At 50.7% G+C, this 140,687-nt stretch overlaps 48 non-coding genes across 48 annotated transcripts; all 48 read right to left on the bottom strand.

Annotated features, from left to right (window-relative positions):
- Positions 1–5,948: 5,948 nt before the first annotated feature.
- Positions 5,949–6,029, bottom strand: Trnal-uag (transfer RNA leucine (anticodon UAG)). The gene has a single exon. It is a non-coding gene; the product is annotated as a tRNA-Leu (tRNA).
- An 8,324-nt stretch (positions 6,030–14,353) lies between these two features.
- Trnal-uag (transfer RNA leucine (anticodon UAG)) lies at positions 14,354–14,435 on the bottom strand. The gene has a single exon. It is a non-coding gene; the product is annotated as a tRNA-Leu (tRNA).
- A 1,496-nt stretch (positions 14,436–15,931) lies between these two features.
- Trnal-uag (transfer RNA leucine (anticodon UAG)) lies at positions 15,932–16,013 on the bottom strand. The gene has a single exon. It is a non-coding gene; the product is annotated as a tRNA-Leu (tRNA).
- Positions 16,014–17,509: 1,496 nt separating this feature from the next.
- Positions 17,510–17,591, bottom strand: Trnal-uag (transfer RNA leucine (anticodon UAG)). Its single transcript has one exon. It is a non-coding gene; the product is annotated as a tRNA-Leu (tRNA).
- Positions 17,592–19,088: 1,497 nt separating this feature from the next.
- Positions 19,089–19,170, bottom strand: Trnal-uag (transfer RNA leucine (anticodon UAG)). The gene has a single exon. It is a non-coding gene; the product is annotated as a tRNA-Leu (tRNA).
- A 1,496-nt stretch (positions 19,171–20,666) lies between these two features.
- Positions 20,667–20,748, bottom strand: Trnal-uag (transfer RNA leucine (anticodon UAG)). Its single transcript has one exon. It is a non-coding gene; the product is annotated as a tRNA-Leu (tRNA).
- A 3,074-nt stretch (positions 20,749–23,822) lies between these two features.
- Trnal-uag (transfer RNA leucine (anticodon UAG)) lies at positions 23,823–23,904 on the bottom strand. The gene has a single exon. It is a non-coding gene; the product is annotated as a tRNA-Leu (tRNA).
- Positions 23,905–25,400: 1,496 nt separating this feature from the next.
- Positions 25,401–25,482, bottom strand: Trnal-uag (transfer RNA leucine (anticodon UAG)). The gene has a single exon. It is a non-coding gene; the product is annotated as a tRNA-Leu (tRNA).
- Positions 25,483–26,977: 1,495 nt separating this feature from the next.
- On the bottom strand, positions 26,978–27,059 carry Trnal-uag (transfer RNA leucine (anticodon UAG)). Its single transcript has one exon. It is a non-coding gene; the product is annotated as a tRNA-Leu (tRNA).
- Positions 27,060–28,554: 1,495 nt separating this feature from the next.
- On the bottom strand, positions 28,555–28,636 carry Trnal-uag (transfer RNA leucine (anticodon UAG)). Its single transcript has one exon. It is a non-coding gene; the product is annotated as a tRNA-Leu (tRNA).
- Positions 28,637–30,132: 1,496 nt separating this feature from the next.
- Trnal-uag (transfer RNA leucine (anticodon UAG)) lies at positions 30,133–30,214 on the bottom strand. Its single transcript has one exon. It is a non-coding gene; the product is annotated as a tRNA-Leu (tRNA).
- Positions 30,215–31,709: 1,495 nt separating this feature from the next.
- Trnal-uag (transfer RNA leucine (anticodon UAG)) lies at positions 31,710–31,791 on the bottom strand. Its single transcript has one exon. It is a non-coding gene; the product is annotated as a tRNA-Leu (tRNA).
- A 23,350-nt stretch (positions 31,792–55,141) lies between these two features.
- Positions 55,142–55,223, bottom strand: Trnal-uag (transfer RNA leucine (anticodon UAG)). The gene has a single exon. It is a non-coding gene; the product is annotated as a tRNA-Leu (tRNA).
- Positions 55,224–64,964: 9,741 nt separating this feature from the next.
- On the bottom strand, positions 64,965–65,046 carry Trnal-uag (transfer RNA leucine (anticodon UAG)). Its single transcript has one exon. It is a non-coding gene; the product is annotated as a tRNA-Leu (tRNA).
- A 1,490-nt stretch (positions 65,047–66,536) lies between these two features.
- On the bottom strand, positions 66,537–66,618 carry Trnal-uag (transfer RNA leucine (anticodon UAG)). The gene has a single exon. It is a non-coding gene; the product is annotated as a tRNA-Leu (tRNA).
- A 1,490-nt stretch (positions 66,619–68,108) lies between these two features.
- Positions 68,109–68,190, bottom strand: Trnal-uag (transfer RNA leucine (anticodon UAG)). The gene has a single exon. It is a non-coding gene; the product is annotated as a tRNA-Leu (tRNA).
- Positions 68,191–69,680: 1,490 nt separating this feature from the next.
- Trnal-uag (transfer RNA leucine (anticodon UAG)) lies at positions 69,681–69,762 on the bottom strand. The gene has a single exon. It is a non-coding gene; the product is annotated as a tRNA-Leu (tRNA).
- Positions 69,763–71,252: 1,490 nt separating this feature from the next.
- On the bottom strand, positions 71,253–71,334 carry Trnal-uag (transfer RNA leucine (anticodon UAG)). Its single transcript has one exon. It is a non-coding gene; the product is annotated as a tRNA-Leu (tRNA).
- A 1,490-nt stretch (positions 71,335–72,824) lies between these two features.
- On the bottom strand, positions 72,825–72,906 carry Trnal-uag (transfer RNA leucine (anticodon UAG)). Its single transcript has one exon. It is a non-coding gene; the product is annotated as a tRNA-Leu (tRNA).
- Positions 72,907–74,396: 1,490 nt separating this feature from the next.
- Trnal-uag (transfer RNA leucine (anticodon UAG)) lies at positions 74,397–74,478 on the bottom strand. The gene has a single exon. It is a non-coding gene; the product is annotated as a tRNA-Leu (tRNA).
- Positions 74,479–75,968: 1,490 nt separating this feature from the next.
- Trnal-uag (transfer RNA leucine (anticodon UAG)) lies at positions 75,969–76,050 on the bottom strand. Its single transcript has one exon. It is a non-coding gene; the product is annotated as a tRNA-Leu (tRNA).
- A 1,490-nt stretch (positions 76,051–77,540) lies between these two features.
- Trnal-uag (transfer RNA leucine (anticodon UAG)) lies at positions 77,541–77,622 on the bottom strand. The gene has a single exon. It is a non-coding gene; the product is annotated as a tRNA-Leu (tRNA).
- Positions 77,623–79,112: 1,490 nt separating this feature from the next.
- Trnal-uag (transfer RNA leucine (anticodon UAG)) lies at positions 79,113–79,194 on the bottom strand. Its single transcript has one exon. It is a non-coding gene; the product is annotated as a tRNA-Leu (tRNA).
- Positions 79,195–80,689: 1,495 nt separating this feature from the next.
- Trnal-uag (transfer RNA leucine (anticodon UAG)) lies at positions 80,690–80,771 on the bottom strand. Its single transcript has one exon. It is a non-coding gene; the product is annotated as a tRNA-Leu (tRNA).
- Positions 80,772–82,261: 1,490 nt separating this feature from the next.
- Positions 82,262–82,343, bottom strand: Trnal-uag (transfer RNA leucine (anticodon UAG)). Its single transcript has one exon. It is a non-coding gene; the product is annotated as a tRNA-Leu (tRNA).
- A 1,490-nt stretch (positions 82,344–83,833) lies between these two features.
- Trnal-uag (transfer RNA leucine (anticodon UAG)) lies at positions 83,834–83,915 on the bottom strand. The gene has a single exon. It is a non-coding gene; the product is annotated as a tRNA-Leu (tRNA).
- A 1,490-nt stretch (positions 83,916–85,405) lies between these two features.
- Trnal-uag (transfer RNA leucine (anticodon UAG)) lies at positions 85,406–85,487 on the bottom strand. The gene has a single exon. It is a non-coding gene; the product is annotated as a tRNA-Leu (tRNA).
- A 1,490-nt stretch (positions 85,488–86,977) lies between these two features.
- Trnal-uag (transfer RNA leucine (anticodon UAG)) lies at positions 86,978–87,059 on the bottom strand. Its single transcript has one exon. It is a non-coding gene; the product is annotated as a tRNA-Leu (tRNA).
- A 1,490-nt stretch (positions 87,060–88,549) lies between these two features.
- Positions 88,550–88,631, bottom strand: Trnal-uag (transfer RNA leucine (anticodon UAG)). Its single transcript has one exon. It is a non-coding gene; the product is annotated as a tRNA-Leu (tRNA).
- A 1,490-nt stretch (positions 88,632–90,121) lies between these two features.
- Trnal-uag (transfer RNA leucine (anticodon UAG)) lies at positions 90,122–90,203 on the bottom strand. Its single transcript has one exon. It is a non-coding gene; the product is annotated as a tRNA-Leu (tRNA).
- A 1,490-nt stretch (positions 90,204–91,693) lies between these two features.
- Trnal-uag (transfer RNA leucine (anticodon UAG)) lies at positions 91,694–91,775 on the bottom strand. The gene has a single exon. It is a non-coding gene; the product is annotated as a tRNA-Leu (tRNA).
- A 1,490-nt stretch (positions 91,776–93,265) lies between these two features.
- Positions 93,266–93,347, bottom strand: Trnal-uag (transfer RNA leucine (anticodon UAG)). Its single transcript has one exon. It is a non-coding gene; the product is annotated as a tRNA-Leu (tRNA).
- Positions 93,348–94,837: 1,490 nt separating this feature from the next.
- Trnal-uag (transfer RNA leucine (anticodon UAG)) lies at positions 94,838–94,919 on the bottom strand. The gene has a single exon. It is a non-coding gene; the product is annotated as a tRNA-Leu (tRNA).
- A 1,491-nt stretch (positions 94,920–96,410) lies between these two features.
- Trnal-uag (transfer RNA leucine (anticodon UAG)) lies at positions 96,411–96,492 on the bottom strand. The gene has a single exon. It is a non-coding gene; the product is annotated as a tRNA-Leu (tRNA).
- Positions 96,493–97,982: 1,490 nt separating this feature from the next.
- On the bottom strand, positions 97,983–98,064 carry Trnal-uag (transfer RNA leucine (anticodon UAG)). Its single transcript has one exon. It is a non-coding gene; the product is annotated as a tRNA-Leu (tRNA).
- Positions 98,065–99,554: 1,490 nt separating this feature from the next.
- Trnal-uag (transfer RNA leucine (anticodon UAG)) lies at positions 99,555–99,636 on the bottom strand. Its single transcript has one exon. It is a non-coding gene; the product is annotated as a tRNA-Leu (tRNA).
- A 1,495-nt stretch (positions 99,637–101,131) lies between these two features.
- Trnal-uag (transfer RNA leucine (anticodon UAG)) lies at positions 101,132–101,213 on the bottom strand. Its single transcript has one exon. It is a non-coding gene; the product is annotated as a tRNA-Leu (tRNA).
- A 1,490-nt stretch (positions 101,214–102,703) lies between these two features.
- Trnal-uag (transfer RNA leucine (anticodon UAG)) lies at positions 102,704–102,785 on the bottom strand. Its single transcript has one exon. It is a non-coding gene; the product is annotated as a tRNA-Leu (tRNA).
- A 1,490-nt stretch (positions 102,786–104,275) lies between these two features.
- On the bottom strand, positions 104,276–104,357 carry Trnal-uag (transfer RNA leucine (anticodon UAG)). The gene has a single exon. It is a non-coding gene; the product is annotated as a tRNA-Leu (tRNA).
- A 1,490-nt stretch (positions 104,358–105,847) lies between these two features.
- On the bottom strand, positions 105,848–105,929 carry Trnal-uag (transfer RNA leucine (anticodon UAG)). Its single transcript has one exon. It is a non-coding gene; the product is annotated as a tRNA-Leu (tRNA).
- A 1,490-nt stretch (positions 105,930–107,419) lies between these two features.
- On the bottom strand, positions 107,420–107,501 carry Trnal-uag (transfer RNA leucine (anticodon UAG)). The gene has a single exon. It is a non-coding gene; the product is annotated as a tRNA-Leu (tRNA).
- A 1,490-nt stretch (positions 107,502–108,991) lies between these two features.
- Positions 108,992–109,073, bottom strand: Trnal-uag (transfer RNA leucine (anticodon UAG)). Its single transcript has one exon. It is a non-coding gene; the product is annotated as a tRNA-Leu (tRNA).
- Positions 109,074–110,563: 1,490 nt separating this feature from the next.
- Positions 110,564–110,645, bottom strand: Trnal-uag (transfer RNA leucine (anticodon UAG)). Its single transcript has one exon. It is a non-coding gene; the product is annotated as a tRNA-Leu (tRNA).
- Positions 110,646–112,135: 1,490 nt separating this feature from the next.
- On the bottom strand, positions 112,136–112,217 carry Trnal-uag (transfer RNA leucine (anticodon UAG)). The gene has a single exon. It is a non-coding gene; the product is annotated as a tRNA-Leu (tRNA).
- Positions 112,218–113,707: 1,490 nt separating this feature from the next.
- Positions 113,708–113,789, bottom strand: Trnal-uag (transfer RNA leucine (anticodon UAG)). The gene has a single exon. It is a non-coding gene; the product is annotated as a tRNA-Leu (tRNA).
- A 16,839-nt stretch (positions 113,790–130,628) lies between these two features.
- Trnal-uag (transfer RNA leucine (anticodon UAG)) lies at positions 130,629–130,710 on the bottom strand. The gene has a single exon. It is a non-coding gene; the product is annotated as a tRNA-Leu (tRNA).
- A 1,491-nt stretch (positions 130,711–132,201) lies between these two features.
- Trnal-uag (transfer RNA leucine (anticodon UAG)) lies at positions 132,202–132,283 on the bottom strand. The gene has a single exon. It is a non-coding gene; the product is annotated as a tRNA-Leu (tRNA).
- Positions 132,284–139,478: 7,195 nt separating this feature from the next.
- Trnah-gug (transfer RNA histidin (anticodon GUG)) lies at positions 139,479–139,550 on the bottom strand. Its single transcript has one exon. It is a non-coding gene; the product is annotated as a tRNA-His (tRNA).
- Positions 139,551–140,687: the final 1,137 nt, after the last annotated feature.

The raw sequence follows: 140,687 nt of genomic DNA, 5'->3' as shown, positions 1-140,687 counted from the left end.
GACCTTTTTATGAAAAGCGCAGAAGCTTTATTGCGTATGTCCACCAGTCCGAGGCCTCCATTTCTAGGATGTAAAGTCGCAGTTCTTAGGTTAACCCTGAAGATTTCCCCCTTCCATAAGAAATTTGCAACCCTCGACATTATTTTCTGAGCTATCAACTTCGGCAAGGGAAAAACTTGTGCCATATAGAATGCCTTTGAGAGAATGCATAAGTTAATGAACCTGACCCTCTGAACCTGGTTCATAAGTCGTTGTGAGTTCTCAATAAGTCCCCCTTGAATCTTTGTTAAAACCTCTTTCCAATTGAGGGCTGTCATCCTCATTGGACATGCCGTCAGGATTGTCCCCAGGGTTTTATGTGTGGTAACTGACTTCGCCCAATCGATGTGTATCCGTTCAAGACCCCGCATTCCCAGGATTGTACTTTTATTTTCGTTTGTTGTCGCACCCGATGCGCGGCAGTAGTTTTGAAGAATGGCCCCTAGTCGAATTACATCATCTTGCCCTCTTATGACGACACCAACATCGTCAGCATAGGCTCTCACTACAGTTTTCCTGCCAGTTATAGTTATGCCCTTTAACCTTTCATGAACACTTCTTAAAAAGGGCTCTAACGACACAACAAACAAAAACATAGATAATGGACTTCCCTGTGGGATGCCGCGGTTTATTTGAATTTGCCGCGTCAGCTGACAGTTGACAGCTAATTTAGCGTTCAGACCAGTAGCAACGTTTTTTATAACATTAACTGTTTTGTAGACGAGTCCCATTTTTGTCAGTACCTCAAATAGGAAGCGGTGATTCACCGAGTCGAAAGCCTTATTAAAATCTATAAAAAGTAAAGCACATTTGATATTGGAAACCGATGCTAAGGCGATGATGTCTCTATATTCAGAAATCGTATTAAAAATACTTCTATTTGCTGCACATGACTGATGTTGACTAATTAATTTGTTGGTCAGAGGGGAAAGTCTCTTTTTTAAAATCCTGCATACTATTTTGTAGTCAGAGTTTAAAAGTGAAATAGGGCGGTAATTGTTTAAACTTTTCGTCCCTTTGTTTCTCGGTAGAAGTACAATTTTGCTGTCTTTAAAATCTGCAGGTATCGTCTGCTCGTTAAAAATCTCATTGACAATGCATGTAAACGTGTCACCAATTAAAAACCAGAACTTTCTGTAAAATTCTACAGGGAGTCCGTCGGGTCCAGCAGATTTATTCACCGGGGAATTGGTTATTGTCTCACGAACCTCTTCGTTACTGACTTCAGAAAGGATTTCGTCGTTTTCAGAACTTGTCAATTGTGGGGATTAAACACTGAGAAACTCTTGCAGAGACCCCTCGTGAGGTGGGCTGGAGGAATATAATGCATAGTAGTACTGGTATACTGCATTTAGAATCTCCTTCTGAGACGTCAGTGTTGTCCCATTGGGGGTTTTAAGTTCACTAATAACAGTGCGTCGCCTATTCTTTGCATGCCGAAGCAGATGATATAAGGATGTTGTTTCATCATCTACCACCGACTTCGCCTTTGACTTCAGTTTTAAACCTTCCATCTGTTGTCTTTTAATGGCGAGTAATTTCGCTTTGGTGTGTCTGATGTCTTGTAATCTAATGGTTGACACGTTTGCCTGTTCATAGAGGTCCCGCAACAAACTGTAATAAAATTCCATACTGTTTTTTAACTCCCACGCTCTTTCTCTGCTGTATCTGATACACACTTTTCTCAGTCTCGGCTTTGCAACCTTAATCCACCAATCTAATACTGTGGGGTGCCTCTCGATCGATCGCAGACATAAGGTCCACGCATCCGATACCGTGTCTGCCAAATCTTGCTCTTTTAAGAGAGAGACATTTAGATGCCACTGGTTCCTAAAAATCTGAATCGGCTGTGGAGCTAAATTAATGCACGCCTTCATACTGCAGTGGTCACTAAAATATACAGGTACGATTTCTGAATTTAGTAGACATCCTTCCAAGTTTTGGGAAACATAAATTCTGTCAATTCTACTGCGCGAAGTCTGTGTTATATACGTATATTCAACCTTCGTTGGATATTTTAGTTCCCATGCGTCCTTTAGTTTTAGGTCGGTAACTAGGCGTTTAAGTTCTAAAGAACCGTTAAAATGTGGTTGTTGATCTTTACGATTTAACACACAGTTAAAATCACCGCCCATTATAAAACTGTTTGGGTTTCGACGTAATAAATATATAAGTTCCTCTTTATAAAATGCTGCCCTGTCCTGTCTATTACTATTTCCTGAGGGCGCGTATAAGTTAATCAATGTGATACCTAAAACGTTAATACTAATTGCCCTTCCAGATTCCAACCGCTCCACTTGAGATACGGGAATCCCTTCCCTGAGCAGAACCGCTGTTCCTGTATGTGTGTCACAAGATACGTTAACAATTGCGGTGTATCCTGGTATTACAAATTCCGTCGTTACAACCTCCTGTAGCAAAGCGATATCGGTTCCAGAGTCATACAAAAATTCCTTGAGAGCAGCTAGCTTTAATGAGGTTCGAATTTTATTTATATTGATCGTTGTTATAGAGTATGCTTGCATCTCTAACTTGCTATTGGCCACGGACAAAGTTGGTAAAAAAAAACTGTTGTACTTTTGGTATGCTGAAATCCGGTTTAGAACTACAGTCATTCAGAACTTGGTAGCAGTCCTAGTAACACGGTCGCTAAACGTTAGTTTGTCTGCCATTGACATCCCGCACCTTAGTACTGAGGGGCTGTTCGACATTGAGTGTGTCAGGAGGCTCAACTGGAGCACCTTCTCTGACAATTTCATATCGTATATTTTTCTGTGATTTTACGTCCGACTTGTCCGCTTTTTGTTTGGCTTGGGTGCGAGAAACAGTAAGATTCGGTTGTGGTTTTAGCGTACGGCGGTGGACGCCCTGAAAACCCTGACCTGATTTGGTTGTGGCAACACTCGACGCGGCCGCTTCAGCAGCAGTGTCTAGAGAGACCTGGTTTGTAAACACTGCCTGCTGTTTACATGCTACCTTCGGTTGTTGTGACGCTTGCGACGGTGTTTGCTTATTTTCCGGTTCAGGAGTAAACACTTTCACTTGTTTACACTCTGGTGCCGGTTGCTGTGCTGTTGCGGTGTCGCGGTGTTGTTGTTCTACCGCTTCCACGAACTTCCCGTCGGTAAACAGCTGATTATCGCTGTTTACAGCTGGGCAAGTTGTCACTGCTTGGGGGACTTCTACTTTCTCGCTGTCGGCAGCTGCCGTTGCATTTTCTGGCAGTGAGCGAGATGTATCAGAAACTGCAATTAAATCTACTTGCATTCCGTCTTGGGGCACATGCAGATTTTCATCGCCAGCTTTCTGTTTACGTACAGCAGGAGATTGTCGGGAGGTGTCATCATCAGAATGATCATCTGTATGTTCAAGTGGTCGTTTCTTGGTTAGTACGTCTAACTCACGGGCAGAGGAATCACAATTGAAGCGTGTTACCAGGGGTGGAAAATGACTGCCTTCAACAGCAATAGTTCCAGTACTAAGTACAGGATCCGAACCCTCACCCTGTTTGGCCGTGTTATCGGTTGCCAAAACTTCGCTCAAGGTCATCTTGCGGCGTTGGACTAAATTTGTTTTTAGTACAAAGACACGATGGGGACAGTCCTGCCTTAAATGACACGATTCATTGCATATATGGCACGTAGGGGTTTGACCAGTATAAATCACGTGTGCTTTATGCCCGTCAACAGTTATATAAGATGGGATATTCGTCTTTACTTCCATCTCTACCGAACGAATACCATTGAAGCTCTGAAATTTAAATTGCTTCGACCAACGTTCGTAACTATATCCTTTACCTCACCATATTGAGACAGGGCAACCTTGATTTTCTCATTATCTATCTCGATAGGTAAATTTAACACCCGCACAGATCTATAAAGAGCATCAGCTCTCCTGATAGCCACTTTACTTGTAGTGCCGTCTCTATGCAAAAATTCGACATGATACCCGAATTTTCCAATAATTTTATCGACCGAAACGGGATCCAAAAACTTTACGAAAACACAGTAGTTGTCCGTATCTAGCTGAATGGTATGCACCATATCAGAATTTATGCCAAGTACCTGATCAAGCCAATCATGAATTTCCAGAGCAGTCGGCTGAACACGTCGTGTTTCCTTAGCGAAGGCAAAAACCAGCGTATTCTTCCTCACAGTTGTAGCCATGGTATGCAGTAATCAAGGGGAGATTCCGGTAATTACCGAAAACTCCACAAACAACAAATAATCGTCGGTAGAAAACACAAAAACAGAACACAGGAGACAGAAAAAACACGAGTTACACACGAAGAAAATCACAAAACTCAAAAACACCGAAACGCAAAGGTAAACACTGGCGAAACACTGACTACACGCAGCAACGGTGACACGTTCGTACGCGTCGGCAGCTAGAGCCGTCTCGGCCACGTTACCGTTTGACCAAGAGCGGCAAAATGTTAAGAGTCTTGGCAATCGCTGTGCCATGTATTTCCACTGCTCTCCCACTGGAAGCGTCTCTTTAGGCCATCCACAATACGAAAATGCCGTTCCCGCCGTATGGGAGCGACGCCACTTGTCTGTAGCTGTCGTTGTTGAGGAGGAGCAGCGCTGGGATTCGAACCCACGCCTACGAACAGACTGGTGACTTTAACCAGCGCCTTAGAGCGCTCGGCCACGCTCCGTGCGCTGGCTGCATTGGGCGCCGGTGTTCCTAGCATTTGTAGAAACAGTGTACGTCACAGCTTCCTGTTCTGCTGGCACTGGGTGCTCAACCATCGCACTTCAAACAACTGCCCGTTTCGACTGCAGAGAGCAGCGGACGTCCGCGCTCTGGGAGGCGACATTACGTGTTGGTGATGAAGTGATAGTATAAACTGTGGCCTGCGCAACACGAGTGAAAAATCAAGAGAGCACTGTAATGTCGAGTACTCGTGCACTATCGCTATAGCAGCGGCAGCAAGGCAAAACTTTCAAAACTGCCGTGACCACGATTCGAACCTGGGTTATTGCGGCCACAACGCCATGTCCTAACCACTAGACGATCACGGCCACGGAGGCGCCCTCAAAAGCAGCTGGCGGGATTGCAAGTGGCGGTACGCAGCAAAGCACAGCCCACAGTGTCACGCCACAGCAGTGTCAGACACGTTCTCCATCACATGTATACAAACAAATGAACATGCCTGCGCTGTCAGGACACTAACTACAGTGGTTAGCTGCAGTCTCCTCCGTGGCGGGGCAATGTCTTACAGTCCTCCAAGCCTCTTCACTACAGGTATGTGGCTCGATAACAAGTGGACAGAAGCCGCATCTCTCTCGCCGTCGGCTGTTGCCGTGAATCATACTTAACGTAGCTTTCTGCACGCGTCAGCGTAGCGTCAGTCGACCAAACTCGAGACACGTCGAATAAGAGGAGCAACAAAAATTCGCGTTTCCCGTACCGGGAATCGAACGCGGGCCTCCTGGTTCAGAACCACCTATCCTAGCCACTAGACCATACTGGTTAACGACTACAGCGGTCTTTACCGAACGCAGCAAAGCACACACGGTTAACTGACGACAACTGTAAAAAATCCAGTCTCTCACGTTATCGAATGGCGTACTCCGGACGCATTTCGTCGAGACGAACGCCAGCAATGATGAGAGCAAAAGGCGCCTACAAATCCTGTCGTTGCACCACACACTGTTCTACGGCAATTCACGAAGCAGAAGCTGTTTTCTTTGCAGGCAGTAAGTGCAGCCGTCTTCGACACAGGAAACATTTACACGTTTGGCAGCTGTGGGATTGGAACCCACTCCTCCAAAGTGACTGGTGCTTGAAACCAGCAGCCTAGACTTCTCGGCCACGCTACCTACACAACAGGCGCGTCACAAGAGCTGTGTCCTACCCCACGATAAAACACCGCAGCAGCACAAAAAATGAGACGTAAAAATTGGCAACGGTGGGATTCGAACCACGCCTCCGAAGAGACTGGTGCCTAAAACCAGCGCCTTCGACCGCTCGGCCACGTTACCGTTTGACCAAGAGCGGCAAAACGTTAAGTGTCTTGGCAATCGCTGTGCCATGTATTTCCACTGCTCTCCCACTGGAAGCGTCTCTTTAGGCCATCCACAATACGAAAATGCCGTTCCCGCCGTATGGGAGCGACGCCACTTGTCTGTAGCTGTCGTTGTTGAGGAGGAGCAGCGCTGGGATTCGAACCCACGCCTACGAACAGACTGGTGACTTTAACCAGCGCCTTAGAGCGCTCGGCCACGCTACGTGCGCTGGCTGCATTGGGCGCCGGTGTTCCTAGCATTTGTAGAAACAGTGTACGTCACAGCTTCCTGTTCTGCTGGCACTGGCTGCTCAACCATCGCACTTCAAACAACTGCCCGTTTCGACTGCAGAGAGCAGCGGACGTCCGCGCTCTGGGAGGCGACATTACGTGTTGGTGATGAAGTGATAGTATAAACTGTGGCCTGCGCAACACGAGTGAAAAATCAAGAGAGCACTGTAATGTCGAGTACTCGTGCACTATCGCTATAGCAGCGGCAGCAAGGCAAAACTTTCAAAACTGCCATGACCACGATTCGAACCGGGGTTATTGCGGCCACAACGCCATGTCCTAACCACTAGACGATCACGGCCACGGAGGCGCCCTCAAAAGCAGCTGGCGGGATTGCAAGTGGCGGTACGCAGCAAAGCCCAGCCCACAGTGTCACGCCACAGCAGTGTCAGACACGTTCTCCATCACATGTATACAAACAAATGAACGAGCCTGCACTGTCAGGACACTAACTACAGTGGTTAGCTGCAGTCTCCTCCGTGGCGGGGCAATGTCTTACAGTCCTCCAAGCCTCTTCACTACAGGTATGTGGCTCGATAACAAGTGGACAGAAGCCGCATCTCTCTCGCCGTCGGCTGTTGCCGTGAATCATACTTAACGTAGCTTTCTGCACGCGTCAGCGTAGCGTCAGTCGACCAAACTCGAGACACGTCGAATAAGAGGAGCAACAAAAATGCGCGTTTCCCGTACCGGGAATCGAACGCGGGCCTCCTGGTTCAGAACCACCTATCCTAGCCACTAGACCATACTGGTTAACGACGGCAGCGATCTTTACCGAACGCAGCAAGCACACACGGTTAACTGACGACAACTGTAAAAAATCCACTCTCTCACGTTATAGAACGGCGTACTCTGAAGGCATTTCGTCGAGACGAACGCCAGCAATGATGAGAGCAAAAGGCGCCTACAAATCCTGTCGTTGCACCACACACTGTTCTACGGCAATTCACGAAGCAGAAGCTGTTTTCTTTGCAGGCAGTAAGTGCAGCCGTCTTCGACACAGGAAACATTTACACGTTTGGCAGCTGTGGGATTGGAACCCACTCCTCCAAAGTGACTGGTGCTTGAAACCAGCAGCCTAGACTTCTCGGCCACGCTACCTACACAACAGGCGCGTCACAAGAGCTGTGTCCTACCCCACGATAAAACACCGCAGCAGCACAAAAAATGAGACGTAAAAATTGGCAACGGTGGGATTCGAACCCACGCCTCCGAAGAGACTGGTGCCTAAAACCAGCGCCTTAGACCGCTTTTTTTTTTTTTTTTTTTTTTTTTTAAATAGGGCCTCCTCCCTCCCTTCAGCCCCGCCTTGCGCTCGCCATAAATCGCCTTCTTCGGCGTCGGCTTCATCTGCCATGATTTCTGAATTACTTATTCTTCTGAACTATTCCAATTCCCAACCAAAGATACTTCGAAACCTAATGCATAGTCCCGCAATGGTGACAAAGTAGAATATTTTTTTTTTTTTTTTAATAGAAAATGAAAACAAGGAATACTGGTCCTCTAGAAAAACAGAAGAATATAAAATAGTCCTTGTCGTAACACTGTTCAGTATACGTCACTGTGACATTTGAAGAAGAAAAGAAAAAAAAACAAAGCAATGTAGAATGAAGGAAAGAAAAAAATACTTCTTTCATCGAAGAACGACTTCTAAAAAATTCGCATATCGTTTCCTGTAATGTCTCGTCTGTGAAAGTATGTGAAACTGTAATGCCAGGTAAAGACAGAACGCCGCCTCACTCTTGGGTTCTTGCGTCTGTAAATAATGAACATAATGACCCTTCAACCAATTGACAGAGTTCCGTTTGGTGTTCGGGTACGGCACTGAATCCGGATACAGGAAATCTTCAGGTTTAATACAAAGCTGGGAAGTCCTCATAATCGTAGCCAGTTTTCGGCGAATGCATAGCCAAACTGCTTGGACAGTGGAGCACAGAAAGCGATGTTCATCAGTATCAGGCAAGTTGCACGTAAGGCACAAAGGTGAGTCAGCCAAATGTAGAGCATGAAGTCGTGAGTTGGTACTTATTTTACGGTTCACGACCCTGTACCAAGAGGCTTTCACTGACGTTGGTAAATCACGGCTATGCATGTTTTTCCATATCACTGGCCAGCGATGATTGGGGTATTTGTGTTCGATGTTGTTCCTGTTCTTGGTTGCCAGTAGTTTATTATAAACTAACTTCACCACGGAAAGCTCATTTTCTGGAAGAATTGACCGTACGTAACTGAACTCAATGAAAAAGCTCTTAAAGTGAGTCAGCGCAGGCGGAATATGTTGAACAGAGACGGGAGGCTGCAGGCAGGCCGGCGCTATTTCGGTTAACAAGTGAGCCGTTAGACTGTTCGGTAACGACCTCCACCGTTTGTAGGTGGTGCATACGTACAAAGCTCGTGACTTGGAACGAACATCTGTTAAATTTAAGCCTCCATCGGTCGTGGAGAGAGTGATCGTATCGTACTTGACTTTAAAAATGTGTCCACGTGTGACAAAATGGCCTAGAGCGGACATCATACGCTTCGCTGTCTCCTGTGGCATGGGCAGTACTTGTGCAACGTAGTTAATCTTTGAGGTGAGGTAGACATTAGCGAAGGTGACTTTCTGCAGTTCATCAAGGCTCCTTAGGTAGTGGGTCTGCATGCAAGCACGCATACTTGCCAGGAGATTCCTATAGTTCACCGCAATTGTGTGCTGTATGTTGCTCCTGTACTCAATACCAAGGCATTTCATTTTAGAAAGTAGTTGCAACTGACCGTGATGGTGCAGCGAGATGCCGCGTCCTATGTGCATAATGCCAGATTTCCTGGCATTCAACTTCGCACCCGCAACAAGTTCGTAGTTTTTGACGATCTGAAGGGCTTCCTCGACTTCACCTTCGTCCATGACCAAAAATCCGACGTCATCCGCATATGCAGTACAAACAATCTTAATGCCGTGGATGGTTAATCCTTGTAGACGCTGTGTCAAGGTGACAAGCAAAGGCTCAATGGCAATGGCAAACAAGGCCATTGACATAGGACATCCCTGTCGCACTGAATTAGTAATATTAATCGATGCGCTCAGCTGGCCATTCACCATGAGTCGAGTTACTCCTTTACGAAGGAGCTCATGTATAAGATTGATAAAACGTATTGGAAATCCCATGGCATGCATCGTCCGGATGAGAAACTGATGGTTTACTCTGTCGAATGCCTTTGAAAAGTCAAGGGAAACTAGCGCACACCGTATCTTGCACGCATCTGCAATGGCTATGACGTCCCTGTATTGAGACAAATTTTGGAAGATCGTCCTACCGACACCTACACTGGTCTGGTACTGACCAATGACAGTATTCATCAACATTTTCAATCTATTAGAAATAATACGTGCTAAAATTTTGTAGTCACTATTCAGTAAAGTGAGCGGCCGAAAATCGTCAACAGAACTGCACATCGGGCGTTTAGGGATTAAAACCACGATGCCTTCCACGAGAGCCTGAGGAACATTAAAATCAGGCCGTAAAATTTCATTAAACATACTCAACAACTTGGGCTTTAATTTGTCACAAAAAGTGAGATAAAATTCGGCAGTGAGACCGTCGGGTCCCGGCGTTTTATTTTTCGGACTTCGTGATAGCGCAGAATCCAATTCGTCTTCATCAATTTCTCGCATGAGAGTTTCGACTTCAGCAGCACCCAAAGTCCTTTGCAAGTTATTGAGTAATTCATCGTGAGTTCCATCGTCGGTATGTGTCGTTGCCAGCAGATCTGCCAGGTGATTGTGAAGTGCGTTCCGTATGTCTTGTTGCCGCGTGAGCGCAACGCCTTCACTCAACTGAAGACGAGTTATTAATCTCCGCCGCCCCCTCTTATTTTCACGAATGACGTGAAACATGGATGTCATTTCGTCGTCTATCACATTCTGGGGCCTGGACCTTATTTGAAAGCCTTCTGCCTGCTGCCGCTGAAGTTTTAATAATTTTGCCTTAATTTTTTTAATCTGCATAAAATTTTCAGGTACAGTCACATCGGACTGGTAGAGCTCCCTGAGACAAGTAAAATAAAACTCAGACGTTTGCCGTTGCCACCAGGATTTGTCCCGAGCGTAGCGTTTAAACATTTTTGATAAAGTTGGTTTGGCATGTGTTATCCACCATTCAGTAACGGAGGCATACTGTGCAACCCGTCGTTCACATGCCTCCCATGTTTCGTTAAAGACACGGTGACAGTCAACATCGTTAAGGAGAGCATTGTTAAGTTTCCAGAAACCTCTGCCGCGAAATGTGCCTTGCTTGACCATGTTAACAGTACAAATATATGCGGCATGATCGGAAAAAATTGTGGGCCAAACTTCGGAATGGAGGACTTGAGTCTTCATACACGCCGATACATAGATTCTGTCTAGCCGGCTTGCAGAGTGGTTCGTGACATGAGTGAACCCAGGTGCCGCTCCGTGCGTATGCTCCCATGTGTCAATGAGGTTCATGTCTTGGACGATACGTTCTAGTTCTCCAGATTTGTTAAAATTATTCGTCTGGTCTTTTGGACTGAAGACACAATTGAAGTCACCCGCAAAAATTATACGATCGTAGGTTCCCCTAAAAAGTGGGACTATGGCGCTTGTGAAGAACTCAGCCCTAGCACGCCTATTGCTACTGCCGGACGGGGCGTAAACATTGATTATGCGTGTCCGATGGAAAGTGACAGCGATCCCTCTATGATCAGGCAGTTTTTCTGCGTCGGTCGCTACAATCCCTTCTTTTAACAGAATCGCTGTCCCTAAATTCGCACCGCTCCCGGAATTGGAGAGAGTAGTATAACCAGTTATTCGGTCAAGTTCAATCGCAGCGACTTCTTGAAGTAACAGAATATCGATATCCGCTGCGTATACAAAATCTTGTAAATTACGGAGCCGCCAGTACGACTGTATCTTATTGATGTTTAACGTGGCAATTTTATAGGCTTGGGGCTCGTTCATGGGAGAAGGCACATACTATTAATTAAACAGTCTTAGAAGGATGGCTAACGAAATTGAGGCCAAGCGCGTCAGTCGGAGTTCCTGTAGTTCCCGGTACGGTTGGTGTATGCTGCTCTGTGGGGGGTGCCGAAGATTCCGTCTCAATGGTCCGCATGACAGCCGCATCATTGCTCGCATCCAATACTTCCATTTCCTGTGCCCAATTCCCAGTGAGAGTGGCCTCTGACAAAAGCGATCCTGCGTTTCCTTGAGCGTGGGTATCCGGCAAAACGACTCTACTCGAGGTATCACTATCTTCCACCCGTCGTGGATTCACAGGGGGAGACACTACAGGATCAACGTCCATTCGACCAGACGCAGGGAGACCAGCTTCAGAGGATTCAGAAGTGTTCTGACTCAGTTGGCTGCTTATTCGTTTCGCTTTTTCGCGGAGCTGTGGGGCGAGCTGATTGGCTCCTTGATGTGCAAGTCTCCGCTTCTTTTTGGAAGGCTTCCTGTTAGGGTTCGCGGTATCATCAACATCCGAAGTGGACTGTTGACTCTGGGGTTGATCCGCCGGGAACACAACGTCTGCTTCATCCTCAGTACCAGTGGCATCAACCACTGGGGAGTCATCCGTCGTTACCTCCATCTCTGAGTGTGGTAGCGGCGGTGCCGCGTCAGCACTCGGTTCTTTGACGTTATCGGCCAAAACATCATTCAAACGAGGGGCATCTACAGGCGGGGTCGCGGGTGGAAAACCAGTAGCCGCGGCAGCGTATGTCAGTGGCAGTGCCGTCGTCACAGGGGGGCTAGCGGCTTCACCGACAGGTATCTGCGTCACGCGTCTTTGTATACATTCAGAGCGCACGTGGCCGGGCGCACCACAGCCGGCACACGTTTTTGGCTGCCCATCATATATGACAATTCCGCGATGTCCACCTACGTAAATATATGAAGGTATGTGCTTCTGTAGATCGATCTTAACCTGCCTGACGCCGTTAAGCACCGGAAATTTGTGGGCTTTGGACCAACGCTCCGCAAAATTATTAATGACCCTCCCGTAAGGTGTTAACGCAGAATTTATTTGCGCGGCTGATATTACAAACGGGAGTTCGAAAATACGTGCCGTTCGGATGCCTAGTCCAGCATGCGTAATGCTGACGTCACTGACGGTACCATCTCTATGTTTAAACTTCAGTACACCTCCACTGGACTCCACAATTCTATCACACATTTCGGAGGACGTTAATTTCACATAAACAACACTAGTCACGATAGAGAAATTTATCCCTACAATGTCATCAAAAGTAATCTTAGCTGTTTCCTCTAACCATGCTTCAACTTCAAACGAATTTGGTTTCGAAAAGTTCCTATCAAAGGTAAACTTCAAGGTATCTTGCCTGTTAGTCGGATTCATAATTCCATATCAGATCCTACAGAACGGAACGAAGACTAATAAGCAGACGCTGTAAGCACGCGACTCACCGCCTGACGTAAACACTTCCTGCCACAGCGCGCTGGCCCTGGAGGTCCGCTCACCACCGCTGCCGCAGGCAGACGCTCGGCCACGTTACCGTTTGACCAAGAGCGGCAAAACGTTAAGTGTCTTGGCAATCGCTGTGCCATGTATTTCCACTGCTCTCCCACTGGAAGCGTCTCTTTAGGCCATCCACAATACGAAAATGCCGTTCCCGCCATATGGGAGCGACGCCACTTGTCTGTAGCTGTCGTTGTTGAGGAGGAGCAGCGCTGGGATTCGAACCCACGCCTACGAACAGACTGGTGACTTTAACCAGCGCCTTAGAGCGCTCGGCCACGCTACGTGCGCTGGCTGCATTGGGCGCCGGTGTTCCTAGCATTTGTAGAAACAGTGTACGTCACAGCTTCCTGTTCTGCTGGCACTGGCTGCTCAACCATCGCACTTCAAACAACTGCCCGTTTCGACTGCAGAGAGCAGCGGACGTCCGCGCTCTGGGAGGCGACATTACGTGTTGGTGATGAAGTGATAGTATAAACTGTGGCCTGCGCAACACGAGTGAAAAATCAAGAGAGCACTGTAATGTCGAGTACTCGTGCACTATCGCTATAGCAGCGGCAGCAAGGCAAAACTTTCAAAACTGCCGTGACCACGATTCGAACCTGGGTTATTGCGGCCACAACGCCATGTCCTAACCACTAGACGATCACGGCCACGGAGGCGCCCTCAAAAGCAGCTGGCGGGATTGCTAGTGGCGGTACACAGCAAAGCACAGCCCACAGTGTCACGCCACAGCAGTGTCAGACACGTTCTCCATCACATGTATACAAACAAATGAACATGCCTGCGCTGTCAGGACACTAACTACAGTGGTTAGCTGCATTCTCCTCCGTGGCGGGGCAATGTCTTGCAGACCTCCAAGCCTCTTCACTACAGGTATGTGGCTCGATAACAAGTGGACAGAAGCCGCATCTCTCTCGCCGTCGGCTGTTGCCGTGAATCATACTTAACGTAGCTTTCTGCAGGCGTCAGCGTAGCGTCAGTCGACCAAACTCGAGACACGTCGCATAAGAGGAGCAACAAAAATGCGCATTTCCAGTACCGGGAATCGAACGCGGGCCTCATGGTTCAGAACCACCTATCCTAGCCACTAGACCATACTGGTTAACGACGGCAGCGATCTTTACCGAACGCAGCAAGCACACACGGTTAACTGACGACAACTGTAAAAAATCCACTCTCTCACGTTATAGAACGGCGTACTCTGAAGGCATTTCGTCGAGACGAACGCCAGCAATGATGAGAGCAAAAGGCGCCTACAAATCCTGTCGTTGCACCACACACTGTTCTACGGCAATTCACGAAGCAGAAGCTGTTTTCTTTGCAGGCAGTAAGTGCAGCCGTCTTCGACACAGGAAACATTTACACGTTTGGCAGCTGTGGGATTGGAACCCACTCCTCCAAAGAGACTGGTGCTTGAAACCAGCAGCCTAGACTTCTCGGCCACGCTACCTACACAACAGGCGCGTCACAAGAGCTGTGTCCTACCCCACGATAAAACACCGCAGCAGCACAAAAAATGAGACGTAAAAATTGGCAACGGTGGGATTCGAACCCACGCCTCCGAAGAGACTGGTGCCTAAAACCAGCGCCTTAGACCGCTCGGCCACGTTACCGTTTGACCAAGAGCGGCAAAACGTTAAGTGTCTTGGCAATCGCTGTGCCATGTATTTCCACTGCTCTCCCACTGGAAGCGTCTCTTTAGGCCATCCACAATACGAAAATGCCGTTCCCGCCGTATGGGAGCGACGCCACTTGTCTGTAGCTGTCGTTGTTGAGGAGGAGCAGCGCTGGGATTCGAACCCACGCCTACGAACAGACTGGTGACTTTAACCAGCGCCTTAGAGCGCTCGGCCACGCTACGTGCGCTGGCTGCATTGGGCGCCGGTGTTCCTAGCATTTGTAGAAACAGTGTACGTCAAAGCTTCCTGTTCTGCTGGCACTGGCTGCTCAACCATCGCACTTCAAACAACTGCCGTTTCGACTGCAGAGAGCAGCGGATGTCCGCGCTCTGGGAGGCGACATTACGTGTTGGTGATGAAGTGATAGTATAAACTGTGGCCTGCGCAACACGAGTGAAAAATCAAGAGAGCACTGTAATGTCGAGTACTCGTGCACTATCGCTATAGCAGCGGCAGCAAGGCAAAACTTACAAAACTGCCGTGACCACGATTCGAACCTGGGTTATTGCGGCCACAACGCCATGTCCTAACCACTAGACGATCACGGCCACGGAGGCGCCCTCAAAAAGCAGCTGGCGGGATTGCAAGTGGCGGTACATAGCAAAGCCCAGCCCACAGTGTCACGCCACAGCAGTGTCAGACACGTTCTCCATCACATGTATACAAACAAATGAACGTGCCTGCGCTGTCAGGACACTAACTACAGTGGTTAGCTGCATTCTCCTCCGTGGCGGGGCAATGTCTTGCAGACCTCCAAGCCTCTTCACTACAGGTATGTAGCTCGATAACAAGTAGACAGAAGCCGCATCTCTCTCGCCGTCGGCTGTTGCCTTGAATCATACTTAACGTTGCTTTCTGCACGCGTCAGCGTAGCGTCAGTCGACCAAACTCGAGACACGTCGCATAAGAGGAGCAACAAAAATGCGCATTTCCCGTACCGGGAATCGAACGCGGGCCTCCTGGTTCAGAACCACCTATCCTAGCCACTAGACCATACTGGTTAACGACGGCAGCGATCTTTACCGAACGCAGCAAGCACACACGGTTAACTGACGACAACTGTAAAAAATCCACTCTCTCACGTTATAGAACGGCGTACTCTGAAGGCATTTCGTCGAGACGAACGCCAGCAATGATGAGAGCAAAAGGCGCCTACAAATCCTGTCGTTGCACCACACACTGTTCTACGGCAATTCACGAAGCAGAAGCTGTTTTCTTTGCAGGCAGTAAGTGCAGCCGTCTTCGACACAGGAAACATTTACACGTTTGGCAGCTGTGGGATTGGAACCAACTCCTCCAAAGTGACTGGTGCTTGAAACCAGCAGCCTAGACTTCTCGGCCACGCTACCTACACAACAGGCGTGTCACAAGAGCTGTGTCCTACCCCACGATAAAACACCGCAGCAGCACAAAAAATGAGACGTAAAAATTGGCAACGGTGGGATTCGAACCCACGCCTCCGAAGAGACTGGTGCCTAAAACCAGCGCCTTCGACCGCTCGGCCACGTTACCGTTTGACCAAGAGCGGCAAAACGTTAAGTGTCTTGGCAATCGCTGTGCCATGTATTTCCACTGCTCTCCCACTGGAAGCGTCTCTTTAGGCCATCCACAATACGAAAATGCCGTTCCCGCCGTATGGGAGCGACGCCACTTGTCTGTAGCTGTCGTTGTTGAGGAGGAGCAGCGCTGGGATTCGAACCCACGCCTACGAACAGACTGGTGACTTTAACCAGCGCCTTAGAGCGCTCGGCCACGCTACGTGCGCTGGCTGCATTGGGCGCCGGTGTTCCTAGCATTTGTAGAAACAGTGTACGTCAAAGCTTCCTGTTCTGCTGGCACTGGCTGCTCAACCATCGCACTTCAAACAACTGCCCGTTTCGACTGCAGAGAGCAGCGGACGTCCGCGCTCTGGGAGGCGACATTACGTGTTGGTGATGAAGTGATAGTATAAACTGTGGCCTGCGCAACACGAGTGAAAAATCAAGAGAGCACTGTAATGTCGAGTACTCGTGCACTATCGCTATAGCAGCGGCAGCAAGGCAAAACTTTCAAAACTGCCGTGACCACGATTCGAACCTGGGTTATTGCGGCCACAACGCCATGTCCTAACCACTAGACGATCACGGCCACGGAGGCGCCCTCAAAAGCAGCTGGCAGGATTGCAAGTGGCGGTACACAGCAAAGCCCAGCCCACAGTGTCACGCCACAGCAGTGTCAGACACGTTCTCCATCACATGTATACAAACAAATGAACATGCCTGCGCTGTCAGGACACTAACTACAGTGGTTAGCTGCATTCTGCTCCGTGGCGGGGCAATGTCTTGCAGTCCTCCATGCCTCTTCACTACAGGTATGTGGCTCGATAACAAGTGGACAGAAGCCGCATCTCTCTCGCCGTCGGCTGTTGCCGTGAATCATACTTAACGTAGCTTTCTGCACGCGTCAGCGTAGCGTCAGTCGACCAAACTCGAGACACGTCGCATAAGAGGAGCAACAAAAATGCGCATTTCCCGTACCGGGAATCGAACGCGGGCCTCCTGGTTGAGAACCACCTATCCTAGCCACTAGACCATACTGGTTAACGACGGCAGCGATCTTTACCGAACGCAGCAAGCACACACGGTTAACTGACGACAACTGTAAAAAATCCACTCTCTCACGTTATAGAACGGCGTACTCTGAAGGCATTTCGTCGAGACGAACGCCAGCAATGATGAGAGCAAAAGGCGCCTACAAATCCTGTCGTTGCACCACACACTGTTCTACGGCAATTCACGAAGCAGAAGCTGTTTTCTTTGCAGGCAGTAAGTGCAGCCGTCTTCGACACAGGAAACATTTACACGTTTGGCAGCTGTGGGATTGGAACCCACTCCTCCAAAGTGACTGGTGCTTGAAACCAGCAGCCTAGACTTCTCGGCCACGCTACCTACACAACAGGCGCGTCACAAGAGCTGTGTCCTACCCCACGATAAAACACCGCAGCAGCACAAAAAATGAGACGTAAAAATTGGCAACGGTGGGATTCGAACCCACGCCTCCAAAGAGACTGGTGCCTAAAACCAGCGCCTTAGACCGCTCGGCCACGTTACCGTTTGACCAAGAGCGGCAAAACGTTAAGCGTCTTGGCAATCGCTGTGCCATGTATTTCCACTGCTCTCCCACTGGAAGCGTCTCTTTAGGCCATCCACAATACGAAAATGCCGTTCCCGCCGTATGGGAGCGACGCCACTTGTCTGTAGCTGTCGTTGTTGAGGAGGAGCAGCGCTGGGATTCGAACCCACGCCTACGAACAGACTGGTGACTTTAACCAGCGCCTTAGAGCGCTCGGCCACGCTACGTGCGCTGGCTGCATTGGGCGCCGGTGTTCCTAGCATTTGTAGAAACAGAGTACGTCACAGCTTCCTGTTCTGCTGGCACTGGCTGCTCAACCATCGCACTTCAAACAACTGCCCGTTTCGACTGCAGAGAGCAGCGGACGTCCGCGCTCTGGGAGGCGACATTACGTGTTGGTAATGAAGTGATAGTATAAACTGTGGCCTGCGCAACACGAGTGAAAAATCAAGAGAGCACTGTAATGTCGAGTACTCGTGCACTATCGCTATAGCAGCGGCAGCAAGGCAAAACTTTCAAAACTGCCGTGACCACGATTCGAACCTGGGTTATTGCGGCCACAACGCCATGTCCTAACCACTAGACGATCACGGCCACGGAGGCGCCCTCAAAAAGCAGCTGGCGGGATTGCAAGTGGCGGTACATAGCAAAGCCCAGCCCACAGTGTCACGCCACAGCAGTGTCAGACACGTTCTCCATCACATGTATACAAACAAATGAACATGCCTGCGCTGTCAGGACACTAACTACAGTGGTTAGCTGCATTCTGCTCCGTGGCGGGGCAATGTCTTGCAGACCTCCAAGCCTCTTCACTACAGGTATGTAGCTCGATAACAAGTAGACAGAAGCCGCATCTCTCTCGCCGTCGGCTGTTGCCTTGAATCATACTTAACGTTGCTTTCTGCACGCGTCAGCGTAGCGTCAGTCGACCAAACTCGAGACACGTCACATAAGAGGAGCAACAAAAATGCGCATTTCCTGTACCGGGAATCGAACGCGGGCCTCCTGGTTCAGAACCACCTATCCTAGCCTCTAGACCATACTGGTTAACGACGGCAGCGATCTTTACCGAACGCAGCAAGCACACACGGTTAACTGACGACAACTGTAAAAAATCCACTCTCTCACGTTATAGAACGGCGTACTCTGAAGGCATTTCGTCGAGACGAACGCCAGCAATGATGAGAGCAAAAGGCGCCTACAAATCCTGTCGTTGCACCACACACTGTTCTACGGCAATTCACGAAGCAGAAGCTGTTTTCTTTGCAGGCAGTAAGTGCAGCCGTCTTCGACACAGGAAACATTTACACGTTTGGCAGCTGTGGGATTGGAACCAACTCCTCCAAAGTGACTGGTGCTTGAAACCAGCAGCCTAGACTTCTCGGCCACGCTACCTACACAACAGACGCGTCACAAGAGCTGTGTCCTACCCCACGATAAAACACCGCAGCAGCACAAAAAATGAGACGTAAAAATTGGCAACGGTGGGATTCGAACCCACGCCTCCGAAGAGACTGGTGCCTAAAACCAGCGCCTTCGACCGCTCGGCCACGTTACCGTTTGACCAAGAGCGGCAAAACGTTAAGTGTCTTGGCAATCGCTGTGCCATGTATTTCCACTGCTCTCCCACTGGAAGCGTCTCTTTAGGCCATCCACAATACGAAAATGCCGTTCCCGCCGTATGGGAGCGACGCCACTTGTCTGTAGCTGTCGTTGTTGAGGAGGAGCAGCGCTGGGATTCGAACCCACGCCTACGAACAGACTGGTGACTTTAACCAGCGCCTTAGAGCGCTCGGCCACGCTACGTGCGCTGGCTGCATTGGGCGCCGGTGTTCCTAGCATTTGTAGAAACAGTGTACGTCACAGCTTCCTGTTCTGCTGGCACTGGCTGCTCAACCATCGCACTTCAAACAACTGCCCGTTTCGACTGCAGAGAGCAGCGGACGTCCGCGCTCTGGGAGGCGACATTACGTGTTGGTGATGAAGTGATAGTATAAACTGTGGCCTGCGCAACACGAGTGAAAAATCAAGAGAGCACTGTAATGTCGAGTACTCGTGCACTATCGCTATAGCAGCGGCAGCAAGGCAAAACTTTCAAAACTGCCGTGACCACGATTCGAACCTGGGTTATTGCGGCCACAACGCCATGTCCTAACCACTAGACGATCACGGCCACGGAGGCGCCCTCAAAAGCAGCTGGCAGGATTGCAAGTGGCGGTACACAGCAAAGCCCAGCCCACAGTGTCACGCCACAGCAGTGTCAGACACGTTCTCCATCACATGTATACAAACAAATGAACATGCCTGCGCTGTCAGGACACTAACTACAGTGGTTAGCTGCATTCTCCTCCGTGGCGGGGCAATGTCTTGCAGTCCTCCATGCCTCTTCACTACAGGTATGTGGCTCGATAACAAGTGGACAGAAGCCGCATCTCTCTCGCCGTCGGCTGTTGCCGTGAATCATACTTAACGTAGCTTTCTGCACGCGTCAGCGTAGCGTCAGTCGACCAAACTCGAGACACGTCGCATAAGAGGAGCAACAAAAATGCGCATTTCCCGTACCGGGAAACGAACGCGGGCCTCCTGGTTGAGAACCACCTATCCTAGCCACTAGACCATACTGGTTAACGACGGCAGCGATCTTTACCGAACGCAGCAAGCACACACGGTTAACTGACGACAACTGTAAAAAATCCACTCTCTCACGTTATAGAACGGCGTACTCTGAAGGCATTTCGTCGAGACGAACGCCAGCAATGATGAGAGCAAAAGGCGCCTACAAATCCTGTCGTTGCACCACACACTGTTCTACGGCAATTCACGAAGCAGAAGCTGTTTTCTTTGCAGGCAGTAAGTGCAGCCGTCTTCGACACAGGAAACATTTACACGTTTGGCAGCTGTGGGATTGGAACCCACTCCTCCAAAGTAACTGGTGCTTGAAACCAGCAGCCTAGACTTCTCGGCCACGCTACCTACACAACAGGCGCGTCACAAGAGCTGTGTCCTACCCCACGATAAAACACCGCAGCAGCACAAAAAATGAGACGTAAAAATTGGCAACGGTGGGATTCGAACCCACGCCTCCGAAGAGACTGGTGCCTAAAACCAGCGCCTTAGACCGCTCGGCCACGTTACCGTTTGACCAAGAGCGGCAAAACGTTAAGTGTCTTGGCAATCGCTGTGCCATGTATTTCCACTGCTCTCCCACTGGAAGCGTCTCTTTAGGCCATCCACAATACGAAAATGCCGTTCCCGCCGTATGGGAGCGACGCCACTTGTCTGTAGCTGTCGTTGTTGAGGAGGAGCAGCGCTGGGATTCGAACCCACGCCTACGAACAGACTGGTGACTTTAACCAGCGCCTTAGAGCGCTCGGCCACGCTACGTGCGCTGGCTGCATTGGGCGCCGGTGTTCCTAGCATTTGTAGAAACAGTGTACGTCACAGCTTCCTGTTCTGCTGGCACTGGCTGCTCAACCATCGCACTTCAAACAACTGCCCGTTTCGACTGCAGAGAGCAGCGGACGTCCGCGCTCTGGGAGGCGACATTACGTGTTGGTGATGAAGTGATAGTATAAACTGTGGCCTGCGCAACACGAGTGAAAAATCAAGAGAGCACTGTAATGTCGAGTACTCGTGCACTATCGCTATAGCAGCGGCAGCAAGGCAAAACTTTCAAAACTGCCGTGACCACGATTCGAACCTGGGTTATTGCGGCCACAACGCCATGTCCTAACCACTAGACGATCACGGCCACGGAGGCGCCCTCAACTCAAAAGCCGCTGGCGGGATTGCAAGTGGCGGTACACAGCAAAGCCCAGCCCACAGTGTCACGCCACAGCAGTGTCAGACACGTTCTCCATCACATGTATACAAACAAATGAACGTGCCTGCGCTGTCAGGACACTAACTACAGTGGTTAGCTGCATTCTCCTCCGTGGCAATGTCGTGCAGTCCTCCAAGCCTCTTCACTACAGGTATGTGGCTCGATAACAAGTGGACAGAAGCCGCATCTCTCTCGCCGTCGGCTGTTGCCGTGAATCATACTTAACGTAGCTTTCTGCACACGTCAGCCTAGTGTCAGTCGAGCAAAGTCGAGACAAGTCGCATAAGAGGAGCGACAAAATTGCGCATTTCCCGTACCGGGAATAGAACGCGGGCCTCCTGGTTCAGAACCACCTATCCTAGCCACTACACCATACAGGTTAACGACGGCAGTGATCTTTATCGAACGCAGCAAGCACACACGGTTAACTGACGACAACTGTAACAAATCCACTCTCTCACGTTATAGAATGGCGTACTCTGGAGGCATTTCGTCGCGACGAACGCCGGCAATGATGAGAGCAAAAGGCGCCTACAAATCCTGTCGTTGCGCCACACACTGTTCTACGGCAATTCACAAAGCAGAAGCTGTTTTCCTTGCAGGCAGTAAGTGCAGCCGTCTTTGACAAAGGAAACATTTACACGTTTGGCAGCTGTGGGATTGGAACCCACTCCTCCAAAGAGACTGGTGCCTGAAACCAGCAGCTTAGACCTCTCGGCCACGCTACCTACACAACAGGCGCGTCACAAGAGCTGTGTCCTACCCCACAATAAAACACCGAAGCGGCACAAAAAATGAGACGTAAAAATTGGCAACGGTGGGATTCGAGCCCACACCTCCGAAGAGACTGGTGCCTAAAACCAGCGCTTTAGACCGCTCGGCCACATTACCATTTGACCAAGAGCGGCAAAACGTTAAGTGTCTTGGCAATCGCTGTGCCACGTATTTCCACTGCTCTCCCACTGGAAGCGTCTCTTTAGGCCATCCACAATACGAAAATGCCGTTCCCGCCGTATGGGAGCGACGCCACTTGTCTGTAGCTGTCGTTGTTGAGGAGGAGCAGCGCTGGGATTCGAACCCACGCCTACGAACAGACTGGTGACTTTAACCAGCGCCTTAGAGCGCTCGGCCACGCTACGTGCGCTGGCTGCATTGGGCGCCGGTGTTCCTAGCATTTGTAGAAACAGTGTACGTCACAGCTTCCTGTTCTGCTGGCACTGGCTGCTCAACCATTGCACTTCAAACAACTGCCCGTTTCGACTGCAGAGAGCAGCGGACGTCCGCGCTCTGGGAGGCGACATTACGTGTTGGTGATGAAGTGATAGTATAAACTGTGGCCTGCGCAACACGAGTGAAAAATCAAAAGAGCACTGTAATGTCGAGTACTCGTGCACTATCGCTATAGCAGCGGCAGCAAGGCAAAACTTTCAAAACTGCCGTGACCACGATTCGAACCTGGGTTATTGCGGCCACAACGCCATGTCCTAAACACTAGATGATCACGGCCACGGAGGCGCCCTGAAAAGCAGCTGGCGGGATTGCAAGTGGCGGTACACAGCAAAGCACAGCCCACAGTGTCACGCCACAGCAGTGTCAGACACGTTCTCCATCACATGTATACAAACAAATGAACGTGCCTGCGCTGTCTGGACACTAACTACAGTGGTTAGCTGCATTCTCCTCCGTGGCGGGGCAATGTCTTGCAGTCCTCCAAGCCTCTTCACTACAGGTATGTGGCTCGATAACAAGTGGACAGAAGCCGCATCTCTCTCGCCGTCGGCTGTTGCCGTGATTCATACTTAACGTAGCTTTCTGCACGCGTCAGCGTAGCGTCAGTCGAGCAAAGTCGAGACAAGTCGCATAAGAGGAGCAACAAAAATGCGCATTTCCCGTACCGGGAATAGAACGCGGGCCTCCTGGTTCAGAACCACCTATCCTAGCCACTAGACCATACAGGTTAACGACGGCAGTGATCTTTATCGAACGCAGCAAGCACACACGGTTAACTGACGACAACTGTAACAAATCCACTCTCTCACGTTATAGAACGGCGTACTCTGGAGGCATTTCGTCGAGACGAACGCCGGCAATGATGAGAGCAAAAGGCGCCTACAAATCCTGTCGTTGCGCCACACACTGTTCTACGGCAATTCACAAAGCAGAAGCTGTTTTCCTTGCAGGCAGTAAGTGCAGCCGTCTTTGACAAAGGAAACATTTACACGTTTGGCAGCTGTGGGATTGGAACCCACTCCTCCAAAGAGACTGGTGCCTGAAACCAGCAGCTTAGACCTCTCGGCCACGCTACCTACACAACAGGCGCGTCACAAGAGCTGTGTCCTACCCCACGATAAAACACCGCAGCGGCACAAAAAATGAGACGTAAAAATTGGCAATGGTGGGATTCGAACCCACGCCTCCGAAGAGACTGGTGCCTAAAACCAGCGCCTTCGACCGCTCGGCCACAATACCGTTTGACCGAGAGCGGCAAAACGTTAAGTGTCTTGGCAATCGCTGTGCCATGTATTTCCACTGCTCTCCCACTGGAAGCGTCTCTTTAGGCCATCCACAATACGAAAATGCCGTTCCCGCCGTATGGGAGCGACGCCACTTGTCTGTAGCTGTCGTTGTTGAGGAGGAGCAGCGCTGGGATTCGAACCCACGCCTACGAACAGACTGGTGACTTTAACCAGCGCCTTAGAGCGCTCGGCCACGCTACGTGCGCTGGCTGCATTGGGCGCCGGTGTTCCTAGCATTTGTAGAAACAGTGTACGTCACAGCTTCCTGTTCTGCTGGCACTGGCTGCTCAACCATCGCACTTCAAACAACTGCCCGTTTCGACTGCAGAGAGCAGCGGACGTCCGCGCTCTGGGAGGTGACATTACGTGTTGGTGATGAAGTGATAGTATAAACTGTGGCCTGCGCAACACGAGTGAAAAATCAAGAGAGCACTGTAATGTTGAGTACTCGTGCACTATCGCTATAGCAGCGGCAGCAAGGCAAAACTTTCAAAACTGCCGTGACCACGATTCGAACATGGGTTATTGCGGCCACAACGCCATGTCCTAACCACTAGACGATCACGGCCACGGAGGCGCCCTCAAAAGCAGCTGGCAGGATTGCAAGTGGCGGTACACAGCAAAGCACAGCCCACAGTGTCACGCCACAGCAGTGTCAGACACGTTCTCCATCACATGTATACAAACAAATGAACGTGCCTGCGCTGTCTGGACACTAACTACAGTGGTTAGCTGCATTCTCCTCCGTGGCGGGGCAATGTCTTGCAGTCCTCCAAGCCTCTTCACTACAGGTATGTGGCTCGATAACAAGTGGACAGAAGCCGCATCTCTCTCGCCGTCGGCTGTTGCCGTGAATCATTCTTAACGTAGCTTTCTGCACGCATCAGCGCAGCGTCAGTCGAGCAAAGTCGAGACAAGTCGCATAAGAGGACCAACAAAAATGCGCATTTCCCGTACCGGGAATAGAACGCGGGCCTCCTGGTTCAGAACCACCTATCCTAGCCACTAGACCATACAGGTTAACGACGGCAGTGATCTTTATCGAACGCAGCAAGCACACACGGTTAACTGACGACAACTGTAACAAATCCACTCTCTCACGTTATAGAACGGCGTACTCTGGAGGCATTTCGTCGAGACGAACGCCGGCAATGATGAGAGCAAAAGGCGCCTACAAATCCTGTCGTTGCACCACACACTGTTCTACGGCAATTCACGAAGCAGAAGCTGTTTTCTTTGCAGGCAGTAAGTGCAGCCGTCTTCGACACAGGAATCATTTACACGTTTGGCAGCTGTGGGATTGGAACCCACTCCTCCAAAGAGACTGGTGCCTGAAACCAGCAGCTTAGACCTCTCGGCCACGCTACCTACACAACAGGCGCGTCACAAGCGCTGTGTCCTACCCCACGATAAAACACCGCAGCGGCACAAAAAATGAGACGTAAAAATTGGCAACGGTGGGATTCGAACCCACGCCTCCGAAGAGACTGGTGCCTAAAACCAGCGCCTTAGACCGCTCGGCCACGTAACCATTTGACCAAGAGCGGCAAAACGTTAAGTGTCTTGGCAATCGCTGTGCCATGTATTTCCACTGCTCTCCCACTGGAAGCGTCTCTTTAGGCCATCCACAATACGAAAATGCCGTTCCCGCCGTATGGGAGCGACGCCACTTGTCTGTAGCTGTCGTTGTTGAGGAGGAGCAGCGCTGGGATTCGAACCCACGCCTACGAACAGACTGGTGACTTTAACCAGCGCCTTAGAGCGCTCGGCCACGCTACGTGCGCTGGCTGCATTGGGCGCCGGTGTTCCTAGCATTTGTAGAAACAGTGTACGTCACAGCTTCCTGTTCTGCTGGCACTGGCTGCTCAACCATCGCACTTCAAACAACTGCCCGTTTCGACTGCAGAGAGCAGCGGACGTCCGTGCTCTGGGAGGTGACATTACGTGTTGGTGATGAAGTGATAGTATAAACTGTGGCCTGCGCAACACGAGTGAAAAATCAAGAGAGCACTGTAATGTTGAGTACTCGTGCACTATCGCTATAGCAGCGGCAGCAAGGCAAAACTTTCAAAACTGCCGTGACCACGATTCGAACATGGGTTATTGCGGCCACAACGACATGTCCTAACCACTAGACGATCACGGCCACGGAGGCGCCCTCAAAAGCCGCTGGCGGGATTGCAAGTGGCGGTACACAGCAAAGCACAGCCCACAGTGTGACGCCACAGCAGTGTCAGACACGTTCTCCATCACATGTATACAAACAAATGAGCGTGCCTGCGCTGTCAGGACACTAACTACAATGGTTAGCTGCATTCTCCTCCGTGGCGGGGCAATGTCTTGCAGTCCTCCAAGCCTCTTCACTACAGGTATGTGGCTCGATAACAAGTGGACAGAAGCCGCATCTCTCTCGCCGTCGGCTGTTGCCGTGAATCATACCTAACGTAGCTTTCTGCACGCGTCAGCGTAGCGTCAGTCGAGCATAGTCGAGACAAGTCGCATAAGAGGAGCAACAAAAATGCGCATTTCCCGTACCGGGAATAGAACGCGGGCCTCCTGGTTCAGAACCACCTATCCTAGCCACTAGACCATAAGGTTAACGACGGCAGTGATCTTTATCGAACGCAGCAAGCACACACGGTTAACTGACGACAACTGTAACAAATCCACTCTCTCACGTTATAGAACAGCGTACTCTGGAGGCATTTCGTCGAGACGAACGCCGGCAATGATGAGAGCAAAAGGCGCCTACAAATCCTGTCGTTGCACCACACACTGTTCTACGGCAATTCACGAAGCAGAAGCTGTTTTCTTTGCAGGCAGTAAGTGCAGCCGTCTTCGACACAGGAATCATTTACACGTTTGGCAGCTGTGGGATTGGAACCCACTCCTCCAAAGAGACTGGTGCCTGAAACCAGCAGCTTAGACCTCTCGGCCACGCTACCTACACAACAGGCGCGTCACAAGAGCTGTGTCCTACCCCACGATAAAACACCGCAGCGGCACAAAAAATGAGACGTAAAAATTGGCAACGGTGGGATTCGAACCCACGCCTCCGAAGAGACTGGTGCCTAAAACCAGCGCCTTAGACCGCTCGGCCACGTAACCATTTGACCAAGAGCGGCAAAACGTTAAGTGTCTTGGCAATCGCTGTGCCATGTATTTCCACTGCTCTCCCACTGGAAGCGTCTCTTTAGGCCATCCACAATACGAAAATGCCGTTCCCGCCGTATGGGAGCGACGCCACTTGTCTGTAGCTGTCGTTGTTGAGGAGGAGCAGCGCTGGGATTCGAACCCACGCCTACGAACAGACTGGTGACTTTAACCAGCGCCTTAGAGCGCTCGGCCACGCTACGTGCGCTGGCTGCATTGGGCGCCGGTGTTCCTAGCATTTGTAGAAACAGTGTACGTCACAGCTTCCTGTTCTGCTGGCACTGGCTGCTCAACCATCGCACTTCAAACAACTGCCCGTTTCGACTGCAGAGAGCAGCGGACGTCCGCGCTCTGGGAGGTGACATTACGTGTTGGTGATGAAGTGATAGTATAAACTGTGGCCTGCGCAACACGAGTGAAAAATCAAGAGAGCACTGTAATGTTGAGTACTCGTGCACTATCGCTATAGCAGCGGCAGCAAGGCAAAACTTTCAAAAAGCCGTGACCACGATTCGAACATGGGTTATTGCGGCCACAACGACATGTCCTAACCACTAGACGATCACGGCCACGGAGGCGCCCTCAAAAGCCGCTGGCGGGATTGCAAGTGGCGGTACACAGCAAAGCACAGCCCACAGTGTGACGCCACAGCAGTGTCAGACACGTTCTCCATCACATGTATACAAACAAATGAGCGTGCCTGCGCTGTCAGGAAACTAACTACAGTGGTTAGCTGCATTCTCCTCCGTGGCGGGGCAATGTCTTGCAGTCCTCCAAGCCTCTTCACTACAGGTATGTGGCTCGATAACAAGTGGACAGAAGCCGCATCTCTCTCGCCGTCGGCTGTTGCCGTGAATCATACCTAACGTAGCTTTCTGCACGCGTCAGCGTAGCGTCAGTCGAGCATAGTCGAGACAAGTCGCATAAGAGGAGCAACAAAAATGCGCATTTCCCGTACCGGGAATAGAACGCGGGCCTCCTGGTTCAGAACCACCTATCCTAGCCACTAGACCATACAGGTTAACGACGGCAGTGATCTTTATCGAACGCAGCAAGCACACACGGTTAACTGACGACAACTGTAACAAATCCACTCTCTCACGTTATAGAACGGCGTACTCTGGAGGCATTTCGTCGAGACGAACGCCGGCAATGATGAGAGCAAAAGGCGCCTACAAATCCTGTCGTTGCGCCACACACTGTTCTACGGCAATTCACAAAGCAGAAGCTGTTTTCCTTGCAGGCAGTAAGTGCAGCCGTCTTTGACAAAGGAAACATTTACACGTTTGGCAGCTGTGGGATTGGAACCCACTCCTCCAAAGAGACTGGTGCCTGAAACCAGCAGCTTAGACCTCTCGGCCACGCTACCTACACAACAGGCGCGTCACAAGAGCTGTGTCCTACCCCACGATAAAACACCGCAGCGGCACAAAAAATGAGACGTAAAAATTGGCAATGGTGGGATTCGAACCCACGCCTCCGAAGAGACTGGTGCCTAAAACCAGCGCCTTCGACCGCTCGGCCACAATACCGTTTGACCGAGAGCGGCAAAACGTTAAGTGTCTTGGCAATCGCTGTGCCATGTATTTCCACTGCTCTCCCACTGGAAGCGTCTCTTTAGGCCATCCACAATACGAAAATGCCGTTCCCGCCGTATGGGAGCGACGCCACTTGTCTGTAGCTGTCGTTGTTGAGGAGGAGCAGCGCTGGGATTCGAACCCACGCCTACGAACAGACTGGTGACTTTAACCAGCGCCTTAGAGCGCTCGGCCACGCTACGTGCGCTGGCTGCATTGGGCGCCGGTGTTCCTAGCATTTGTAGAAACAGTGTACGTCACAGCTTCCTGTTCTGCTGGCACTGGCTGCTCAACCATCGCACTTCAAACAACTGCCCGTTTCGACTGCAGAGAGCAGCGGACGTCCGCGCTCTGGGAGGTGACATTACGTGTTGGTGATGAAGTGATAGTATAAACTGTGGCCTGCGCAACACGAGTGAAAAATCAAGAGAGCACTGTAATGTTGAGTACTCGTGCACTATCGCTATAGCAGCGGCAGCAAGGCAAAACTTTCAAAACTGCCGTGACCACGATTCGAACATGGGTTATTGCGGCCACAACGCCATGTCCTAACCACTAGACGATCACGGCCACGGAGGCGCCCTCAAAAGCAGCTGGCAGGATTGCAAGTGGCGGTACACAGCAAAGCACAGCCCACAGTGTCACGCCACAGCAGTGTCAGACACGTTCTCCATCACATGTATACAAACAAATGAACGTGCCTGCGCTGTCTGGACACTAACTACAGTGGTTAGCTGCATTCTCCTCCGTGGCGGGGCAATGTCTTGCAGTCCTCCAAGCCTCTTCACTACAGGTATGTGGCTCGATAACAAGTGGACAGAAGCCGCATCTCTCTCGCCGTCGGCTGTTGCCGTGAATCATTCTTAACGTAGCTTTCTGCACGCATCAGCGCAGCGTCAGTCGAGCAAAGTCGAGACAAGTCGCATAAGAGGACCAACAAAAATGCGCATTTCCCGTACCGGGAATAGAACGCGGGCCTCCTGGTTCAGAACCACCTATCCTAGCCACTAGACCATACAGGTTAACGACGGCAGTGATCTTTATCGAACGCAGCAAGCACACACGGTTAACTGACGACAACTGTAACAAATCCACTCTCTCACGTTATAGAACGGCGTACTCTGGAGGCATTTCGTCGAGACGAACGCCGGCAATGATGAGAGCAAAAGGCGCCTACAAATCCTGTCGTTGCACCACACACTGTTCTACGGCAATTCACGAAGCAGAAGCTGTTTTCTTTGCAGGCAGTAAGTGCAGCCGTCTTCGACACAGGAATCATTTACACGTTTGGCAGCTGTGGGATTGGAACCCACTCCTCCAAAGAGACTGGTGCCTGAAACCAGCAGCTTAGACCTCTCGGCCACGCTACCTACACAACAGGCGCGTCACAAGCGCTGTGTCCTACCCCACGATAAAACACCGCAGCGGCACAAAAAATGAGACGTAAAAATTGGCAACGGTGGGATTCGAACCCACGCCTCCGAAGAGACTGGTGCCTAAAACCAGCGCCTTAGACCGCTCGGCCACGTAACCATTTGACCAAGAGCGGCAAAACGTTAAGTGTCTTGGCAATCGCTGTGCCATGTATTTCCACTGCTCTCCCACTGGAAGCGTCTCTTTAGGCCATCCACAATACGAAAATGCCGTTCCCGCCGTATGGGAGCGACGCCACTTGTCTGTAGCTGTCGTTGTTGAGGAGGAGCAGCGCTGGGATTCGAACCCACGCCTACGAACAGACTGGTGACTTTAACCAGCGCCTTAGAGCGCTCGGCCACGCTACGTGCGCTGGCTGCATTGGGCGCCGGTGTTCCTAGCATTTGTAGAAACAGTGTACGTCACAGCTTCCTGTTCTGCTGGCACTGGCTGCTCAACCATCGCACTTCAAACAACTGCCCGTTTCGACTGCAGAGAGCAGCGGACGTCCGTGCTCTGGGAGGTGACATTACGTGTTGGTGATGAAGTGATAGTATAAACTGTGGCCTGCGCAACACGAGTGAAAAATCAAGAGAGCACTGTAATGTTGAGTACTCGTGCACTATCGCTATAGCAGCGGCAGCAAGGCAAAACTTTCAAAACTGCCGTGACCACGATTCGAACATGGGTTATTGCGGCCACAACGACATGTCCTAACCACTAGACGATCACGGCCACGGAGGCGCCCTCAAAAGCCGCTGGCGGGATTGCAAGTGGCGGTACACAGCAAAGCACAGCCCACAGTGTGACGCCACAGCAGTGTCAGACACGTTCTCCATCACATGTATACAAACAAATGAGCGTGCCTGCGCTGTCAGGACACTAACTACAATGGTTAGCTGCATTCTCCTCCGTGGCGGGGCAATGTCTTGCAGTCCTCCAAGCCTCTTCACTACAGGTATGTGGCTCGATAACAAGTGGACAGAAGCCGCATCTCTCTCGCCGTCGGCTGTTGCCGTGAATCATACCTAACGTAGCTTTCTGCACGCGTCAGCGTAGCGTCAGTCGAGCATAGTCGAGACAAGTCGCATAAGAGGAGCAACAAAAATGCGCATTTCCCGTACCGGGAATAGAACGCGGGCCTCCTGGTTCAGAACCACCTATCCTAGCCACTAGACCATAAGGTTAACGACGGCAGTGATCTTTATCGAACGCAGCAAGCACACACGGTTAACTGACGACAACTGTAACAAATCCACTCTCTCACGTTATAGAACAGCGTACTCTGGAGGCATTTCGTCGAGACGAACGCCGGCAATGATGAGAGCAAAAGGCGCCTACAAATCCTGTCGTTGCACCACACACTGTTCTACGGCAATTCACGAAGCAGAAGCTGTTTTCTTTGCAGGCAGTAAGTGCAGCCGTCTTCGACACAGGAATCATTTACACGTTTGGCAGCTGTGGGATTGGAACCCACTCCTCCAAAGAGACTGGTGCCTGAAACCAGCAGCTTAGACCTCTCGGCCACGCTACCTACACAACAGGCGCGTCACAAGAGCTGTGTCCTACCCCACGATAAAACACCGCAGCGGCACAAAAAATGAGACGTAAAAATTGGCAACGGTGGGATTCGAACCCACGCCTCCGAAGAGACTGGTGCCTAAAACCAGCGCCTTAGACCGCTCGGCCACGTAACCATTTGACCAAGAGCGGCAAAACGTTAAGTGTCTTGGCAATCGCTGTGCCATGTATTTCCACTGCTCTCCCACTGGAAGCGTCTCTTTAGGCCATCCACAATACGAAAATGCCGTTCCCGCCGTATGGGAGCGACGCCACTTGTCTGTAGCTGTCGTTGTTGAGGAGGAGCAGCGCTGGGATTCGAACCCACGCCTACGAACAGACTGGTGACTTTAACCAGCGCCTTAGAGCGCTCGGCCACGCTACGTGCGCTGGCTGCATTGGGCGCCGGTGTTCCTAGCATTTGTAGAAACAGTGTACGTCACAGCTTCCTGTTCTGCTGGCACTGGCTGCTCAACCATCGCACTTCAAACAACTGCCCGTTTCGACTGCAGAGAGCAGCGGACGTCCGCGCTCTGGGAGGTGACATTACGTGTTGGTGATGAAGTGATAGTATAAACTGTGGCCTGCGCAACACGAGTGAAAAATCAAGAGAGCACTGTAATGTTGAGTACTCGTGCACTATCGCTATAGCAGCGGCAGCAAGGCAAAACTTTCAAAAAGCCGTGACCACGATTCGAACATGGGTTATTGCGGCCACAACGACATGTCCTAACCACTAGACGATCACGGCCACGGAGGCGCCCTCAAAAGCCGCTGGCGGGATTGCAAGTGGCGGTACACAGCAAAGCACAGCCCACAGTGTGACGCCACAGCAGTGTCAGACACGTTCTCCATCACATGTATACAAACAAATGAGCGTGCCTGCGCTGTCAGGAAACTAACTACAGTGGTTAGCTGCATTCTCCTCCGTGGCGGGGCAATGTCTTGCAGTCCTCCAAGCCTCTTCACTACAGGTATGTGGCTCGATAACAAGTGGACAGAAGCCGCATCTCTCTCGCCGTCGGCTGTTGCCGTGAATCATACCTAACGTAGCTTTCTGCACGCGTCAGCGTAGCGTCAGTCGAGCATAGTCGAGACAAGTCGCATAAGAGGAGCAACAAAAATGCGCATTTCCCGTACCGGGAATAGAACGCGGGCCTCCTGGTTCAGAACCACCTATTTTAGCCACTTTTTTTTTTTTTTTGGGCCTCCCATCACCCCTTTTAGCCCATCCTTGCGCTCTCCATAATTCGCCTTCATCGGCGTCGGCTTCTCACGCCATGTACATTACCATAAACTGATGAGACGAAGTTAATCCCTTTATCGTGGTGAAACTAATGTACCCCTTCTTTGGGCTTATTGATAATGTGAAAATAGAATGAAGTCTTCAGTAGGTAGAAACAGAAGTTATGTTCAGTTTGTTTCCTTCTTCATCGCTGTTTTTTGTTGTCACACTTAAAGCAAATAGTCTTCCTTGACAAAGAAACGTCAGAGGGCATTTCGAAACTGCCTCTTCTCTCTGAAAATGCTTAAAAAACAAACCATATTCGGTGAGAAGCAACTATTTATAATGGCTTCTTGAAAAATAAATTAATAAACGTTGAACTCAAAGAACGGCAATTCCGGTAAAAACTAAAATAATTTTTTTTTTTTTTTTTTCACGATTGTTAAGTAAGTTAGTAGTGGTGAACACTCTCTTACGTTTGTCTTCTGTGTCCGCAGATATTTCTTGTTAATTCTTTTACATCAAGGTCTTGATTAAAAAATTTGCGTATGTTTCTTTATATTTACTAGTCTTCAGTAACATGTGATGCTCAGTTAGCAGAGAGATCCAAAAATCCTCTTGGCTTTTCTCTTCCTTCGTGAAGAGGTAATGGACCGTTGCCGCTTTCAGCCAATTGACTGCGTTGCGTTTCGTGTTAGGAAAGGGTACATCATCCGGTGTCAAAAAGTCCGCAGGCGTTATAGCGTTAGGTGACGTTCGAAGGATGAGTGCCAGCTTTCGTCGGACATTCAGCCAGATATCTTTAACCTTGTCGCACACGAAACGATGTTCTTCGTTATCAATTAAACTACACGTTGCACACAAAGGCGAATCCGCTAAGTGGATCGAATGAAGTTTCGAGTTTGTTGCAACTTTCCTATTTACAACAAAGTACCATGTTGCTTTCAGATGAGTAGCTAAGTTACGGTTATGAATATTTGCCCATATCACTTTCCAGTTAGAACATGGATAGTTTTGTTCTATTTTGTTGTTCTTCTTTTCTCCCATCAATTTGCCATATATTTCTTTTACGTTTGTCATGTCTTTTTCCGGAATTCTTGAACGTAGGTAGCTATATTCTATTAAAAACCATCGTAAATGGTAAAGTCCGCTCGGTATGTGCTGCACATTAATGGGTGGAGAGAGGTCATCTGGAGCTATTTCAGATAGCAAGTGCGCGGCGATACAGCTGCCGGATTGTCTCCATTGTTGAAATGTATTGGAGATGTACAGAGCCTGCGACTTTTTAGTAACATTCGTTAAGTTTAAGCCGCCATTATTAGTGGCGAGCGTCAGAGTGTCATACTGGATTTTAAATATGTGGCCACGGCTCACAAAATAGCCTATTGCTGACATAATTTGTTTGGCGATGCCGGCGGGTATTGGCAGTATCTGGGCGACATAATTGACTTTGGAAGTAATAGAGACGTTCGCTAAAGACACTCTCTGAATTTCATTTAATTGTCGAATACTATGTGTCCGTACACTAGCTCGTATGGTAGTTAGTACTTGTCTATAGTTGGCCGCAATAGTTTGACGTATATTTTTTCGGAAATCAATGCCGAGACACTTCAAGGCTGTTAGCTCACGTAACTGACCGTGTGTGCGCATGCCAATGCCACATCCGATATTGAATATGCCGGACTTGGTTTTGTTTAACCTCGCGGCTGACGCTCGTTCGTATTTTTCTATTATGTGCATTGCCGTCTCGACTTCCGCTACATTCATAACGAGAAACCCAACATCGTCCGCATAAGCTTTACATATTATTTTGTTTCCTCGTATTTGCAATCCTTGTAACCGCTGAGTCAAGGTAGCGAGCAAAGGTTCGATGGCCATGGCAAAAAGTGCCATGGACAACGGACAACCTTGCCTGACGGAACATGCGATCTCGACTGGCCGGCTAGGCTGTCCATTTATGATGATTCTGGAGGAGTTATTCGTTACCGAACGTCGTATGAGGTCGACGAATCTCGGCGGAAAACCCATTGCGCCCATCGTTTTCAGGAGGTAGGAGTGGCTGATCCTGTCGAAGGCTTTATCGAAATCTAACGACACGATGGCACATTTTAGTCGACATACTTCTGCTATTGAAATTATGTCGCGGTAGTCGGACAGCGTCTGCTGAATTTTCCTATCTTTGCCCACGCTAGACTGATATGGGCCGGTGACGCTGGCCATTACATTTTTAAGTCTGTGGGCTAAGAGCCGCGAAAAAATTTTATAGTCACTGTTCAACAGAGTGATTGGTCTCAAATTTCCAATTTTCTTGCCAGCCGATTTTTTTGCGATTAACACTATCATACCTTCACGAAAATCTTTCGGTATCTCCTTATTGAGGTTCAGAAGTTCATTACAGATGCATGTAATTCTATGTTTTATATGTTCCCAGAAGACTTGATAAAATTCTGCTGGTATGCCGTCAGCTCCAGGGGATTTATTTTTTGCACTTTGATAGACAGCATAGTGTACATCGTCTTCGGTCGCCTCCGCTATTAGAGCTTCCGCGTACGCGTTACCAACGCGTCCTTGCAGGTGGGTCAGTAAATCGTCCTGTGCTTTTTCGTCTACCTCTTTATGTGAAAACAAGTTGTCGAAATGGGTTAGTATTTCTGCTTTTATGTCGTTGTGCATTGTCAAGGTGGTTCCATTATCAGTTTTAAGCTCCGTCAGTATTTTGCGGAATCCTCGTTTAGTTTCACGAATCACATGATATATCGAAGTGGCTTCTTTTTGCGCCACAGTCTCTGCTCTTGACCTTATTTGGTATCCTTCAAGCTGTTGTCGCCTTAATGTCAGTATTTTTGACTGGAATTTTTTAATTCTCCCATGGTTCCCAATAGCTGTAGCACCTTGCAGGTAGAGTTCTCGGAGACAATGAAAGTAAAATTCTATCGTTCTTTTCCGCCAAAAGCTCTTCTCCCGGGAGTAGTTGATGAAACATCTCCGGATCTGAGGTTTGGCGCATTTGAGCCACCAATCCAAGGTCGAGTGGTAAGAGCTGAGTTTGGTCTCGCAGGCTCTCCAAGTGGTGAGAAAGGCTTCTCGACAGGCAGGATCTTTTAAGTGTGAAACATTAAGTTTCCATGGCCCTTTATATCGACAGGTTCCTTGTCGTTCCAAATTTAATGTGCATATATATGCAGCGTGGTCCGAAAAAACGGTTGGCCAAAATTCAGACTGCAGGATGCGGTGTTTCAGATTGGGCGAGACATATATTCGATCCAACCGGCTCGCTGAATGATTAGTGAGGTGGGTAAAGCCGGGTGCCGCGTCGTGCTTTTGCTCCCACGAATCAGTTAAACGGAGGTCGGTGACGATACGTTCCAGGTCCGGCGATTTGTTGTAGTTCGGAGTTTGGTCTTTGGCATGTATGACACTGTTAAAGTCGCCTCCAAGGATGGTATGGGTGCAGTGTACACCAAACAAAGGAACAATTCCCTCCTTAAAAAACTGTGCTCGTTGGCACCGATTGGTAGAACCAGATGGGGCATAGACATTAATAATCCTGGTGTTATAAAGCGTGCCGGCAATGCCTCTGCCGTTAGGCAGTTTTGTTACGTCTGTAATGACGACGCCCTCTTTGAAAAGAAATGCGGTACCCAAATCACATCCAATTCCAGGATTGACTATAGCATTATACCCCTGTATGAAGTCAAGTTCGATGTTTGTTACTTCTTGTAAAAACAAAATGTCCACATCAGCTGCATACAGGAAATCTTTTAAATTTTGTAAATTAAATGGGCTACAAATTTTATTGATGTTCAGCGTTGCGATCTTATAGGCCTGCAACGGAACTACGTTAGCCAAGACGGGAGTGTAATTAGGAAAAACTCTGGCAACATATCATTTCGAAAAAACATTAAGAAATCTGACCCGAGAGACATGTGGACACAAGTCAGTAAAACCGTTCAGACTAGAAATATTCATGACTTGGGAAGGGATCAGTCGGCTTCTCCGTGTCTGGGACAGTATCCGTCGCGGCGATGACATTCAAGACGACGTCATCGCGTGGTGTGGCCATCGTGGTGACTGTAACGGTTCCTGTGGTGTCCATAATTTCGTCCTCCTTTGTAGTGTCGTCGACATCGTCTGCCCACGGATTCGACAGCCCTGTCATCGGTTCGTCATTAAGTGGTGCACTATATTCAGGTGTTTGCTGGTGATTTTTATCTTCGGTTCGGGTAATTGCTACGTCATCGGAGGGCAAACTGGCAGAACCGGAGGTACTATCCAAGGACACAGGGTCTTCGTTAGATGACTGCTGATTGCACTGCAAGTTCTCAGATGCAGATTGACGTATTTTGCCCCCTATTTGCTTCGCCTGTTCACGCAGTTGTGGTGCAGTCTGCTCTGCACCTTGACGCGCGATCCTCCGTTTTTTAGATTTCTTGGGAGATGCGTCTCGTGGTGGACTTTGGACGGTACCTGAAGAAGCCTCAGGTTGCAAAGTAGCACTACTCGAAGTGACTGACGCCAGGTCTGATTTCATTGCACTTGACGGGCTGTGGTCAGTGCCTAAGGCAGCTGCAGGATTCGGAAGAGCACCACTAGAAACGGCTGGTTGCGAGTCCGTTTTCTGTGCACCTGATACGCTTTTGATACCTCCTAAAGAAGCTCCAGGATGCAGAGGAGCACTACCCGAAGCGACTGAGGTCGCGTCCGTATCCATTGCCTCATTGGGCGATTCCACGGCGACAAGGGCAGGAGCAGATATGTCTTCGCAGGAGGGTTGAGTGTCTACAGATGCTACACCTGAGTCGGTCGGTTGGTCGGTCGCTTGTGGGTCGGTATTCGTAGTAACTTCGGGGGGCGCAGTGGCACTTGCAAAACCGCGCGCTACGGCGACATATGTCACGGGCAGCGTTGACATAGCAGGGGGCCTGACGGCATCGCCAGCAGGCAGTTGCGCCACTCGCCTTTGAACACATTCTGCACGAACGTGGCCTGGTAAATTGCAGACAGCACACGTTTTCGGTTGGTCATCATACATCACAACAGCTCTATATCCGCAGACGTTTATAAACGACGGAATGTGCTTCTGCAATTCGACTTTTAATTGGCGCACACCATTCAAAACAGGGAATTTGTGTGCAGCAGACCACCGTTCGGCAATATTACTCAAAACTTTCCCGTATGGAGCAATAACAGCATTTATCTGGTCACTTGTAATTGCAAAGGGAAGTTCAAAGACTCGCACGGTCCGAATACCTAGACCAGCATGGGCAACGGTAACCTCCCCAACATTTCCGTCAGCATGTTTAAATTTCAGAATGCCACCACAAGATCGAACTATCCTTTCACACAATTCTGGACTGGCAAGTTTCACGAAAACCACACTGTTCATAATCGAGAAATGTATGCCGATAATATCATCAAGTCCTATTTCAACATCATCCTCTAACCACTGTTCAACATCAAATGACCTCGGTCGGACAAAGTTGCGATCAAACGTGAATTTCAAAGTATCTTTTCGTTGCGGTTGCGACATCTCTTAATTCTTTTTCATGTCTACACAAATACTATAGACAGCGACGCGTTGCAGCAAGAGCAGAGACTTACCACGCGGAGCTAACGCAGCACAGCACACAGCACGGCACGTCCGACCTCCAGCGCAGCCGCTGGCTGACTAGCCACTAGACCATAAGGTTAACGACGGCAGTGATCTTTATCGAACGCAGCAAGCACACACGGTTAACTGATGACAACTGTAACAAATCCACTCTCTCACGTTATAGAACGGCGTACTCTGGAGGCATTTCGTCGAGACGAACGCCGGCAATGATGAGAGCAAAAGGCGCCTACAAATCCTGTCGTTGCACCACACACTGTTGTACGGCAATTCACGAAGCAGAAGCTGTTTTCTTTGCAGGCAGTAAGTGCAGCCGTCTTCGACAGAGGAATCATTTACACGTTTGGCAGCTGTGGGATTGGAACCCACTCCTCCAAAGAGACTGGTGCCTGAAACCAGCAGCTTAGACCTCTCGGCCACGCTACCTACACAACAGGCGCGTCACAAGAGCTGTGTCCTACCCCACGATAAAACACCGCAGCGGCACAAAAAATGAGACGTAGAAATTGGCAACGGTGGGATTCGAACCCACGCCTCCGAAGAGACTGGTGCCTAAAACAAGCGCCTTAGACCGCTCGGCCACGTAACCATTTGACCAAGAGCGGCAAAACGTTAAGTGTCTTGGCAATCGCTGTGCCATGTATTTCCACTGCTCTCCCACTGGAAGCGTCTCTTTAGGCCATCCACAATACGAAAATGCCGTTCCCGCCGTATGGGAGCGACGCCACTTGTCTGTAGCTGTCGTTGTTGAGGAGGAGCAGCGCTGGGATTCGAACCCACGCCTACGAACAGACTGGTGACTTTAACCAGCGCCTTAGAGCGCTCGGCCACGCTACGTGCGCTGGCTGCATTGGGCGCCGGTGTTCCTAGCATTTGTAGAAACAGTGTACGTCACAGCTTCCTGTTCTGCTGGCACTGGCTGCTCAACCATCGCACTTCAAACAACTGCCCGTTTCGACTGCAGAGAGCAGCGGACGTCCGCGCTCTGGGAGGTGACATTACGTGTTGGTGATGAAGTGATAGTATAAACTGTGGCCTGCGCAACACGAGTGAAAAATCAAGAGAGCACTGTAATGTTGAGTACTCGTGCACTATCGCTATAGCAGCGGCAGCAAGGCAAAACTTTCAAAAAGCCGTGACCTCGATTCGAACATGGGTTATTGCGGCCACAACGACATGTCCTAACCACTAGACGATCACGGCCACGGAGGCGCCCTCAAAAGCCGCTGGCGGGATTGCAAGTGGCGGTACACAGCAAAGCACAGCCCACAGTGTGACGCCACAGCAGTGTCAGACACGTTCTCCATCACATGTATACAAACAAATGAGCGTGCCTGCGCTGTCAGGAAACTAACTACAGTGGTTAGCTGCATTCTCCTCCGTGGCAATGTCTTGCAGTCCTCCAAGCCTCTTCACTACAGGTATGTGGCTCGATAACAAGTGGACAGAAGCCGCATCTCTCTCGCCGTCGGCTGTTGCCGTGAATCATACCTAACGTAGCTTTCTGCACGCGTCAGCGTAGCGTCAGTCGAGCATAGTCGAGACAAGTCGCATAAGAGGAGCAACAAAAATGCGCATTTCCCGTACCGGGAATAGAACGCGGGCCTCCTGGTTCAGAACCACCTATTTTAGCCACTTTTTTTTTTTTTTTTTTGGGCCTCCCATCACCCCTTTTAGCCCATCCTTGCGCTCTCCATAATTCGCCTTCATCGGCGTCGGCTTCTCACGCCATGTACATTACCATAAACTGATGAGACGAAGTTAATCCCTTTATCGTGGTGAAACTAATGTACCCCTTCTTTGGGCTTATTGATAATGTGAAAAACGAATGAAGTCTTCAGTAGGTAGAAACAGAAGTTATGTTCAGTTTGTTTCCTTCTTCATCGCTGTTTTTTGTTGTCACACTTAAAGCAAATAGTCTTCCTTGACAAAGAAACGTCAGAGGGCATTTCGAAACTGCCTCTTCTCTCTGAAAATGCTTAAAAAACAAACCATATTCGGTGAGAAGCAACTATTTATAATGGCTTCTTGAAAAATAAATTAATAAACGTTGAACTCAAAGAACGGCAATTCCGGTAAAAACTAAAATAATTTTTTTTTTTTTTTTTCACGATTGTTAAGTAAGTTAGTAGTGGTGAACACTCTCTTACGTTTGTCTTCTGTGTCCGCAGATATTTCTTGTAAATTCTTTTACATCAAGGTCTTGATTAAAAAATTTGCGTATGTTTCTTTATATTTACTAGTCTTCAGTAACATGTGATGCTCAGTTAGCAGAGAGATCCAAAAATCCTCTTGGCTTTTCTCTTCCTTCGTGAAGAGGTAATGGACCGTTGCCGCTTTCAGACAATTGACTGCGTTGCGTTTCGTGTTAGGAAAGGGTGCATCATCCGGTGTCAAAAAGTCCGCAGGCGTTATAGCGTTAGGTGACGTTCGAAGGATGAGTGCCAGCTTTCGTCGGACATTCAGCCAGATATCTTTAACCTTGTCGCACACGAAACGATGTTCTTCGTTATCAATTAAACTACACGTTGCACACAAAGGCGAATCCGCTAAGTGGATCGAATGAAGTTTCGAGTTTGTTGCAACTTTCCTATTTACAACAAAGTACCATGTTGCTTTCAGATGAGTAGCTAAGTTACGGTTATGAATATTTGCCCATATCACTTTCCAGTTAGAACATGGATAGTTTTGTTCTATTTTGTTGTTCTTCTTTTCTCCCATCAATTTGCCATATATTTCTTTTACGTTTGTCATGTCTTTTTCCGGAATTCTTGAACGTAGGTAGCTATATTCTATTAAAAACCATCGTAAATGGTAAAGTCCGCTCGGTATGTGCTGCACATTAATGGGTGGAGAGAGGTCATCTGGAGCTATTTCAGATAGCAAGTGCGCGGCGATACAGCTGCCGGATTGTCTCCATTGTTGAAATGTATTGGAGATGTACAGAGCCTGCGACTTTTTAGTAACATTCGTTAAGTTTAAGCCGCCATTATTAGTGGCGAGCGTCAGAGTGTCATACTGGATTTTAAATATGTGGCCACGGCTCACAAAATAGCCTATTGCTGACATAATTTGTTTGGCGATGCCGGCGGGTATTGGCAGTATCTGGGCGACATAATTGACTTTGGAAGTAATAGAGACGTTCGCTAAAGACACTCTCTGAATTTCATTTAATTGTCGAATACTATGTGTCCGTACACTAGCTCGTATGGTAGTTAGTACTTGTCTATAGTTGGCCGCAATAGTTTGACGTATATTTTTTCGGAAATCAATGCCGAGACACTTCAAGGCTGTTAGCTCACGTAACTGACCGTGTGTGCGCATGCCAATGCCACATCCGATATTGAATATGCCGGACTTGGTTTTGTTTAACCTCGCGGCTGACGCTCGTTCGTATTTTTCTATTATGTGCATTGCCGTCTCGACTTCCGCTACATTCATAACGAGAAACCCAACATCGTCCGCATAAGCTTTACATATTATTTTGTTTCCTCGTATTTGCAATCCTTGTAACCGCTGAGTCAAGGTAGCGAGCAAAGGTTCGATGGCCATGGCAAAAAGTGCCATGGACAACGGACAACCTTGCCTGACGGAACATGCGATCTCGACTGGCCGGCTAGGCTGTCCATTTATGATGATTCTGGAGGAGTTATTCGTTACCGAACGTCGTATGAGGTCGACGAATCTCGGCGGAAAACCCATTGCGCCCATCGTTTTCAGGAGGTAGGAGTGGCTGATCCTGTCGAAGGCTTTATCGAAATCTAACGACACGATGGCACATTTTAGTCGACATACTTCTGCTATTGAAATTATGTCGCGGTAGTCGGACAGCGTCTGCTGAATTTTCCTATCTTTGCCCACGCTAGACTGATATGGGCCGGTGACGCTGGCCATTACATTTTTAAGTCTGTGGGCTAAGAGCCGCGAAAAAATTTTATAGTCACTGTTCAACAGAGTGATTGGTCTCAAATTTCCAATTTTCTTGCCAGCCGATTTTTTTGCGATTAACACTATCATACCTTCACGAAAATCTTTCGGTATCTCCTTATTGAGGTTCAGAAGTTCATTACAGATGCATGTAATTCTATGTTTTATATGTTCCCAGAAGACTTGATAAAATTCTGCTGGTATGCCGTCAGCTCCAGGGGATTTATTTTTTGCACTTTGATAGACAGCATAGTGTACATCGTCTTCGGTCGCCTCCGCTATTAGAGCTTCCGCGTACGCGTTACCAACGCGTCCTTGCAGGTGGGTCAGTAAATCGTCCTGTGCTTTTTCGTCTACCTCTTTATGTGAAAACAAGTTGTCGAAATGGGTTAGTATTTCTGCTTTTATGTCGTTGTGCATTGTCAAGGTGGTTCCATTATCAGTTTTAAGCTCCGTCAGTATTTTGCGGAATCCTCGTTTAGTTTCACGAATCACATGATATATCGAAGTGGCTTCTTTTTGCGCCACAGTCTCTGCTCTTGACCTTATTTGGTATCCTTCAAGCTGTTGTCGCCTTAATGTCAGTATTTTTGACTGGAATTTTTTAATTCTCCCATGGTTCCCAATAGCTGTAGCACCTTGCAGGTAGAGTTCTCGGAGACAATGAAAGTAAAATTCTATCGTTCTTTTCCGCCAAAAGCTCTTCTCCCGGGAGTAGTTGATGAAACATCTCCGGATCTGAGGTTTGGCGCATTTGAGCCACCAATCCAAGGTCGAGTGGTAAGAGCTGAGTTTGGTCTCGCAGGCTCTCCAAGTGGTGAGAAAGGCTTCTCGACAGGCAGGATCTTTTAAGTGTGAAACATTAAGTTTCCATGGCCCTTTATATCGACAGGTTCCTTGTCGTTCCAAATTTAATGTGCATATATATGCAGCGTGGTCCGAAAAAACGGTTGGCCAAAATTCAGACTGCAGGATGCGGTGTTTCAGATTGGGCGAGACATATATTCGATCCAACCGGCTCGCTGAATGATTAGTGAGGTGGGTAAAGCCGGGTGCCGCGTCGTGCTTTTGCTCCCACGAATCAGTTAAACGGAGGTCGGTGACGATACGTTCCAGGTCCGGCGATTTGTTGTAGTTCGGAGTTTGGTCTTTGGCATGTATGACACTGTTAAAGTCGCCTCCAAGGATGGTATGGGTGCAGTGTACACCAAACAAAGGAACAATTCCCTCCTTAAAAAACTGTGCTCGTTGGCACCGATTGGTAGAACCAGATGGGGCATAGACATTAATAATCCTGGTGTTATAAAGCGTGCCGGCAATGCCTCTGCCGTTAGGCAGTTTTGTTACGTCTGTAATGACGACGCCCTCTTTGAAAAGAAATGCGGTACCCAAATCACATCCAATTCCAGGATTGACTATAGCATTATACCCCTGTATGAAGTCAAGTTCGATGTTTGTTACTTCTTGTAAAAACAAAATGTCCACATCAGCTGCATACAGGAAATCTTTTAAATTTTGTAAATTAAATGGGCTACAAATTTTATTGATGTTCAGCGTTGCGATCTTATAGGCCTGCAACGGAACTACGTTAGCCAAGACGGGAGTGTAATTAGGAAAAACTCTGGCAACATATCATTTCGAAAAAACATTAAGAAATCTGACCCGAGAGACATGTGGACACAAGTCAGTAAAACCGTTCAGACTAGAAATATTCATGACTTGGGAAGGGATCAGTCGGCTTCTCCGTGTCTGGGACAGTATCCGTCGCGGCGATGACATTCAAGACGACGTCATCGCGTGGTGTGGCCATCGTGGTGACTGTAACGGTTCCTGTGGTGTCCATAATTTCGTCCTCCTTTGTAGTGTCGTCGACATCGTCTGCCCACGGATTCGACAGCCCTGTCATCGGTTCGTCATTAAGTGGTGCACTATATTCAGGTGTTTGCTGGTGATTTTTATCTTCGGTTCGGGTAATTGCTACGTCATCGGAGGGCAAACTGGCAGAACCGGAGGTACTATCCAAGGACACAGGGTCTTCGTTAGATGACTGCTGATTGCACTGCAAGTTCTCAGATGCAGATTGACGTATTTTGCCCCCTATTTGCTTCGCCTGTTCACGCAGTTGTGGTGCAGTCTGCTCTGCACCTTGACGCGCGATCCTCCGTTTTTTAGATTTCTTGGGAGATGCGTCTCGTGGTGGACTTTGGACGGTACCTGAAGAAGCCTCAGGTTGCAAAGTAGCACTACTCGAAGTGACTGACGCCAGGTCTGATTTCATTGCACTTGACGGGCTGTGGTCAGTGCCTAAGGCAGCTGCAGGATTCGGAAGAGCACCACTAGAAACGGCTGGTTGCGAGTCCGTTTTCTGTGCACCTGATACGCTTTTGATACCTCCTAAAGAAGCTCCAGGATGCAGAGGAGCACTACCCGAAGCGACTGAGGTCGCGTCCGTATCCATTGCCTCATTGGGCGATTCCACGGCGACAAGGGCAGGAGCAGATATGTCTTCGCAGGAGGGTTGAGTGTCTACAGATGCTACACCTGAGTCGGTCGGTTGGTCGGTCGCTTGTGGGTCGGTATTCGTAGTAACTTCGGGGGGCGCAGTGGCACTTGCAAAACCGCGCGCTACGGCGACATATGTCACGGGCAGCGTTGACATAGCAGGGGGCCTGACGGCATCGCCAGCAGGCAGTTGCGCCACTCGCCTTTGAACACATTCTGCACGAACGTGGCCTGGTAAATTGCAGACAGCACACGTTTTCGGTTGGTCATCATACATCACAACAGCTCTATATCCGCAGACGTTTATAAACGACGGAATGTGCTTCTGCAATTCGACTTTTAATTGGCGCACACCATTCAAAACAGGGAATTTGTGTGCAGCAGACCACCGTTCGGCAATATTACTCAAAACTTTCCCGTATGGAGCAATAACAGCATTTATCTGGTCACTTGTAATTGCAAAGGGAAGTTCAAAGACTCGCACGGTCCGAATACCTAGACCAGCATGGGCAACGGTAACCTCCCCAACATTTCCGTCAGCATGTTTAAATTTCAGAATGCCACCACAAGATCGAACTATCCTTTCACACAATTCTGGACTGGCAAGTTTCACGAAAACCACACTGTTCATAATCGAGAAATGTATGCCGATAATATCATCAAGTCCTATTTCAACATCATCCTCTAACCACTGTTCAACATCAAATGACCTCGGTCGGACAAAGTTGCGATCAAACGTGAATTTCAAAGTATCTTTTCGTTGCGGTTGCGACATCTCTTAATTCTTTTTCATGTCTACACAAATACTATAGACAGCGACGCGTTGCAGCAAGAGCAGAGACTTACCACGCGGAGCTAACGCAGCACAGCACACAGCACGGCACGTCCGACCTCCAGCGCAGCCGCTGGCTGACTAGCCACTAGACCATAAGGTTAACGACGGCAGTGATCTTTATCGAACGCAGCAAGCACACACGGTTAACTGATGACAACTGTAACAAATCCACTCTCTCACGTTATAGAACGGCGTACTCTGGAGGCATTTCGTCGAGACGAACGCCGGCAATGATGAGAGCAAAAGGCGCCTACAAATCCTGTCGTTGCACCACACACTGTTGTACGGCAATTCACGAAGCAGAAGCTGTTTTCTTTGCAGGCAGTAAGTGCAGCCGTCTTCGACAGAGGAATCATTTACACGTTTGGCAGCTGTGGGATTGGAACCCACTCCTCCAAAGAGACTGGTGCCTGAAACCAGCAGCTTAGACCTCTCGGCCACGCTACCTACACAACAGGCGCGTCACAAGAGCTGTGTCCTACCCCACGATAAAACACCGCAGCGGCACAAAAAATGAGACGTAGAAATTGGCAACGGTGGGATTCGAACCCACGCCTCCGAAGAGACTGGTGCCTAAAACAAGCGCCTTAGACCGCTCGGCCACGTAACCATTTGACCAAGAGCGGCAAAACGTTAAGTGTCTTGGCAATCGCTGTGCCATGTATTTCCACTGCTCTCCCACTGGAAGCGTCTCTTTAGGCCATCCACAATACGAAAATGCCGTTCCCGCCGTATGGGAGCGACGCCACTTGTCTGTAGCTGTCGTTGTTGAGGAGGAGCAGCGCTGGGATTCGAACCCACGCCTACGAACAGACTGGTGACTTTAACCAGCGCCTTAGAGCGCTCGGCCACGCTACGTGCGCTGGCTGCATTGGGCGCCGGTGTTCCTAGCATTTGTAGAAACAGTGTACGTCACAGCTTCCTGTTCTGCTGGCACTGGCTGCTCAACCATCGCACTTCAAACAACTGCCCGTTTCGACTGCAGAGAGCAGCGGACGTCCGCGCTCTGGGAGGTGACATTACGTGTTGGTGATGAAGTGATAGTATAAACTGTGGCCTGCGCAACACGAGTGAAAAATCAAGAGAGCACTGTAATGTTGAGTACTCGTGCACTATCGCTATAGCAGCGGCAGCAAGGCAAAACTTTCAAAAAGCCGTGACCTCGATTCGAACATGGGTTATTGCGGCCACAACGACATGTCCTAACCACTAGACGATCACGGCCACGGAGGCGCCCTCAAAAGCCGCTGGCGGGATTGCAAGTGGCGGTACACAGCAAAGCACAGCCCACAGTGTGACGCCACAGCAGTGTCAGACACGTTCTCCATCACATGTATACAAACAAATGAGCGTGCCTGCGCTGTCAGGAAACTAACTACAGTGGTTAGCTGCATTCTCCTCCGTGGCAATGTCTTGCAGTCCTCCAAGCCTCTTCACTACAGGTATGTGGCTCGATAACAAGTGGACAGAAGCCGCATCTCTCTCGCCGTCGGCTGTTGCCGTGAATCATACCTAACGTAGCTTTCTGCACGCGTCAGCGTAGCGTCAGTCGAGCATAGTCGAGACAAGTCGCATAAGAGGAGCAACAAAAATGCGCATTTCCCGTACCGGGAATAGAACGCGGGCCTCCTGGTTCAGAACCACCTATTTTAGCCACTTTTTTTTTTTTTTTTTTGGGCCTCCCATCACCCCTTTTAGCCCATCCTTGCGCTCTCCATAATTCGCCTTCATCGGCGTCGGCTTCTCACGCCATGTACATTACCATAAACTGATGAGACGAAGTTAATCCCTTTATCGTGGTGAAACTAATGTACCCCTTCTTTGGGCTTATTGATAATGTGAAAAACGAATGAAGTCTTCAGTAGGTAGAAACAGAAGTTATGTTCAGTTTGTTTCCTTCTTCATCGCTGTTTTTTGTTGTCACACTTAAAGCAAATAGTCTTCCTTGACAAAGAAACGTCAGAGGGCATTTCGAAACTGCCTCTTCTCTCTGAAAATGCTTAAAAAACAAACCATATTCGGTGAGAAGCAACTATTTATAATGGCTTCTTGAAAAATAAATTAATAAACGTTGAACTCAAAGAACGGCAATTCCGGTAAAAACTAAAATAATTTTTTTTTTTTTTTTTTTCACGATTGTTAAGTAAGTTAGTAGTGGTGAACACTCTCTTACGTTTGTCTTCTGTGTCCGCAGATATTTCTTGTAAATTCTTTTACATCAAGGTCTTGATTAAAAAATTTGCGTATGTTTCTTTATATTTACTAGTCTTCAGTAACATGTGATGCTCAGTTAGCAGAGAGATCCAAAAATCCTCTTGGCTTTTCTCTTCCTTCGTGAAGAGGTAATGGACCGTTGCCGCTTTCAGACAATTGACTGCGTTGCGTTTCGTGTTAGGAAAGGGTGCATCATCCGGTGTCAAAAAGTCCGCAGGCGTTATAGCGTTAGGTGACGTTCGAAGGATGAGTGCCAGCTTTCGTCGGACATTCAGCCAGATATCTTTAACCTTGTCGCACACGAAACGATGTTCTTCGTTATCAATTAAACTACACGTTGCACACAAAGGCGAATCCGCTAAGTGGATCGAATGAAGTTTCGAGTTTGTTGCAACTTTCCTATTTACAACAAAGTACCATGTTGCTTTCAGATGAGTAGCTAAGTTACGGTTATGAATATTTGCCCATATCACTTTCCAGTTAGAACATGGATAGTTTTGTTCTATTTTGTTGTTCTTCTTTTCTCCCATCAATTTGCCATATATTTCTTTTACGTTTGTCATGTCTTTTTCCGGAATTCTTGAACGTAGGTAGCTATATTCTATTAAAAACCATCGTAAATGGTAAAGTCCGCTCGGTATGTGCTGCACATTAATGGGTGGAGAGAGGTCATCTGGAGCTATTTCAGATAGCAAGTGCGCGGCGATACAGCTGCCGGATTGTCTCCATTGTTGAAATGTATTGGAGATGTACAGAGCCTGCGACTTTTTAGTAACATTCGTTAAGTTTAAGCCGCCATTATTAGTGGCGAGCGTCAGAGTGTCATACTGGATTTTAAATATGTGGCCACGGCTCACAAAATAGCCTATTGCTGACATAATTTGTTTGGCGATGCCGGCGGGTATTGGCAGTATCTGGGCGACATAATTGACTTTGGAAGTAATAGAGACGTTCGCTAAAGACACTCTCTGAATTTCATTTAATTGTCGAATACTATGTGTCCGTACACTAGCTCGTATGGTAGTTAGTACTTGTCTATAGTTGGCCGCAATAGTTTGACGTATATTTTTTCGGAAATCAATGCCGAGACACTTCAAGGCTGTTAGCTCACGTAACTGACCGTGTGTGCGCATGCCAATGCCACATCCGATATTGAATATGCCGGACTTGGTTTTGTTTAACCTCGCGGCTGACGCTCGTTCGTATTTTTCTATTATGTGCATTGCCGTCTCGACTTCCGCTACATTCATAACGAGAAACCCAACATCGTCCGCATAAGCTTTACATATTATTTTGTTTCCTCGTATTTGCAATCCTTGTAACCGCTGAGTCAAGGTAGCGAGCAAAGGTTCGATGGCCATGGCAAAAAGTGCCATGGACAACGGACAACCTTGCCTGACGGAACATGCGATCTCGACTGGCCGGCTAGGCTGTCCATTTATGATGATTCTGGAGGAGTTATTCGTTACCGAACGTCGTATGAGGTCGACGAATCTCGGCGGAAAACCCATTGCGCCCATCGTTTTCAGGAGGTAGGAGTGGCTGATCCTGTCGAAGGCTTTATCGAAATCTAACGACACGATGGCACATTTTAGTCGACATACTTCTGCTATTGAAATTATGTCGCGGTAGTCGGACAGCGTCTGCTGAATTTTCCTATCTTTGCCCACGCTAGACTGATATGGGCCGGTGACGCTGGCCATTACATTTTTAAGTCTGTGGGCTAAGAGCCGCGAAAAAATTTTATAGTCACTGTTCAACAGAGTGATTGGTCTCAAATTTCCAATTTTCTTGCCAGCCGATTTTTTTGCGATTAACACTATCATACCTTCACGAAAATCTTTCGGTATCTCCTTATTGAGGTTCAGAAGTTCATTACAGATGCATGTAATTCTATGTTTTATATGTTCCCAGAAGACTTGATAAAATTCTGCTGGTATGCCGTCAGCTCCAGGGGATTTATTTTTTGCACTTTGATAGACAGCATAGTGTACATCGTCTTCGGTCGCCTCCGCTATTAGAGCTTCCGCGTACGCGTTACCAACGCGTCCTTGCAGGTGGGTCAGTAAATCGTCCTGTGCTTTTTCGTCTACCTCTTTATGTGAAAACAAGTTGTCGAAATGGGTTAGTATTTCTGCTTTTATGTCGTTGTGCATTGTCAAGGTGGTTCCATTATCAGTTTTAAGCTCCGTCAGTATTTTGCGGAATCCTCGTTTAGTTTCACGAATCACATGATATATCGAAGTGGCTTCTTTTTGCGCCACAGTCTCTGCTCTTGACCTTATTTGGTATCCTTCAAGCTGTTGTCGCCTTAATGTCAGTATTTTTGACTGGAATTTTTTAATTCTCCCATGGTTCCCAATAGCTGTAGCACCTTGCAGGTAGAGTTCTCGGAGACAATGAAAGTAAAATTCTATCGTTCTTTTCCGCCAAAAGCTCTTCTCCCGGGAGTAGTTGATGAAACATCTCCGGATCTGAGGTTTGGCGCATTTGAGCCACCAATCCAAGGTCGAGTGGTAAGAGCTGAGTTTGGTCTCGCAGGCTCTCCAAGTGGTGAGAAAGGCTTCTCGACAGGCAGGATCTTTTAAGTGTGAAACATTAAGTTTCCATGGCCCTTTATATCGACAGGTTCCTTGTCGTTCCAAATTTAATGTGCATATATATGCAGCGTGGTCCGAAAAAACGGTTGGCCAAAATTCAGACTGCAGGATGCGGTGTTTCAGATTGGGCGAGACATATATTCGATCCAACCGGCTCGCTGAATGATTAGTGAGGTGGGTAAAGCCGGGTGCCGCGTCGTGCTTTTGCTCCCACGAATCAGTTAAACGGAGGTCGGTGACGATACGTTCCAGGTCCGGCGATTTGTTGTAGTTCGGAGTTTGGTCTTTGGCATGTATGACACTGTTAAAGTCGCCTCCAAGGATGGTATGGGTGCAGTGTACACCAAACAAAGGAACAATTCCCTCCTTAAAAAACTGTGCTCGTTGGCACCGATTGGTAGAACCAGATGGGGCATAGACATTAATAATCCTGGTGTTATAAAGCGTGCCGGCAATGCCTCTGCCGTTAGGCAGTTTTGTTACGTCTGTAATGACGACGCCCTCTTTGAAAAGAAATGCGGTACCCAAATCACATCCAATTCCAGGATTGACTATAGCATTATACCCCTGTATGAAGTCAAGTTCGATGTTTGTTACTTCTTGTAAAAACAAAATGTCCACATCAGCTGCATACAGGAAATCTTTTAAATTTTGTAAATTAAATGGGCTACAAATTTTATTGATGTTCAGCGTTGCGATCTTATAGGCCTGCAACGGAACTACGTTAGCCAAGACGGGAGTGTAATTAGGAAAAACTCTGGCAACATATCATTTCGAAAAAACATTAAGAAATCTGACCCGAGAGACATGTGGACACAAGTCAGTAAAACCGTTCAGACTAGAAATATTCATGACTTGGGAAGGGATCAGTCGGCTTCTCCGTGTCTGGGACAGTATCCGTCGCGGCGATGACATTCAAGACGACGTCATCGCGTGGTGTGGCCATCGTGGTGACTGTAACGGTTCCTGTGGTGTCCATAATTTCGTCCTCCTTTGTAGTGTCGTCGACATCGTCTGCCCACGGATTCGACAGCCCTGTCATCGGTTCGTCATTAAGTGGTGCACTATATTCAGGTGTTTGCTGGTGATTTTTATCTTCGGTTCGGGTAATTGCTACGTCATCGGAGGGCAAACTGGCAGAACCGGAGGTACTATCCAAGGACACAGGGTCTTCGTTAGATGACTGCTGATTGCACTGCAAGTTCTCAGATGCAGATTGACGTATTTTGCCCCCTATTTGCTTCGCCTGTTCACGCAGTTGTGGTGCAGTCTGCTCTGCACCTTGACGCGCGATCCTCCGTTTTTTAGATTTCTTGGGAGATGCGTCTCGTGGTGGACTTTGGACGGTACCTGAAGAAGCCTCAGGTTGCAAAGTAGCACTACTCGAAGTGACTGACGCCAGGTCTGATTTCATTGCACTTGACGGGCTGTGGTCAGTGCCTAAGGCAGCTGCAGGATTCGGAAGAGCACCACTAGAAACGGCTGGTTGCGAGTCCGTTTTCTGTGCACCTGATACGCTTTTGATACCTCCTAAAGAAGCTCCAGGATGCAGAGGAGCACTACCCGAAGCGACTGAGGTCGCGTCCGTATCCATTGCCTCATTGGGCGATTCCACGGCGACAAGGGCAGGAGCAGATATGTCTTCGCAGGAGGGTTGAGTGTCTACAGATGCTACACCTGAGTCGGTCGGTTGGTCGGTCGCTTGTGGGTCGGTATTCGTAGTAACTTCGGGGGGCGCAGTGGCACTTGCAAAACCGCGCGCTACGGCGACATATGTCACGGGCAGCGTTGACATAGCAGGGGGCCTGACGGCATCGCCAGCAGGCAGTTGCGCCACTCGCCTTTGAACACATTCTGCACGAACGTGGCCTGGTAAATTGCAGACAGCACACGTTTTCGGTTGGTCATCATACATCACAACAGCTCTATATCCGCAGACGTTTATAAACGACGGAATGTGCTTCTGCAATTCGACTTTTAATTGGCGCACACCATTCAAAACAGGGAATTTGTGTGCAGCAGACCACCGTTCGGCAATATTACTCAAAACTTTCCCGTATGGAGCAATAACAGCATTTATCTGGTCACTTGTAATTGCAAAGGGAAGTTCAAAGACTCGCACGGTCCGAATACCTAGACCAGCATGGGCAACGGTAACCTCCCCAACATTTCCGTCAGCATGTTTAAATTTCAGAATGCCACCACAAGATCGAACTATCCTTTCACACAATTCTGGACTGGCAAGTTTCACGAAAACCACACTGTTCATAATCGAGAAATGTATGCCGATAATATCATCAAGTCCTATTTCAACATCATCCTCTAACCACTGTTCAACATCAAATGACCTCGGTCGGACAAAGTTGCGATCAAACGTGAATTTCAAAGTATCTTTTCGTTGCGGTTGCGACATCTCTTAATTCTTTTTCATGTCTACACAAATACTATAGACAGCGACGCGTTGCAGCAAGAGCAGAGACTTACCACGCGGAGCTAACGCAGCACAGCACACAGCACGGCACGTCCGACCTCCAGCGCAGCCGCTGGCTGACTAGCCACTAGACCATAAGGTTAACGACGGCAGTGATCTTTATCGAACGCAGCAAGCACACACGGTTAACTGATGACAACTGTAACAAATCCACTCTCTCACGTTATAGAACGGCGTACTCTGGAGGCATTTCGTCGAGACGAACGCCGGCAATGATGAGAGCAAAAGGCGCCTACAAATCCTGTCGTTGCACCACACACTGTTCTACGGCAATTCACGAAGCAGAAGCTGTTTTCTTTGCAGGCAGTAAGTGCAGCCGTCTTCGACACAGGAATCATTTACACGTTTGGCAGCTGTGGGATTGGAACCCACTCCTCCAAAGAGACTGGTGCCTGAAATCAGCAGCTTAGACCTCTCGGCCACGCTACCTACACAACAGGCGCGTCACAAGAGCTGTGTCCTACCCCACGATAAAACACCGCAGCGGCACAAAAAATGAGACGTAGAAATTGGCAACGGTGGGATTCGAACCCACGCCTCCGAAGAGACTGGTGCCTAAAACAAGCGCCTTAGACCGCTCGGCCACGTAACCATTTGACCAAGAGCGGCAAAACGTTAAGTGTCTTGGCAATCGCTGTGCCATGTATTTCCACTGCTCTCCCACTGGAAGCGTCTCTTTAGGCCATCCACAATACGAAAATGCCGTTCCCGCCGTATGGGAGCGACGCCACTTGTCTGTAGCTGTCGTTGTTGAGGAGGAGCAGCGCTGGGATTCGAACCCACGCCTACGAACAGACTGGTGACTTTAACCAGCGCCTTAGAGCGCTCGGCCACGCTACGTGCGCTGGCTGCATTGGGCGCCGGTGTTCCTAGCATTTGTAGAAACAGTGTACGTCACAGCTTCCTGTTCAGCTGGCACTGGCTGCTCAACCATCGCACTTCAAACAACTGCCCGTTTCGACTGCAGAGAGCAGCGGACGTCCGCGCTCTGGGAGGTGACATTACGTGTTGGTGATGAAGTGATAGTATAAACTGTGGCCTGCGCAACACGAGTGAAAAATCAGGAGAGCACTGTAATGTTGAGTACTCGTGCACTATCGCTATAGCAGCGGCAGCAAGGCAAAACTTTCAAAACTGCCGTGACCACGATTCGAACCTGGGTTATTGCGGCCACAACGCCATGTCCTAACCACTAGACGATCACGGCCACGGAGGCGCCCTCAAAAGCCGCTGGCGGGATTGCAAGTGGCGGTACACAGCAAAGCACAGCCCACAGTGTGACGCCACAGCAGTGTCAGACACGTTCTCCATCACATGTATACAAACAAATGAGCGTGCCTGCGCTGTCAGGACACTAACTACAGTGGTTAGCTGCATTCTCCTCCGTGGCAATGTCTTGCAGTCCTCCAAGCCTCTTCACTACAGGTATGTGGCTCGATAACAAGTGGACAGAAGCCGCATCTCTCTCGCCGTCGGCTGTTGCCGTGAATCATACCTAACGTAGCTTTCTGCACGCGTCAGCGTAGCGTCAGTCGAGCATAGTCGAGACAAGTCGCATAAGAGGAGCAACAAAAATGCGCATTTCCCGTACCGGGAATAGAACGCGGGCCTCCTGGTTCAGAACCACCTATCCTAGCCACTAGACCATAAGGTTAACGACGGCAGTGATCTTTATCGAACGCAGCAAGCACACACGGTTAACTGACGACAACTGTAACAAATCCACTCTCTCACGTTATAGAACGGCGTACTCTGGAGGCATTTCGTCGAGACGAACGCCGGCAATGATGAGAGCAAAAGGCGCCTACAAATCCTGTCGTTGCACCACACACTGTTCTACGGCAATTCACGAAGCAGAAGCTGTTTTCTTTGCAGGCAGTAAGTGCAGCCGTCTTCGACACAGGAATTATTTACACGTTTGGCAGCTGTGGGATTGGAACCCACTCCTCCAAAGAGACTGGTGCCTGAAACCAGCAGCTTAGACCTCTCGGCCACGCTACCTACACAACAGGCGCGTCACAAGAGCTGTGTCCTACCCCACGATAAAACACCGCAGCGGCACAAAAAATGAGACGTAGAAATTGGCAACGGTGGGATTCGAACCCACGCCTCCGAAGAGACTGGTGCCTAAAACCAGCGCCTTAGACCGCTCGGCCACGTTACCATTTGAACAAGAGCGGCAAAACGTTAACTGTCTTGGCAATCGCTGTGTCATGTATTTCCACTGCTCTCAACTGGAAGCGTCTCTTTAGGCCATCCACAATACGAAAATGCCGTTCCCGCCGTATGGGAGCGACGCCACTTGTCTGTAGCTGTCGTTGTTGAGGAGGAGCAGCGCTGGGATTCGAACCCACGCCTACGAAGAGACTGTGACTTTAACCAGCGCCTTAGAGCGCTCGGCCACGCTACGTGCGCTGGCTGCATTGGGCGCCGGTGTTCCTAGCATTTGTAGAAACAGTGTACGTCACAGCTTCCTGTTCAGCTGGCACTGGCTGCTCAACCATCGCACTTCAAACAACTGCCCGTTTCGACTGCAGAGAGCAGCGGACGTCCACGCTCTGGGAGGCGACATTACGTGTTGGTGATGAAGTGATAGTATAAACTGTGGCCTGCGCAACACGAGTGAAAAATCAAAAGAGCACTGTAATGTCGAGTACTCGTGCACTATCGCTATAGCAGCGGCAGCAAGGCAAAACTTTCAAAACTGCCGTGACCACGATTCGAACCTGGGTTATTGCGGCCACAACGCCATGTCTTAACCACTAGACGACCACGGCCACGGAGGCGCCCTCAAAAGCAGCTGGCGGGATTGCAAGTGGTGGTACACAGCAAAGCCCAGCCCACAGTGTCACGCCACAGCAGTGTCAGACACGTTCTACATCACATGTATACAAACAAATGAACGTGCCTGCGCTGTCAGGAAACTAACTACAGTGGTTAGCTGCATTCTCCTCCGTGGCAATGTCTTGCAGTCCTCCAAGCCTCTTCACTACAGGTATGTGGCTCGATAACAAGTGGACAGAAGCCGCATCTCTCTCGCCGTCGGCTGTTGCCGTGAATCATACTTAACGTAGCTTTCTGCAAGCGTCAGCGTAGCGTCAGTCGAGCATAGTCGAGACAAGTCGCATAAGAGGAGCAACAAAAATGCGCATTTCCCGTACCGGGAATAGAACGCGGGCCTCCTGGTTCAGAACCACCTATCCTAGCCACTAGACCATAAGGTTAACGACGGCAGTGATCTTTACCGAACGCAGCAAGCACACGCGGTTAACTGACGACAACTGTAACAAATCCACTCTCTCACGTTATAGAACGGCGTACTCTGGAGGCATTTCGTCGAGACGAACGCCGGCAATGATGAGAGCAAAAGGCGCCTACAAATCCTGTCGTTGCACCACACACTGTTCTACGGCAATTCACAAAGCAGAAGCTGTTTTCTTTGCAGGCAGTAAGTGCAGCCGTCTTCGACAAAGGAATCATTTACACGTTTGGCAGCTGTGGGATTGGAACCCACTCCTCCAAAGAGACTGGTGCCTGAAACCAGCAGCTTAGACCTCTCGGCCACGCTACCTACACAACAGGCGCGTCACAAGAGCTGTGTCCTACCCCACGATAAAACACCGCAGCGGCACAAAAAATGAGACGTAGAAATTGGCAACTTTTTTTTTTTTTATTTTTTTTTTCTTTTTTTTTGTTTTTTTTTGGGCCTCCCATCTCCCCTTATAGCCCGTCCTTTCGCTCTCCAAATAACGCCTTCGTCGGCGAGCTTCTCAGCTATAGTTAGTGCCGTTGCCAGATGTAACTTAAACGAAAACGAACGTTGACCAAAGCAAAATGAAAAGTAAGCCTCCTTCCTCTGAGGCATTGTTGGTGAAAGGGTTAACGGAAAGGTGTGGATCTTCACGGAAATCAGAGTAAACATGCGATTGCTTCGTGAAGTGGAAAATAAAGAATAATATTACTTCCGGAAATCAGTCAAAGAAAAGTCCAGTCAGCACACAAAGCAAAACGCCATTCAGCAACAGAGAAGTCATAATCACGGACGTACTCCGTGGAAAAAGAAAGAGAGGTGCGATGATCACTCTTAAAAAAAAAAAAAAAAAAAAAAAAAAAAAAAATGCAATTCAATTAGGAAAATCACACCATCAATCCTGACTAAAGTAAAAGTAAGTAAAACACAATGAAATGTCCACAAAAAAGGGAACACTTTCATGCAAACGCTTCTTCGCGGTAACACGATCCCAAACCATAACATGGCAGAATGGAAAACAAGAGGAAAATAGAGAAAGGAAAACAAAAATCCTCGCAATACACCATATACGAGGCAATTCCCAAGGGAGAAATGTCTCCCGATTACGTTATATTTTTCGTTCCAGATACTGAATAGTCATGCATCGCTAAACGAATTCGCTCACGATCACGTCACAGTTTTAAGCAGGAATTTGGAAAATTAATTAAGTCGACATCGGTAAGGAGCAAAAGCATGCGCCAAAGCGACATGCAAAAAATTTGCAAAAGTCAGAACATAATCGGTACGAACACGGTACTTGCCGTGCTCAGTCCATAAGTAGGTGAGAAAATCCAAACGATCCGTCAGTTTGAGACAAAAGAGTGAATAAATTGTATGGCCGAGTAACCAGATCGTGGCATTGCGTTTGGTGGATGGAAACGCCTTACACTGAGGTACGATTGCATCTGCCACTGTCACCTGCGCTGTAGACACCCTGTTGACGAGACGAATCATATCCCGAGCAGTGTCCCACACAGCACGGAACCGACGGCACACGAAACGATGCTCAATGGTATCTTCGACATGGCACTCTTCGCATGCAGGGGACGGACTCAGATGAATAGAGTGCAGTTTAGCATTTGTAGGAATCGTGCCATTGACAACTTTGTACCACGACGCTCTGACAGGTGCAGGAAGCACGGGGGAGGTGATGTTGCGCCAAACTGTCCGCCAGTCAGTGTGCGGTAGGCGGTACTCCCACTTGTTTCTGGCCGGTAATCCCCGCAGAGCACGGACAATGTCGCCCACACGGCCCCCGCTGGTGCCACTATGCGCCAGATATCTGCTGTTAAAATAAAAACGCCGCACGTAATTCAGCGCAAAGGGTATGTGGCTGATAGAGACCGGAGCAACCACGGAAGGTGGGCGGTAGTGAGTGAACAACCTGACCGTGGCACTGCTGGTGCCTTTCTCCAACACGGCCGTAGTCCGTTTGAGGAGGAGCGCCGCGCATTTGGCGGAAAAATCCACCAGACCGAGTCCCCCATCGGCCGTATGTAAGGTGCAGGTGGCTAACGAAACTTTGAAAATTTCCCCTTTCCAAAGGAGCCAGTAGACGGCCTGTTTAATAGCGCGATCTAGAAGCTTAGGAACCGGGAGAACCTGTGCTAAATACCACGCTCTAGCTAAGATGGTAGTGTTAATGAGATGCACCTTGTCATGGAGCGCCAAATGCCGGGCCGCATGAATTTTAACAACCGCTCGAATTTTGTGTAAGACGGGGCGCCAATTCAGAGCCTCCATGCGCTGAGGATTATCAGACAAAATAACCCCCAGGACTTTGTGCTGCTGCACAACACTGAACCAATTTCGACGCACATGGCTCATGCGTGGAGTAAGAGGCAGCAAAACCGTCTTGTGAACATTCACAACGGCCCCCGTCGCCTTCTCAAACAGCCGGAGAACAGAGTACAGGGTATCCACATCAGCCGGCCGACCCAAGAACACCCCAAGATCGTCGGCATAAGCCCGACAAGTGAGGTGATCTTCCCCAAGTTGGATCCCGGGACACTCGCGGCAGATAGACCGCAGCAGCGGGTCGAGCGCCAAAGCGTAAAGTGTCATTGACAACGGGCAACCCTGTCTGACCGAGCGAGTTAGACGTATAGGCTGACTGAGGGACCCATTGACGATGACACTCGACGTGGCATTGCGCAAAAAACCCTGAACCGTGTGGGTAAACTTACGGCCAAAGCCCATTGCAACCATGACACGCCGCAAATAGGCATGGCCAACCCTGTCAAACGCATTCTGGAAATCGATCAACATAATGGCTGCCGACCGAACTCTGTTGCCGCGTACAAAACCGATACAGTCCCTATAGGCCAGAACGGCGTCAAAAATATTCCTGTCACGCACAGCACACGTCTGATGTTCACAGAGAACGCGCGGCATGACTTGCCGCAGTCTGTGCGCGACGCACCTCGCCATGATCTTATAGTCCGCGTTTAACAGAGTGATCGGTCGAACAGCGTGGAGATTCGGCGTCGCTTTCGATTTGGGAATGAGCGTGATGCATCCCGCTGCAAATTCCGTTGGTAGAGGAGCGCCATTAAGAATTTCATTCGCGATACCGGTTAACGTATCGCGTAAAAGGTTAAAAAATTGCAAATAAAATTCAGCGGGAATGCCGTCCATTCCGGGAGATTTTCCCCTAGGACTTCGCTTGACAGCTTCGTGCAATTCATCGGACGTAAAAGCCTCATTTAGATGGACACGGTCTGTGCGACGTAAAACATTAGGAATCCCCTGTAAAAGACGACGCAGCGCAGCGGGTTCGACATCAACGTCCCGAAAGAGAGACTCAAAATGTGCGTGGATTTCCCTCTCAATCGTCACCCTGTCGGAAGTCTTTGTTCCATCCCGAGTGACCCACGCATTAAAGGCCAATCGTTCGCGCATCTTCCGCTCTCTGTTAAGATGATATATAGAGAGCGGCTCCCCGTCCACGGCACCCACAGGTTGGCACCGAGTAACCGGCCCCCTACCCTTTCGCCGCAGATCGGACAAAAGTTCGGCCTGAAATTGTTTAAAAATGGGAAGAAGATGCGGCTGGGCCGTAACTTGGCGGGCGAGATCCTTCAAACAGTTCTGATAAAACTGTGACGTCGAGCGACGCCAGTGCGCTGCGTCTCGGCTAAAATTAATTAAAAAGGTCCGGACTGCAGGTTTGGCAGTACCAACCCACCACCCGAGAACGCTACTATCACCGGGTTTAGCCTGCAAAAGTTTGTGCCACATATCAGTGAAGCACTGCTGAAAATGAGAGTCGGCCAGCAGGCTGCAGTTAAACTTCCATAGATTTCGGCGATAGGAAGGCCTAAAAAATGGAAGCGAAAGTTCACAAAAATAACTGCAGTGATCTGAAAAAATAACCGGCCTGACCTCAGATCGAGCCACCGGGGCCGCAAGTGACGATGACACATAAATCCGATCAAGTCGGCTGTGTCCCTGTGGATAAAAATAGGTAAATTGGGTGTCAACCGGGTGGAGCATTCGCCACGTGTCCTGCAGATTAAAACTTGTGAGAAGCGTGTGGAGTTCCTGACACTTATTGGGGCGCGGCTCTTGATCGCGGTCATCGGTGACCGCATTAAAATCACCGCCGAGAATTAAATGAGCGGAATTGCGGTGCAAAACCTCACACAGCTCCTGACTATAAAAGAGCCGCCGCGCCGCGTAGTCGCTACCGGAAGGAGCATAAACATTAACAAACGTGACGCCTTCAATAGTGCACGCAATAGCGCGGCCAGTAGGGAGACACTCGATATTAGTGACATTGAGCCCGGAGCAGACTAAAATAGCTGTACCGGTGACATTGTCTGACACCACATTATCCACAATAACGTAGTCACTCAGATCGGTTAAAAGCAGGAGAGCCTCCCGTGTCACTTCTTGCAAAAAAGCGACATGGCAACGGGTTTCACATAAAAGAGTTTTTAATGCAAGGACCTTATGAGGACTACGCATTTTGTTAACATTAACAGTAAGTATATGCCACCGACGCGTGTCAGGAACCATACACAACGCAAGGAGCAACAAATATAGTGTGCACAAGAAGCGAGGCAGTATCGCTGCGAAGATAACAAGTAATGTAGACAAGATCGGCGGCGGGGGGCACACACCAGACACAGCAAAGACAAGAAATAACAAGAAGAATAAAATTCAAGGAAGCGTGCACAACGGTGGAAGCATGGGCGTCACAAGGAGTACACACTGTTTCAACACAAAACGACTAAAAGTTCCGCCAGCGGACAATAAACACCAGACACTTTCAAAGGCTAAAACTTAGGTCCGCAAAAAATTGCATGCACACGTGCCGCTAAAAATATGCAAGGAAGTGGCAAGCACAGTAAATTATGTCTAAAACGGATGTCACACATCAGACGCGCGAAAAAAAAAGGTATACGCACCACAAAAGCGGCACTTGCACCGGTATGACAGCACATGGTCTTGAGAGGAACGTGGTAAACACACAAAAAACGCGTGTCAGACCCCATACACAACAAAACTACACAACTGTGTGAAAAATGAATGCTCACATCTGGAAAAGCACCCGTGTATCCATAAGGATCCAAGTGAGCGGCAAGAACGACTAAAATGTGCCGCCTACGAGCGGCTGGCACCCAACACATTGAAAAATACCAAACACATTTAAAATACACACCAAATAAAAACATACAACGACGGGTGCAGTGGCGCTGCCAAAATTACACTCGCGTGCAAAATACAGGTTAAAACGCGCAACAGACCGGTGGCACACAAGAGAGACAAGAATACGCCACAAAAAACAACGTTAAACTTAGGCAACGGCGGATGCAATCACGCTGCCAAGCAAAGAGCAAAGTCGCGCTACGTACCGGCTCCAGTGCCGTCGTCCACCTCCACGTCCGCCGCCCAGTCACACTTATCACCGGAAAACACGGGGGGCTGAACCACCTCCGTGTCCATACTAACAGCGGCACCGGAAGGAGCCGCCGTGGCAGGTCCAGCGCCGACGGCAGAAACAGATCCAGAATCCTGCGAGTGCGGCCGGATGCGACGGCAATGTGAGTCGTCCGATTTACGTTTGGCTGCCAAGTTGGCAGGAGACACGCCCTGAACAACGTCCATCGCCATACCACTTGCTACGACAGGCTCCGTTTTAGTAAGGAGAACCTTTAGCTGCCGAACTTTCTCGTCCCGCTTGGACTCCGCGGAACTCACGGACGCCTCGGGCTGACTGCAAGCAGCAGGCCGCTGCCGACGGCGTTCGGAAGCCGGCGCCTGCCGCGAGTCAACAACCGCGCGCTGCGAGGCCCGTTGCAATTTTTTTAGTTTAGAGGTGGACTTGTACGGTGGAACACAAGTTACCACCGGGGACGGCGTTCGCGCCTTACGAGAGGAAACACTCGAAATACTCGCGCTGCGAATGCGGGGAACGTTTTCAGCCCTCTCAGTCGGCCTTTCCCGACGCGGTTTGGGTTCCGCGGGGGCGTCAAGACGCACCTCACGGTCTACAACAACGACGGCAGCAGCGGACACATTCTCATTCACAACAGTGGGAGCAGCCTCTGATACGGGTTCTAATACGGACAGCGTTACATCAGCCGGTACAGGGTCAGACATAATCGGTAGCTCAATTTTGTCAACAGCCTGCGTATCAGGCACGGGGGCCGCTACATCGACAGGCAAAGAAATCACAGGCAACGCCGGGGAGCTATCAGCAACAGGAACGGAAGGTGTAACGTCCATAGCCACAACGTCGGTCGCAATCGCAGGTGCAGACACACGACTCGCACGTGCGGGGGAGGCGCCAAGCGCGACCGACGCCCACGTCACCTCATCCTGACCGTCTGTCCTTGGTAATTGCACTGGGCGACTACGTTTCGGACAGTCCTGTCGAAAATGTCCGGTACCATTGCAAAAAGAACAGGTTGCCGGTTGACCGCTATAAGTAATAAAGGCCCGATGGCCAGCAACAACAACAAAAGACGGTATATGCTGTCGGACAATCATGCGGACACTGCGAACACCGTTCTCAACGTCGTAATGATAAGCTGACGACCATTTCTCTTTTACGACCGAAAGCACTGTACCATACGGAAGTAAACTACGAGAAATAGTTTCATTACGGACTTCGAATGGCAGGTTAAACACGCGAACAGTGCGTATACCATAACCCGCGTTCGATAACACAACATCACTAATAGTACCGTCAAGGTGCCTGATTTTACGTATACCACCATTCACATTGACTAGAGTATCACACATATCGGAAGACGACAGTTTTAAAAATACCGAGTTAAGGAACGCGTCAAGTTGAACGCCAAGAACAACACTTTTCGGTAATTGAAGATCACTTTTAATCCATTCATGAATCTCGAAAGCCGTAGGCCTACGCACGGATCTATCAAACGCGCACTGAATATTGTTCTGACGATTCTCTGAATGATTGAGATCCATGGTACTCACAGGAATAACAAACTACTGCAGAAACAGCACCGCGAGGCACACGCCGCCGACCGCGATCCGCAAGTAAACACCGCCCGACACGCCGCAGCGAGCGCGCGATGTGTTCGGGCCCACGGCTCCGAAGAGACTGGTGCCTAAAACAAGCGCCTTAGACCGCTCGGCCACGTAACCATTTGACCAAGAGCGGCAAAACGTTAAGTGTCTTGGCAATCGCTGTGCCATGTATTTCCACTGCTCTCCCACTGGAAGCGTCTCTTTAGGCCATCCACAATACGAAAATGCCGTTCCCGCCGTATGGGAGCGACGCCACTTGTCTGTAGCTGTCGTTGTTGAGGAGGAGCAGCGCTGGGATTCGAACCCACGCCTACGAACAGACTGGTGACTTTAACCAGCGCCTTAGAGCGCTCGGCCACGCTACGTGCGCTGGCTGCATTGGGCGCCGGTGTTCCTAGCATTTGTAGAAACAGTGTACGTCACAGCTTCCTGTTCAGCTGGCACTGGCTGCTCAACCATCGCACTTCAAACAACTGCCCGTTTCGACTGCAGAGAGCAGCGGACGTCCACGCTCTGGGAGGCGACATTACGTGTTGGTGATGAAGTGATAGTATAAACTGTGGCCTGCACAACACGAGTGAAAAATCAAAAGAGCACTGTAATGTCGAGTACTCGTGCACTATCGCTATAGCAGCGGCAGCAAGGCAAAACTTTCAAAACTGCCGTGACCACGATTCGAACCTGGGTTATTGCGGCCACAACGCCATGTCCTAAACACTAGATGATCACGGCCACGGAGGCGCCCTGAAAAGCAGCTGGCGGGATTGCAAGTGGCGGTACACAGCAAAGCCCTGCCCACAGTGTCACGCCACAGCAGTGTCATACACGTTCTACATCACATGTATACAAACAAATGAACGTGCCTGCGCTGTCAGGAAACTAACTACAGTGGTTAGCTGCATTCTCCTCCGTGGCAATGTCTTGCAGTCCTCCAAGCCTCTTCACTACAGGTATGTGGCTCGATAACAAGTGGACAGAAGCCGCATCTCTCTCGCCGTCGGCTGTTGCCGTGAATCATACTTAACGTAGCTTTCTGCAAGCGTCAGCGTAGCGTCAGTCGAGCATAGTCGAGACAAGTCGCATAAGAGGAGCAACAAAAATGCGCATTTCCCATACCGGGAATAGAACGCGGGCCTCCTGGTTCAGAACCACCTATCCTAGCCACTACACCATACAGGTTAACGACGGCAGTGATCTTTATCGAACGCAGCAAGCACACACGGTTAACTGACGACAACTGTAACAAATCCACTCTCTCACGTTATAGAACGGCGTACTCTGGAGGCATTTCGTCGAGACGAACGCCGGCAATGATGAGAGCAAAAGGCTCCCACAAGTCCTGTCGTTGCACCACACACTGTTCTAAGGCAATTCACGAAGCAGAAGCTGTTTTCTTTGCAGGCAGTAAGTGCAGCCGTCTTCGACAAAGGAATCATTTACACGTTTGGCAGCTGTGGGATTGGAACCCACTCCTCCAAAGAGACTGGTGCCTGAAACCAGCAGCTTAGACCTCTCGGCCACGCTACCTACACAACAGGCACGTCACAAGAGCTGTGTCCTACCCCACGATAAAACACCGCAGCGGCACAAAAAATGAGACGTAAAAATTGGCAACGGTGGGATTCGAACCCACGCCTCCGAAGAGACTGGTGCCTAAAACCAGCGCGTTAGACCGCTCGGCCACGTTACCATTTGAAGAAGAGCGGCAAAACGTTAAGTGTCTTGGCAATCGCTGTGTCATGTATTTCCACTGCTCTCCAACTGGAAGCGTCTCTTTAGGCCATCCACAATACGAAAATGCCGTTCCCGCCATATGGGAGCGATGCCACTTGTCTGTAGCTGTCGTTGTTGAGGAGGAGCAGCGCTGGGATTCGAACCCACGCCTACGAAGAGACTGTGACTTTAACCAGCGCCTTAGAGCGCTCGGCCACGCTACGTGCGCTGGCTGCATTGGGCGCCGGTGTTCCTAGCATTTGTAGAAACAGTGTACGTCACAGCTTCCTGTTCAGCTGGCACTGGCTGCTCAACCATCGCACTTCAAACAACTGCCCGTTTCGACTGCAGAGAGCAGCGGACGTCCATGCTCTGGGAGGCGACATTACGTGTTGGTGATGAAGTGATAGTATAAACTGTGGCCTGCGCAACACGAGTGAAAAATCAAAAGAGCACTGTAATGTCGAGTACTCGTGCACTATCGCTATAGCAGCGGCAGCAAGGCAAAACTTTCAAAACTGCCGTGACCACGATTCGAACCTGGGTTATTGCGGCCACAACGCCATGTCTTAACCACTAGACGACCACGGCCACGGAGGCGCCCTCAAAAGCCGCTGGCGGGATTGCAAGTGGCGGTACACAGCAAAGCCCAGCCCACAGTGTCACGCCACAGCAGTGTCAGACACGTTCTACATCACATGTATACAAACAAATGAACGTGCCTGCGCTGTCAGGAAACTAACTACAGTGGTTAGCTGCATTCTCCTCCGTGGCAATGTCTTGCAGTCCTCCAAGCCTCTTCACTACAGGTATGTGGCTCGATAACAAGTGGACAGAAGCCGCATCTCTCTCGCCGTCGGCTGTTGCCGTGAATCATACTTAACGTAGCTTTCTGCAAGCGTCAGCGTAGCGTCAGTCGAGCATAGTCGAGACAAGTCGCATAAGAGGAGCAACAAAAATGCGCATTTCCCATACCGGGAATAGAACGCGGGCCTCCTGGTTCAGAACCACCTATCCTAGCCACTACACCATACAGGTTAACGACGGCAGTGATCTTTATCGAACGCAGCAAGCACACACGGTTAACTGACGACAACTGTAACAAATCCACTCTCTCACGTTATAGAACGGCGTACTCTGGAGGCATTTCGTCGAGACGAACGCCGGCAATGATGAGAGCAAAAGGCTCCCACAAGTCCTGTCGTTGCACCACACACTGTTCTAAGGCAATTCACGAAGCAGAAGCTGTTTTCTTTGCAGGCAGTAAGTGCAGCCGTCTTCGACAAAGGAATCATTTACACGTTTGGCAGCTGTGGGATTGGAACCCACTCCTCCAAAGAGACTGGTGCCTGAAACCAGCAGCTTAGACCTCTCGGCCACGCTACCTACACAACAGGCACGTCACAAGAGCTGTGTCCTACCCCACGATAAAACACCGCAGCGGCACAAAAAATGAGACGTAAAAATTGGCAACGGTGGGATTCGAACCCACGCCTCCGAAGAGACTGGTGCCTAAAACCAGCGCGTTAGACCGCTCGGCCACGTTACCATTTGAAGAAGAGCGGCAAAACGTTAAGTGTCTTGGCAATCGCTGTGTCATGTATTTCCACTGCTCTCCAACTGGAAGCGTCTCTTTAGGCCATCCACAATACGAAAATGCCGTTCCCGCCATATGGGAGCGATGCCACTTGTCTGTAGCTGTCGTTGTTGAGGAGGAGCAGCGCTGGGATTCGAACCCACGCCTACGAAGAGACTGTGACTTTAACCAGCGCCTTAGAGCGCTCGGCCACGCTACGTGCGCTGGCTGCATTGGGCGCCGGTGTTCCTAGCATTTGTAGAAACAGTGTACGTCACAGCTTCCTGTTCAGCTGGCACTGGCTGCTCAACCATCGCACTTCAAACAACTGCCCGTTTCGACTGCAGAGAGCAGCGGACGTCCATGCTCTGGGAGGCGACATTACGTGTTGGTGATGAAGTGATAGTATAAACTGTGGCCTGCGCAACACGAGTGAAAAATCAAAAGAGCACTGTAATGTCGAGTACTCGTGCACTATCGCTATAGCAGCGGCAGCAAGGCAAAACTTTCAAAACTGCCGTGACCACGATTCGAACCTGGGTTATTGCGGCCACAACGCCATGTCTTAACCACTAGACGACCACGGCCACGGAGGCGCCCTCAAAAGCCGCTGGCGGGATTGCAAGTGGCGGTACACAGCAAAGCCCAGCCCACAGTGTCACGCCACAGCAGTGTCAGACACGTTCTACATCACATGTATACAAACAAATGAACGTGCCTGCGCTGTCAGGAAACTAACTACAGTGGTTAGCTGCATTCTCCTCCGTGGCAATGTCTTGCAGTCCTCCAAGCCTCTTCACTACAGGTATGTGGCTCGATAACAAGTGGACAGAAGCCGCATCTCTCTCGCCGTCGGCTGTTGCCGTGAATCATACTTAACGTAGCTTTCTGCAAGCGTCAGCGTAGCGTCAGTCGAGCAAAGTCGAGACAAGTCGCATAAGAGGAGCAACAAAAATGCGCATTTCCCATACCGGGAATAGAACGCGGGCCTCCTGGTTCAGAACCACCTATCCTAGCCACTACACCATACAGGTTAACGACGGCAGTGATCTTTATCGAACGCAGCAAGCACACACGGTTAACTGACGACAACTGTAACAAATCCACTCTCTCACGTTATAGAACGGCGTACTCTGGAGGCATTTCGTCGAGACGAACGCCGGCAATGATGAGAGCAAAAGGCTCCCACAAGTCCTGTCGTTGCACCACACACTGTTCTAAGGCAATTCACGAAGCAGAAGCTGTTTTCTTTGCAGGCAGTAAGTGCAGCCGTCTTCGACAAAGGAATCATTTACACGTTTGGCAGCTGTGGGATTGGAACCCACTCCTCCAAAGAGACTGGTGCCTGAAACCAGCAGCTTAGACCTCTCGGCCACGCTACCTACACAACAGGCACGTCACAAGAGCTGTGTCCTACCCCACGATAAAACACCGCAGCGGCACAAAAAATGAGACGTAAAAATTGGCAACGGTGGGATTCGAACCCACGCCTCCGAAGAGACTGGTGCCTAAAACCAGCGCCTTAGACCGCTCGGCCACGTTACCATTTGAAGAAGAGCGGCAAAACGTTAAGTGTCTTGGCAATCGCTGTGTCATGTATTTCCACTGCTCTCCAACTGGAAGCGTCTCTTTAGGCCATCCACAATACGAAAATGCCGTTCCCGCCATATGGGAGCGACGCCACTTGTCTGTAGCTGTCGTTGTTGAGGAGGAGCAGCGCTGGGATTCGAACCCACGCCTACGAAGAGACTGTGACTTTAACCAGCGCCTTAGAGCGCTCGGCCACGCTACGTGCGCTGGCTGCATTGGGCGCCGGTGTTCCTAGCATTTGTAGAAACAGTGTACGTCACAGCTTCCTGTTCAGCTGGCACTGGCTGCTCAACCATCGCACTTCAAACAACTGCCCGTTTCGACTGCAGAGAGCAGCGGACGTCCATGCTCTGGGAGGCGACATTACGTGTTGGTGATGAAGTGATAGTATAAACTGTGGCCTGCGCAACACGAGTGAAAAATCAAAAGAGCACTGTAATGTCGAGTACTCGTGCACTATCGCTATAGCAGCGGCAGCAAGGCAAAACTTTCAAAACTGCCGTGACCACGATTCGAACCTGGGTTATTGCGGCCACAACGCCATGTCTTAACCACTAGACGACCACGGCCACGGAGGCGCCCTCAAAAGCCGCTGGCGGGATTGCAAGTGGCGGTACACAGCAAAGCCCAGCCCACAGTGTCACGCCACAGCAGTGTCAGACACGTTCTACATCACATGTATACAAACAAATGAACGTGCCTGCGCTGTCAGGAAACTAACTACAGTGGTTAGCTGCATTCTCCTCCGTGGCAATGTCTTGCAGTCCTCCAAGCCTCTTCACTACAGGTATGTGGCTCGATAACAAGTGGACAGAAGCCGCATCTCTCTCGCCGTCGGCTGTTGCCGTGAATCATACTTAACGTAGCTTTCTGCAAGCGTCAGCGTAGCGTCAGTCGAGCAAAGTCGAGACAAGTCGCATAAGAGGAGCAACAAAAATGCGCATTTCCCATACCGGGAATAGAACGCGGGCCTCCTGGTTCAGAACCACCTATCCTAGCCACTACACCATACAGGTTAACGACGGCAGTGATCTTTATCGAACGCAGCAAGCACACACGGTTAACTGACGACAACTGTAACAAATCCACTCTCTCACGTTATAGAACGGCGTACTCTGGAGGCATTTCGTCGAGACGAACGCCGGCAATGATGAGAGCAAAAGGCTCCCACAAGTCCTGTCGTTGCACCACACACTGTTCTACGGCAATTCACGAAGCAGAAGCTGTTTTCTTTGCAGGCAGTAAGTGCAGCCGTCTTCGACACAGGAATCATTTACACGTTTGGCAGCTGTGGGATTGGAACCCACTCCTCCAAAGAGACTGGTGCCTGAAACCAGCAGCTTAGACCTCTCGGCCACGCTACCTACACAACAGGCGCGTCACAAGAGCTGTGTCCTACCCCACGATAAAACACCGCAGCGGCACAAAAAATGAGACGTAAAAATTGGCAACGGTGGGATTCGAACCCACGCCTCCGAAGAGACTGGTGCCTAAAACCAGCGCGTTAGACCGCTCGGCCACGTTACCATTTGAAGAAGAGCGGCAAAACGTTAAGTGTCTTGGCAATCGCTGTGTCATGTATTTCCACTGCTCTCCAACTGGAAGCGTCTCTTTAGGCCATCCACAATACGAAAATGCCGTTCCCGCCATATGGGAGCGACGCCACTTGTCTGTAGCTGTCGTTGTTGAGGAGGAGCAGCGCTGGGATTCGAACCCACGCCTACGAAGAGACTGTGACTTTAACCAGCGCCTTAGAGCGCTCGGCCACGCTACGTGCGCTGGCTGCATTGGGCGCCGGTGTTCCTAGCATTTGTAGAAACAGTGTACGTCACAGCTTCCTGTTCAGCTGGCACTGGCTGCTCAACCATCGCACTTCAAACAACTGCCCGTTTCGACTGCAGAGAGCAGCGGACGTCCATGCTCTGGGAGGCGACATTACGTGTTGGTGATGAAGTGATAGTATAAACTGTGGCCTGCGCAACACGAGTGAAAAATCAAAAGAGCACTGTAATGTCGAGTACTCGTGCACTATCGCTATAGCAGCGGCAGCAAGGCAAAACTTTCAAAACTGCCGTGACCACGATTCGAACCTGGGTTATTGCGGTCACAACGCCATGTCTTAACCACTAGACGACCACGGCCACGGAGGCGCCCTCAAAAGCCGCTGGCGGGATTGCAAGTGGCGGTACACAGCAAAGCCCAGCCCACAGTGTCACGCCACAGCAGTGTCAGACACGTTCTACATCACATGTATACAAACAAATGAACGTGCCTGCGCTGTCAGGAAACTAACTACAGTGGTTAGCTGCATTCTCCTCCGTGGCAATGTCTTGCAGTCCTCCAAGCCTCTTCACTACAGGTATGTGGCTCGATAACAAGTGGACAGAAGCCGCATCTCTCTCGCCGTCGGCTGTTGCCGTGAATCATACTTAACGTAGCTTTCTGCAAGCGTCAGCGTAGCGTCAGTCGAGCAAAGTCGAGACAAGTCGCATAAGAGGAGCAACAAAAATGCGCATTTCCCATACCGGGAATAGAACGCGGGCCTCCTGGTTCAGAACCACCTATCCTAGCCACTACACCATACAGGTTAACGACGGCAGTGATCTTTATCGAACGCAGCAAGCACACACGGTTAACTGACGACAACTGTAACAAATCCACTCTCTCACGTTATAGAACGGCGTACTCTGGAGGCATTTCGTCGAGACGAACGCCGGCAATGATGAGAGCAAAAGGCGCCTACAAATCCTGTCGTTGCACCACACACTGTTCTACGGCAATTCACGAAGCAGAAGCTGTTTTCTTTGCAGGCAGTAAGTGCAGCCGTCTTCGACACAGGAATCATTTACACGTTTGGCAGCTGTGGGATTGGAACCCACTCCTCCAAAGAGACTGGTGCCTGAAACCAGCAGCTTAGACCTCTCGGCCACGCTACCTACACAACAGGCGCGTCACAAGAGCTGTGTCCTACCCCACGATAAAACACCGCAGCGGCACAAAAAATGAGACGTAAAAATTGGCAACGGTGGGATTCGAACCCACGCCTCCGAAGAGACTGGTGCCTAAAACCAGCGCGTTAGACCGCTCGGCCACGTTACCATTTGAAGAAGAGCGGCAAAACGTTAAGTGTCTTGGCAATCGCTGTGTCATGTATTTCCACTGCTCTCCAACTGGAAGCGTCTCTTTAGGCCATCCACAATACGAAAATGCCGTTCCCGCCATATGGTAGCGACGCCACTTGTCTGTAGCTGTCGTTGTTGAGGAGGAGCAGCGCTGGGATTCGAACCCACGCCTACGAAGAGACTGTGACTTTAACCAGCGCCTTAGAGCGCTCGGCCACGCTACGTGCGCTGGCTGCATTAGGCGCCGGTGTTCCTAGCATTTGTTGAAACAGTGTACGTCACAGCTTCCTGTTCAGCTGGCACTGGCTGCTCAACCATCGCACTTCAAACAACTGCCCGTTTCGACTGCAGAGAGCAGCGGACGTCCACGCTCTGGGAGGCGACATTACGTGTTGGTGATGAAGTGATAGTATAAACTGTGGCCTGCGCAACACGAGTGAAAAATCAAAAGAGCACTGTAATGTCGAGTACTCGTGCACTATCGCTATAGCAGCGGCAGCAAGGCAAAACTTTCAAAACTGCCGTGACCACGATTCGAACCTGGGTTATTGCGGCCACAACGCCATGTCCTAACCACTAGACGATCACGGCCACGGAGGAGCCCTCAAAAGCAGCAGGCGGGATTGCAAGTGGCGGTACACAGCAAAGCCCAGCCCACAGTGTCACGCCACAGCAGTGTCAGACACGTTCTACATCACATGTATACAAACAAATGAACGTGCCTGCGCTGTCAGGAAACTAACTACAGTGGTTAGCTGCATTCTCCTCCGTGGCAATGTCTTGCAGTCCTCCAAGCCTCTTCACTACAGGTATGTGGCTCGATAACAAGTGGACAGAAGCCGCATCTCTCTCGCCGTCGGCTGTTGCCGTGAATCATACTTAACGTAGCTTTCTGCAAGCGTCAGCGTAGCGTCAGTCGAGCAAAGTCGAGACAAGTCGCATAAGAGGAGCAACAAAAATGCGCACTTCCCATACCGGGAATAGAACGCGGGCCTCCTGGTTCAGAACCACCTATCCTAGCCACTAGACGATACAGGTTAACGACGGCAGTGATCTTTATCGAACGCAGCAAGCACACACGGTTAACTGACGACAACTGTAACAAATCCACTCTCTCACGTTATAGAACGGCGTACTCTGGAGGCATTTCGTCGAGACGAACGCCGGCAATGATGAGAGCAAAAGGCGCCTACAAATCCTGTCGTTGCACCACACACTGTTCTACGGCAATTCACGAAGCAGAAGCTGTTTTCTTTGCAGGCAGTAAGTGCAACCGTCTTCGACACAGGAATCATTTACACGTTTGGCAGCTGTGGGATTGGAACCCACTCCTCCAAAGAGACTGGTGCCTGAAACCAGCAGCTTAGACCTCTCGGCCACGCTACCTACACAACAGGCGCGTCACAAGAGCTGTGTCCTACCCCACGATAAAACACCGCAGCGGCACAAAAAATGAGACGTAAAAATTGGCAACGGTGGGATTCGAACCCACGCCTCCGAAGAGACTGGTGCCTAAAACCAGCGCCTTAGACCGCTCGGCCACGTTACCATTTGAAGAAGAGCGGCAAAACGTTAAGTGTCTTGGCAATCGCTGTGTCATGTATTTCCACTGCTCTCCAACTGGAAGCGTCTCTTTAGGCCATCCACAATACGAAAATGCCGTTCCCGCCATATGGGAGCGACGCCACTTGTCTGTAGCTGTCGTTGTTGAGGAGGAGCAGCGCTGGGATTCGAACCCACGCCTACGAAGAGACTGTGACTTTAACCAGCGCCTTAGAGCGCTCGGCCACGCTACGTGCGCTGGCTGCATTGGGCGCCGGTGTTCCTAGCATTTGTAGAAACAGTGTACGTCACAGCTTCCTGTTCAGCTGGCACTGGCTGCTCAACCATCGCACTTCAAACAACTGCCCGTTTCGACTGCAGAGAGCAGCGGACGTCCACGCTCTGGGAGGCGACATTACGTGTTGGTGATGAAGTGATAGTATAAACTGTGGCCTGCGCAACACGAGTGAAAAATCAAAAGAGCACTGTAATGTCGAGCACTCGTGCACTATCGCTATAGCAGCGGCAGCAAGGCAAAACTTTCAAAACTGCCGTGACCACGATTCGAACCTGGGTTATTGCGGCCACAACGCCATGTCTTAACCACTAGACGATCACGGCCACGGAGGCGCCCTCAAAAGCAGCTGGCGGGATTGCAAGTGGCGGTACACAGCAAAGCCCAGCCCACAGTGTCACGCCACAGCAGTGTCAGACACGTTCTACATCACATGTATACAAACAAATGAACGTGCCTGCGCTGTCAGGAAACTAACTACAGTGGTTAGCTGCATTCTCCTCCGTGGCAATGTCTTGCAGTCCTCCAAGCCTCTTCACTACAGGTATGTGGCTCGATAACAAGTGGACAGAAGCCGCATCTCTCTCGCCGTCGGCTGTTGCTGTGAATCATACTTAACGTAGCTTTCTGCAAGCGTCAGCGTAGCGTCAGTCGAGCAAAGTCGAGACAAGTCGCATAAGAGGAGCAACAAAAATGCGCATTTCCCATACCGGGAACAGAACGCGGGCCTCCTGGTTCAGAACCACCTATCCTAGCCACTAGACCATACAGGTTAACGACGGCAGTGATCTTTATCGAACGCAGCAAGCACACACGGTTAACTGACGACAACTGTAACAAATCCACTCTCTCACGTTATAGAACGGCGTACTCTGGAGGCATTTCGTCGAGACAAACGCCGGCAATGATGAGAGCAAAAGGCGCCTACAAATCCTGTCGTTGCACCACACACTGTTCTACGGCAATTCACGAAGCAGAAGCTGTTTTCTTTGCAGGCAGTAAGTGCAGCCGTCTTCGACACAGGAATCATTTACACGTTTGGCAGCTGTGGGATTGGAACCCACTCCTCCAAAGAGACTGGTGCCTGAAACCAGCAGCTTAGACCTCTCGGCCACGCTACCTACACAACAGGCGCGTCACAAGAGCTGTGTCCTACCCCACGATAAAACACCGCAGCGGCACAAAAAATGAGACGTAAAAATTGGCAACGGTGGGATTCGAACCCACGCCTCCGAAGAGACTGGTGCCTAAAACCAGCGCCTTAGACCGCTCGGCCACGTTACCATTTGAAGAAGAGCGGCAAAACGTTAAGTGTCTTGGCAATCGCTGTGTCATGTATTTCCACTGCTCTCCAACTGGAAGCGTCTCTTTAGGCCATCCACAATACGAAAATGCCGTTCCCGCCATATGGGAGCGACGCCACTTGTCTGTAGCTGTCGTTGTTGAGGAGGAGCAGCGCTGGGATTCGAACCCACGCCTACGAAGAGACTGTGACTTTAACCAGCGCCTTAGAGCGCTCGGCCACGCTACGTGCGCTGGCTGCATTGGGCGCCGGTGTTCCTAGCATTTGTAGAAACAGTGTACGTCACAGCTTCCTGTTCAGCTGGCACTGGCTGCTCAACCATCGCACTTCAAACAACTGCCCGTTTCGACTGCAGAGAGCAGCGGACGTCCACGCTCTGGGAGGCGACATTACGTGTTGGTGATGAAGTGATAGTATAAACTGTGGCCTGCGCAACACGAGTGAAAAATCAAAAGAGCACTGTAATGTCGAGTACTCGTGCACTATCGCTATAGCAGCGGCAGCAAGGCAAAACTTTCAAAACTGCCGTGACCACGATTCGAACCTGGGTTATTGCGGCCACAACGCCATGTCTTAACCACTAGACGATCACGGCCACGGAGGCGCCCTCAAAAGCAGCTGGCGGGATTGCAAGTGGCGGTACACAGCAAAGCCCAGCCCACAGTGTCACGCCACAGCAGTGTCAGACACGTTCTACATCACATGTATACAAACAAATGAACGTGCCTGCGCTGTCAGGAAACTAACTACAGTGGTTAGCTGCATTCTCCTCCGTGGCAATGTCTTGCAGTCCTCCAAGCCTCTTCACTACAGGTATGTGGCTCGATAACAAGTGGACAGAAGCCGCATCTCTCTCGCCGTCGGCTGTTGCCGTGAATCATACTTAACGTAGCTTTCTGCAAGCGTCAGCGTAGCGTCAGTCGAGCAAAGTCGAGACAAGTCGCATAAGAGGAGCAACAAAAATGCGCATTTCCCATACCGGGAACAGAACGCGGGCCTCAGGGTTCAGAACCACCTATCCTAGCCACTAGACCATACAGGTTAACGACGGCAGTGATCTTTATCGAACGCAGCAAGCACACACGGTTAACTGACGACAACTGTAACAAATCCACTCTCTCACGTTATAGAACGGCGTACTCTGGAGGCATTTCGTCGAGACAAACGCCGGCAATGATGAGAGCAAAAGGCGCCTACAAATCCTGTCGTTGCACCACACACTGTTCTACGGCAATTCACGAAGCAGAAGCTGTTTTCTTTGCAGGCAGTAAGTGCAGCCGTCTTCGACACAGGAATCATTTACACGTTTGGCAGCTGTGGGATTGGAACCCACTCCTCCAAAGAGACTGGTGCCTGAAACCAGCAGCTTAGACCTCTCGGCCACGCTACCTACACAACAGGCGCGTCACAAGAGCTGTGTCCTACCCCACGATAAAACACCGCAGCGGCACAAAAAATGAGACGTAAAAATTGGCAACGGTGGGATTCGAACCCACGCCTCCGAAGAGACTGGTGCCTAAAACCAGCGCCTTAGACCGCTCGGCCACGTTACCATTTGAAGAAGAGCGGCAAAACGTTAAGTGTCTTGGCAATCGCTGTGTCATGTATTTCCACTGCTCTCCAACTGGAAGCGTCTCTTTAGGCCATCCACAATACGAAAATGCCGTTCCCGCCATATGGGAGCGACGCCACTTGTCTGTAGCTGTCGTTGTTGAGGAGGAGCAGCGCTGGGATTCGAACCCACGCCTACGAAGAGACTGTGACTTTAACCAGCGCCTTAGAGCGCTCGGCCACGCTACGTGCGCTGGCTGCATTGGGCGCCGGTGTTCCTAGCATTTGTAGAAACAGTGTACGTCACAGCTTCCTGTTCAGCTGGCACTGGCTGCTCAACCATCGCACTTCAAACAACTGCCCGTTTCGACTGCAGAGAGCAGCGGACGTCCACGCTCTGGGAGGCGACATTACGTGTTGGTGATGAAGTGATAGTATAAACTGTGGCCTGCGCAACACGAGTGAAAAATCAAAAGAGCACTGTAATGTCGAGTACTCGTGCACTATCGCTATAGCAGCGGCAGCAAGGCAAAACTTTCAAAACTGCCGTGACCACGATTCGAACCTGGGTTATTGCGGCCACAACGCCATGTCTTAACCACTAGACGATCATGGCCACGGAGGCGCCCTCAAAAGCAGCTGGCGGGATTGCAAGTGGCGGTACACAGCAAAGCCCAGCCCACAGTGTCACGCCACAGCAGTGTCAGACACGTTCTACATCACATGTATACAAACAAATGAACGTGCCTGCGCTGTCAGGAAACTAACTACAGTGGTTAGCTGCATTCTCCTCCGTGGCAATGTCTTGCAGTCCTCCAAGCCTCTTCACTACAGGTATGTGGCTCGATAACAAGTGGACAGAAGCCGCATCTCTCTCGCCGTCGGCTGTTGCCGTGAATCATACTTAACGTAGCTTTCTGCAAGCGTCAGCGTAGCGTCAGTCGAGCAAAGTCGAGACAAGTCGCATAAGAGGAGCAACAAAAATGCGCATTTCCCATACCGGGAATAGAACGCGGGCCTCCTGGTTCAGAACCACCTATCCTAGCCACTAGACCATACAGGTTAACGACGGCAGTGATCTTTATCGAACACAGCAAGCACACACGGTTAACTGACGACAACTGTAACAAATCCACTCTCTCACGTTATAGAACGGCGTACTCTGGAGGCATTTCGTCGAGACAAACGCCGGCAATGATGAGAGCAAAAGGCGCCTACAAATCCTGTCGTTGCACCACACACTGTTCTACGGCAATTCACGAAGCAGAAGCTGTTTTCTTTGCAGGCAGTAAGTGCAGCCGTCTTCGACACAGGAATCATTTACACGTTTGGCAGCTGTGGGATTGGAACCCACTCCTCCAAAGAGACTGGTGCCTGAAACCAGCAGCTTAGACCTCTCGGCCACGCTACCTACACAACAGGCGCGTCACAAGAGCTGTGTCCTACCCCACGATAAAACACCGCAGCGGCACAAAAAATGAGACGTAAAAATTGGCAACGGTGGGATTCGAACCCACGCCTCCGAAGAGACTGGTGCCTAAAACCAGCGCCTTAGACCGCTCGGCCACGTTACCATTTGAACAAGAGCGGCAAAACGTTAAGTGTCTTGGCAATCGCTGTGTCATGTATTTCCACTGCTCTCCAACTGGAAGCGTCTCTTTAGGCCATCCACAATACGAAAATGCCGTTCCCGCCATATGGGAGCGACGCCACTTGTCTGTAGCTGTCGTTGTTGAGGAGGAGCAGCGCTGGGATTCGAACCCACGCCTACGAAGAGACTGTGACTTTAACCAGCGCCTTAGAGCGCTCGGCCACGCTACGTGCGCTGGCTGCATTGGGCGCCGGTGTTCCTAGCATTTGTAGAAACAGTGTACGTCACAGCTTCCTGTTCAGCTGGCACTGGCTGCTCAACCATCGCACTTCAAACAACTGCCCGTTTCGACTGCAGAGAGCAGCGGACGTCCACGCTCTGGGAGGCGACATTACGTGTTGGTGATGAAGTGATAGTATAAACTGTGGCCTGCGCAACACGAGTGAAAAATCAAAAGAGCACTGTAATGTCGAGTACTCGTGCACTATCGCTATAGCAGCGGCAGCAAGGCAAAACTTTCAAAACTGCCGTGACCACGATTCGAACCTGGGTTATTGCGGCCACAACGCCATGTCTTAACCACTAGACGATCACGGCCACGGAGGCGCCCTCAAAAGCAGCTGGCGGGATTGCAAGTGGCGGTACACAGCAAAGCCCAGCCCACAGTGTCACGCCACAGCAGTGTCAGACACGTTCTACATCACATGTATACAAACAAATGAACGTGCCTGCGCTGTCAGGAAACTAACTACAGTGGTTAGCTGCATTCTCCTCCGTGGCAATGTCTTGCAGTCCTCCAAGCCTCTTCACTACAGGTATGTGGCTCGATAACAAGTGGACAGAAGCCGCATCTCTCTCGCCGTCGGCTGTTGCCGTGAATCATACTTAACGTAGCTTTCTGCAAGCGTCAGCGTAGCGTCAGTCGAGCAAAGTCGAGACAAGTCGCATAAGAGGAGCAACAAAAATGCGCATTTCCCATACCGGGAACAGAACGCGGGCCTCAGGGTTCAGAACCACCTATCCTAGCCACTACACCATACAGGTTAACGACGGCAGTGATCTTTATCGAACGCAGCAAGCACACACGGTTAACTGACGACAACTGTAACAAATCCACTCTCTCACGTTATAGAACGGCGTACTCTGGAGGCATTTCGTCGAGACGAACGCCGGCAATGATGAGAGCAAAAGGCGCCTACAAATCCTGTCGTTGCACCACACACTGTTCTACGGCAATTCACGAAGCAGAAGCTGTTTTCTTTGCAGGCAGTAAGTGCAGCCGTCTTCGACACAGGAATCATTTACACATTTGGCAGCTGTGGGATTGGAACCCACTCCTCCAAAGAGACTGGTGCCTGAAACCAGCAGCTTAGACCTCTCGGCCACGCTACCTACACAACAGGCGCGTCACAAGAGCTGTGTCCTACCCCACGATAAAACACCGCAGCGGCACAAAAAATGAGACGTAAAAATTGGCAACGGTGGGATTCGAACCCACGCCTCCGAAGAGACTGGTGCCTAAAACCAGCGCCTTAGACCGCTCGGCCACGTTACCATTTGAAGAAGAGCGGCAAAACGTTAAGTGTCTTGGCAATCGCTGTGTCATGTATTTCCACTGCTCTCCAACTGGAAGCGTCTCTTTAGGCCATCCACAATACGAAAATGCCGTTCCCGCCATATGGGAGCGACGCCACTTGTCTGTAGCTGTCGTTGTTGAGGAGGAGCAGCGCTGGGATTCGAACCCACGCCTACGAAGAGACTGTGACTTTAACCAGCGCCTTAGAACGCTCGGCCACGCTACGTGCGCTGGCTGCATTGGGCGCCGGTGTTCCTAGCATTTGTAGAAACAGTGTACGTCACAGCTTCCTGTTCAGCTGGCACTGGCTGCTCAACCATCGCACTTCAAACAACTGCCCGTTTCGACTGCAGAGAGCAGCGGACGTCCATGCTCTGGGAGGCGACATTACGTGTTGGTGATGAAGTGATAGTATAAACTGTGGCCTGCGCAACACGAGTGAAAAATCAAAAGAGCACTGTAATGTCGAGTACTCGTGCACTATCGCTATAGCAGCGGCAGCAAGGCAAAACTTTCAAAACTGCCGTGACCACGATTCGAACCTGGGTTATTGCGGCCACAACGCCATGTCCTAACCACTAGACGATCACGGCCACGGAGGAGCCCTCAAAAGCAGCAGGCGGGATTGCAAGTGGCGGTACACAGCAAAGCCCAGCCCACAGTGTCACGCCACAGCAGTGTCAGACACGTTCTACATCACATGTATACAAACAAATGAACGTGCCTGCGCTGTCAGGAAACTAACTACAGTGGTTAGCTGCATTCTCCTCCGTGGCGGGGCAATGTCTTGCAGTCCTCCAAGCCTCTTCACTACAGGTATGTGGCTCGATAACAAGTGGACAGAAGCCGCATCTCTCTCGCCGTCGCCTGTTGCCGTGAATCATACTTAACGTAGCTTTCTGCAAGCGTCAGCGTAGCGTCAGTCGAGCAAAGTCGAGACAAGTCGCATAAGAGGAGCAACAAAAATGCGCACTTCCCATACCGGGAATAGAACGCGGGCCTCCTGGTTCAGAACCACCTATCCTAGCCACTAGACCATACAGGTTAACGACGGCAGTGATCTTTATCGAACGCAGCAAGCACACACGGTTAACTGACGACAACTGTAACAAATCCACTCTCTCACGTTATAGAACGGCGTACTCTGGAGGCATTTCGTCGAGACAAACGCCGGCAATGATGAGAGCAAAAGGCGCCTACAAATCCTGTCGTTGCACCACACACTGTTCTACGGCAATTCACGAAGCAGAAGCTGTTTTCTTTGCAGGCAGTAAGTGCAGCCGTCTTCGACACAGGAATCATTTACACGTTTGGCAGCTGTGGGATTGGAACCCACTCCTCCAAAGAGACTGGTGCCTGAAACCAGCAGCTTAGACCTCTCGGCCACGCTACCTACACAACAGGCGCGTCACAAGAGCTGTGTCCTACCCCACGATAAAACACCGCAGCGGCACAAAAAATGAGACGTAAAAATTGGCAACGGTGGGATTCGAACCCACGCCTCCGAAGAGACTGGTGCCTAAAACCAGCGCCTTAGACCGCTCGGCCACGTTACCATTTGAAGAAGAGCGGCAAAACGTTAAGTGTCTTGGCAATCGCTGTGTCATGTATTTCCACTGCTCTCCAACTGGAAGCGTCTCTTTAGGCCATCCACAATACGAAAATGCCGTTCCCGCCATATGGGAGCGACGCCACTTGTCTGTAGCTGTCGTTGTTGAGGAGGAGCAGCGCTGGGATTCGAACCCACGCCTACGAAGAGACTGTGACTTTAACCAGCGCCTTAGAGCGCTCGGCCACGCTACGTGCGCTGGCTGCATTGGGCGCCGGTGTTCCTAGCATTTGTAGAAACAGTGTACGTCACAGCTTCCTGTTCAGCTGGCACTGGCTGCTCAACCATCGCACTTCAAACAACTGCCCGTTTCGACTGCAGAGAGCAGCGGACGTCCACGCTCTGGGAGGCGACATTACGTGTTGGTGATGAAGTGATAGTATAAACTGTGGCCTGCGCAACACGAGTGAAAAATCAAAAGAGCACTGTAATGTCGAGTACTCGTGCACTATCGCTATAGCAGCGGCAGCAAGGCAAAACTTTCAAAACTGCCGTGACCACGATTCGAACCTGGGTTATTGCGGCCACAACGCCATGTCTTAACCACTAGACGATCACGGCCACGGAGGCGCCCTCAAAAGCAGCTGGCGGGATTGCAAGTGGCGGTACACAGCAAAGCCCAGCCCACAGTGTCACGCCACAGCAGTGTCAGACACGTTCTACATCACATGTATACAAACAAATGAACGTGCCTGCGCTGTCAGGAAACTAACTACAGTGGTTAGCTGCATTCTCCTCCGTGGCAATGTCTTGCAGTCCTCCAAGCCTCTTCACTACAGGTATGTGGCTCGATAACAAGTGGACAGAAGCCGCATCTCTCTCGCCGTCGGCTGTTGCCGTGAATCATACTTAACGTAGCTTTCTGCAAGCGTCAGCGTAGCGTCAGTCGAGCAAAGTCGAGACAAGTCGCATAAGAGGAGCAACAAAAATGCGCATTTCCCATACCGGGAATAGAACGCGGGCCTCCTGGTTCAGAACCACCTATCCTAGCCACTAGACCATACAGGTTAACGACGGCAGTGATCTTTATCGAACGCAGCAAGCACACACGGTTAACTGACGACAACTGTAACAAATCCACTCTCTCACGTTATAGAACGGCGTACTCTGGAGGCATTTCGTCGAGACGAACGCCGGCAATGATGAGAGCAAAAGGCGCCTACAAATCCTGTCGTTGCACCACACACTGTTCTACGGCAATTCACGAAGCAGAAGCTGTTTTCTTTGCAGGCAGTAAGTGCAGCCGTCTTCGACACAGGAATCATTTACACGTTTGGCAGCTGTGGGATTGGAACCCACTCCTCCAAAGAGACTGGTGCCTGAAACCAGCAGCTTAGACCTCTCGGCCACGCTACCTACACAACAGGCGCGTCACAAGAGCTGTGTCCTACCCCACGATAAAACACCGCAGCGGCACAAAAAATGAGACGTAAAAATTGGCAACGGTGGGATTCGAACCCACGCCTCCGAAGAGACTGGTGCCTAAAACCAGCGCCTTAGACCGCTCGGCCACGTTACCATTTGAAGAAGAGCGGCAAAACGTTAAGTGTCTTGGCAATCGCTGTGTCATGTATTTCCACTGCTCTCCAACTGGAAGCGTCTCTTTAGGCCATCCACAATACGAAAATGCCGTTCCCGCCATATGGGAGCGACGCCACTTGTCTGTAGCTGTCGTTGTTGAGGAGGAGCAGCGCTGGGATTCGAACCCACGCCTACGAAGAGACTGTGACTTTAACCAGCGCCTTAGAGCGCTCGGCCACGCTACGTGCGCTGGCTGCATTGGGCGCCGGTGTTCCTAGCATTTGTAGAAACAGTGTACGTCACAGCTTCCTGTTCAGCTGGCACTGGCTGCTCAACCATCGCACTTCAAACAACTGCCCGTTTCGACTGCAGAGAGCAGCGGACGTCCACGCTCTGGGAGGCGACATTACGTGTTGGTGATGAAGTGATAGTATAAACTGTGGCCTGCGCAACACGAGTGAAAAATCAAAAGAGCACTGTAATGTCGAGTACTCGTGCACTATCGCTATAGCAGCGGCAGCAAGGCAAAACTTTCAAAACTGCCGTGACCACGATTCGAACCTGGGTTATTGCGGCCACAACGCCATGTCTTAACCACTAGACGACCACGGCCACGGAGGCGCCCTCAAAAGCCGCTGGCGGGATTGCAAGTGGCGGTACACAGCAAAGCCCAGCCCACAGTGTCACGCCACAGCAGTGTCAGACACGTTCTACATCACATGTATACAAACAAATGAACGTGCCTGCGCTGTCAGGAAACTAACTACAGTGGTTAGCTGCATTCTCCTCCGTGGCAATGTCTTGCAGTCCTCCAAGCCTCTTCACTACAGGTATGTGGCTCGATAACAAGTGGACAGAAGCCGCATCTCTCTCGCCGTCGGCTGTTGCCGTGAATCATACTTAACGTAGCTTTCTGCAAGCGTCAGCGTAGCGTCAGTCGAGCAAAGTCGAGACAAGTCGCATAAGAGGAGCAACAAAAATGCGCACTTCCCATACCGGGAATAGAACGCGGGCCTCCTGGTTCAGAACCACCTATCCTAGCCACTACACCATACAGGTTAACGACGGCAGTGATCTTTATCGAACGCAGCAAGCACACACGGTTAACTGACGACAACTGTAACAAATCCACTCTCTCACGTTATAGAACGGCGTACTCTGGAGGCATTTCGTCGAGACGAACGCCGGCAATGATGAGAGCAAAAGGCGCCTACAAATCCTGTCGTTGCACCACACACTGTTCTACGGCAATTCACGAAGCAGAAGCTGTTTTCTTTGCAGGCAGTAAGTGCAGCCGTCTTCGACACAGGAATCATTTACACATTTGGCAGCTGTGGGATTGGAACCCACTCCTCCAAAGAGACTGGTGCCTGAAACCAGCAGCTTAGACCTCTCGGCCACGCTACCTACACAACAGGCGCGTCACAAGAGCTGTGTCCTACCCCACGATAAAACACCGCAGCGGCACAAAAAATGAGACGTAAAAATTGGCAACGGTGGGATTCGAACCCACGCCTCCGAAGAGACTGGTGCCTAAAACCAGCGCCTTAGACCGCTCGGCCACGTTACCATTTGAAGAAGAGCGGCAAAACGTTAAGTGTCTTGGCAATCGCTGTGTCATGTATTTCCACTGCTCTCCAACTGGAAGCGTCTCTTTAGGCCATCCACAATACGAAAATGCCGTTCCCGCCATATGGGAGCGACGCCACTTGTCTGTAGCTGTCGTTGTTGAGGAGGAGCAGCGCTGGGATTCGAACCCACGCCTACGAAGAGACTGTGACTTTAACCAGCGCCTTAGAGCGCTCGGCCACGCTACGTGCGCTGGCTGCATTGGGCGCCGGTGTTCCTAGCATTTGTAGAAACAGTGTACGTCACAGCTTCCTGTTCAGCTGGCACTGGCTGCTCAACCATCGCACTTCAAACAACTGCCCGTTTCGACTGCAGAGAGCAGCGGACGTCCATGCTCTGGGAGGCGACATTACGTGTTGGTGATGAAGTGATAGTATAAACTGTGGCCTGCGCAACACGAGTGAAAAATCAAAAGAGCACTGTAATGTCGAGTACTCGTGCACTATCGCTATAGCAGCGGCAGCAAGGCAAAACTTTCAAAACTGCCGTGACCACGATTCGAACCTGGGTTATTGCGGCCACAACGCCATGTCCTAACCACTAGACGATCACGGCCACGGAGGAGCCCTCAAAAGCAGCAGGCGGGATTGCAAGTGGCGGTACACAGCAAAGCCCAGCCCACAGTGTCACGCCACAGCAGTGTCAGACACGTTCTACATCACATGTATACAAACAAATGAACGTGCCTGCGCTGTCAGGAAACTAACTACAGTGGTTAGCTGCATTCTCCTCCGTGGCAATGTCTTGCAGTCCTCCAAGCCTCTTCACTACAGGTATGTGGCTCGATAACAAGTGGACAGAAGCCGCATCTCTCTCGCCGTCGCCTGTTGCCGTGAATCATACTTAACGTAGCTTTCTGCAAGCGTCAGCGTAGCGTCAGTCGAGCAAAGTCGAGACAAGTCGCATAAGAGGAGCAACAAAAATGCGCACTTCCCATACCGGGAATAGAACGCGGGCCTCCTGGTTCAGAACCACCTATCCTAGCCACTAGACCATACAGGTTAACGACGGCAGTGATCTTTATCGAACGCAGCAAGCACACACGGTTAACTGACGACAACTGTAACAAATCCACTCTCTCACGTTATAGAACGGCGTACTCTGGAGGCATTTCGTCGAGACAAACGCCGGCAATGATGAGAGCAAAAGGCGCCTACAAATCCTGTCGTTGCACCACACACTGTTCTACGGCAATTCACGAAGCAGAAGCTGTTTTCTTTGCAGGCAGTAAGTGCAGCCGTCTTCGACACAGGAATCATTTACACGTTTGGCAGCTGTGGGATTGGAACCCACTCCTCCAAAGAGACTGGTGCCTGAAACCAGCAGCTTAGACCTCTCGGCCACGCTACCTACACAACAGGCGCGTCACAAGAGCTGTGTCCTACCCCACGATAAAACACCGCAGCGGCACAAAAAATGAGACGTAAAAATTGGCAACGGTGGGATTCGAACCCACGCCTCCGAAGAGACTGGTGCCTAAAACCAGCGCCTTAGACCGCTCGGCCACGTTACCATTTGAACAAGAGCGGCAAAACGTTAAGTGTCTTGGCAATCGCTGTGTCATGTATTTCCACTGCTCTCCAACTGGAAGCGTCTCTTTAGGCCATCCACAATACGAAAATGCCGTTCCCGCCATATGGGAGCGACGCCACTTGTCTGTAGCTGTCGTTGTTGAGGAGGAGCAGCGCTGGGATTCGAACCCACGCCTACGAAGAGACTGTGACTTTAACCAGCGCCTTAGAGCGCTCGGCCACGCTACGTGCGCTGGCTGCATTGGGCGCCGGTGTTCCTAGCATTTGTAGAAACAGTGTACGTCACAGCTTCCTGTTCAGCTGGCACTGGCTGCTCAACCATCGCACTTCAAACAACTGCCCGTTTCGACTGCAGAGAGCAGCGGACGTCCACGCTCTGGGAGGCGACATTACGTGTTGGTGATGAAGTGATAGTATAAACTGTGGCCTGCGCAACACGAGTGAAAAATCAAAAGAGCACTGTAATGTCGAGTACTCGTGCACTATCGCTATAGCAGCGGCAGCAAGGCAAAACTTTCAAAACTGCCGTGACCACGATTCGAACCTGGGTTATTGCGGCCACAACGCCATGTCTTAACCACTAGACGATCACGGCCACGGAGGCGCCCTCAAAAGCAGCTGGCGGGATTGCAAGTGGCGGTACACAGCAAAGCCCAGCCCACAGTGTCACGCCACAGCAGTGTCAGACACGTTCTACATCACATGTATACAAACAAATGAACGTGCCTGCGCTGTCAGGAAACTAACTACAGTGGTTAGCTGCATTCTCCTCCGTGGCAATGTCTTGCAGTCCTCCAAGCCTCTTCACTACAGGTATGTGGCTCGATAACAAGTGGACAGAAGCCGCATCTCTCTCGCCGTCGGCTGTTGCCGTGAATCATACTTAACGTAGCTTTCTGCAAGCGTCAGCGTAGCGTCAGTCGAGCAAAGTCGAGACAAGTCGCATAAGAGGAGCAACAAAAATGCGCATTTCCCATACCGGGAATAGAACGCGGGCCTCCTGGTTCAGAACCACCTATCCTAGCCACTAGACCATACAGGTTAACGACGGCAGTGATCTTTATCGAACGCAGCAAGCACACACGGTTAACTGACGACAACTGTAACAAATCCACTCTCTCACGTTATAGAACGGCGTACTCTGGAGGCATTTCGTCGAGACGAACGCCGGCAATGATGAGAGCAAAAGGCGCCTACAAATCCTGTCGTTGCACCACACACTGTTCTACGGCAATTCACGAAGCAGAAGCTGTTTTCTTTGCAGGCAGTAAGTGCAGCCGTCTTCGACACAGGAATCATTTACACGTTTGGCAGCTGTGGGATTGGAACCCACTCCTCCAAAGAGACTGGTGCCTGAAACCAGCAGCTTAGACCTCTCGGCCACGCTACCTACACAACAGGCGCGTCACAAGAGCTGTGTCCTACCCCACGATAAAACACCGCAGCGGCACAAAAAATGAGACGTAAAAATTGGCAACGGTGGGATTCGAACCCACGCCTCCGAAGAGACTGGTGCCTAAAACCAGCGCCTTAGACCGCTCGGCCACGTTACCATTTGAAGAAGAGCGGCAAAACGTTAAGTGTCTTGGCAATCGCTGTGTCATGTATTTCCACTGCTCTCCAACTGGAAGCGTCTCTTTAGGCCATCCACAATACGAAAATGCCGTTCCCGCCATATGGGAGCGACGCCACTTGTCTGTAGCTGTCGTTGTTGAGGAGGAGCAGCGCTGGGATTCGAACCCACGCCTACGAAGAGACTGTGACTTTAACCAGCGCCTTAGAGCGCTCGGCCACGCTACGTGCGCTGGCTGCATTGGGCGCCGGTGTTCCTAGCATTTGTAGAAACAGTGTACGTCACAGCTTCCTGTTCAGCTGGCACTGGCTGCTCAACCATCGCACTTCAAACAACTGCCCGTTTCGACTGCAGAGAGCAGCGGACGTCCACGCTCTGGGAGGCGACATTACGTGTTGGTGATGAAGTGATAGTATAAACTGTGGCCTGCGCAACACGAGTGAAAAATCAAAAGAGCACTGTAATGTCGAGTACTCGTGCACTATCGCTATAGCAGCGGCAGCAAGGCAAAACTTTCAAAACTGCCGTGACCACGATTCGAACCTGGGTTATTGCGGCCACAACGCCATGTCTTAACCACTAGACGATCACGGCCACGGAGGCGCCCTCAAAAGCAGCTGGCGGGATTGCAAGTGGCGGTACACAGCAAAGCCCAGCCCACAGTGTCACGCCACAGCAGTGTCAGACACGTTCTACATCACATGTATACAAACAAATGAACGTGCCTGCGCTGTCAGGAAACTAACTACAGTGGTTAGCTGCATTCTCCTCCGTGGCAATGTCTTGCAGTCCTCCAAGCCTCTTCACTACAGGTATGTGGCTCGATAACAAGTGGACAGAAGCCGCATCTCTCTCGCCGTCGGCTGTTGCCGTGAATCATACTTAACGTAGCTTTCTGCAAGCGTCAGCGTAGCGTCAGTCGAGCAAAGTCGAGACAAGTCGCATAAGAGGAGCAACAAAAATGCGCATTTCCCATACTGGGAATAGAACGCGGGCCTCCTGGTTCAGAACCACCTATCCTAGCCACTAGACCATACAGGTTAACGACGGCAGTGATCTTTATCGAACGCAGCAAGCACACACGGTTAACTGACGACAACTGTAACAAATCCACTCTCTCACGTTATAGAACGGCGTACTCTGGAGGCATTTCGTCGAGACGAACGCCGGCAATGATGAGAGCAAAAGGCGCCTACAAATCCTGTCGTTGCACCACACACTGTTCTACGGCAATTCACCAAGCAGAAGCTGTTTTCTTTGCAGGCAGTAAGTGCAGCCGTCTTCGACACAGGAATCATTTACACGTTTGGCAGCTGTGGGATTGGAACCCACTCCTCCAAAGAGACTGGTGCCTGAAACCAGCAGCTTAGACCTCTCGGCCACGCTACCTACACAACAGGCGCGTCACAAGAGCTGTGTCCTACCCCACGATAAAACACCGCAGCGGCACAAAAAATGAGACGTAAAAATTGGCAACGGTGGGATTCGAACCCACGCCTCCGAAGAGACTGGTGCCTAAAACCAGCGCATTAGACCGCTCGGCCACGTTACCATTTGAACAAGAGCGGCAAAACGTTAAGTGTCTTGGCAATCGCTGTGTCATGTATTTCCACTGCTCTCCAACTGGAAGCGTCTCTTTAGGCCATCCACAATACGAAAATGCCGTTCCCGCCATATGGGAGCGACGCCACTTGTCTGTAGCTGTCGTTGTTGAGGAGGAGCAGCGCTGGGATTCGAACCCACGCCTACGAAGAGACTGTGACTTTAACCAGCGCCTTAGAGCGCTCGGCCACGCTACGTGCGCTGGCTGCATTGGGCGCCGGTGTTCCTAGCATTTGTAGAAACAGTGTACGTCACAGCTTCCTGTTCAGCTGGCACTGGCTGCTCAACCATCGCACTTCAAACAACTGCCCGTTTCGACTGCAGAGAGCAGCGGACGTCCACGCTCTGGGAGGCGACATTACGTGTTGGTGATGAAGTGATAGTATAAACTGTGGCCTGCGCAACACGAGTGAAAAATCAAAAGAGCACTGTAATGTCGAGTACTCGTGCACTATCGCTATAGCAGCGGCAGCAAGGCAAAACTTTCAAAACTGCCGTGACCACGATTCGAACCTGGGTTATTGCGGCCACAACGCCATGTCTTAACCACTAGACGATCACGGCCACGGAGGCGCCCTCAAAAGCAGCTGGCGGGATTGCAAGTGGCGGTACACAGCAAAGCCCAGCCCACAGTGTCACGCCACAGCAGTGTCAGACACGTTCTACATCACATGTATACAAACAAATGAACGTGCCTGCGCTGTCAGGAAACTAACTACAGTGGTTAGCTGCATTCTCCTCCGTGGCAATGTCTTGCAGTCCTCCAAGCCTCTTCACTACAGGTATGTGGCTCGATAACAAGTGGACAGAAGCCGCATCTCTCTCGCCGTCGGCTGTTGCCGTGAATCATACTTAACGTAGCTTTCTGCAAGCGTCAGCGTAGCGTCAGTCGAGCAAAGTCGAGACAAGTCGCATAAGAGGAGCAACAAAAATGCGCATTTCCCATACCGGGAACAGAACGCGGGCCTCAGGGTTCAGAACCACCTATCCTAGCCACTAGACCATACAGGTTAACGACGGCAGTGATCTTTATCGAACGCAGCAAGCACACACGGTTAACTGACGACAACTGTAACAAATCCACTCTCTCACGTTATAGAACGGCGTACTCTGGAGGCATTTCGTCGAGACAAACGCCGGCAATGATGAGAGCAAAAGGCGCCTACAAATCCTGTCGTTGCACCACACACTGTTCTACGGCAATTCACGAAGCAGAAGCTGTTTTCTTTGCAGGCAGTAAGTGCAGCCGTCTTCGACACAGGAATCATTTACACGTTTGGCAGCTGTGGGATTGGAACCCACTCCTCCAAAGAGACTGGTGCCTGAAACCAGCAGCTTAGACCTCTCGGCCACGCTACCTACACAACAGGCGCGTCACAAGAGCTGTGTCCTACCCCACGATAAAACACCGCAGCGGCACAAAAAATGAGACGTAAAAATTGGCAACGGTGGGATTCGAACCCACGCCTCCGAAGAGACTGGTGCCTAAAACCAGCGCCTTAGACCGCTCGGCCACGTTACCATTTGAACAAGAGCGGCAAAACGTTAAGTGTCTTGGCAATCGCTGTGTCATATATTTCCACTGCTCTCCAACTGGAAGCGTCTCTTTAGGCCATCCACAATACGAAAATGCCGTTCCCGCCATATGGGAGCGACGCCACTTGTCTGTAGCTGTCGTTGTTGAGGAGGAGCAGCGCTGGGATTCGAACCCACGCCTACGAAGAGACTGTGACTTTAACCAGCGCCTTAGAGCGCTCGGCCACGCTACGTGCGCTGGCTGCATTGGGCGCCGGTGTTCCTAGCATTTGTAGAAACAGTGTACGTCACAGCTTCCTGTTCAGCTGGCACTGGCTGCTCAACCATCGCACTTCAAACAACTGCCCGTTTCGACTGCAGAGAGCAGCGGACGTCCACGCTCTGGGAGGCGACATTACGTGTTGGTGATGAAGTGATAGTATAAACTGTGGCCTGCGCAACACGAGTGAAAAATCAAAAGAGCACTGTAATGTCGAGTACTCGTGCACTATCGCTATAGCAGCGGCAGCAAGGCAAAACTTTCAAAACTGCCGTGACCACGATTCGAACCTGGGTTATTGCGGCCACAACGCCATGTCCTAACCACTAGACGATCACGGCCACGGAGGAGCCCTCAAAAGCAGCAGGCGGGATTGCAAGTGGCGGTACACAGCAAAGCCCAGCCCACAGTGTCACGCCACAGCAGTGTCAGACACGTTCTACATCACATGTATACAAACAAATGAACGTGCCTGCGCTGTCAGGAAACTAACTACAGTGGTTAGCTGCATTCTCCTCCGTGGCAATGTCTTGCAGTCCTCCAAGCCTCTTCACTACAGGTATGTGGCTCGATAACAAGTGGACAGAAGCCGCATCTCTCTCGCCGTCGGCTGTTGCCGTGAATCATACTTAACGTAGCTTTCTGCAAGCGTAAGCGTAGCGTCAGTCGAGCAAAGTCGAGACAAGTCGCATAAGAGGAGCAACAAAAATGCGCACTTCCCATACCGGGAATAGAACGCGGGCCTCCTGGTTCAGAACCACCTATCCTAGCCACTAGACCATACAGGTTAACGACGGCAGTGATCTTTATCGAACGCAGCAAGCACACACGGTTAACTGACGACAACTGTAACAAATCCACTCTCTCACGTTATAGAACGGCGTACTCTGGAGGCATTTCGTCGAGACGAACGCCGGCAATGATGAGAGCAAAAGGCGCCTACAAATCCTGTCGTTGCACCACACACTGTTCTACGGCAATTCACGAAGCAGAAGCTGTTTTCTTTGCAGGCAGTAAGTGCAGCCGTCTTCGACACAGGAATCATTTACACGTTTGGCAGGTGTGGGATTGGAACCCACTCCTCCAAAGAGACTGGTGCCTGAAACCAGCAGCTTAGACCTCTCGGCCACGCTACCTACACAACAGGCGCGTCACAAGAGCTGTGTCCTACCCCACGATAAAACACCGCAGCGGCACAAAAAATGAGACGTAAAAATTGGCAACGGTGGGATTCGAACCCACGCCTCCGAAGAGACTGGTGCCTAAAACCAGCGCCTTAGACCGCTCGGCCACGTTACCATTTGAACAAGAGCGGCAAAACGTTAAGTGTCTTGGCAATCGCTGTGTCATGTATTTCCACTGCTCTCCAACTGGAAGCGTCTCTTTAGGCCATCCACAATACGAAAATGCCGTTCCCGCCATATGGGAGCGACGCCACTTGTCTGTAGCTGTCGTTGTTGAGGAGGAGCAGCGCTGGGATTCGAACCCACGCCTACGAAGAGACTGTGACTTTAACCAGCGCCTTAGAGCGCTCGGCCACGCTACGTGCGCTGGCTGCATTGGGCGCCGGTGTTCCTAGCATTTGTAGAAACAGTGTACGTCACAGCTTCCTGTTCAGCTGGCACTGGCTGCTCAACCATCGCACTTCAAACAACTGCCCGTTTCGACTGCAGAGAGCAGCGGACGTCCACGCTCTGGGAGGCGACATTACGTGTTGGTGATGAAGTGATAGTATAAACTGTGGCCTGCGCAACACGAGTGAAAAATCAAAAGAGCACTGTAATGTCGAGTACTCGTGCACTATCGCTATAGCAGCGGCAGCAAGGCAAAACTTTCAAAACTGCCGTGACCACGATTCGAACCTGGGTTATTGCGGCCACAACGCCATGTCTTAACCACTAGACGATCACGGCCACGGAGGCGCCCTCAAAAGCAGCTGGCGGGATTGCAAGTGGCGGTACACAGCAAAGCCCAGCCCACAGTGTCACGCCACAGCAGTGTCAGACACGTTCTACATCACATGTATACAAACAAATGAACGTGCCTGCGCTGTCAGGAAACTAACTACAGTGGTTAGCTGCATTCTCCTCCGTGGCAATGTCTTGCAGTCCTCCAAGCCTCTTCACTACAGGTATGTGGCTCGATAACAAGTGGACAGAAGCCGCATCTCTCTCGCCGTCGGCTGTTGCCGTGAATCATACTTAACGTAGCTTTCTGCAAGCGTCAGCGTAGCGTCAGTCGAGCAAAGTCGAGACAAGTCGCATAAGAGGAGCAACAAAAATGCGCATTTCCCATACCGGGAACAGAACGCGGGCCTCCTGGTTCAGAACCACCTATCCTAGCCACTAGACCATACAGGTTAACGACGGCAGTGATCTTTATCGAACGCAGCAAGCACACACGGTTAACTGACGACAACTGTAACAAATCCACTCTCTCACGTTATAGAACGGCGTACTCTGGAGGCATTTCGTCGAGACGAACGCCGGCAATGATGAGAGCAAAAGGCGCCTACAAATCCTGTCGTTGCACCACACACTGTTCTACGGCAATTCACGAAGCAGAAGCTGTTTTCTTTGCAGGCAGTAAGTGCAGCCGTCTTCGACACAGGAATCATTTACACGTTTGGCAGCTGTGGGATTGGAACCCACTCCTCCAAAGAGACTGGTGCCTGAAACCAGCAGCTTAGACCTCTCGGCCACGCTACCTACACAACAGGCGCGTCACAAGAGCTGTGTCCTACCCCACGATAAAACACCGCAGCGGCACAAAAAATGAGACGTAAAAATTGGCAACGGTGGGATTCGAACCCACGCCTCCGAAGAGACTGGTGCCTAAAACCAGCGCCTTAGACCGCTCGGCCACGTTACCATTTGAACAAGAGCGGCAAAACGTTAAGTGTCTTGGCAATCGCTGTGTCATGTATTTCCACTGCTCTCCAACTGGAAGCGTCTCTTTAGGCCATCCACAATACGAAAATGCTGTTCCCGCCATATGGGAGCGACGCCACTTGTCTGTAGCTGTCGTTGTTGAGGAGGAGCAGCGCTGGGATTCGAACCCACGCCTACGAAGAGACTGTGACTTTAACCAGCGCCTTAGAGCGCTCGGCCACGCTACGTGCGCTGGCTGCATTGGGCGCCGGTGTTCCTAGCATTTGTAGAAACAGTGTACGTCACAGCTTCCTGTTCAGCTGGCACTGGCTGCTCAACCATCGCACTTCAAACAACTGCCCGTTTCGACTGCAGAGAGCAGCGGACGTCCACGCTCTGGGAGGCGACATTACGTGTTGGTGATGAAGTGATAGTATAAACTGTGGCCTGCGCAACACGAGTGAAAAATCAAAAGAGCACTGTAATGTCGAGTACTCGTGCACTATCGCTATAGCAGCGGCAGCAAGGCAAAACTTTCAAAACTGCCGTGACCACGATTCGAACCTGGGTTATTGCGGCCACAACGCCATGTCTTAACCACTAGACGATCACGGCCACGGAGGCGCCCTCAAAAGCAGCTGGCGGGATTGCAAGTGGCGGTACACAGCAAAGCCCAGCCCACAGTGTCACGCCACAGCAGTGTCAGACACGTTCTACATCACATGTATACAAACAAATGAACGTGCCTGTGCTGTCAGGACACTAACTACAGTGGTTAGCTGCATTCTCCTCCGTGGCAATGTCTTGCAGTCCTCCAAGCCTCTTCACTACAGGTATGTGGCTCGATAACAAGTGGACAGAAGCCGCATCTCTCTCGCCGTCGGCTGTTGCCGTGAATCATACTTAACGTAGCTTTCTGCAAGCGTCAGCGTAGCGTCAGTCGAGCATAGTCGAGACAAGTCGCATAAGAGGAGCAACAAAAATGCGCATTTCCCATACCGGGAATAGAACGCGGGCCTCCTGGTTCAGAACCACCTATCCTAGCCACTAGACCATACAGGTTAACGACGGCAGTGATCTTTATCGAACACAGCAACCACACACGGTTAACTGACGACAACTGTAACAAATCCACTCTCTCACGTTATAGAACGGCGTACTCTGGAGGCATTTCGTCGAGACGAACGCCGGCAATGATGAGAGCAAAAGGCGCCTACAAATCCTGTCGTTGCACCACACACTGTTCTACGGCAATTCACGAAGCAGAAGCTGTTTTCTTTGCAGGCAGTAAGTGCAGCCGTCTTCGACACAGGAATCATTTACACGTTTGGCAGCTGTGGGATTGGAACCCACTCCTCCAAAGAGACTGGTGCCTGAAACCAGCAGCTTAGACCTCTCGGCCACGCTACCTACACAACAGGCGCGTCACAAGAGCTGTGTCCTACCCCACGATAAAACACCGCAGCGGCACAAAAAATGAGACGTAAAAATCGGCAACGGTGGGATTCGAACCCACGCCTCCGAAGAGACTGGTTCCTAAAACCAGCGCCTTAGACCGCTCGGCCACGTTACCATTTGAACAAGAGCGGCAAAACGTTAAGTGTCTTGGCAATCGCTGTGTCATGTATTTCCACTGCTCTCCAACTGGAAGCGTCTCTTTAGGCCATCCACAATACGAAAATGCCGTTCCCGCCGTATGGGAGCGACGCCACTTGTCTGTAGCTGTCGTTGTTGATGAGGAGCAGCGCTGGGATTCGAACCCACGCCTACGAAGAGACTGTGACTTTAACCAGCGCCTTAGAGCGCTCGGCCACGCTACGTGCGCTGGCTGCATTGGGCGCCGGTGTTCCTAGCATTTGTAGAAACAGTGTATGTCACAGCTTCCTGTTCAGCTGGCACTGGCTGCTCAACCATCGCACTTCAAACAACTGCCCGTTTCGACTGCAGAGAGCAGCGGACGTCCACGCTCTGGGAGGCGACATTACGTGTTGGTGATGAAGTGATAGTATAAACTGTGGCCTGCGCAACACGAGTGAAAAATCAAAAGAGCACTGTAATGTCGAGTACTCGTGCACTATCGCTATAGCAGCGGCAGCAAGGCAAAACTTTCAAAACTGCCGTGACCACGATTCGAACCTGGGTTATTGCGGCCACAACGCCATGTCCTAACCACTAGACGATCACGGCCACGGAGGAGCCCTCAAAAGCAGCAGGCGGGATTGCAAGTGGCGGTACACAGCAAAGCCCAGCCCACAGTGTCACGCCACAGCAGTGTCAGACACGTTCTACATCACATGTATACAAACAAATGAACGTGCCTGCGCTGTCAGGACACTAACTACAGTGGTTAGCTGCATTCTCCTCCGTGGCAATGTCTTGCAGTCCTCCAAGCCTCTTCACTACAGGTATGTGGCTCGATAACAAGTGGACAGAAGCCGCATCTCTCTCGCCGTCGGCTGTTGCCGTGAATCATACTTAACGTAGCTTTCTGCAAGCGTCAGCGTAGCGTCAGTCGAGCATAGTCGAGACAAGTCGCATAAGAGGAGCAACAAAAATGCGCATTTCCACATACCGGGAATAGAACGCGGGCCTCCTGGTTCAGAACCACCTATCCTAGCCACTAGACCATACAGGTTAACGACGGCAGTGATCTTTATCGAACACAGCAACCACACACGGTTAACTGACGACAACTGTAACAAATCCACTCTCTCACGTTATAGAACGGCGTACTCTGGAGGCATTTCGTCGAGACGAACGCCGGCAATGATGAGAGCAAAAGGCGCCTACAAATCCTGTCGTTGCACCACACACTGTTCTACGGCAATTCACGAAGCAGAAGCTGTTTTCTTTGCAGGCAGTAAGTGCAGCCGTCTTCGACACAGGAATCATTTACACGTTTGGCAGCTGTGGGATTGGAACCCACTCCTCCAAAGAGACTGGTGCCTGAAACCAGCAGCTTAGACCTCTCGGCCACGCTACCTACACAACAGGCGCGTCACAAGAGCTGTGTCCTACCCCACGATAAAACACCGCAGCGGCACAAAAAATGAGACGTAAAAATCGGCAACGGTGGGATTCGAACCCACGCCTCCGAAGAGACTGGTTCCTAAAACCAGCGCCTTAGACCGCTCGGCCACGTTACCATTTGAACAAGAGCGGCAAAACGTTAAGTGTCTTGGCAATCGCTGTGTCATGTATTTCCACTGCTCTCCAACTGGAAGCGTCTCTTTAGGCCATCCACAATACGAAAATGCCGTTCCCGCCGTATGGGAGCGACGCCACTTGTCTGTAGCTGTCGTTGTTGAGGAGGAGCAGCGCTGGGATTCGAACTCACGCCTACGAAGAGACTGTGACTTTAACCAGCGCCTTAGAGCGCTCGGCCACGCTACGTGCGCTGGCTGCATTGGGCGCCGGTGTTCCTAGCATTTGTAGAAACAGTGTACGTCACAGCTTCCTGTTCAGCTGGCACTGGCTGCTCAACCATCGCACTTCAAACAACTGCCCGTTTCGACTGCAGAGAGCAGCGGACGTCCACGCTCTGGGAGGCGACATTACGTGTTGGTGATGAAGTGATAGTATAAACTGTGGCCTGCGCAACACGAGTGAAAAATCAAAAGAGCACTGTAATGTCGAGTACTCGTGCACTATCGCTATAGCAGCGGCAGCAAGGCAAAACTTTCAAAACTGCCGTGACCACGATTCGAACCTGGGTTATTGCGGCCACAACGCCATGTCCTAACCACTAGACGATCACGGCCACGGAGGAGCCCTCAAAAGCAGCAGGCGGGATTGCAAGTGGCGGTACACAGCAAAGCCCAGCCCACAGTGTCACGCCACAGCAGTGTCAGACACGTTCTACATCACATGTATACAAACAAATGAACGTGCCTGCGCTGTCAGGACACTAACTACAGTGGTTAGCTGCATTCTCCTCCGTGGCAATGTCTTGCAGTCCTCCAAGCCTCTTCACTACAGGTATGTGGCTCGATAACAAGTGGACAGAAGCCGCATCTCTCTCGCCGTCGGCTGTTGCCGTGAATCATACTTAACGTAGCTTTCTGCAAGCGTCAGCGTAGCGTCAGTCGAGCATAGTCGAGACAAGTCGCATAAGAGGAGCAACAAAAATGCGCATTTCCCATACCGGGAATAGAACGCGGGCCTCCTGGTTCAGAACCACCTATCCTAGCCACTAGACCATACAGGTTAACGACGGCAGTGATCTTTATCGAACACAGCAACCACACACGGTTAACTGACGACAACTGTAACAAATCCACTCTCTCACGTTATAGAACGGCGTACTCTGGAGGCATTTCGTCGAGACGAACGCCGGCAATGATGAGAGCAAAAGGCGCCTACAAATCCTGTCGTTGCACCACACACTGTTCTACGGCAATTCACGAAGCAGAAGCTGTTTTCTTTGCAGGCAGTAAGTGCAGCCGTCTTCGACACAGGAATCATTTACACGTTTGGCAGCTGTGGGATTGGAACCCACTCCTCCAAAGAGACTGGTGCCTGAAACCAGCAGCTTAGACCTCTCGGCCACGCTACCTACACAACAGGCGCGTCACAAGAGCTGTGTCCTACCCCACGATAAAACACCGCAGCGGCACAAAAAATGAGACGTAAAAATCGGCAACGGTGGGATTCGAACCCACGCCTCCGAAGAGACTGGTTCCTAAAACCAGCGCCTTAGACCGCTCGGCCACGTTACCATTTGAACAAGAGCGGCAAAACGTTAAGTGTCTTGGCAATCGCTGTGTCATGTATTTCCACTGCTCTCCAACTGGAAGCGTCTCTTTAGGCCATCCACAATACGAAAATGCCGTTCCCGCCATATGGGAGCGACGCCACTTGTCTGTAGCTGTCGTTGTTGAGGAGGAGCAGCGCTGGGATTCGAACCCACGCCTACGAAGAGACTGTGACTTTAACCAGCGCCTTAGAGCGCTCGGCCACGCTACGTGCGCTGGCTGCATTGGGCGCCGGTGTTCCTAGCATTTGTAGAAACAGTGTACGTCACAGCTTCCTGTTCAGCTGGCACTGGCTGCTCAACCATCGCACTTCAAACAACTGCCCGTTTCGACTGCAGAGAGCAGCGGACGTCCACGCTCTGGGAGGCGACATTACGTGTTGGTGATGAAGTGATAGTATAAACTGTGGCCTGCGCAACACGAGTGAAAAATCAAAAGAGCACTGTAATGTCGAGTACTCGTGCACTATCGCTATAGCAGCGGCAGCAAGGCAAAACTTTCAAAACTGCCGTGACCACGATTCGAACCTGGGTTATTGCGGCCACAACGCCATGTCCTAACCACTAGACGATCACGGCCACGGAGGAGCCCTCAAAAGCAGCAGGCGGGATTGCAAGTGGCGGTACACAGCAAAGCCCAGCCCACAGTGTCACGCCACAGCAGTGTCAGACACGTTCTACATCACATGTATACAAACAAATGAACGTGCCTGCGCTGTCAGGACACTAACTACAGTGGTTAGCTGCATTCTCCTCCGTGGCAATGTCTTGCAGTCCTCCAAGCCTCTTCACTACAGGTATGTGGCTCGATAACAAGTGGACAGAAGCCGCATCTCTCTCGCCGTCGGCTGTTGCCGTGAATCATACTTAACGTAGCTTTCTGCAAGCGTCAGCGTAGCGTCAGTCGAGCAAAGTCGAGACAAGTCGCATAAGAGGAGCAACAAAAATGCGCATTTCCCATACCGGGAATAGAACGCGGGCCTCCTGGTTCAGAACCACCTATCCTAGCCACTAGACCATACAGGTTAACGACGGCAGTGATCTTTATCGAACACAGCAACCACACACGGTTAACTGACGACAACTGTAACAAATCCACTCTCTCACGTTATAGAACGGCGTACTCTGGAGGCATTTCGTCGAGACGAACGCCGGCAATGATGAGAGCAAAAGGCGCCTACAAATCCTGTCGTTGCACCACACACTGTTCTACGGCAATTCACGAAGCAGAAGCTGTTTTCTTTGCAGGCAGTAAGTGCAGCCGTCTTCGACACAGGAATCATTTACACGTTTGGCAGCTGTGGGATTGGAACCCACTCCTCCAAAGAGACTGGTGCCTGAAACCAGCAGCTTAGACCTCTCGGCCACGCTACCTACACAACAGGCGCGTCACAAGAGCTGTGTCCTACCCCACGATAAAACACCGCAGCGGCACAAAAAATGAGACGTAAAAATCGGCAACGGTGGGATTCGAACCCACGCCTCCGAAGAGACTGGTTCCTAAAACCAGCGCCTTAGACCGCTCGGCCACGTTACCATTTGAACAAGAGCGGCAAAACGTTAAGTGTCTTGGCAATCGCTGTGTCATGTATTTCCACTGCTCTCCAACTGGAAGCGTCTCTTTAGGCCATCCACAATACGAAAATGCCGTTCCCGCCGTATGGGAGCGACGCCACTTGTCTGTAGCTGTCGTTGTTGAGGAGGAGCAGCGCTGGGATTCGAACCCACGCCTACGAAGAGACTGTGACTTTAACCAGCGCCTTAGAGCGCTCGGCCACGCTACGTGCGCTGGCTGCATTGGGCGCCGGTGTTCCTAGCATTTGTAGAAACAGTGTACGTCACAGCTTCCTGTTCAGCTGGCACTGGCTGCTCAACCATCGCACTTCAAACAACTGCCCGTTTCGACTGCAGAGAGCAGCGGACGTCCACGCTCTGGGAGGCGACATTACGTGTTGGTGATGAAGTGATAGTATAAACTGTGGCCTGCGCAACACGAGTGAAAAATCAAAAGAGCACTGTAATGTCGAGTACTCGTGCACTATCGCTATAGCAGCGGCAGCAAGGCAAAACTTTCAAAACTGCCGTGACCACGATTCGAACCTGGGTTATTGCGGCCACAACGCCATGTCCTAACCACTAGACGATCACGGCCACGGAGGAGCCCTCAAAAGCAGCAGGCGGGATTGCAAGTGGCGGTACACAGCAAAGCCCAGCCCACAGTGTCACGCCACAGCAGTGTCAGACACGTTCTACATCACATGTATACAAACAAATGAACGTGCCTGCGCTGTCAGGACACTAACTACAGTGGTTAGCTGCATTCTCCTCCGTGGCGGGGCAATGTCTTGCAGTCCTCCAAGCCTCTTCACTACAGGTATGTGGCTCGATAACAAGTGGACAGAAGCCGCATCTCTCTCGCCGTCGGCTGTTGCCGTGAATCATACTTAACGTAGCTTTCTGCAAGCGTCAGCGTAGCGTCAGTCGAGCATAGTCGAGACAAGTCGCATAAGAGGAGCAACAAAAATGCGCATTTCCCATACCGGGAATAGAATGCGGGCCTCCTGGTTCAGAACCACCTATCCTAGCCACTAGACCATACAGGTTAACGACGGCAGTGATCTTTATCGAACACAGCAACCACACACGGTTAACTGACGACAACTGTAACAAATCCACTCTCTCACGTTATAGAACGGCGTACTCTGGAGGCATTTCGTCGAGACGAACGCCGGCAATGATGAGAGCAAAAGGCGCCTACAAATCCTGTCGTTGCACCACACACTGTTCTACGGCAATTCACGAAGCAGAAGCTGTTTTCTTTGCAGGCAGTAAGTGCAGCCGTCTTCGACACAGGAATCATTTACACGTTTGGCAGCTGTGGGATTGGAACCCACTCCTCCAAAGAGACTGGTGCCTGAAACCAGCAGCTTAGACCTCTCGGCCACGCTACCTACACAACAGGCGCGTCACAAGAGCTGTGTCCTACCCCACGATAAAACACCGCAGCGGCACAAAAAATGAGACGTAAAAATCGGCAACGGTGGGATTCGAACCCACGCCTCCGAAGAGACTGGTTCCTAAAACCAGCGCCTTAGACCGCTCGGCCACGTTACCATTTGAACAAGAGCGGCAAAACGTTAAGTGTCTTGGCAATCGCTGTGTCATGTATTTCCACTGCTCTCCAACTGGAAGCGTCTCTTTAGGCCATCCACAATACGAAAATGCCGTTCCCGCCGTATGGGAGCGACGCCACTTGTCTGTAGCTGTCGTTGTTGATGAGGAGCAGCGCTGGGATTCGAACCCACGCCTACGAAGAGACTGTGACTTTAACCAGCGCCTTAGAGCGCTCGGCCACGCTACGTGCGCTGGCTGCATTGGGCGCCGGTGTTCCTAGCATTTGTAGAAACAGTGTACGTCACAGCTTCCTGTTCAGCTGGCACTGGCTGCTCAACCATCGCACTTCAAACAACTGCCCGTTTCGACTGCAGAGAGCAGCGGACGTCCACGCTCTGGGAGGCGACATTACGTGTTGGTGATGAAGTGATAGTATAAACTGTGGCCTGCGCAACACGAGTGAAAAATCAAAAGAGCACTGTAATGTCGAGTACTCGTGCACTATCGCTATAGCAGCGGCAGCAAGGCAAAACTTTCAAAACTGCCGTGACCACGATTCGAACCTGGGTTATTGCGGCCACAACGCCATGTCCTAACCACTAGACGATCACGGCCACGGAGGAGCCCTCAAAAGCAGCAGGCGGGATTGCAAGTGGCGGTACACAGCAAAGCCCAGCCCACAGTGTCACGCCACAGCAGTGTCAGACACGTTCTACATCACATGTATACAAACAAATGAACGTGCCTGCGCTGTCAGGACACTAACTACAGTGGTTAGCTGCATTCTCCTCCGTGGCAATGTCTTGCAGTCCTCCAAGCCTCTTCACTACAGGTATGTGGCTCGATAACAAGTGGACAGAAGCCGCATCTCTCTCGCCGTCGGCTGTTGCCGTGAATCATACTTAACGTAGCTTTCTGCAAGCGTCAGCGTAGCGTCAGTCGAGCATAGTCGAGACAAGTCGCATAAGAGGAGCAACAAAAATGCGCATTTCCCATACCGGGAATAGAACGCGGGCCTCCTGGTTCAGAACCACCTATCCTAGCCACTAGACCATACAGGTTAACGACGGCAGTGATCTTTATCGAACACAGCAACCACACACGGTTAACTGACGACAACTGTAACAAATCCACTCTCTCACGTTATAGAACGGCGTACTCTGGAGGCATTTCGTCGAGACGAACGCCGGCAATGATGAGAGCAAAAGGCGCCTACAAATCCTGTCGTTGCACCACACACTGTTCTACGGCAATTCACGAAGCAGAAGCTGTTTTCTTTGCAGGCAGTAAGTGCAGCCGTCTTCGACACAGGAATCATTTACACGTTTGGCAGCTGTGGGATTGGAACCCACTCCTCCAAAGAGACTGGTGCCTGAAACCAGCAGCTTAGACCTCTCGGCCACGCTACCTACACAACAGGCGCGTCACAAGAGCTGTGTCCTACCCCACGATAAAACACCGCAGCGGCACAAAAAATGAGACGTAAAAATCGGCAACGGTGGGATTCGAACCCACGCCTCCGAAGAGACTGGTTCCTAAAACCAGCGCCTTAGACCGCTCGGCCACGTTACCATTTGAACAAGAGCGGCAAAACGTTAAGTGTCTTGGCAATCGCTGTGTCATGTATTTCCACTGCTCTCCAACTGGAAGCGTCTCTTTAGGCCATCCACAATACGAAAATGCCGTTCCCGCCGTATGGGAGCGACGCCACTTGTCTGTAGCTGTCGTTGTTGAGGAGGAGCAGCGCTGGGATTCGAACCCACGCCTACGAAGAGACTGTGACTTTAACCAGCGCCTTAGAGCGCTCGGCCACGCTACGTGCGCTGGCTGCATTGGGCGCCGGTGTTCCTAGCATTTGTAGAAACAGTGTACGTCACAGCTTCCTGTTCAGCTGGCACTGGCTGCTCAACCATCGCACTTCAAACAACTGCCCGTTTCGACTGCAGAGAGCAGCGGACGTCCACGCTCTGGGAGGCGACATTACGTGTTGGTGATGAAGTGATAGTATAAACTGTGGCCTGCGCAACACGAGTGAAAAATCAAAAGAGCACTGTAATGTCGAGTACTCGTGCACTATCGCTATAGCAGCGGCAGCAAGGCAAAACTTTCAAAACTGCCGTGACCACGATTCGAACCTGGGTTATTGCGGCCACAACGCCATGTCCTAACCACTAGACGATCACGGCCACGGAGGAGCCCTCAAAAGCAGCAGGCGGGATTGCAAGTGGCGGTACACAGCAAAGCCCAGCCCACAGTGTCACGCCACAGCAGTGTCAGACACGTTCTACATCACATGTATACAAACAAATGAACGTGCCTGCGCTGTCAGGACACTAACTACAGTGGTTAGCTGCATTCTCCTCCGTGGCAATGTCTTGCAGTCCTCCAAGCCTCTTCACTACAGGTATGTGGCTCGATAACAAGTGGACAGAAGCCGCATCTCTCTCGCCGTCGGCTGTTGCCGTGAATCATACTTAACGTAGCTTTCTGCAAGCGTCAGCGTAGCGTCAGTCGAGCATAGTCGAGACAAGTCGCATAAGAGGAGCAACAAAAATGCGCATTTCCCATACCGGGAATAGAACGCGGGCCTCCTGGTTCAGAACCACCTATCCTAGCCACTAGACCATACAGGTTAACGACGGCAGTGATCTTTATCGAACACAGCAACCACACACGGTTAACTGACGACAACTGTAACAAATCCACTCTCTCACGTTATAGAACGGCGTACTCTGGAGGCATTTCGTCGAGACGAACGCCGGCAATGATGAGAGCAAAAGGCGCCTACAAATCCTGTCGTTGCACCACACACTGTTCTACGGCAATTCACGAAGCAGAAGCTGTTTTCTTTGCAGGCAGTAAGTGCAGCCGTCTTCGACACAGGAATCATTTACACGTTTGGCAGCTGTGGGATTGGAACCCACTCCTCCAAAGAGACTGGTGCCTGAAACCAGCAGCTTAGACCTCTCGGCCACGCTACCTACACAACAGGCGCGTCACAAGAGCTGTGTCCTACCCCACGATAAAACACCGCAGCGGCACAAAAAATGAGACGTAAAAATCGGCAACGGTGGGATTCGAACCCACGCCTCCGAAGAGACTGGTTCCTAAAACCAGCGCCTTAGACCGCTCGGCCACGTTACCATTTGAACAAGAGCGGCAAAACGTTAAGTGTCTTGGCAATCGCTGTGTCATGTATTTCCACTGCTCTCCAACTGGAAGCGTCTCTTTAGGCCATCCACAATACGAAAATGCCGTTCCCGCCGTATGGGAGCGACGCCACTTGTCTGTAGCTGTCGTTGTTGAGGAGGAGCAGCGCTGGGATTCGAACCCACGCCTACGAAGAGACTGTGACTTTAACCAGCGCCTTAGAGCGCTCGGCCACGCTACGTGCGCTGGCTGCATTGGGCGCCGGTGTTCCTAGCATTTGTAGAAACAGTGTACGTCACAGCTTCCTGTTCAGCTGGCACTGGCTGCTCAACCATCGCACTTCAAACAACTGCCCGTTTCGACTGCAGAGAGCAGCGGACGTCCACGCTCTGGGAGGCGACATTACGTGTTGGTGATGAAGTGATAGTATAAACTGTGGCCTGCGCAACACGAGTGAAAAATCAAAAGAGCACTGTAATGTCGAGTACTCGTGCACTATCGCTATAGCAGCGGCAGCAAGGCAAAACTTTCAAAACTGCCGTGACCACGATTCGAACCTGGGTTATTGCGGCCACAACGCCATGTCCTAACCACTAGACGATCACGGCCACGGAGGAGCCCTCAAAAGCAGCAGGCGGGATTGCAAGTGGCGGTACACAGCAAAGCCCAGCCCACAGTGTCACGCCACAGCAGTGTCAGACACGTTCTACATCACATGTATACAAACAAATGAACGTGCCTGCGCTGTCAGGACACTAACTACAGTGGTTAGCTGCATTCTCCTCCGTGGCAATGTCTTGCAGTCCTCCAAGCCTCTTCACTACAGGTATGTGGCTCGATAACAAGTGGACAGAAGCCGCATCTCTCTCGCCGTCGGCTGTTGCCGTGAATCATACTTAACGTAGCTTTCTGCAAGCGTCAGCGTAGCGTCAGTCGAGCATAGTCGAGACAAGTCGCATAAGAGGAGCAACAAAAATGCGCATTTCCCATACCGGGAATAGAACGCGGGCCTCCTGGTTCAGAACCACCTATCCTAGCCACTAGACCATACAGGTTAACGACGGCAGTGATCTTTATCGAACACAGCAACCACACACGGTTAACTGACGACAACTGTAACAAATCCACTCTCTCACGTTATAGAACGGCGTACTCTGGAGGCATTTCGTCGAGACGAACGCCGGCAATGATGAGAGCAAAAGGCGCCTACAAATCCTGTCGTTGCACCACACACTGTTCTACGGCAATTCACGAAGCAGAAGCTGTTTTCTTTGCAGGCAGTAAGTGCAGCCGTCTTCGACACAGGAATCATTTACACGTTTGGCAGCTGTGGGATTGGAACCCACTCCTCCAAAGAGACTGGTGCCTGAAACCAGCAGCTTAGACCTCTCGGCCACGCTACCTACACAACAGGCGCGTCACAAGAGCTGTGTCCTACCCCACGATAAAACACCGCAGCGGCACAAAAAATGAGACGTAAAAATCGGCAACGGTGGGATTCGAACCCACGCCTCCGAAGAGACTGGTTCCTAAAACCAGCGCCTTAGACCGCTCGGCCACGTTACCATTTGAACAAGAGCGGCAAAACGTTAAGTGTCTTGGCAATCGCTGTGTCATGTATTTCCACTGCTCTCCAACTGGAAGCGTCTCTTTAGGCCATCCACAATACGAAAATGCCGTTCCCGCCGTATGGGAGCGACGCCACTTGTCTGTAGCTGTCGTTGTTGAGGAGGAGCAGCGCTGGGATTCGAACCCACGCCTACGAAGAGACTGTGACTTTAACCAGCGCCTTAGAGCGCTCGGCCACGCTACGTGCGCTGGCTGCATTGGGCGCCGGTGTTCCTAGCATTTGTAGAAACAGTGTACGTCACAGCTTCCTGTTCAGCTGGCACTGGCTGCTCAACCATCGCACTTCAAACAACTGCCCGTTTCGACTGCAGAGAGCAGCGGACGTCCACGCTCTGGGAGGCGACATTACGTGTTGGTGATGAAGTGATAGTATAAACTGTGGCCTGCGCAACACGAGTGAAAAATCAAAAGAGCACTGTAATGTCGAGTACTCGTGCACTATCGCTATAGCAGCGGCAGCAAGGCAAAACTTTCAAAACTGCCGTGACCACGATTCGAACCTGGGTTATTGCGGCCACAACGCCATGTCCTAACCACTAGACGATCACGGCCACGGAGGAGCCCTCAAAAGCAGCAGGCGGGATTGCAAGTGGCGGTACACAGCAAAGCCCAGCCCACAGTGTCACGCCACAGCAGTGTCAGACACGTTCTACATCACATGTATACAAACAAATGAACGTGCCTGCGCTGTCAGGACACTAACTACAGTGGTTAGCTGCATTCTCCTCCGTGGCAATGTCTTGCAGTCCTCCAAGCCTCTTCACTACAGGTATGTGGCTCGATAACAAGTGGACAGAAGCCGCATCTCTCTCGCCGTCGGCTGTTGCCGTGAATCATACTTAACGTAGCTTTCTGCAAGCGTCAGCGTAGCGTCAGTCGAGCATAGTCGAGACAAGTCGCATAAGAGGAGCAACAAAAATGCGCATTTCCCATACCGGGAATAGAACGCGGGCCTCCTGGTTCAGAACCACCTATCCTAGCCACTAGACCATACAGGTTAACGACGGCAGTGATCTTTATCGAACACAGCAACCACACACGGTTAACTGACGACAACTGTAACAAATCCACTCTCTCACGTTATAGAACGGCGTACTCTGGAGGCATTTCGTCGAGACGAACGCCGGCAATGATGAGAGCAAAAGGCGCCTACAAATCCTGTCGTTGCACCACACACTGTTCTACGGCAATTCACGAAGCAGAAGCTGTTTTCTTTGCAGGCAGTAAGTGCAGCCGTCTTCGACACAGGAATCATTTACACGTTTGGCAGCTGTGGGATTGGAACCCACTCCTCCAAAGAGACTGGTGCCTGAAACCAGCAGCTTAGACCTCTCGGCCACGCTACCTACACAACAGGCGCGTCACAAGAGCTGTGTCCTACCCCACGATAAAACACCGCAGCGGCACAAAAAATGAGACGTAAAAATCGGCAACGGTGGGATTCGAACCCACGCCTCCGAAGAGACTGGTTCCTAAAACCAGCGCCTTAGACCGCTCGGCCACGTTACCATTTGAACAAGAGCGGCAAAACGTTAAGTGTCTTGGCAATCGCTGTGTCATGTATTTCCACTGCTCTCCAACTGGAAGCGTCTCTTTAGGCCATCCACAATACGAAAATGCCGTTCCCGCCGTATGGGAGCGACGCCACTTGTCTGTAGCTGTCGTTGTTGAGGAGGAGCAGCGCTGGGATTCGAACCCACGCCTACGAAGAGACTGTGACTTTAACCAGCGCCTTAGAGCGCTCGGCCACGCTACGTGCGCTGGCTGCATTGGGCGCCGGTGTTCCTAGCATTTGTAGAAACAGTGTACGTCACAGCTTCCTGTTCAGCTGGCACTGGCTGCTCAACCATCGCACTTCAAACAACTGCCCGTTTCGACTGCAGAGAGCAGCGGACGTCCACGCTCTGGGAGGCGACATTACGTGTTGGTGATGAAGTGATAGTATAAACTGTGGCCTGCGCAACACGAGTGAAAAATCAAAAGAGCACTGTAATGTCGAGTACTCGTGCACTATCGCTATAGCAGCGGCAGCAAGGCAAAACTTTCAAAACTGCCGTGACCACGATTCGAACCTGGGTTATTGCGGCCACAACGCCATGTCCTAACCACTAGACGATCACGGCCACGGAGGAGCCCTCAAAAGCAGCAGGCGGGATTGCAAGTGGCGGTACACAGCAAAGCCCAGCCCACAGTGTCACGCCACAGCAGTGTCAGACACGTTCTACATCACATGTATACAAACAAATGAACGTGCCTGCGCTGTCAGGACACTAACTACAGTGGTTAGCTGCATTCTCCTCCGTGGCAATGTCTTGCAGTCCTCCAAGCCTCTTCACTACAGGTATGTGGCTCGATAACAAGTGGACAGAAGCCGCATCTCTCTCGCCGTCGGCTGTTGCCGTGAATCATACTTAACGTAGCTTTCTGCAAGCGTCAGCGTAGCGTCAGTCGAGCAAAGTCGAGACAAGTCGCATAAGAGGAGCAACAAAAATGCGCATTTCCCATACCGGGAATAGAACGCGGGCCTCCTGGTTCAGAACCACCTATCCTAGCCACTAGACCATACAGGTTAACGACGGCAGTGATCTTTATCGAACGCAGCAAGCACACACGGTTAACTGACGACAACTGTAACAAATCCACTCTCTCACGTTATAGAACGGCGTACTCTGGAGGCATTTCGTCGAGACGAACGCCGGCAATGATGAGAGCAAAAGGCGCCTACAAATCCTGTCGTTGCACCACACACTGTTCTACGGCAATTCACGAAGCAGAAGCTGTTTTCTTTGCAGGCAGTAAGTGCAGCCGTCTTCGACACAGGAATCATTTACACTTTTGGCAGCTGTGGGATTGGAACCCACTCCTCCAAAGAGACTGGTGCCTGAAACCAGCAGCTTAGACCTCTCGGCCACGCTACCTACACAACAGGCGCGTCACAAGAGCTGTGTCCTACCCCACGATAAAACACCGCAGCGGCACAAAAAATGAGACGTAAAAATCGGCAACGGTGGGATTCGAACCCACGCCTCCGAAGAGACTGGTTCCTAAAACCAGCGCCTTAGACCGCTCGGCCACGTTACCATTTGAACAAGAGCGGCAAAACGTTAAGTGTCTTGGCAATCGCTGTGTCATGTATTTCCACTGCTCTCCAACTGGAAGCGTCTCTTTAGGCCATCCACAATACGAAAATGCCGTTCCCGCCGTATGGGAGCGACGCCACTTGTCTGTAGCTGTCGTTGTTGAGGAGGAGCAGCGCTGGGATTCGAACCCACGCCTACGAAGAGACTGTGACTTTAACCAGCGCCTTAGAGCGCTCGGCCACGCTACGTGCGCTGGCTGCATTGGGCGCCGGTGTTCCTAGCATTTGTAGAAACAGTGTACGTCACAGCTTCCTGTTCAGCTGGCACTGGCTGCTCAACCATCGCACTTCAAACAACTGCCCGTTTCGACTGCAGAGAGCAGCGGACGTCCACGCTCTGGGAGGCGACATTACGTGTTGGTGATGAAGTGATAGTATAAACTGTGGCCTGCGCAACACGAGTGAAAAATCAAGAGAGCACTGTAATGTCGAGTACTCGTTCACTATCGCTATAGCAGCGGCAGCAAGGCAAAACTTTCAAAACTGCCGTGACCACGATTCGAACCTGGGTTATTGCGGCCACAACGCCATGTCCTAACCACTAGACGATCACGGCCACGGAGGAGCCCTCAAAAGCAGCAGGCGGGATTGCAAGTGGCGGTACACAGCAAAGCCCAGCCCACAGTGTCACGCCACAGCAGTGTCAGACACGTTCTACATCACATGTATACAAACAAATGAACGTGCCTGCGCTGTCAGGACACTAACTACAGTGGTTAGCTGCATTCTCCTCCGTGGCAATGTCTTGCAGTCCTCCAAGCCTCTTCACTACAGGTATGTGGCTCGATAACAAGTGGACAGAAGCCGCATCTCTCTCGCCGTCGGCTGTTGCCGTGAATCATACTTAACGTAGCTTTCTGCAAGCGTCAGCGTAGCGTCAGTCGAGCATAGTCGAGACAAGTCGCATAAGAGGAGCAACAAAAATGCGCATTTCCCATACCGGGAATAGAACGCGGGCCTCCTGGTTCAGAACCACCTATCCTAGCCACTAGACCATACAGGTTAACGACGGCAGTGATCTTTATCGAACACAGCAACCACACACGGTTAACTGACGACAACTGTAACAAATCCACTCTCTCACGTTATAGAACGGCGTACTCTGGAGGCATTTCGTCGAGACGAACGCCGGCAATGATGAGAGCAAAAGGCGCCTACAAATCCTGTCGTTGCACCACACACTGTTCTACGGCAATTCACGAAGCAGAAGCTGTTTTCTTTGCAGGCAGTAAGTGCAGCCGTCTTCGACACAGGAATCATTTACACGTTTGGCAGCTGTGGGATTGGAACCCACTCCTCCAAAGAGACTGGTGCCTGAAACCAGCAGCTTAGACCTCTCGGCCACGCTACCTACACAACAGGCGCGTCACAAGAGCTGTGTCCTACCCCACGATAAAACACCGCAGCGGCACAAAAAATGAGACGTAAAAATCGGCAACGGTGGGATTCGAACCCACGCCTCCGAAGAGACTGGTTCCTAAAACCAGCGCCTTAGACCGCTCGGCCACGTTACCATTTGAACAAGAGCGGCAAAACGTTAAGTGTCTTGGCAATCGCTGTGTCATGTATTTCCACTGCTCTCCAACTGGAAGCGTCTCTTTAGGCCATCCACAATACGAAAATGCCGTTCCCGCCGTATGGGAGCGACGCCACTTGTCTGTAGCTGTCGTTGTTGAGGAGGAGCAGCGCTGGGATTCGAACCCACGCCTACGAAGAGACTGTGACTTTAACCAGCGCCTTAGAGCGCTCGGCCACGCTACGTGCGCTGGCTGCATTGGGCGCCGGTGTTCCTAGCATTTGTAGAAACAGTGTACGTCACAGCTTCCTGTTCAGCTGGCACTGGCTGCTCAACCATCGCACTTCAAACAACTGCCCGTTTCGACTGCAGAGAGCAGCGGACGTCCACGCTCTGGGAGGCGACATTACGTGTTGGTGATGAAGTGATAGTATAAACTGTGGCCTGCGCAACACGAGTGAAAAATCAAAAGAGCACTGTAATGTCGAGTACTCGTGCACTATCGCTATAGCAGCGGCAGCAAGGCAAAACTTTCAAAACTGCCGTGACCACGATTCGAACCTGGGTTATTGCGGCCACAACGCCATGTCCTAACCACTAGACGATCACAGCCACGGAGGAGCCCTCAAAAGCAGCAGGCGGGATTGCAAGTGGCGGTACACAGCAAAGCCCAGCCCACAGTGTCACGCCACAGCAGTGTCAGACACGTTCTACATCACATGTATACAAACAAATGAACGTGCCTGCGCTGTCAGGACACTAACTACAGTGGTTAGCTGCATTCTCCTCCGTGGCAATGTCTTGCAGTCCTCCAAGCCTCTTCACTACAGGTATGTGGCTCGATAACAAGTGGACAGAAGCCGCATCTCTCTCGCCGTCGGCTGTTGCCGTGAATCATACTTAACGTAGCTTTCTGCAAGCGTCAGCGTAGCGTCAGTCGAGCATAGTCGAGACAAGTCGCATAAGAGGAGCAACAAAAATGCGCATTTCCCATACCGGGAATAGAACGCGGGCCTCCTGGTTCAGAACCACCTATCCTAGCCACTAGACCATACAGGTTAACGACGGCAGTGATCTTTATCGAACACAGCAACCACACACGGTTAACTGACGACAACTGTAACAAATCCACTCTCTCACGTTATAGAACGGCGTACTCTGGAGGCATTTCGTCGAGACGAACGCCGGCAATGATGAGAGCAAAAGGCGCCTACAAATCCTGTCGTTGCACCACACACTGTTCTACGGCAATTCACGAAGCAGAAGCTGTTTTCTTTGCAGGCAGTAAGTGCAGCCGTCTTCGACACAGGAATCATTTACACGTTTGGCAGCTGTGGGATTGGAACCCACTCCTCCAAAGAGACTGGTGCCTGAAACCAGCAGCTTAGACCTCTCGGCCACGCTACCTACACAACAGGCGCGTCACAAGAGCTGTGTCCTACCCCACGATAAAACACCGCAGCGGCACAAAAAATGAGACGTAAAAATCGGCAACGGTGGGATTCGAACCCACGCCTCCGAAGAGACTGGTTCCTAAAACCAGCGCCTTAGACCGCTCGGCCACGTTACCATTTGAACAAGAGCGGCAAAACGTTAAGTGTCTTGGCAATCGCTGTGTCATGTATTTCCACTGCTCTCCAACTGGAAGCGTCTCTTTAGGCCATCCACAATACGAAAATGCCGTTCCCGCCGTATGGGAGCGACGCCACTTGTCTGTAGCTGTCGTTGTTGAGGAGGAGCAGCGCTGGGATTCGAACCCACGCCTACGAAGAGACTGTGACTTTAACCAGCGCCTTAGAGCGCTCGGCCACGCTACGTGCGCTGGCTGCATTGGGCGCCGGTGTTCCTAGCATTTGTAGAAACAGTGTACGTCACAGCTTCCTGTTCAGCTGGCACTGGCTGCTCAACCATCGCACTTCAAACAACTGCCCGTTTCGACTGCAGAGAGCAGCGGACGTCCACGCTCTGGGAGGCGACATTACGTGTTGGTGATGAAGTGATAGTATAAACTGTGGCCTGCGCAACACGAGTGAAAAATCAAAAGAGCACTGTAATGTCGAGTACTCGTGCACTATCGCTATAGCAGCGGCAGCAAGGCAAAACTTTCAAAACTGCCGTGACCACGATTCGAACCTGGGTTATTGCGGCCACAACGCCATGTCCTAACCACTAGACGATCACGGCCACGGAGGAGCCCTCAAAAGCAGCAGGCGGGATTGCAAGTGGCGGTACACAGCAAAGCCCAGCCCACAGTGTCACGCCACAGCAGTGTCAGACACGTTCTACATCACATGTATACAAACAAATGAACGTGCCTGCGCTGTCAGGACACTAACTACAGTGGTTAGCTGCATTCTCCTCCGTGGCAATGTCTTGCAGTCCTCCAAGCCTCTTCACTACAGGTATGTGGCTCGATAACAAGTGGACAGAAGCCGCATCTCTCTCGCCGTCGGCTGTTGCCGTGAATCATACTTAACGTAGCTTTCTGCAAGCGTCAGCGTAGCGTCAGTCGAGCATAGTCGAGACAAGTCGCATAAGAGGAGCAACAAAAATGCGCATTTCCCATACCGGGAATAGAACGCGGGCCTCCTGGTTCAGAACCACCTATCCTAGCCACTAGACCATACAGGTTAACGACGGCAGTGATCTTTATCGAACACAGCAACCACACACGGTTAACTGACGACAACTGTAACAAATCCACTCTCTCACGTTATAGAACGGCGTACTCTGGAGGCATTTCGTCGAGACGAACGCCGGCAATGATGAGAGCAAAAGGCGCCTACAAATCCTGTCGTTGCACCACACACTGTTCTACGGCAATTCACGAAGCAGAAGCTGTTTTCTTTGCAGGCAGTAAGTGCAGCCGTCTTCGACACAGGAATCATTTACACGTTTGGCAGCTGTGGGATTGGAACCCACTCCTCCAAAGAGACTGGTGCCTGAAACCAGCAGCTTAGACCTCTCGGCCACGCTACCTACACAACAGGCGCGTCACAAGAGCTGTGTCCTACCCCACGATAAAACACCGCAGCGGCACAAAAAATGAGACGTAAAAATCGGCAACGGTGGGATTCGAACCCACGCCTCCGAAGAGACTGGTTCCTAAAACCAGCGCCTTAGACCGCTCGGCCACGTTACCATTTGAACAAGAGCGGCAAAACGTTAAGTGTCTTGGCAATCGCTGTGTCATGTATTTCCACTGCTCTCCAACTGGAAGCGTCTCTTTAGGCCATCCACAATACGAAAATGCCGTTCCCGCCGTATGGGAGCGACGCCACTTGTCTGTAGCTGTCGTTGTTGAGGAGGAGCAGCGCTGGGATTCGAACCCACGCCTACGAAGAGACTGTGACTTTAACCAGCGCCTTAGAGCGCTCGGCCACGCTACGTGCGCTGGCTGCATTGGGCGCCGGTGTTCCTAGCATTTGTAGAAACAGTGTACGTCACAGCTTCCTGTTCAGCTGGCACTGGCTGCTCAACCATCGCACTTCAAACAACTGCCCGTTTCGACTGCAGAGAGCAGCGGACGTCCACGCTCTGGGAGGCGACATTACGTGTTGGTGATGAAGTGATAGTATAAACTGTGGCCTGCGCAACACGAGTGAAAAATCAAAAGAGCACTGTAATGTCGAGTACTCGTGCACTATCGCTATAGCAGCGGCAGCAAGGCAAAACTTTCAAAACTGCCGTGACCACGATTCGAACCTGGGTTATTGCGGCCACAACGCCATGTCCTAACCACTAGACGATCACGGCCACGGAGGAGCCCTCAAAAGCAGCAGGCGGGATTGCAAGTGGCGGTACACAGCAAAGCCCAGCCCACAGTGTCACGCCACAGCAGTGTCAGACACGTTCTACATCACATGTATACAAACAAATGAACGTGCCTGCGCTGTCAGGACACTAACTACAGTGGTTAGCTGCATTCTCCTCCGTGGCAATGTCTTGCAGTCCTCCAAGCCTCTTCACTACAGGTATGTGGCTCGATAACAAGTGGACAGAAGCCGCATCTCTCTCGCCGTCGGCTGTTGCCGTGAATCATACTTAACGTAGCTTTCTGCAAGCGTCAGCGTAGCGTCAGTCGAGCAAAGTCGAGACAAGTCGCATAAGAGGAGCAACAAAAATGCGCATTTCCCATACCGGGAATAGAACGCGGGCCTCCTGGTTCAGAACCACCTATCCTAGCCACTAGACCATACAGGTTAACGACGGCAGTGATCTTTATCGAACGCAGCAAGCACACACGGTTAACTGACGACAACTGTAACAAATCCACTCTCTCACGTTATAGAACGGCGTACTCTGGAGGCATTTCGTCGAGACGAACGCCGGCAATGATGAGAGCAAAAGGCGCCTACAAATCCTGTCGTTGCACCACACACTGTTCTACGGCAATTCACGAAGCAGAAGCTGTTTTCTTTGCAGGCAGTAAGTGCAGCCGTCTTCGACACAGGAATCATTTACACGTTTGGCAGGTGTGGGATTGGAACCCACTCCTCCAAAGAGACTGGTGCCTGAAACCAGCAGCTTAGACCTCTCGGCCACGCTACCTACACAACAGGCGCGTCACAAGAGCTGTGTCCTACCCCACGATAAAACACCGCAGCGGCACAAAAAATGAGACGTAAAAATTGGCAACTTTTTTTTTTTTTTTTTTTTTTTTTTTTTTTTTTTTTTTTTTTTTCGGGCCTCCCATCTCCCCTCTCCCCTTATAGCCCGTCCTTTCGCTCTCCAAATAACGCCTTCGTCGGCGAGCTTCTCAGCTATAGTTAGTGCCGTTGCCAGATGTAACTTAAACGAAAACGACGTTGACCAAAGCAAAATGAAAAGTAAGCCTCCTTCCTCTGAGGCATTGTTGGTGAAAGGGTTAACGGAAAGGTGTGGATCTTCACGGAAATCAAAGTAAACATGCGATTGCTCATGAAGCGGAAAATAAAGAACAACTATATATTACTTTCGGAAATTAGTCAAAGAAAAAGCCATTCAGCACACAAAGCAAAACCCCATCCAGCAATGGAGAAGTCAATTAACACGGACGCTCACCGTGAAAAAAATGGAAAAAAAAATGCGATGTTCACTCCAAAGAAACAAGAAAGAAAAGAAATAATGCAATTCTATCAAGAAAAACGCACTAGCAATCCTGACCAAACTAAAAGCAAGTAAACACAATGAAATGTCCTCGCAGCATCACGATCCCATACCAGAACATGGCAGAGGGGAAAACAAGAGGAAAAGAAAGAAAGGAAAACAAAATCCTCGCATAACACCATATACGAGGCAATTCCCAAGGGAGAAATGTCTCCCGATTACGTTATATTTTTCGTTCCTCATACTGAATATACATGCATCGCTAAACGAACTCTCTCACTATCACGTCACAGTTTTAAGCTGGAAAGTGTAAAATTAATTAAGTCGACATCGGTAAGGAGCAAAAGCATGCGCCAAAGCGACATGCAAAAAATTTGCAAAAGTCATAACATAATCAGTACGAACACGGTACTTGCCGTGCTCAGTCCATAAGTAGGTGAGAAAATCCAAACGATCCGTCAGTTTGAGACAAAAGAGTGAATAAATTGTATGGCCGAGTAACCAGATCGTGGCATTGCGTTTGGTGGATGGAAACGCCTTACACTGAGGTACGATTGCATCTGCCACTGTCACCTGCGCTGTAGACACCCTGTTGACGAGACGAATCATATCCCGAGCAGTGTCCCACACAGCACGGAACCGACGGCACACGAAACGATGCTCAATGGTATCTTCGACATGGCACTCTTCGCATGCAGGGGACGGACTCAGATGAATAGAGTGCAGTTTAGCATTTGTAGGAATCGTGCCATTGACAACTTTGTACCACGACGCTCTGACAGGTGCAGGAAGCACGGGGGAGGTGATGTTGCGCCAAACTGTCCGCCAGTCAGTGTGCGGTAGGCGGTACTCCCACTTGTTTCTGGCCGGTAATCCCCGCAGAGCACGGACAATGTCGCCCACACGGCCCCCGCTGGTGCCACTATGCGCCAGATATCTGCTGTTAAAATAAAAACGCCGCACGTAATTCAGCGCAAAGGGTATGTGGCTGATAGAGACCGGAGCAACCACGGAAGGTGGGCGGTAGTGAGTGAACAACCTGACCGTGGCACTGCTGGTGCCTTTCTCCAACACGGCCGTAGTCCGTTTGAGGAGGAGCGCCGCGCATTTGGCGGAAAAATCCACTAGACCGAGTCCCCCATCGGCCGGATGTAAGGTACAGGTGGCTAACGAAACCTTGAAAATGTCCCCTTTCCATAGGAGCCAGTAGACGGCTTGTTTAATAGCGCGATCTAGAAGCTTAGGAACCGGGAGAACCTGTGCTAAATACCACGCTCGAGCTAAGATGGTAGTGTTAATGAGATGCACCTTGTCATGGAGCGCCAAATGCCGGGCCGCATGAATTTTAACAACCGCCCTAACGGTGTGTAAGACGGGACGCCAATTCAGAGCCTCCATACGCTGAGGATTATCAGATAAAATAACCCCCAGGACTTTGTGCTGCTGCACAACACTGAACCAATTTCGACGCACATGGCTCATGCGTGGAGTAAGAGGCAGCAAAACTGTCTTGTGAACATTCACAACGGCCCCCGTCGCCTTCTCAAAAAGCCGGAGAACAGAGTACAGGGTATCTACATCGGCCGGCCGACCCAAGAACACCCCAAGATCGTCGGCATAAGCCCGACAAGTGAGGCGATCTTCCCCAAGTTGGATCCCGGGACACTCGCGGCAGATAGACCGCAGCAGCGGGTCGAGCGCCAAAGCGTAAAGTGTCATTGACAACGGGCAACCCTGTCTGACCGAGCGAGTTAGACGTATAGGCTGACTGAGGGACCCATTGACTATGACACTCGACGTGGCATTGCGCAAAAAACTCTGAACTGTGTGGGTAAACTTACGGCCAAAGCCCATTGCAACCATGACACGCCGCAAATAGGCATGGCCAACCCTGTCAAACGCATTCTGGAAATCGATCAACATAATTGCTGCCGACCGAACTCTGTTGCCGCGTACAAAACCGATACAGTCCCTATAGGCCAGAACGGCGTCAAAAATATTCCTGTCACGCACAGCACACGTCTGATGTTCACAGAGAACGCGCGGCATGACTTGCCGCAGTCTGTGCGCGACGCACCTCGCCATGATCTTATAGTCCGCGTTTAACAGAGTGATCGGTCGAACAGCGTGGATATTCGGCGTCGCTTTCGATTTGGGAATGAGCGTGATGCATCCCGCTGCAAATTCCGTTGGTAGAGGAGCGCCATTAAGAATTTCATTCGCGATACCGGTTAACGTATCGCGTAAAAGGTTAAAAAATTGCAAATAAAATTCAGCGGGAATGCCGTCCATTCCGGGAGATTTTCCCCTAGGACTTCGCTTGACAGCTTCGTGCAATTCATCGGACGTAAAAGCCTCATTAAGATGGACACGGTCTGAGCGACGTAAAACATTTGGAATCCCCTGTAAAAGACGACGCAGCGCAGCGGGTTCGACATCAACGTCCCGAAAGAGAGACTCAAAATGTGCGTGGATTTCCCTCTCAATCGTCACCCTGTCGGAAGTCTTTGTTCCATCCCGAGTGACCCACGCATTAAAGGCCAATCGTTCGCGCATCTTCCGTTCTCTGTTAAGATGATAGATAGAGAGCGGCTCCCCGTCCACGGCACCCACAGGTTGGTACCGAGTAACCGGCCCCCTACCCTTTCGCCGCAGATCGGTCAAAAGTTCGGCCTGAAATTGTTTAAAAATGGGAAGAAGATGCGGCTGGGCCGTAACTTGGCGGGCGAGGTCCTTCAAACAGCTCTGATAAAACTGTGACGTCGAGCGACGCCAGTGCGCTGCGTCTCGGCTAAAATTAATTAAAAAGGTCCGGACTGCAGGTTTGGCAGTGCCAACCCACCACTCGAGAACGCTACTATCACCGGGTTTAGTCTGCAAAAGTTTGTGCCACATATCAGTGAAGCACTGCTGAAAATGAGAGTCGGCCAGCAGGCTGCAGTTAAACTTCCATAGATTTCGGCGATAGGAAGGCCTAAAAAATGGAAGCGAAAGTTCACAAAAATAACTGCAGTGATCTGAAAAAATAACCGGCCTGACCTCAGATCGAGCCACCGGGGCCGCAAGTGACGATGACACATAGATTCGATCAAGTCGGCTGTGTCCCTGTGGATAAAAATAGGTAAATTGGGTGTCAACAGGGTGGAGCATTCGCCACGTGTCCTGCAGATTAAAACTTGTGAGAAGCGTGTGGAGTTCCTGACACTTGTTGGGGCGCGGCTCCTGATCGCGGTCATCGGTGACCGCATTAAAATCACCGCCGAGAATTAAATGAGCGGAATTCCGGTGCAAAACCTCACACAGCTCCTGACTATAAAAGAGCCGCCGCGCCGCGTAGTCGCTACCGGAAGGAGCATAAACATTAACAAACGCGACGCCTTCAATAGTGCACGCAATAGCGCGGCCAGTAGGGAGACACTCGATATTAGTGACAGTGAGCCCGGGGCAGACTAAAATAGCTGTACCGGTGACATTGTCTGACACCACATTATCCACAATAACGTAGTCACTCAGATCGGTTAAAAGCAGGAGAGCCTCACGTGTCACTTCTTGCAAAAAGGCGACATGGCAACGGGTTTCAAATAAAAGAGTTTTTAAGGCAAGGACTTTATGAGGACTACGCATTTTGTTAACATTAACAGTAAGTATACGCCACCGACGCGTGTCAGGAACCATACACAACGCAAAGAGCAACAAATACAGTGTGCACAAGAAGCGAGGCAGTATCGCTGCGAAGATAACGCGGAATGTAGACAAGATCGGCAAAAATGGCATACCGACAGGTGGCAGGTATCATACACAAATTACACACGAAAGAAGGGTCTACAATAACAGTCACAAGGGCGCCCCCAAAACAAAGCAACACGTGAACATGAACGGCAAAAACGATCCACCGCAGCCTACCGAACGCCAAGCACAGCTAAAACACCAACAGATAAGAAGATGCAATATACACATACAATAAGAGGTGCCCCGGCAAAGCGATGACGACGCAGTCGAGCGACAGGACCAGTAAATAAAAAACAAACCGGCGACGACGCGCACAAAGGTAAATCAAAGGCATATTGTGGCATAATGAAAGGTAGTGTGCGCTACCAAAACACGCATGCAATCAACAACAACGGTAAAAGCTATCCCCCAATATGTGAAGACTGTAGACATAGGTAAAATATCAAAAAGATACGGACAGAGTAAAACGACATGTGCGCCGCCAATGCTGTACCATGCAGCTCGTCGGCATGAGCGATGAGACATTGCCTCCGACGGGGGCACACACCAGACACAGCAAAGACAATAAATAACAATAAGAATGAAGAAGTAAAGAAGCGTGCACAACGGTGGAAGCATTGGCGTCACAAGGAGCACACACTGTTTCAACACAAACGACTAAAAGTTCCGCTAGCGGACAATAAACACCAGACACTTTCAAAAGCTAATACATAGATCCTCAAAAAATTGCATGCACATGTGCCGCTAAAACAATGCAAGGAAGTGGCAAGCACAGTAAAATATGTCTGAAACGGACGTTACACATCAGACGCGCGAATAAAAAGTATACGCACTACAAAAGTGGTACATGCACCGATAAGACAGCACATGGTATGGAGAGGAACGGGGTAAACACACAAAAAACCGCGTGTCAGGCCCCATACACAACAAAACTACACAACTTTGTGAGAAATAAATGCGCACATCTGGAAAGGCTCCCGTGTATCCGTAACGATCCAAGTGAGCGCCAAGAACGACTAAAATGTGCCGTCGACGAGCGGCTGGCACCCAACACATTAAAAAATACCAAACACATTAAAATACACAACAAATAAAAACATACAAAGACGGGTGCAGTGGCGCTGCCAAAATTACACTCGCGTGCGAAAATACAGGTTAAAACGCGCAACAGACCGGTGTCACACAATAGAGATAAGAATACGCCACAAAAAAAAACGTTAAACTTAGGCAACGGCCGATGCAATCACGCTGCCAAGCAAAGAGCAAAGTCACGCTACGTACCGGCTCCAGTGCCGTCGTCCACCTCCACGTCCGCCGCCCAGTCGCACTTATCACCAGAAAACACGGGGGGCTGAACCACCTCCGTGTCCATACTAACAGCGGCACCGGAAGGAGCCGCCGTGGCAGGTCCAGCGCCGACGGCAGAAACAGATCCAGAATCCTGCGAGTGCGGCCGGATGCGACGGCAATGTGAGTCGTCCGATTTGCGTTTGGCTGCCAAGTGTGCAGGCGACACGCCCTGAACAACGTCCATCGCCATACCGCTTGCCACGACAGGCTCCTTTTTAGTAAGGAGAACCTTTAGCTGTCGAACTTTCTCGTCCCGCTTGGATTCCGCGGAACTCACGGACGCCTCGGGCTGACTGCAAGCAGCAGGACGCTGCCGACGGCGATCGGAAGCCGGCGCCTGCCGCGAGTCAACAACCGCGCGCTGCGAGGACCGTTGCAATTTCTTTTGTTTTGAGGTGGACTTGTACGGTGGAACACAAGTCACCACCGGGGACGGCGTCCGCGCCTTACGAAGGGAAACACCTGAAATACTCGCGCTGCGAAAGCGGGTAACGTTTTCAGCCCTCTCAGTAGGTCTTTCGCGACGCGGTTTGGGTTCCGCGGGGGCGTCAAGACGCTCCTCACGGTCGACAACAACGGTAGCAGCAGCGGACAAATTCCCACTCACAACAGCGGGAGCAGCCTCAGAAACGGGTTCCGATACGGATATCGTTACAGCTGGCGGTACAGAGTCAGACACAATCGGTAGCGCATTTCTATCAACAGTCTGCGTATCAGGCACGGGGGCCGCTACATCGAGAGGCAACGCCGGGGAGCTATCAGCAACAGGAACGGAAGGTGTAACGTCCATTGCCACAACGTCGGTCGCAATCGCAGGTGCAGACACACGATTCGCACGTGCGGGGGAGGCGCCAAGCGCGACCGACGCCCACGTCACCTCATCCTGACCGTCTGTCCTTGGTAATTGCACAGGGCGACTACGTTTCGGACAGTCCTGTCGAAAATGTCCGGTACCATTGCAAAAAGAACAGGTGGCCGGTTGACCGCTATAAGTAATAAAGGCCCGATGGCCAGCAACAACAACAAAAGACGGTATATGCTGTCGGACAATCATGCGGACACTGCGAACACCGTTCTCAACGTCGTAATGATAAGCTGACGACCATTTCTCTTTTACGACCGAAAGCACTGTACCATACGGAAGTAAACTACGAGAAATAGTTTCATTACGGACTTCGAATGGCAGGTTAAACACGCGAACAGTGCGTATACCATAACCCGCGTTCGATAGCACAACATCACTAATTGTACCGTCAAGGTGCTTAATTTTACGTACACCACCATTCACATTGACGAGAGAATCACACATATCTGAAGATGACAGTTTGAGAAATAACGAGTTAAGGAACGCGTCTAGTTGAACACCAAGAACTACACTTTTCGGCAATTGAAGTTCGTTTCTAACCCATTCGTGAATCTCGAAAGCAGTAGGACGACGGACGGATCTATCAAACGCGCACTGAATATTGTTCTCACGATTCTCTGAACGATCGAGATCCATAGTACTCACAGGAATAACAAACACTGAAGAAATAGCGCCGCGAAGCACACGCCGCCGACCGCGATCCGCACGTAAACACCGCCCGACACGCCGCAGCGAGCGCGCGATGTGTTCGGGCCCACGGCTCCGAAGAGACTGGTTCCTAAAACCAGCGCCTTAGACCGCTCGGCCACGTTACCATTTGAACAAGAGCGGCAAAACGTTAAGTGTCTTGGCAATCGCTGTGTCATGTATTTCCACTGCTCTCCAACTGGAAGCGTCTCTTTAGGCCATCCACAATACGAAAATGCCGTTCACGCCGTATGGGAGCGACGCCACTTGTCTGTAGCTGTCGTTGTTGAGGAGGAGCAGCGCTGGGATTCGAACCCACGCCTACGAAGAGACTGTGACTTTAACCAGCGCCTTAGAGCGCTCGGCCACGCTACGTGCGCTGGCTGCATTGGGCGCCGGTGTTCCTAGCATTTGTAGAAACAGTGTACGTCACAGCTTCCTGTTCAGCTGGCACTGGCTGCTCAACCATCGCACTTCAAACAACTGCCCGTTTCGACTGCAGAGAGCAGCGGACGTCCACGCTCTGGGAGGCGACATTACGTGTTGGTGATGAAGTGATAGTATAAACTGTGGCCTGCGCAACACGAGTGAAAAATCAAAAGAGCACTGTAATGTCGAGTACTCGTGCACTATCGCTATAGCAGCGGCAGCAAGGCAAAACTTTCAAAACTGCCGTGACCACGATTCGAACCTGGGTTATTGCGGCCACAACGCCATGTCCTAACCACTAGACGATCACGGCCACGGAGGCGCCCTCAAAAGCAGCAGGCGGGATTGCAAGTGGCGGTACACAGCAAAGCCCAGCCCACAGTGTCACGCCACAGCAGTGTCAGACACGTTCTACATCACATGTATACAAACAAATGAACGTGCCTGCGCTGTCAGGAAACTAACTACAGTGGTTAGCTGCATTCTCCTCCGTGTCAATGTCTTGCAGTCCTCCAAGCCTCTTCACTACAGGTATGTGGCTCGATAACAAGTGGACAGAAGCCGCATCTCTCTCGCCGTCGGCTGTTGCCGTGAATCATACTTAACGTAGCTTTCTGCATGCGTCAGCGTAGCGTCAGTCGAGCAAAGTCGAGACAAGTCGCATAAGAGGAGCAACAAAAATGCGCATTTCCCATACCGGGAATCGAACGCGGGTCTCCTGGTTCAGAACCACCTATCCTAGCCACTAGACCATACAGGTTAACGACGGCAGTGATCTTTATCGAACGCAGCAAGCACACGGTTAACTGACGACAACTGTAACAAATCCACTCTCTCACGTTATAGAACGGCGTACTCTGGAGGCATTTCGTCGAGACGAACGCTGGCAATGATGAGAGCAAAAGGCGCCTACAAATCCTGTCGTTGCACCACACACTGTTCTACGGCAATTCACGAAGCAGAAGCTGTTTTCTTTGCAGGCAGTAAGTGCAGCCATCTTCGACACAGGAAACGTTTACACGTTTGGCAGCTGTGGGATTGGAACCCACTCCTCCAAAGAGACTGGTGCCTGAAACCAGCGGCTTAGACCTCTCGGCCACGCTACCTACACAACAGGCGCGTCACAAGAGCTGTGTCCTACCCCACGATAAAACACCACAGCGGCACAAAAAATGAGACGTAAAAATTGGCAACTTTTTTTTTTTAGTGGGCCTCCCATCTCCCCTTATAGCCCGTCCTTTCGCTCTCCAAATAACGCCTTCGTCGGCGAGCTTCTCAGCTATAGTTAATGCTGTTACCAGATGTAACTGAAACGAAAACGAACGTTGACCAAAGCAAGGTGCAAAGTAAGTCTCCTTCCTCTGAGTCATTCTTTGTTTGAAGGATAACGGAAAGATATGTATCTTCACGGAAATCAAAGTAAACATATGATTGCTTCGTGAAGTGGGAAATAAAGAAAAACTATATATCACTTTCGCAAGGGAGTCACAGAAAAATCCAGTCAGCACACTAAGCAAAACGCCATTCAGCAATGGAGAAGTCATAAACACGGACGTACACCGTGGAAAAAAAGAAAAAAGAAAAAAGGAGGTGCGATGACCACTCTTAATAAACAAGAAAGAGAAGAAAACAATACAATTCAATTGGGAAAATCACACCAGCAATCCTGACCAAAGTAAAAGCAAGTAAACACAACGAAATGTCCACAAAAAAAGGAAAAAGGGAACACTTTCATGCAAACGCCTCTTCTCGGCATCACGAGCCCAAACCAGAACATGGCAGAGCGGAAAACAAGAGGAAAATAAAGAAAGGAAAACAAAAATCCTCGCATAACACCATATACGAGGCAATTCCGAAGGGAGAAATGCCTCCCGATTACGTTATATTTTTCGTTCCTGATACTGAATATATATGCATCGCTAAACGAATTCTCTCACTATCACGTACAGTTTTAAGCAGGAAAGTGGAAAATTAATTAAGTCGACATCGGTAAGGAGCAAACGCATGCGCCAAAGCGACATGCAAAAAATTTGCAAAAGTCAGAACATAATCGGTATGAACACGGTACTTGCCGTGCTCAGTCCATAAGTAAGTGAGAAAATCCAAGCGATCCGTCAGTTTGAGACAAAAGAGTGAATAAATTGTATGGCCCAGTAACCAGATCGTGGCATTGCGTTTGGTGGATGGAAACGCCTTACACTGAAGTACGATTGCATCTGCCACTGTCACCTGCGCTGTAGACACCCTGTTGACGAGACGAACCATATCCCGAGCAGTGTCCCACACAGCACGGAACCGACGGCACACGAAACGATGTTCAATGGTATCTTCGACATGGCACTCTTCGCATGCAGGCGACGGACCCAGATGAATAGAGTGCAGTTTAGCATTTGTAGGAATCGTGCCATTGACAACTTTATACCACGACGCTCTGACAGGTGCAGGAAGCACGGGGGAGGTGATGTTGCGCCAAACTGCCCGCCAGTCAGTATGTGGTATGCGGTACTCCCACTTGTTTCTGGCCGGTAATCCCCGCAGAGCACTGACAATGTCGCCGACACGGCCCCCGCTGGAGCCACTATGCGCAAGATAGCTGCTGTTAAAATAAAAACGCCGCACGTAATTCAGCGCAAAGGGTATGTGGCTGACAGAGACCGGAGCAACCACGGAAGGTGGGCGGTATTGGGTGAACAACATGACCGTGGCACTGCTGGTGCCTTTCTCCAATACGGCCGTAGTCCGTTTGAGGAGGAGCGCCGCGCATTTCTCGGAAAAATCCACCAGACCGAGTCCCCCATCGGCCGGATGTAAGGTGCAGGTGGCTAACGAAACTTTGAAAATTTCCCCTTTCCAAAGGAGCCAGTAGACGGCCTGTTTAATAGCGCGATCTAGGAGCTTAGGGACCGGGAGAACCTGTGCTAAATACCACGCTCTAGCTAAGATGGTAGTGTTTATGAGATGCACCTTGTCATGGAGCGCCAATGGCGGGTCTCATGAATTTTAACAACCGCTCTAATTGTGTGTAAGACGGGACTTCAATTCAGAGCCTCCATGCGCTGAGGATTATCAGATAAAATAACCGCCAGGACTTTGTGCTGCTGCACAACACTGAACCAATTTCGACGCACATGGCTCATGCGTGGAGTAAGAGGCAGCAAAACCGTCTTGTGAACATTCACAATGGCCCCCGTCGCCTTCTCAAAAATCCGGAGAACAGAGTACAGGGTATCTACATCGGCCGGCCGACCCAAGAACACCCCAAGATCGTCGGCATAAGCCCGACAAGTGAGGCGATCTTCCCCAAGTTGGATCCCGGGACACTCGCGGCAGATAGACCGCAGCAGCGGGTCGAGCGCCAAAGCGTAAAGCGTCATTGACAACGGGCAACCCTGTCTGACCGAGCGAATTAGACGTATAGGCTGACTGAGGGACCCTTTGACGATGACACTCGATGTGGGATTGCGCAAAAAACCCTGAACCGTGTGGGTAGACTTACGGCCAAAGCCCATTGCAACCATGACACGCCGCAAATAGGCATGGCCAACCCTGTCAAATGCATTCTGGAAATCGATCAACATAATCGCTGCCGACCGAACTCTGTTGCCGCGTACAAAGCCGATACAGTCCCTATAGGCCAGAACGGCATCAAAAATATTCCTGTCACGCACAGCACACGAGAGAACGCGCGGCATGACTTGCCGCAGTCTGTGCGCGACGCACCTCGCCATGATCTTATAGTCCGCGTTTAACAGAGTGATCGGTCGAGTAGTGTGGATATTCGGCGTCGCTTTCGATTTTGGAATGAGCGTGATGCATCCCGCTGCAAATTCCGTTGGTAGAGGAGCGCCATTAAGAATTTCATTCGCGATACCAGTTAATGTATCGCGTAAAAGGTTAAAAAACTGCAAATAAAATTGAGCGGGAATGCCGTCCATTCCGGGAGATTTCCCCCTAGGACTTCGCTTGACAGCTTCGTGCAATTCGTCGGACGTAAAAGCCTCATTAAGATGGACACGGTCTGTGCGACGTAAAACATTAGGAATCCCCTGTAAAAGACGACGCAGCGCAGCGGGTTCGACATCAACGTCCCGAAAGAGAGACTCAAAATGTGCGTGGATTTCCCTCTCAATCGTCACCCTGTCGGAAGTCTTTATTCCATCCCGAGTGACCCACGCATTAAAGGCCAATCGTTCGCGCATCTTCCGCTCTCTGTTGAGATGATATATAGACAGCGGCTCCCCGTCCACGGCACCCACAGGCTGGCTCCGAGTAACCGGCCCTCTACCCTTTCGGCGCAGATCGGTCAAAAGTTCGGCCTGAAATTGTTTGAAAATGGGAAGAAGATGCGGCTGAGCCGTAACTTGGCGGGCGAGGTCCTTGAAACAGTTCTGATAAAACTGTGACGTCGAGCGACGCCAGTGCGCTGCGTCTCGGCTAAAATTAATTAAAAAGGTCCGGACTGCAGGTTTGGCAGTGCCAACCCACCACCCGAGAACGCTACTATCACCGGGTTTAGCCTGCAAAAGTTTGTGCCACATATCAGTGAAGGACTGCTGAAAATGAGAGTCGGCCAGCAGGCTGCAGGTCACACTTATCACCAGAAAACACGGGGGGCTGAACCACCTCCGTGTCCATACTAACAGCGGCACCGGAAGGAGCCGCCGTGGCAGGTCCAGCGCCGACGGCAGAAACAGATCCAGAATCCTGCGAGTGCGGCCGGATGCGACGGCAATGTGAGTCGTCCGATTTGCGTTTGGCTGCCAAGTGTGCAGGCGACACGCCCGGAACAACGTCCATCGCCATACCGCTTGCCACGACAGGCTCCTTTTTAGTAAGGAGAACCTTTAGCTGTCGAACTTTCTCGTCCCGCTTGGATTCCGCAGAACTCACGGACGCCTCGGGCTGAGTGCAAGCAGCAGGCCGCTGCCGACGGCGATCGGAAGCCGGCGCCTGCCGCGAGTCAACAACCGCGCGCTGCGAGGCCCGTTGCAATTTCTTTTGTTTGGAGGTGGACTTGTACGGTGGAACACAAGTCACCACCGGGGACGGCGTCCGCGCCTTACGAAAGGAAACACCTGAAATACTCGTGCTGCGAATGCGGGGAACGTTTTCAGCCCTCTCAGTCGGCCTTTCCCGACGCGCTTTGGGTTCCGCGGGGGTGTCAAGACGCTCCTCACGGTCGACAGCAACGGTGGCAGAAGCGGACACATTCTCATTCATAACAGAGGGAGCAACCTCTGGAACGGGTTCCGATACGGACAGCGTTACAGCTGCCGGAACAGGGTCAGACACAATCGGTAGCTCAATTCTATCAACAGCCTGCGTATCAGGCACGGTGGCCGCTACATCCACAGGCAAAGAAATCACAGGCAACGCCGGGGAGCTATCAGCAACAGGAACGGAAGGTGTAACGTCCATAGCAACAACGTCGGTCGCAAGCTCAGGTACAGACACACGACTCGCACGTGCGGGGGAGGCGCCAAGCGCGACCGACGCCCACGTCACCTCGTCCTGACCGTCTGTCCGTGGTAATTGCACACGGCGATTACGTTTCGGACAGTCCTGTCGAAAATGTCCGGTGCCATTGCAAAAAGAATAGGTCGCCAGTTGGCCGCTATAAGTAATAAAGGCCCGATGGCCAGCAACAACAACAAAGGACGGTATATGCTGTCGGACAATCATGCGGACACTGCGAACACCGTTCTCAACGTCATAATAATATGCTGACGGCCATTTCTCTTTTACGACCGAAAGCACTGTACCGCACGGAAGTAAACTACGAGAAAAAGTGTCATTACGTACTTCAAATGGCAGGTTAAACACGCGAACAGTTCGTATACCATAACCCGCGTTCGATAGCACAACATCACTAATTGTACCGTCAGGGTGCCTGATTTTACGTACACCACCATTCACTTTGACTAGAGTATCACACATATCGGAAGACGACAGTTTTAAAAATACCGAGTTAACGAACGCGTCAAGTTGAACGCCAAGAACAACGCTTTTGAGCAATTGAAGGTCGTTTTTAATCAATTCATGAATCTCGAAAGCCGTAGGCCTACGCACGGATCTATCAGACGCTCATTGAATATTGTTCTGACGATTCTCTGATTGACCGAGATCCATAGTACTCACAGGAGCAACAAATCACTGAAGAAACAGCACCGCGAAGTACACGCCGCCGACCGCGATCCGCATGTAAACACCGCCCGACACGCCGCAGCTAGCGCGCGATGTGTTCGGTCCCACGGCTCCGAAGAGACTGGTGCCTAAAACCAGCGCCTTAGACCGCTCGGCCACGTTACCGTTTGACCAAGAGCGGCAAAACGTTTCCTTTTTAGTACAATGATCACGCCGAAACGTTAAGTGTCTTGGCAATCGCGGTGCCATGTATTTCCACTGCTCTCCCACTGGAAGCGTCTCTTTAGGCCATCCACAATACGAAAATGCCGTTCCCGCCGTATGGGAGCGACGCCACTTGTCTGAGGCTGTCGTTGTTGAGGAGGAGCAGCGCTGGGATTCGAACCCACGCCTACGAACAGACTGGTGACTTTAACCAGCGCCTTAGAGCGCTCGGCCACGCTACGTGCGCTGGCTGCATTGGGCGCCGGTGTTCCTAGCATTTGTAGAAACAGTGTACGTCACAGCTTCCTGTTCTGCTGGCACTGGCTGCTCAACCATCGCACTTCAAACAACTGCCCGTTTCGACTGCAGAGAGCAGCAGACGTCCGCACTCTGGGAGAAGACATTACGTGTTGGTGATGAAGTGATAGTATAAACTGTGGCCTGCGCAACACGAGTGAAAAATCAAAAGAGCACTGTAATGTCGAGAACTCGTGCACTATCGCTATAGCAGCGGCAGCAAGGCAAAACTTTCAAAACTGCCGTGACCACGATTCGAACCTGGGTTACTGCGGCCACAACGCCATGTCCTAACCACTAGACGATCACGGCCACGGAGACGCCCTCAAAAGCAGCTGGCGGGATTGCAAGTGGCGGTACACAGCAAAGCCCAGCCCACAGTGTCCCGCCACAGCAGTGTCAGACACGTTCTCCATCACATGTATACAAACAAATGAACGTGCCTGCGCTGTCAGGAAACTAACTACAGTGGTTAGCTGCATTCTCCTCCGTGGCAATGTCTTGCAGTCCTCCAAGCCTCTTCACTACAGGTATGTGGCTCGATAACAAGTGAACAGAAGCCGCATCTCTCTCGCCGTCGGCTGTTGCCGTGAATCATACTTAACGTAGCTTTCTGCATGCGTCAGCGTAGCGTCAGTCGAGCAAAGTCGAGACAAGTCGCATAAGAGGAGCAACAAAAATGCGCATTTCCCGTACTGGGAATAGAACGCGGGCCTCCTGGTTCAGAACCACCTATCCTAGCCACTAGACCATACAGGTTAACGACGGCAGTGATCTTTATCGAACGCAGGAAGCACACACGGTTAACTGACGACAACTGTAACAAATCCACTCTCTCACGTTATAGAACGGCGTACTCTGGAGTCATTTCATCGAGACGAACGCCGGCAATGATGTGAGCAAAAGGCGCCTACAAATCCTGTCGTTGCACCACACACTGTTCTACGGCAATTCACGAAGCAGAAGCTGTTTTCTTTACAGGCAGTAAGTGCAGCCGTCTTCGACACAGGAAATATTTACACGTTTGGCAGCTGTGGGATTGGAACCCACTCCTCGAAAGAGACTGGTGCCTGAAACCAGCAGCTTAGACCTCTCGGCCACGCTACCTACACAACAGGCGCGTCACAAGAGCTGTGTCCTACCCCACGATAAAACACCGCAGCGGCACAAAAAAAGAGACGTAAAAATTGGCAACGGTGGGATTCGAACCCACGCCTCCGAAGAGACTGGTGCCTAAAACCAGCGCCTTAGACCGCTCGGCCGCGTTACCATTTGACCAAGAGCGGCAAAACGTTAAGTGTCTTGGCAATCGCTGTGCCATGTATTTCCACTGCTCTCCCACTGGAAGCGTCTCTTTAGGCCATCCACAATACGAAAATGCCGTTCCCGCCGTATGGGAGCGACGCCACTTGTCTGTAGCTGTCGTTGTTGAGGAGGAGCAGTGCTGGGATTCGAACCCACGCCTACGAACAGACTGGTGACTTTAACCAGCGCCTTAGAGCGTTCGGCCACGCTACGTGCGCTGGCTACATTGGGCGCCGGTGTTCCTAGCATTTGTAGAAACAGTGTACGTCACAGCTTCCTGTTCTGCTGGCACTGGCTGCTCAACCATCGCACTTCAAACAACTGCCCGTTTCGACTGCAGAGAGCAGCGGACGTCCGCGCTCTGGGAGATGACATTACGTGTTGGTGATGAAGTGATAGTATAAACTGTGGCCTGCGCAACACGAGTGAAAAATCAAGAGAGCACTATAATGTTGAGTACTCGTGCACTATCGCTATAGCAGCGGCAGCAAGGCAAAACTTTCAAAACTGCCGTGACCACGATTCGAACATGGGTTATTGCGGCCACAACGCCATGTCCTAACCACTAGACGATCACGTCCACAGAGGCGCCCTCAAAAGCCGCTGCCGGGATTGCAAGTGGCGGTACACAGCAAAGCACAGCCCACAGTGTCACGCCACAGCAGTGTCAGACACGTTCTCCATCACATGTATACAAACAAATGAACGTGCCTGCGCTGTCAGGACACTAACTACAGTGGTTAGCTGCATTCTCCTCCGTGGCAATGTCTTGCAGTCCTCCAAGCCTCTTCACTACAGGTATGTGGCTCGATAACAAGTGAACAGAAGCCGCATCTCTCTCGCCGTCGGCTGTTGCCGTGAATCATACTTAACGTAGCTTTCTGCATGCGTCAGCGTAGCGTCAGTCGAGCAAAGTCGAGACAAGTCGCATAAGAGGAGCAACAAAAATGCGCATTTCCCGTACTGGGAATAGAACGCGGGCCTCCTGGTTCAGAACCACCTATCCTAGCCACTAGACCATACAGGTTAACGACGGCAGTGATCTTTATCGAACGCAGCAAGCACACACGGTTAACTGACGACAACTGTAACAAATCCACTCTCTCACGTTATAGAACGGCGTACTCTGGAGGCATTTCATCGAGACGAACGCCGGCAATGATGTGAGCAAAAGGCGCCTACAAATCCTGTCGTTGCACCACACACTGTTCTACGGCAATTCACGAAGCAGAAGCTGTTTTCTTTACAGGCAGTAAGTGCAGCCGTCTTCGACACAGGAAATATTTACACGTTTGGCAGCTGTGGGATTGGAACCCACTCCTCGAAAGAGACTGGTGCCTGAAACCAGCAGCTTAGACCTCTCGGCCACGCTACCTACACAACAGGCGCGTCACAAGAGCTGTGTCCTACCCCACGATAAAACACCGCAGCGGCACAAAAAAAGAGACGTAAAAATTGGCAACGGTGGGATTCGAACCCACGCCTCCGAAGAGACTGGTGCCTAAAACCAGCGCCTTAGACCGCTCGGCCGCGTTACCATTTGACCAAGAGCGGCAAAACGTTAAGTGTCTTGGCAATCGCTGTGCCATGTATTTCCACTGCTCTCCCACTGGAAGCGTCTCTTTAGGCCATCCACAATACGAAAATGCCGTTCCCGCCGTATGGGAGCGACGCCACTTGTCTGTAGCTGTCGTTGTTGAGGAGGAGCAGTGCTGGGATTCGAACCCACGCCTACGAACAGACTGGTGACTTTAACCAGCGCCTTAGAGCGTTCGGCCACGCTACGTGCGCTGGCTACATTGGGCGCCGGTGTTCCTAGCATTTGTAGAAACAGTGTACGTCACAGCTTCCTGTTCTGCTGGCACTGGCTGCTCAACCATCGCACTTCAAACAACTGCCCGTTTCGACTGCAGAGAGCAGCGGACGTCCGCGCTCTGGGAGATGACATTACGTGTTGGTGATGAAGTGATAGTATAAACTGTGGCCTGCGCAACACGAGTGAAAAATCAAGAGAGCACTATAATGTTGAGTACTCGTGCACTATCGCTATAGCAGCGGCAGCAAGGCAAAACTTTCAAAACTGCCGTGACCACGATTCGAACATGGGTTATTGCGGCCACAACGCCATGTCCTAACCACTAGACGATCACGTCCACAGAGGCGCCCTCAAAAGCCGCTGCCGGGATTGCAAGTGGCGGTACACAGCAAAGCACAGCCCACAGTGTCACGCCACAGCAGTGTCAGACACGTTCTCCATCACATGTATACAAACAAATGAACGTGCCTGCGCTGTCAGGACACTAACTACAGTGGTTAGCTGCATTCTCCTCCGTGGCGGGGCAATGTCTTGCAGTCCTCCAAGCCTCTTCACTACAGGTATGTGGCTCGATAACAAGTGGACAGAAGCCGCATCTCTCTCGCCGTCGGCTGTTGCCGTGAATCATACCTAACGTAGCTTTCTGCAAGCGTCAGCGTAGCGTCAGTCGAGCCTAGTCGAGACAAGTCGCATAAGAGGAGCAACAAAAATGCGCATTTCCCGTACCGGGAATAGAACGCGGGCCTCCTGGTTCAGAACCACCTATCCTAGCCACTAGACCATACAGGTTAACGACGGCAGTGATCTTTATCGAACGCAGCAAGCACACACGGTTAACTGACGACAACTGTAAAAAATCCACTCTCTCACGTTATAGAACGGCGTACTCTGGAGGCATTTCGTCGAGACGAACGCCGGCAATGATGAGAGCAAAAGGCGCCTACAAATCCTGTCGTTGCACCACACACTGTTCTACGGCAATTCACGAAGCAGAAGCTGTTTTCTTTGCAGGCAGTAAGTGCAGCCGTCTTCGACACAGGAATCATTTACACGTTTGGCAGCTGTGGGATTGGAACCCACTCCTCCAAAGAGACTGGTGCCTGAAACCAGCAGCTTAGACCTCTCGGCCACGCTACCTACACAACAGGCGCGTCACAAGAGCTGTGTCCTACCACACGATAAAACACCACAGCGGCACAAAAAATGAGACGTAAAAATTGGCAACTTTTTTTTTTTTAGTGGGCCTCCCATCTCCCCTTATAGCCCGTCCTTTCGCTCTCCAAATAACGCCTTCGTCGGCGAGCTTCTCAGCTATAGTTAATGCTGTTACCAGATGTAACTGAAACGAAAACGAACGTTGACCAAAGCAAGGTGCAAAGTAAGCCTCCTTCCTCTGAGTCATTCTTTGTTTGAAGGATAACGGAAAGATATGTATCTTCACGGAAATCAAAGTAAACATATGATTGCTTCGTGAAGTGGGAAATAAAGAAAAACTATATATCACTTTCGCAAGGGAGTCACAGAAAAATCCAGTCAGCACACTAAGCAAAACGCCATTCAGCAATGGAGAAGTCATAAACACGGACGTACACCGTGGAAAAAAAGAAAAAAGAAAAAAGGAGGTGCGATGACCACTCTTAATAAACAAGAAAGAGAAGAAAACAATACAATTCAATTGGGAAAATCACACCAGCAATCCTGACCAAAGTAAAAGCAAGTAAACACAACGAAATGTCCACAAAAAAAGGAAAAAGGGAACACTTTCATGCAAACGCCTCTTCTCGGCATCACGAGCCCAAACCAGAACATGGCAGAGCGGAAAACAAGAGGAAAATAAAGAAAGGAAAACAAAAATCCTCGCATAACACCATATACGAGGCAATTCCGAAGGGAGAAATGCCTCCCGATTACGTTATATTTTTCGTTCCTGATACTGAATATATATGCATCGCTAAACGAATTCTCTCACTATCACGTACAGTTTTAAGCAGGAAAGTGGAAAATTAATTAAGTCGACATCGGTAAGGAGCAAACGCATGCGCCAAAGCGACATGCAAAAAATTTGCAAAAGTCAGAACATAATCGGTATGAACACGGTACTTGCCGTGCTCAGTCCATAAGTAAGTGAGAAAATCCAAGCGATCCGTCAGTTTGAGACAAAAGAGTGAATAAATTGTATGGCCCAGTAACCAGATCGTGGCATTGCGTTTGGTGGATGGAAACGCCTTACACTGAAGTACGATTGCATCTGCCACTGTCACCTGCGCTGTAGACACCCTGTTGACGAGACGAACCATATCCCGAGCAGTGTCCCACACAGCACGGAACCGACGGCACACGAAACGATGTTCAATGGTATCTTCGACATGGCACTCTTCGCATGCAGGCGACGGACCCAGATGAATAGAGTGCAGTTTAGCATTTGTAGGAATCGTGCCATTGACAACTTTATACCACGACGCTCTGACAGGTGCAGGAAGCACGGGGGAGGTGATGTTGCGCCAAACTGCCCGCCAGTCAGTATGTGGTATGCGGTACTCCCACTTGTTTCTGGCCGGTAATCCCCGCAGAGCACTGACAATGTCGCCGACACGGCCCCCGCTGGAGCCACTATGCGCAAGATAGCTGCTGTTAAAATAAAAACGCCGCACGTAATTCAGCGCAAAGGGTATGTGGCTGACAGAGACCGGAGCAACCACGGAAGGTGGGCGGTATTGGGTGAACAACATGACCGTGGCACTGCTGGTGCCTTTCTCCAATACGGCCGTAGTCCGTTTGAGGAGGAGCGCCGCGCATTTCTCGGAAAAATCCACCAGACCGAGTCCCCCATCGGCCGGATGTAAGGTGCAGGTGGCTAACGAAACTTTGAAAATTTCCCCTTTCCAAAGGAGCCAGTAGACGGCCTGTTTAATAGCGCGATCTAGGAGCTTAGGGACCGGGAGAACCTGTGCTAAATACCACGCTCTAGCTAAGATGGTAGTGTTTATGAGATGCACCTTGTCATGGAGCGCCAATGGCGGGTCTCATGAATTTTAACAACCGCTCTAATTGTGTGTAAGACGGGACTTCAATTCAGAGCCTCCATGCGCTGAGGATTATCAGATAAAATAACCGCCAGGACTTTGTGCTGCTGCACAACACTGAACCAATTTCGACGCACATGGCTCATGCGTGGAGTAAGAGGCAGCAAAACCGTCTTGTGAACATTCACAATGGCCCCCGTCGCCTTCTCAAAAATCCGGAGAACAGAGTACAGGGTATCTACATCGGCCGGCCGACCCAAGAACACCCCAAGATCGTCGGCATAAGCCCGACAAGTGAGGCGATCTTCCCCAAGTTGGATCCCGGGACACTCGCGGCAGATAGACCGCAGCAGCGGGTCGAGCGCCAAAGCGTAAAGCGTCATTGACAACGGGCAACCCTGTCTGACCGAGCGAATTAGACGTATAGGCTGACTGAGGGACCCTTTGACGATGACACTCGATGTGGGATTGCGCAAAAAACCCTGAACCGTGTGGGTAGACTTACGGCCAAAGCCCATTGCAACCATGACACGCCGCAAATAGGCATGGCCAACCCTGTCAAATGCATTCTGGAAATCGATCAACATAATCGCTGCCGACCGAACTCTGTTGCCGCGTACAAAGCCGATACAGTCCCTATAGGCCAGAACGGCATCAAAAATATTCCTGTCACGCACAGCACACGAGAGAACGCGCGGCATGACTTGCCGCAGTCTGTGCGCGACGCACCTCGCCATGATCTTATAGTCCGCGTTTAACAGAGTGATCGGTCGAGTAGTGTGGATATTCGGCGTCGCTTTCGATTTTGGAATGAGCGTGATGCATCCCGCTGCAAATTCCGTTGGTAGAGGAGCGCCATTAAGAATTTCATTCGCGATACCAGTTAATGTATCGCGTAAAAGGTTAAAAAACTGCAAATAAAATTGAGCGGGAATGCCGTCCATTCCGGGAGATTTCCCCCTAGGACTTCGCTTGACAGCTTCGTGCAATTCGTCGGACGTAAAAGCCTCATTAAGATGGACACGGTCTGTGCGACGTAAAACATTAGGAATCCCCTGTAAAAGACGACGCAGCGCAGCGGGTTCGACATCAACGTCCCGAAAGAGAGACTCAAAATGTGCGTGGATTTCCCTCTCAATCGTCACCCTGTCGGAAGTCTTTATTCCATCCCGAGTGACCCACGCATTAAAGGCCAATCGTTCGCGCATCTTCCGCTCTCTGTTGAGATGATATATAGACAGCGGCTCCCCGTCCACGGCACCCACAGGCTAGCTCCGAGTAACCGGCCCTCTACCCTTTCGGCGCAGATCGGTCAAAAGTTCGGCCTGAAATTGTTTGAAAATGGGAAGAAGATGCGGCTGAGCCGTAACTTGGCGGGCGAGGTCCTTGAAACAGTTCTGATAAAACTGTGACGTCGAGCGACGCCAGTGCGCTGCGTCTCGGCTAAAATTAATTAAAAAGGTCCGGACTGCAGGTTTGGCAGTGCCAACCCACCACCCGAGAACGCTACTATCACCGGGTTTAGCCTGCAAAAGTTTGTGCCACATATCAGTGAAGGACTGCTGAAAATGAGAGTCGGCCAGCAGGCTGCAGGTCACACTTATCACCAGAAAACACGGGGGGCTGAACCACCTCCGTGTCCATACTAACAGCGGCACCGGAAGGAGCCGCCGTGGCAGGTCCAGCGCCGACGGCAGAAACAGATCCAGAATCCTGCGAGTGCGGCCGGATGCGACGGCAATGTGAGTCGTCCGATTTGCGTTTGGCTGCCAAGTGTGCAGGCGACACGCCCGGAACAACGTCCATCGCCATACCGCTTGCCACGACAGGCTCCTTTTTAGTAAGGAGAACCTTTAGCTGTCGAACTTTCTCGTCCCGCTTGGATTCCGCAGAACTCACGGACGCCTCGGGCTGAGTGCAAGCAGCAGGCCGCTGCCGACGGCGATCGGAAGCCGGCGCCTGCCGCGAGTCAACAACCGCGCGCTGCGAGGCCCGTTGCAATTTCTTTTGTTTGGAGGTGGACTTGTACGGTGGAACACAAGTCACCACCGGGGACGGCGTCCGCGCCTTACGAAAGGAAACACCTGAAATACTCGTGCTGCGAATGCGGGGAACGTTTTCAGCCCTCTCAGTCGGCCTTTCCCGACGCGGTTTGGGTTCCGCGGGGGCGTCAAGACGCTCCTCACGGTCGACAGCAACGGTGGCAGAAGCGGACACATTCTCATTCATAACAGAGGGAGCAACCTCTGGAACGGGTTCCGATACGGACAGCGTTACAGCTGCCGGAACAGGGTCAGACACAATCGGTAGCTCAATTCTATCAACAGCCTGCGTATCAGGCACGGTGGCCGCTACATCCACAGGCAAAGAAATCACAGGCAACGCCGGGGAGCTATCAGCAACAGGAACGGAAGGTGTAACGTCCATAGCAACAACGTCGGTCGCAAGCTCAGGTACAGACACACGACTCGCACGTGCGGGGGAGGCGCCAAGCGCGACCGACGCCCACGTCACCTCGTCCTGACCGTCTGTCCGTGGTAATTGCACACGGCGACTACGTTTCGGACAGTCCTGTCGAAAATGTCCGGTGCCATTGCAAAAAGAATAGGTCGCCAGTTGGCCGCTATAAGTAATAAAGGCCCGATGGCCAGCAACAACAACAAAGGACGGTATATGCTGTCGGACAATCATGCGGACACTGCGAACACCGTTCTCAACGTCATAATAATATGCTGACGGCCATTTCTCTTTTACGACCGAAAGCACTGTACCGCACGGAAGTAAACTACGAGAAAAAGTGTCATTACGTACTTCAAATGGCAGGTTAAACACGCGAACAGTTCGTATACCATAACCCGCGTTCGATAGCACAACATCACTAATTGTACCGTCAGGGTGCCTGATTTTACGTACACCACCATTCACTTTGACTAGAGTATCACACATATCGGAAGACGACAGTTTTAAAAATACCGAGTTAACGAACGCGTCAAGTTGAACGCCAAGAACAACGCTTTTGAGCAATTGAAGGTCGTTTTTAATCAATTCATGAATCTCGAAAGCCGTAGGCCTACGCACGGATCTATCAGACGCTCACTGAATATTGTTCTGACGATTCTCTGATTGATCGAGATCCATAGTACTCACAGGAGCAACAAATCACTGAAGAAACAGCACCGCGAAGTACACGCCGCCGACCGCGATCCGCATGTAAACACCGCCCGACACGCCGCAGCTAGCGCGCGATGTGTTCGGTCCCACGGCTCCGAAGAGACTGGTGCCTAAAACCAGCGCCTTAGACCGCTCGGCCACGTTACCGTTTGACCAAGAGCGGCAAAACGTTTCCTTTTTAGTACAATGATCACGCCGAAACGTTAAGTGTCTTGGCAATCGCTGTGCCATGTATTTCCACTGCTCTCGCACTGGAAGCGTCTCTTTAGGCCATCCACAATAAGAAAATGCCGTTCCCGCCGTATGGGAGCGACGCCACTTGTCTGTAGCTGTCGTAGTTGAGGAGGAGCAGCGCTGGGATTCGAACCCACGCCTACGAACAGACTGGTGACTTTCACCAGCGCCTTAGAGCGCTCGGCCACGCTATGTGCGCTGGCTGCATTGGGCGCCGGTGTTTCTAGCATTTGTAGAAACAGTGTACGTCACAGCTTCCTGTTCTGCTGGCACTGGCTGCTCAACCATCGCACTTCAAACAACTGCCCGTTTCGACTGCAGAGAGCAGCGGACGTCCGCGCTCTGGGAGGCGACATTACGTGTTGGTGATGAAGTGGTAGTATAAACTGTGGCCTGCGGAACACGAGTGAAAAATCAGGAGATCACTGTAATTTCGAGTACTCGTGCACTATCGCTATAGCAGCGGCAGCAAGGCAAAACTTTCAAAACTGCCGTGACCAGGATTCGAACCTGGGTTATTGCGGCCACAACGCAACGTCCTAACCACTAGACCATCACGGCCACGGAGGCGCCCTCAAAAGCAGCTGGCGGGATTGCAAGTGGCGGTACACAACAAAGCCCAGCCCACAGTGTCACGCCACAGCAGTGTCAGGCACGTTGTGTGTAGGCTGTTTAGGTTTTCTTATTGGTAACGCCAAATAGCGCTCTGTATGAAAAATCACTGGCTGTGCTGTGCGCAGTCTGTGGCTGGTTTGCATTGTTGTCTGACATTGCAGTGTTGGGCAGCGGCAGCTGGATGTTAACAGCGCGAAGCGTTGCGCAGTTGGAGGTTAGCCGCCAGCAGTGGTGGACGTGGGGAGAGAGATGGCGGAGTTTTGAAATTTGTAAGACTGGATGTCATGAACTGCTATATACTTTATGACTTTTGAACACTATTGAGGTAAATACATTGTTTGTTCTCCATCAAAATCTTTCATTTGCTAATTATGCATATCAGTAGTTAGTGCCTTCAGTAGTATGAATATTTTATGTAGCTGGCAGTAGTGGCGCTCGCTGTATTGCAGTAGTTCGAGTAACGAAGATTTTTGTGAGGTAAGTGATTTGTGAAACGTATAGAATAATGTTAGTCAGGGCCATTATTTTGTAGGAATTTTTGAAAGTCAGACTGCGTTTCGCTAAAAATATTGTGTGTCAGTTGAAGCACAGTCTTGTATAATTTTTCGAAGGGGACGTTTCATATGTCGACCCTTAGCGAAGGATACCTCATTGGAATCTTCTGATTTTTTTTCTTGTAGTTTGTGTAGTTAGTGTAGCCTTTGTTTATTGCTAGCGCGTAATCATAGAGAGAATTTCCTTTTGTAGTTGCAGTCTTTCGTTGTTGTACAGTAAAACAGTTGTGGCATGCATGTAGATTTGCACAAAGTATTTCGCAGCTTCGCTTGCAATTAACTAGATATTATTTTCAGTGCTATGTTAATGTGTTCTCTTATTATTGCTCTTCAAATTGTGCTTTTATGTGTTATCATGTGAAATATTGTGACAATAATGGCGTGTGAAAAACGTAAACTAGGCTCCAAAGTAAACTGATAAATAATAGTGACGACGAGCGTCGCTTATCAGCACCACTGTGTAGTGAATTAACAGACATTCGAAGTAGTAATTTGGTAATTGTGCACAGGGAAATGGAGCGGGAGGCAA

The sequence above is a fragment of the Schistocerca gregaria genome, chromosome 1 (assembly GCF_023897955.1).
Source record: "Schistocerca gregaria isolate iqSchGreg1 chromosome 1, iqSchGreg1.2, whole genome shotgun sequence".
In the NCBI taxonomy this organism is placed as follows: Eukaryota; Metazoa; Arthropoda; class Insecta; order Orthoptera; family Acrididae; genus Schistocerca; species Schistocerca gregaria.
Note: the sequence above shows the minus strand (reverse complement) of the source record. Positions and strands in the feature narration are given on the sequence as shown.